General features: G+C 41.6%; 1 protein-coding gene across 4 annotated transcripts; it reads right to left on the bottom strand.

The window, feature by feature from the left end:
- Positions 1-8,363: 8,363 nt before the first annotated feature.
- Positions 8,364-120,734, bottom strand: LRRC3B (leucine rich repeat containing 3B). 4 transcript variants are annotated; one of them, XM_048511432.1, is made up of 2 exons: positions 120,714-120,734; positions 8,364-9,619 (listed from the first exon to the last, which is right to left on the bottom strand). In XM_048511432.1, exon 2 carries the CDS (start codon positions 9,451-9,453, stop codon positions 8,677-8,679), a length of 777 nt encoding a protein of 258 aa, XP_048367389.1. In that variant the 5' UTR covers positions 9,454-9,619; positions 120,714-120,734; the 3' UTR covers positions 8,364-8,676. The 4 variants fall into 4 exon arrangements, with proteins under 4 accessions (XP_048367389.1, XP_048367387.1, XP_048367386.1 ...); XM_048511430.1 differs by lacking the exon at positions 120,714-120,734 and adding an exon at positions 64,281-65,443; XM_048511429.1 differs by lacking the exon at positions 120,714-120,734 and adding an exon at positions 64,190-65,443.
- Between the last annotated feature and the right edge of the window lie 23,445 nt (positions 120,735-144,179).

The following is a 144,179-nucleotide window of genomic DNA, read 5'->3' on the forward strand; positions in this document are numbered from 1 at the left end:
CCCATGGCATCTGAAATGTTTAGACCTCAAGGAATCTTTTTTGTATCTCCCTGCCTCTCCTTGATTTACAGGAAGCCTAAATGTCATTCGATTTAAGTAATCATTTGCATTCAAAATCTACCTACTCTGCAATTCTTGATGCTATTGTCAGCTATGTTCTCATGCCCCAGCAGATTTCTGTTTCTCTGATGAGTCAGCCAACAGGGCCTCTGAAGGCACAACTCGTAGAATTTCTAATGTCACCTCGAGGGTGCAGACTTACTAAGTTTTTCTTCAGAGAGAAAGCGTCACTCTGGGTGTTTATAAGGAAGAGTTGAGTGAATTTTGTCTAGATATGAGTGTAACAGACTTCCCTCTGTGATACACCTCTGAGGATGCCAGCCACAGATCCAGGCGAAACGTTAGGAACACGATCCACCAAACCACAGCCACACAGCCTGGAAAACTGACCACAATCAGTTCATCTAGATAGTTTATCACACCTATATATCTTATGGAGTGGTACTATTAAGCAAAGTTGCTTCTCAGTTGGCCATCTCAAGTTTGTTTCCATGTAACATTTTCTATCACAACATTGTTCAAACACTGTTAGTTCTATATTATTTCAATATCTCTAAGGTTAGGGGGGGAAAAACCGTTTATGTTCTTCAAGATAGCTGAGAGTATATTTCCTTTGAAATATTTTAAATCTGTTCAATTTCTGACACAATACCAAAGGCAATCATTTGATGTGACTTTAAAATAAAACTGTATCTTTAATAATAGGGCCTGAGGGATCATATCACAAGGATATCTAGAATACTCACAGTAGCTGCCCAGTTCTTACTTCTGCTGCATACTGGCTTTGTTTGCTGAAGTTAATCTGACATTTTATTTTTCTCCATATTTTATAAGCTTTCAGTAATTCAGTTTCAAAAAAGGATCCTCCGTACACTGAAGTAGTCACAAGTTCATAGAATAGTTTATTCTAATATTATTCAAAATTAATCTTTTTCACTTTTTTTGACTCCTCCTCCAACAGCAGACACCCACCCGCTAAACTTTTCTGAGTTTGATGCCAGTGATGAGGGGATGGTATAAATGCCCACAAGGAGGCAGAAGGCACCGGCAAAAATTCTGCTTTCCTTACCAGCCTTGATTCTGGCCATTTTGTGATGCCCCAACAGGGGATTCCCAGCTTCTCATCTCTACATTCCCTTGCTCTCACATTCCTCTACAGTTTCCTCTCCTCCATCCATTGCTCCTTCTTTAACTCCCACCCCAAATCTGCCCTCTCCTACCTATTCTTGTATCCATTCAGTTTAACGTTCCTTGCCCTCCTTAGGACGCCCTTGCTTGAATTCCTACCTTCTTCTGATCATCAAGCCCTTCACCCATCTTCTCCTCCAGGTTTCTGTGACATCAGATGCCTGCCTAATGGGTAAAGAAGGTCTGCAGATTGGAGTGTGGATGTAAGACATTGTCAGCCTCATCCAACGTGGGCCGGCAGGCAGAGATGGCACTGCTTCAGCACTGCTCTGTCCTCTCCAACGAGCTTTCCCACAGCATGGGAAGCTCAAAAAAGTAAAAGACAAAAACACCCATAGAGGATTATGGAGATATACTAAAAAAATGTGGTGTATCTCCATTGCTGGCTCCACTTGCGCTCAGGGGCCGGACGAGCAGAGGAGGCTAACTAAGGTTGGCACCACCCTTGACCCGCCCCTAGAATGCAGGGGTACACCTGCTTCAGAGTTCGCCTCCCCTCTAGATTGGGCTACTCAGAGCAGAGTTTAGAGTGTTGGGCTAGGATATGGGAAATTTGGGTTCAAATCCCCCACTCTGACATGGAAGCTTGCTGAGTGTCCTTGAGCTAATCACTCAATCTAACCAAGTTCACAGGGCTGTCATTAGGGCATAAGAGAACTACCCCAAGCTCTTTGAAGGATGGAAAGTAACAGACGGCTAAAATTAACCCTGTGCTTACAGATTTGTCCTTCAAATTGTTTTTCTAACTCTGCACATTCTGCTTTTTAATGTGATCAAACATAGTAACATGGCATCACAGAACTCTTAATTTCTCTGCAATTTAGATTTCCTTAGAAAAAAGAAGTAGAAAAGGGGGGAGTATAAAATCATACACTGAATCAGACTGAGACTAGACTTTAGCAAGTAAGAGAAAACCAAACGATTTCCCAATATTCACAAGTACATATTTACATTTTATATAGATCACTTTTTTCAATACATTCCAAAACGTATTTCAGCTTAATACTTCCTTTGAGAACTGACGTACTATGTAGTATTAGAAAGGCTGAAGAAGATTTTTGATTGAATAGCCCACATTGATTGAACAAGACCCCAGAATGAGCTGCCATTGGCAAGGAGAGCCACTGCAAAATGGGCGAAAAAATGTACTCAGAGCTGGAGCTGTTGCCCGTGTTTAATATTGTGGCTCTTGTGGGGCAGTTGAGTGATGAACAATGCTTTGATCACATTATGTAATACTAAGTTTTCAGGTCTTGCTGCACACACAATGCAGATTTAACTGTTTTTGCAAAACAGGAGAATTTCACACTATCCATAATTAATTTAAATCAAACTGAGATGTTTGGAAATGCAAGTGCCCTGTTCTTCTGACTCATTGTTTTCTAATACAGTGACATTTAGTGCAGAGACACACAAACCTCAGTGCACTGATATCCATGGGCTCCCATGAGTCTTCAACAGAGATTTCAGCATAGATTTTCACTTCAGATATGTGACTAGAATCCCAGCTGACCTGTGCTTCTGAAACCCCCTTATACAAACCTGGCTGCAAAATTCTCATCATCCACATTTTAAGCACATCATCCTCACCTGTATCAACAGAATCCTCTTATGTGCTATGCAAATAGCTACCTCCATAAGATCTGAAAGTCCATTCAAATGGTAATATAATTAATTCCAGCAATTAATCTGTTGAAGCAAGTTGCCATATTTTCCATTTTAGCATTGCGGAACCTGGATTGCAAAGAACAGCAAAATACCTTTCATCTCCTCACAGGTTGCAAATACACCTGGCTTTCTCCCCCCCCCCCCCATCACAGCTGGTTGCCACACACCCTTTATTATCTATCTCTGTGAAAACAAGCATGTAAAAAGTTTTTTCCTATAATGGAGTGGTGAGGCCCAGATATTTATAAAAGCAGTAAATGTTTTAAAAGGCAGAAGAAAGCTCCTGGTTTTCATTTGTTGATTACTTCGAAACAATAAGAAAACCCTACAATGCAGCAGATATTTCTTCTTTAAGGACAGAGAGATTTCCTCCAAATGCCACAGACAACATGCTGTCCCTTCAGTAGTGCTCTTCATTTAAAAATACAGACATTCCAAACACATCCCAGGGAGGGTCTTTTATCTCCAGTGACATCTAGATGCAGGAAAGAGTTGAAAGTTGCTGTTAACATTGGGCTGTGATCCCATTTTGGGCCAACAGACACAGAACACATTGTGTAGCAAACTGTCTGCTTAGCAATGAGCTCCCTTTCTCGCATCTAGGAAAAAATGGCCAATAGCCAGTAAGCCACCTCTGTCCAATAAAGGTGAAACTTTACAAGAACCACTTTGGGAGACGATTTTGACCAGAAATGCAGGATAAACATATGATAAATAAACAAATGGTATAGATTTGAAGGCACTTTAATGTCTATCACATCTTGGAATGCTAATTCAATCTGAAACAGAAACATTCTTTAAACTTAAGATGCCTAGTTTACATTCAAGAAGAGCAATGTTTGGTTTCCAAGGCTGGCATTATATTACTATCGATCTTGAAATTCATTAGCAACAACTGAGTCAGTAGTACATGGTTAAAAAAATTCATAAACATATTGTCTGGATAATAAGGTCACCAATTTATAGAGCTTAATACCATACAGTGTTCCAAATTTTCACACTTGTGATATATTTCAAAATAATTGCATCTAAGAAACATCATCAAGCTATTATTAAAGTGCTTAAATATTGATTTAAAAACCCAACGTAACCTGTGTTTAAGATTCCTTCATTATTGAGCAATAAATTAGCAGTTCCCAAACTCTTTAAAAAAGCCACCTCTTGAGTTCTGGTTATCTGGATGTCAGTTCTGAGTACTGGGATCATAATCATTCTTTACACATAGTGATTATGTAACAGTATAGCTGAGTGTTGGCGGGGGGGTGTCACAAAACTGTAGAGAATGTAACTTCTAGGCCAGAGGTAGGGAACCTGCGGCTCTCCAGATGTTCAGGAACTACAATTCCCATCAGCCCCTACCAGCATGGCCAATTGGCCATGCTGACAAGAGGCTGATGGGAATTGTAGTTCCTGAACATCTGGAGAGCCGCAGGTTCCCTACCCCTGTTCTAGGCCATTGATTGTGATTTGATCCACATATAAATGTACACAGGATTACAGTGCGTACATATATCAGCAGATCGCTGGCTACCCAAAAGTTCAACATTGCATTCTTTGCTTTGGAGGAGAAGTTGGATTCAGTAACTCACCTTTCAGATCATGACAATGAGTTCAGTATCATTGGAACCAACAGACTGGGCATGCAGTTTGGAAGGATAGTTTCAAAGACTCTGCACTGAAAATTGTGCGTACAGTTCACACCACTGTGCTGTTGGGTCTCAATTCCAAAAGGGCCTCAAAAATGTAAAGGTGAAAGCCTGCTTCTGCATGCAGATCAACCTTAATCAATCCAGGCATTTGAACAGTCACTGTTGCAGCTGCTATCAAGAATTTAGAACTCTCTACTGTAACCACTGAAATTGAGTCTGGACTTGACAGTTTTCAAAAAGCCAAGACAAGGACAATTTTAAAACAATCACTTTCACAGCAGTCTTGGCATACTACAGAATCAATGACATGGCAGAGCAGCCATCAGATCCACAGCCTTCAGAGCAGAGGCTTTTGCCTGGGTGGGAGAGAGCTCCTTCCTGTTTTTCCAACCTAGGAGAGTTCTAAATATTTCTCGATTGAGCCAGAAAGTGAAGTTGACAGAACATGCCCTTCTACATATACTGCCAGTTTAATGGCTTAGGAGACTAGGTGGAAAAGTTTTTATTTCACCTTGATTTCTGGATGATATCTGAGAGGCTTGATGAGGCCTACTGTTAGCTGTCAGCTTGCTATTGCAGTGGATCTTTTTATGGATTTAAAAATGATACTTGAATGATATTATGGCTCATTGAGACAGATTTTAAAGTCCAACAACAAAAGCCATGTAATAATATCAATTAAGATCAACCAAAATAGGGCAATGTAATAAGCAAGCCTTTGACTTCTCCAGAACTCTTAATCAGACCAAATGTCGAAAAGCAAAAAGATGAAGAGTTCTGGAGAACTTGAGAGCTGGCACACACTTCTTCCCGCCCTCCTTCTCCTATGCCACTCTCTCATTCATGACAGGCTCTGCACAGTTAACATCAGTGTGTACATATTTTTTTTTAAAAAAAAACATGTATCACAGCATACAAACCTGTAACTACAGACAATATAACAACACAGCAATAAAAATCTGGCACTCTAGAACAGCTCCCACAAGGGGGAACAGTTAAAATTTCCAATTTCAATGTAACAACATTCTCCTCCATCCCCCCAAATTAACAAATCCATAACAAATTTAAAAAGAGAAAGGGAAAAGGCGGCTAGCTAAACTGGAAGAACCATGGTTGCCTTCAACCATAGACCTGGAGGAACAGCTCAGCCTTACAGGTCCTGTGGAATTTCAATACTTTCTGAAGGCCCTTGTCTCATTAGACAATGGCCCATTCTGCAGAAAGCAGTTAAAACGTTTGTAGAATGTTTTCAGTGTTATCGTTTTATGTGGCTTTTGTCTGCATTCTGCCTTTTAAAATGTTCTGCAATTTTTTATTTCATCAAAATAAAAATTAGTTTGCACAGTGAAAACGTTTTCAAGTTGCTCTTTAGCGATGTCAGTCATGATGTCGCCACAAAGGTTTTTTTTTAAAAAAAAACATGCATGCATGGATTCAATACTTCAGTGCTAAAAATCTGTGAATCATCGATCCCACAACACGATTGGAAAAAAATGGGGAAAATGCAAATTGATCGGCAGTTTCATTTTATAGGCAGGCAATATTGAATGTATTATTATATAGCTTGATGAAGAAAATGGAAGATAGCCATGATGGCAGATGAAATGCAAACTGAAAACAGAAGAAAGCGGCGGAGATCTGCAGAGATTAAGGAAGAGGGGTGTAAATCTGCAATTTTGGTGGGAGAAATAAAACGTTTCATATTAGACCTCACAGCAGATGAAGATGTTTTGAAAATATTTCAGGCTGATTCCGCATGGGCCAAAAACAGCAGTGTGAAAACGTTGTGAAAATGGTGTAAAAGGGTTTAAAATGGTATAAAAGGGTTTATACTGTTTTCACACCATTTTCACACCGCTGTTTTTGGCCCATGCGGAATCAGCCTCAGAGAAAAGAACTGTTTCATATAAAAAGTTTTCAAGCTGGAACTAAAATGTTTTCAGAATGCAAGGGGGGAAAATGCGGAATTCTATGGAGGAAATGTTTATCTCCTGCCTCAAAATGTTGTAAAACGTTTGTGCAGAAAGAGCAAGAGTGTTCCACCAGGCCGGGGTCAGAGTAGAACAGCCTCTGACTGTGGTTTTGGGGACAGGGATTGCTAGTAGGTTGCTGTCTGCTGAGTGTAATGCTCTTTAGGGGACATATGCGGAGAAATGGTCTTGCAGATACGAAGCTCCCAGACCATTTAGGATTTTAAATGTTAATACTAAAACCTTGAACCTGATTCGGTAATACACCGGAAGCCAATACAGCTGGTAAAGCAGTGGTTGTATGTAGTCCTCCATGGTATTCCAGGGAAAACCTGGGCAGCCGCATTTTGCACTGGTTGGGAGTTCTCGGATTAGTACCAAGATAAATCCTGTGTAGAGCAAGGTTAGTGTTATTAGGCTGGTCTCATTGTGCTAGTCTTATTATGCTGCTCTTAAGAAAAAGTATCACATGGTTTTTATTTTGGGATTTGGCTGTAGATAAATACAGATATCTACAGATTTCATAGTGTGAACAGATTCTTAGATTTGTTTTCAAACTATTAACTGATATTAAATCCTATGAATTGGTTTTCTATCACTACCTTTGTGTTTCACAGCTGTAAACACAGCTGTATGTACTCTGATTCCTAACAAAAGATTTATACCAGGATGTCCCATAATTCCACACTCAGATATATTTAGGACCAGTTTTATGTAATAGATATATTAACCTCATCCAAAATATGCCTATGAAATTTGAAAGCCAGAATGTAGTTAAAGAAAATATAAGAAATAGATGAGGTTTAAAAACAAGACAGAATCTGAGCAGGGTGTGAACACTGCCCATCCCTCAACCCTTTAATGGAATGTGGGGACTTTTTAGAGTGCCACATATACTTGGTCAATGATTTTTAAAGGAGCATGTGCAGAAAAAGCTTTCATTGTAGCACACAGCATAAAAATCTTAATACACATATAGCAACATTTCAAGTATGAGCTACCTCATTACATGACACTTTATACTCTAGTGCAGGGTACTTGTATGCAAAATTCATAAGCATCACTTCAGTTGTAAGAACTGATTCACACAAGATCTGATGTGTGCTCCTTAAAATACACTGAAATAGCAGCCAGGAAAGGTCTGGGGCTCTGCTTTTGAGTATTTTGAAGGGGTTATGCTTTGAATAATACATTAATAATGCCCTTTAGAAATGATGAAGAGATTTTTGCAATTTCTGTATGCTACCCATACCAAAGTGAAAAATGCCAACCGTGGCTCTAATTCCATTTGCTTACATGGACCAAGACAACAGTATAACCTCCAGTTTCATTAGATCTTCAGCAGGTGGGCTTTCTGGGAACCAGGAACAGGAATAGTGAAGTTTTTTTAAAAAAATATCTGTAGCACAATAAACATTACTGAAATCCCCCTACTGTGTGCTTTCAAATCTTCTTCAGTCACAAGAGCTGAAAACTTTTTCCATAAGCAAATAAGCTTACAAAGTTAGCATTTTGCAGCATGAATAACTTATGTATTAATCACTTTATCTTGAGTCAGGGGTTGGATCCACCCAGCTTTTCTACTTCTGAGAAAGAATAGCAAAAACATCTCAGCTGAGAATCATAGGACCTTCATGCACAAAACACAATGTGGGATGGGGGTTAAGTATGAGAGGGGAATTGGACAAGACAATGAAAAAGCTGGCTGGATCCAAGCCCAGATTTCTAGACTACTTTACTATAATCCAGTGCTCTGTACCTTTCATACACACACAGGCAAATAGTGTTAACTCAACAGGGAGACTTCTGTTCAATAAATTAGTCTGTATTTCCATGGTTCAAAGTTAAGCTTTTATTTGGTTTTTTTTAAACTAAAAAAATAAATTTCATTATTAAAGAGTGGAATGGGTCTAAACTAATGTTTACATATTAGTTTACTTGGTTTAGAATACCACCAAAGAAACAATAAAGGTGTACTGTAATCACCCCCAAACAGAAATCTTTTGTTAAAAAGATTTGACAGCGGTGTAATTCAGTTGAATTGGGAAAAAAGTCTTACATGTTTACAACAAATGTCAGAAGTAAACATCTGGTGTTCGTGCTACCCTCATCTAAACTCGCGATCAAAGCCAGTACTGGCCCTATACCACAGTGCTAATGTCATCTGCTTCCTCAGGTTTCTTTTGCCTGCTTGGCAGTGATTTCAAGTACTCAAGGTGCCTGCGTGCATCCTCTTGATTTTGCCGGACGTAATAAACAACGTAGGATATCACCATGGTGAACCAGCCAAACATGGTGACCAGCATGGCATAATCAGTAGTTTTTTTAGGAAGGTTACAGAGGTCAGCATCAGCAGCATTAAGGAATGGTCTCCCAGCGTGTTCATCTATGTCTGAAGTCTTACAGATGACACTGTTGGCGGTGTCGTGGTTGGAGGCCATGCTTCTCAGGACCTGCTGCAAAGTGCAGTCACAGTGCCAAGGATTGTTTGCGATTCTGGCTCGAGCTTTTAAATTGTTGAAAGCGTTCTTGTGCACACTTTTAATCCGGTTGTCAGACAAGTCCAGCATTTGCAAGGTTTCTGCCACTCCTTTGAATGAATGTTCGTCTATAAATTCAATAATGTTTTTGGATAAGTTTAGGACTTTCAGTTGGTGCAGGTCCCTGAAAATTTCATTGGGGATGGATGTTATCTGATTGGAGTCTAGATAAAGTAAGACTGTTTCGGGAGGAAGATCTCTTGGTATTTCCTTGAGGTTTGCATTGCTGCAGCTGACATTTAAACCTCCAGAATGGGAACAAAGGCAACCTTTGGGACACATACTAGCAGAATGAAAGCACAGTATCATGAGGACAAAGCTTTGTAGAAGCAGACACATGGAGAGGGAACGAGTTAACCACAAGTCTACCAAATGCATGCTGGGATGTCAGCATAATCACACGGCCGCTTCTCATTTACCCAACAGTGGTGGCAAAGGTTCTTGGGTAACAAAATCACAACCCCATTCTCTTCGGTGGTGTCATCTGAGAATGTGTTACTGTGAGGACTTCCTCATGACCAGTTTTCTTTTGAAAAACAGATGCCTGAAAATTAAAAAAAGAGGTCAGATTAAACATTCACATAAATGCATTTTAGGATGAAAAAACAACAGAAAAGACTACTGTTTTATTGGTGTATAGTGAGATTTTCTTGGGACTTCCCAGTTAGCACCAGTAGACCAGTCATATGCATAACTTAAGAGAACAGATGTAATACAGTTCTAACATCACAATTCTTGTGAGACACGGTTTCTTTTTTAATGCTGCTTTTCTAGAACAAATGTAATAAAACTTAATTACTTTCTTCTCTTTACAATAGTAAAAAACATTAATAAGATTTACAGTAATACTCCAGCAGGAGTAACAAATTAGGCAAGGATTCTTGTGGTTAATGACCTTGCAACAAAGAATTCTGTGTATCCTGAAACCCAAATTAGACTATTTAGCAGTGGAAGCATTTGTGCTGCCGGAAGACTCTCATTAGGAAGCCAAATATTGCTGGCTCTCATGGCACAAATGTGACTTCATTCTTTAATTCCTCCCCAATTGGCTTTTGCTTTAGAATTCTTTATCAACTTATACTGCAATTAGATTTTGTACATGTTGGCAGCAAGCGCTGGGGAAATAAAATTTCATATCACATTTTGACTGTTTTGTTTGTTTGCCCAGCAAAAATACATTTTAAAAAATCAGAATACCCTATGCATAGGGGTCAAACTCACGGCCCTCCAGATAATGATGGGAACTGTAATCCATAACATCTGGAGGGCTGCGAGTTTGACACCTATGCATGATTTTGTATAGATCATATGAAATAAAGAAAAAAAGAGTAACTATATGGAACACAAAACAACCTGAATTCACTTCTACCTTTGAAATAATTTAACGAGAGAAAAAAGAGTTTGAAATGCTACTACACTAGATACTGCAAAACAGTCTTGTTATTTTTCTTCTTCATTATGAACCACGGTTCAGTTTTGTAATGATGGCAGGGACATTTATCTTTACATTCAATTCCTTTCACTGCAGAAGGTCAGAAATTGCACACCTTCCAAGTTTTATTTACCTACAAATTAATCTTATTTCAATATAAAGAGAAGTTACTGCTAATTGAATTCCTACAATGCTTGTAGGAATTGTTTGTTCCATGGAGAAATCTGCGTCACTGCCACTTTGATGTACAACAATGTCTTTTGTGGAATTTTGTGGAATTGTGTTATTTTTTTTCTCTTACTTGAGAACTGGAAGGCATATATAGTGGATAACAAGCTAGGAATTTATCAGCGAGTCTCATCTTACCCTTAGATTTTTTGAACTTTGCTTGGACAAGTCAAAGCATTTCAACCAGCATTTGGCCATGTATAAAACAAAGCTCTATCTTTGGAGGCAATGTTGAAACTTCAGGAATGAAAAATACCCTACAAACTGTAAATGCTGTATTTTTTAGTGGCGTAGCACTGAGTCTATTTTGTTCCAAGCAGAAGAACTGAATTTTGAATTCTCTCATCCAAGCTACATTAAAAGGAGGACAATGCCAAGGAAAATGAATGCACTAAGTACAATGTTTACATTCGGTGCTGAAACATCCTGGTAGAAGAGCCAACAGAAATTAAAATACAAAAACCTACAACAAGAAACCAAGAAGCTATTAAACTGATAATTTAGAAAGTGGTAAAACTTTTGGACTGACATGGGATGCATTTCAAAAGTTCACCCATGAAGTACATAGCAAAGATTAAATGCAGATGTGAATTATCAAATTCTGTATCATTTTGTTTAAACTAAAAAGGAAAAGCAGCCTTTGAATTTTATGATCAGGAGTGGAAGACATGCTTCCCTTTCCACAATTTCTCTACTAAAAATCACCATTTCCCTCCACTTCTAGCTGCTTTTTCAGTTGGAGGGGGAAACGATATGGGCTCCCTGTATTTTTCCCCTTACAAAGGTGTACAGCAACTAGGGATGATTCATTGTATACCAGTGGCAGGAATTAAAATGGTTCAGCAGTCTTTCCACATGCTACTCTTCTGAGTCTCTTTTTCCTTTAACAAAAAAAAAGGAAAATGGGAAATACTTAAACTACTCTGGTCCAAACAATTCTAATCTTCTGCCTTAATAGGTTTCTAGAACAATTACACTACGCTTCCAAGAAAGCAGTCGTAGGATTTGGTGTAAAAAAATCTCTGGGTGATTCTATGTTTTGTCCTAAATATATATATATACCCCAGATTGAACTGAGTGAGAAATAAGAATATGGATTATGCAGTCCAATTTTTTTTGCTTAATATTTACAATGTATATACTACTTGGGGGATATCTGCACTAATGCTCACAAATAGCTGGGGCTCTTAAATATAATCATGCACACTAATTAGAGTGCTAGAACGAAGCTGGAACAATCTTCTGAATCAGGTTGTGAACAACAGCAGTTTAAAAACAACAATTAAGGAGTTTCTGCATATGGAATCTTTTTCTAGTTGGGATACAATTCCTAACATGCAATGAACTATAATAGTGCTATCAATGTGGGGCTTTTTCTGTTAGTTCTGGCTCCATATGGTTTATTCCCTGATTTACAAGTGCATTTTTTTCCGTTTAATTTTGACTTTGATTATTTTGGTTATTTCCCACTTTTCCTGGTTCTTTTGAAACCACTTTTACCCCAGCCTTTTTCTGGAAGCCAGTTCTGAGTCACCTTTTCTCTCCCACATAACGTTTCTGTCGGTTTTCTTTGTCCCGCCCACTCCCACCTGCCTAAACTATCATTACAACATTACACAGATATATCGATATTTTATGGCCTTCTTTAAAAAAAACCAGGGAGTGTTGTAACACCATTGATGATGACAGCACCCTCCCTTGATAATCCTTGTTATTTAAGAAGAAAATAAACTGACTTCACTATTATGAAAATGTATAGGAAGGTGAGACGTGCAAGAGAACTGTGCCCAAACAATGCTTGAGCATTGCCTGCCAAGAAAATCAAGGGTATGCTGAGTGTGTGGAAAAGGTCTGAGTCTGTATCCCTGTTCAGTCGTGAAGTTCACTGATATGTTTTGAAAAATTCATTATCTTTCGACCTAACCCACTTCTCAGGGATAAAATAAGGGTAAAATAGGAATCTCCAAGTAAGAGATTTTGTTTGCCTTGGGGGAATGGGGATACAAATGGGGTAAACTAACAGAAAATTAGTGACATGCATACGGCTTTAGATTTAAGTACTGGTTCCCTTAAAAATAAAATGTCTTTGATCTGCACTCCATCAGGGCAACCCTGCGGGGGGGAGGGGAGGCTGAAACCACTCAGGGGGTGATGTGACCCCGACACTAGTGTAAGTGGCACTGGTGGTAGCAAAGAACCACTTAGCCTGGTAGAGAGCTGTATGGCAGCATGATGCCTGGATGCCAGTGCTGTTATGGTGCCAGTGCTCTTCTGGTACAAACTGTGCCAGCATTGAAAGGGGACATTCCCTGAAGAAGGGAAGGATTCAGGCAGCTTACTAAGCCCTTTCAGCTTGGGAACACCCCTATTTGTGGTGCAGACTTACACCAGCAAAATCAGAGAGGCAGCCCATTGAGCTGCATAGGCCACTTTCACAGGGAAAGGGACTTTCGGCTCTCTGTCTGTGACATAGCAAACCCTTTGGAGGTGGTGTGACTGTGTTGTGGCTGCACCATCCCTAACTGCGGTGCAACTGTCCCCTCTCAGGATTGCACTGCTCATTTTGCTAACTGGGAAGTATATCACGTAAATAACCAAGAAAGTATAAAAGGGTATGTGGAAATTCAGAGACAAAGTGTGGAGTAAAAACTGAAGAACCTGTCAACTTATCGCAGTTCTGATGTGTTGGTGAGGAGCCTTGGAGGTTGCCAGGAAGCCTCCTATCTGCTGATCTCCTCACAGAATGCTCTTTTTTTGCTGTCAAAGAGGTAGAAAGAGATCTTGCTGAATGAATCACATGGTATCATCTCATATCTTAAGGGTGATAGGTCTTAAAAAGAAAGAAAATGATGGTTGAGAAGGTGTCGCAAAGCTGGCTGTTTAAGTTTATCACTACTGCTCGCTCTCTTGTTTCTTTCATAGTCTGGAATTTAACACACCCATCAGCCCAAACTTAGGAAAAGACTCCAAGCAAAATCAACAGAACCAACTCACAGGGACAATTTAAATGGCAGAAAAGACATCACAATCAATACTCCTTTGGACAAACTTAATGCTGGTTTAAATTATTTTGGCCATTCCCCCACAGGTTATCTGTCCCAGGTTCCAGGGAGGGGTTGGAGTTCTGATTCCCAACAGGATTGTGGTACATTTGTGTATCTCCAAGGGTTTCTCTGACTTTGATCTTTTTCCTGCTTCAAAGTTTTGGAAAATATCATGGTAGGCTGCATTATGAGTTGGAAGATTCATATTTTTTAGGCCACATGGCAACCCCTTTTTCTGACATTGCTGACACAGCAACATTTCCTCCCCCTGCTACTGGGGACTTTTAATGTTTTTTTAAAAAAAATCTGTACTAGAACATCATTACATCAATATTCCATCATAATAGATTCATTTAATTCTTTTTTTAAAGCAAGTAAAGCATGCCTTCACAATGAAAGTGAACAGAGACAAAAAAAATAAATAAAGCTGAGCATTCACAGAACTGGATAACAATGCTGATAACAATGCTGCAAATGCCATTTCCTTTTTAAAGAATTGTAAAAGTTGTTCGCGGACAGAGCATAACCATTATCAATTTTCTGCCATGCAGTAACCACATTGTTGCTCTGCACGTAGCCACATCACCAATGGGAAATTCACACAATTTTATAGAGAAATCTTTCAATGAGATCTGAAATGCCTATGATTCATGCTACAACTGTGTTTGACAACATGGGCAAGATTTTCTGTAAAAGAGTCTTTAGATCCTGGCTCGCGTGAGTTTATCAAACCAGCTTCCAGATGCTCAGTTCACATAATTACTGGGATCTTGGTAATCCGTCCCAAATTAATTCCTGTTGAGAAGCTGTTCCAGGAAGATTTCTATAAAGTCATAAAAACCTTTACCAATTTTACTTACTATATGTAAACAGGAGGAAAAGAATAAGATATTTTTGACAGCACTAGCAGAAAACACTGCAGCATCTGCAGCATCACCAAACACCTGGGATTCTAAAGTATGAAATTTAAACAAGAATCCAAGGCACTATCTCTCTCTCTACTGATTTATAGCTCAGCAGTCAGATGCTTCTCTGGAGGAAAGAGCCAAGATATTTGTGTCCTGACTGCTTAGTATTAGGGACAATCTATAAGGCCATTATAGGACAAAATTACTGTTTTATATATATATTATATATTACTATTTTTATATATATATATATATATATATATATATATATATATATATATATATATATATATGTGTGTGTGTGTGTGTGTGTGTGTATATATATATATATATATATATATATATATATATATATATTCTGACAGTGTGTGTATATATGTATATAAACTGTGTGTGTCTGACTTCCTACTAGGTTCCAGTATATTGTGCTACTCTGCTATAGGGGTTTTACCCCACACCTTCACTCACATTCACACTCACACTCTCACACACTCACACTCTCACACACTCTCACACACACACACACACACACACACACACACACACACACACACACCCTTGTTAAAGGATAAAGGGCTTCTACCAATGACACTGTAGAACACACTGGCCCTGCCTCCATCTGATGTGCAATTGCCTGCTTATAAGTGCCATCCCTGTGACAAGGAATGCTATTTTTTAGTGTTTGCTTTACAAGGAAGGGAGCCTAAGCATGCATACTTCCTACACATGCAATAATCATACACACAAGCTGCTGGCTGCAGAAAAGTTGAGCCAGTGTGCTTGTGCCTGCTCCCATGTGCTGTCATGCAGGGGCGTAACGAAGCAGCCCTGGGCAAACTGTAGCCCTGGGCAAAACCTGAGTTGGATGCCCCCCCCCGCCCATGGGCAGCCACTCCACCACGACCAATTTTTTTTGGCACCAGGACATTGGTGCCTGCAGGGGGTGCATTTTTAGACATATCAGCACCAAATTTCAGCATATCATCAGGAGACTGTCCTTATGCTACTCCCCAAGTTTGGTGAGGTTTGGTTCAAGGAGTCCAAAGTTATGGACTCCCAAAGGGGGTGCCCCATCCCCCATTGTTTCCAATGGGAGCTAATAGGAGATTGGCCCCCCTGAACCAAACTGCACCAAACTTGGGGAGTGCCATCATCTCCAGATGATACCCTGAAATTTTGGTGCCGATACATCCCAAAATGCAGGAGCATCCTAGAAATTTGCCCAAGAATCTTTGTTCTGCATTGAGTTTTCTGCATTGCTGTCAATGGGGGCTGCAGGCTGTGGGGGGCACATTTCTGAAGGCACAGTCTCAAAGTTTTCAGGGTCTCATCAGGAGACTGCCCTAATGATACCCCCCAAGTTTGGTGCAGTTTGGTTCAGGGGGGCCAAAGTTATGGGCCCTCAAAACTGTAGCCCCCATCTCATATTAGCTCCCATTGGAAACAATGGGGGATAGGGGCACCCCCTTTGGGAGTCCATAACTTTGGACTCCCTGAACCAAACCTCACCAAACATGGGGGGTAGCATAAGGACAGTCTCCTCATGATATGCTGAAATTTTGGTGCTGCTAGCCTAAAAACTGCGCCCCCTGCAGGCCAAAAATGGAAAACCACTAAAATACCCAAAAACGAACCCAGCATTTTGATGCCCCCCACAAGGTGATGCCCTGGGCAGCTGCCCACCTTGCCCAATGGGCATTACGCCAGTGCTGTCATGTACAGAGAACTAGCATTGCTGTCACATGTATTCTTCAAACCCCCTCCCCAAGCACATGAAAAGCACCCCCAGGATAAGTAGTCCCCAGGCACACAATGGGTTAGCCAAGAGGAAGAACTTGTGCGATGTCATGAATATGGAAAAAAAAATAGGCTAGGGAAAATATTATATTTGTGGCAATTGTGACTAGAGACAAAATACATGCAGACAAGATGTTGGCTATGTTTCATAAAGGGTGCTGGGCAGCCCAATCTGGGGGAGAGGTGAAGCGCCCTCTGGATGTGGCACTGGCTTATGCTGGCAGAATTGCTTTCCCTGGGGCACTTACTCTGGCAGAGGGGCAAATCCACCAGCAACCAGCCACTGTGGGGCCCTGGGATGCCAGATCATGGTGCCCAGTTCTCTGTTAGCACTTCCCTGCTGCTCCGATCTACGTCAGCATGGGGGGGGGGCATGGCATGGGTGTTCCCAGGGTGGAGCCAACATTAATTGGCTTCCACAGCCAATTTAACCCCTTGTGCTGGCAAAATGGTGTGTCTCTTTTGTCCCCTATGGGGATATTGAAGGTGAGGGTTATTTTACTTTTTGGGTTTCCCACTTTGCAGCATATCTCCGCTGTTCCCTATGGGGGTGTTAAAGGTGAGGGTTATTTTACTTTTTGGGCTTCTCATGCTGTGGTAAAGCCCTTTGGAGTAGGAGGAGTGGCACGGTTCCCACCCACATGATAGATTTGGACTGGGCTGTAAGTCAACATCTTCTGTGGGCCATTTCAGACATGGCATGTGTATTCTCAATTGCAAATTATTACAATGCTCCAAAAGGCCATTGCCATATATCTAGGCACGGATTGCGTCCTGGGTTTATCAGGAACCTGCAATGGCTGTTACTTATGCTACTGCCTAGGGAAATTCCTGTTACTAAAGCACATTTGATTAAAGCAAAGTATCTGCCTATTTGCATACATTTATTCTGCTTCTGTTAACTAGCCTAATTTATCTTTCTGGGTTGCAGAATTTTGATGCTACATTGAAAACTGCCACATCTTCTCCCATGTAACAATTTGCATTTAGGGAAAAGAAAATTCTAATTATGTAGCAACTCCCTACCTGAAAAAGATCACAAGAGAGAAAATAAGGGTTAGAAGAAATTAACAACTATCATACTTACTAGAATGCATCTATGCAGCTACAAGAGATTATTAAATTGTCTTGTTATGTGGCATCATGAAAACTTATTAAAATTAAAATAATCAATGGAATATATAAACTGCATAGGAATAGCAGTTAATGCTAATAGTAGGAACAGTTTATTCATATGAGGCGAAATATTCTGAAATAAATATTTTACAAGGATATGCTGATTAAGAGCACAATCCTAAACAAAGTTACCTCCCAGGGACTTAGAAGAGCGTCACTTTGCTTATGACTTCACTGCCAGTAAGGAAATATAACAGTATAGGAATATGTCTAGCCACCATTTCTTTACAATGGTAGAGTATTCTAAGATGTTACAAAAATGAGAAATGTGAAAATAGTAGCAAACACAATAGTAACACAATTTCCAATCACTTGTATTTTTTGAGTATGCGCTTATCAGATTTCCAAGCAGTGCCTAAGATGATGGAAAGTCATAGAATGCATAAAATATCATTCCTGCTTTAGTAAATAATATGCAAAGATGGTAAGAACTGATCTGGTAACTATCATCATGATGCAATTAAATCCAATACCCTCACAGGAAGCAAACTTCAGAGTAAACAACCACAGAAATTAAGATATAATTTCAGAAAGGGAATAATAAAAGTCTGTAACGTGTTCCCCAATTAGCAGTTAGAAAGAAACTAATCGGACCAATAACACACCTACAAGCAGTGCAGGGGCTTGTTACAAACACTAAAATAGAGACTTGAGGAGAATGTATGCCCCAAATTCATTTATTAAATTTTAAAGCATAGAATCCTTTCTATTTCAGGATGTGATGCAGTATTTTGAGACATTGTCAACAAACTGGATATACTCGTGTATAAGCCGACTTTTTCAGCACATTTTTTATGCTGAAAAAGCATCCCTTGGCTTATATTCGGGTCAGCTTATACTCGAGTATATAGCTGAAGCTCTGTTTGGATATATAGATGATGAGGAAGAATCCAGTTTTGAAGGATTTTAAATCTTGTGTTTTAGCTTGGTTGCTGATTGAGCTAAGGTTTTTGTACTTTTTAAGTTATTGTTGACCCCAAATTGTTTTTGTTGACTCTCTATTTCACTTACAGAGCTAGTTTACTGTTTTTCTTTGAAATAAATATTCAAAAACATTTAACCTACTGATGCCTCAATTAATGTAATTTTATTGGTATCTATTTTTATTTTTGAAATTTACCAGTAGTTGCTGCATATACTCGAGTAAATACGTTTTCCCAGTTTTCTGTGGTAAAATTAGGTGCCTCGGCTTATACTTGAGTCGGCTTATACTCGAGTATATATGGTACTTCAAAAAAGTCTGAAAAAGTCAGTGTAGTTTAAGACTGATATGCAAAAACGTGGCATATACATATATGTGGCTAAGATCCCTTTTTTATGTTGCTGCATCTTAAAAGTGTATAAATAAATACCCTGAACAGGCATTATAGAAGTTCTTTAACCAAAGCTTGAATAGGTTTATGGTGGTTACTTCAGAATTAGAGGTGATATCTCAAAAGAAGACATTAGTAAAGGAGACAGAAAGGGAATGGGCTGCCCAATCCATAGCCTGAGGAGGCCAGAGACAGCATTGCTATTGCACCACTACTTCCAGAGGACTTTCCAGCAGTGTGGTGAAAATGGGAAAATGAAAAAAAAACCCTGCCACCTGAAAGCCCTCCGTAGGGCTAAATAGAGTTACGGCACCCAAAAGGTGCCCTTTATGTTAGGTGAGCAGGCAAACACGCTGGTGCGAGGCCATGCTGATCCTTGAAGCTGTTTTGACCCCCCCCCCCCGCCCTTGGGCTGTTAAAATCAAAATTGATGTATTGTATTTAATGTATTATCTGGAAGATACACATACAAATCACCCAGTTTTGGCTCAAAAGGTGATGAAATCTGAGAAAATTGTCAATGATAAATGTGCTATCAGGACGAGATGCCAGTCAGCTGCTAGATTCTTCCAATTTCTTATTTATTAATATAAGATATTTCTATCCCACCTTTCTACAATTTATACCCAAGACAGCTTACAAAAATCACACAATAAAATTAAAACAAACATATATAACAATGTGAAAATTTAAAACAGCATATTCACAACAATATTAATAAAACGTTTTCTCTATTTCAAAAACCTAATAAAACCAATTGCAAAAAAATGTTAAAATGCTGTTTTAACAATAAAACAATCTTTCTCCAAATCAGTCCTATGTTGCTTTGATATGGAAGCAGTAGACCAATTTTTCCCGGTTTGAGATGCCTGTCAGTAAACTGGAAATGTTTGAGCAGTGTGCCAGTCCCAGTGCTGGAAGCAGACCTAAATGGCTGCTGACTTGTTTCAATGGGAGAGCACCCATTACATCTTTGTTCCAGTAACCTCTGGGTAACATGAGACTTTTTTTTCACTCAACACAGCCTAACCTAATAAACAACAACTCCTCTGCTGCATCTTAAAACTAATAAATGTAGCATATACTGGCTTTCCATTATGCTCAGAAACATCTTTTTTCTTTTCTAATCTCAGGATTTCTGTGATTTTTGTTTTGTTTAATATCTGTAGCTTCAAAAAAAATTCTTTTCTACCTCGTATTATTCCTAGAGTTGATCCGCGGGAGTTTTACTTCCTGCTACTGCTATTTGAAGTTCTCCTGTGAACCAACACAATAAATTTGCAATTATTTCAAAACAGGTAAATATGTAGACAAGTCTGTAGTGCATGGTAAATTGGAAGAAACTATAATAAAATTTGTATTGATATATTTCTACATGTTACCAATCTATTGCAATTCTTTAAGGGTATTAACAAACATAACTATGGTTAGAATCTGAATTCTGAAACAACATTTTCTTAGTTCAGTCTACCAGTTAATAGTAAAACAGCCATAAATTCAAAAGAACAATGATAAAAGCATATATGGGGAGAAGATTGAAGGAACTGTACTGTAATTTTATGGCTGTAATCTCAAAGAGACTTTCCTGGGAGTAAGGCCCATTGACTGTGGAAAACAAAACAATAGCCTACAGCAGGGAAACAGTCCAATTCTCTCTCTCTCTCTCTCTCTCTCTCTCTCTCTCTCTCTCACACACACACACACACACACACACACACACACACACACACAGAGAGAGAGAGAGAGAGAGATTAAAGACTGATGCACTATTGGACTATCACATTAATTTCTCATGTGAGCAAAAGTGATGGTCAAAATCTTACAACAAAGATTATTACCATATATGGAATGAGAAATGTCAGATGTTCAAAATGAGTTCACAAAACAACTATGCCTGAAGGCTAAAGCAAAAAGTGCCCAGGCAGAATTACAGAATTACTTCAAGAAGTCAAAAGTAATGACTACTGAAATGACATAATTTTAAGAAGAAGAAATGGAAATGGTTTAAGATTTTCTATTCCTTGGTTCCATCATCAACCATAAAATAGACTGCAACCAAAAAATCAGAAGGAGAGTCAGACTGGGAAGGGTAGCCATGAAGAAGCTAGAAAAAATTCTTAAGTGTAAAGACATGCTGCCAGTGACCAAAATCAAATTAATTTTGCATGCTATAGTGCATTTCCTACTTGGCTATGGGTAAGGAAAGTTGAATACCGAAGAAAATTGATGCTATGGAAGAAAGCAGATCCCTTTGAAAATGTGGTATTGGAGGAGCAGTTTTAGATATCACCTTGGACATCCTTAAAAAGACAAATAAGTAACCGCGATCAAACTCAAGCTTCCAAACTTTAGCCTGGAAGCAGGAAGCTAACTTCAATCCAAAACTGAGGCTATCTTACTTTGATCATATTACAGTGATGGCGAACCTTTTTGAGATCGAGTGCCTAAATTGCAACCCAAACCCACAAAGTGCCAACCCGGCAATTTAACCTGAATGCTGAGGTTTTAGTTGAGAAAAAAACGGTTGGCTCCCTCTTCCTCCGCCCTACCTGCTCGAGCAGGGGCCAGCCTGCACTAGCCTCCAGCAGGTCCTGCGCGAACCGCTCTGTGCCTTTCTAGCATCTTAGCCTCCTCTGCACACCCCCGCCCCCCGGGCAGCAGCCACCCGGAGCACAGGCACCAGTCTGCCAGCTGAGTCCTCCCTGCTCACCACGGTGCACGCACGTTGTGCTCAGTGGCCAAGTCCAACCTAGATGTGTGTGTGGGGGGGTATGTGTGATTTTCTGCCGCCCACATGATGAACTCTGTGCGTGTGCCCACAGAGAGGGCTCCGAGTGCCACCTCTGGCACCCGTGCCATAGGTTCGCCATCACTGTCATATTACAAGACAAGAGTCACCAGAAAAGACAATAACGCTAGAAAAAATTGAAGGCAGAAGGAAAAGAAGACCTCATAATTGACTCAAATCAAGGAAACCATGGCCCTCAGTTTGCAAGACCAGAGAAAGGCTATTAACAATGCAACATTTTGGAGGACATTAATTCATAGGTTTGTAATACGTCAGAAGTAACTTGATGGCACTTAACAAGCACACAGCTCATTGAATGAGATTTACTTCTGAGCAGACCTGTTTAGGATTGCAGTCTATGTAAATCACTCTGCCTGCTCCTCACTCTACAGAATTGCACCATAGGACCAAACTAGATGCGATGTTTGTCACATGTTCTTCAAATGCAGCTGCCTGTTGGACAAAATTACATCCCCAGCACTATTTTTGCTCAGGAAAACTTTGTGAGGGGAGGCAATGGCCCTTCACCCCCTGTACCACAGTTGTGATAATAAATGAGGTCATGCTGGATTTTAGAGGATGTTCTCCATGGGGACCAGCAGCTGGTATATGGCTGCCAATTCCTATGGATTACATGTGATAAACATGTCCAGCTCAGCAGCAAGTCCTTTTCCAGTGTATAATTGAGCCAACCAGTGACGCATCAGAGAGAACAGTAGGCTGCAGCAAAATGAGAGTCATTCATTTCCTTTCCACTAACCTTTAAGCGGTTCACTTTCCTGCCACAACATAAACTGCATTGTAGCTATTATTTCATACATTCCTTTGAGAAGATCTAGGAGTGGTAAAATTGCTCAGTTCTACAAATTTCAGTCGTAGCTAGACTGGCAAAACAAATAATTCATGGGAAAGGAAATAGATGCTGGTTGGTCAGAATCTTTCTGGTTTGCACTACACTCCATAAACTTGTCTTACTATACTTAGGACAAGAAATATGTAAATCACTGCTCTAGGAAGAACAACAAATGGCCAATACATGATCCTTCTTTACCCAAATAAGCATAACAGATCAGATGTAATTGGGAAGAGAAACTATTCCAGTGGAGGTGGGGGTTCATCCCCTTGGGCCAACGCTAGGACTGTACTGGCACAGTGGCTCAGAGAATCATGTCATAAAGTCCCTTTATTAGGCCAATTAGAGGAGCCTTGAGGTTTCAGTAAACCCAAATCACTCAAAAACTCTGGAAAAAAAGCAACATTCGGCCTTTTGGATTTTTTCAGGGCTGAATACCAAAATGCAGGAAAAAAGTCAAGCTGAATAGAAAAAAACTCATTAACCCAAATAGGTATAACCCAAATAGGTATGGTGAAATAGGTATTTGGGTTATGGCTATTTAAACGTTAAAGTGTCGGTTTCCTGCATATAACCCCCAGAAAACCCTTTTTAAGCCAACAGTGTCTTTCTACACTGGACAAATGTGTCAGTCTCTGCATGAATCAAAATGTACAAATTGGACATAAGAAATCACAACATCCAGACACCAGTGGCAGAACACTTCAATCTCTTTGGACTTACCACCACAGTCCTGAAGTCACTACAAAATAACTTTAAAGGAAATGTACCATGTGAAAGTGCTTAGTTAGAACTCATCAAGAAATTAAACACTACATGTCATCCTAGTTAAACAGAAACATGTGTTTCTTTGTATTGTCGAAGGCTTTCACGCCCAGTTTCACCTGGTTCTGGTGGGTTTTCCAGGCTATGTGGCCTGGAAGTCTGTTACAGACTTCCCTCTGTGATATACCTCTGAAGATGCCAGCCACAGATGCAGGCGAAACGTTAGGAACAAGGTTCACACAGCCCACCAGAACCATGTGTTTCATTATTCACTACAATCTCTAATAGCTTTATAGGACTCACTTTTTTAGAAAGTTTAGGTGGCCGTTCTTATCAAACTATAACTTTGTACCAAAACCAGTTAAATTTTCTTAAACACCAGACAACTTCACCCTGAATTGACTTCATCACTTTGCTTATTTGGTGGTAATTGCTAATCACGTTCTAGTCCGGGGTAGGGAACCTGCGGCTCTCCAGATGTTCAGGAACTACAATTCCCATCAGCCCCTGCCAGCATGGCCAATTGTGGAGAGCCACAGGTTCCCTACCCCTGTTCTAGTCACTTACACAGAGAATTCCCTTTTGGAAGTTTCTTGACCATTCATAGTACCTTTTTGCCACAATCCCCCCCCCCCCCAGTATACATGGAAGACTTGTTACAGATTTAACAGATAATATCTCTTCCTTAACTCCTCCTCTACCCTTGTAATTTTACTCTCAATGTTTATACTCAGAATTCCCCAAAAGTATTCTGGTTCCCAAATATTTAATCCGTTTCCTAAGGTCCATTTTAATCTGCTGGATGAAGTAAGCAGGTACTGCAACCATCCATCACTTCAATATACAGTGGTTTGGTCATGGCACTGGTTGTACCCCCTAGCCTTCACACTAGATAATGAAAGACTAAATCCAGGACATGAACTTTTTCAGCCATTAAGTTCATAACAAGCTGAGGAATACTCATGGCAGCTACAAATCACAGCCTGATAAACTGGCCTCCCACTCTGAAATCCCCCAGAACGATCGGTTTGGGGATGTCCAACATCAGGCCAGAGATTACTTCCACCAGCTCTGACAGGGTACCTACAGAGGTAGCTGGATGGGCAGCATACCAGCATCATACTTAACTTGTCCCTATAACCCAAAACAAGGAAAATATAGTGTAGGTTGATAATAATCTATGCAGAGAATTTCAGGAAGCAGAGAGTGAAATGGAATGAAAACCAAAAGAAAAAAGAAAAAAGAAGAAGCAGCTGGCATCTTGTGGCTGTTTCTTGCATGTTCTTTTGGCATGGGATGCTCTTGCTCCATTGTGGGAGTGGTCCCCTGCTACAGAGAATGAGTTTCTCTGGCCCGAGTCATGCAAGACCAATGTCTTCCAGTGTGATAAAAAAGTGTCTAGTGTAAGATGAATGTGTTCCACAATAGAGGACTACTCGAGAACAAAGAGAAACTCAAATGTAAAAATGATCTGGATCCATTCCAGAATATTTTTTTTCTTATTAAGTAATTTCTTATGGCACATTCAGGCTTGTGGATGATAAATACACAGCCCGTGAGTCGATTTGTATGTATGTTTATGGATATGTAGTCTACATTAATAGAGCTGCCAAAACCAACCATATGGAGGACTGGCTAGAAAGGTCTCCTGCAAAAAAACCCCAAAACAATTCACACATGCACTCTTACTGGTTGCACTACGCAACTACAGTTCAGCCTACCCTTTTGCCCAATATGCCATTCTTCCATGGGACACCACACCTTCAGCTCAAAATGGTGCAACTTTGGAGAAACAGTGGTTCTACTACAAGGGTTAGAATTTGTAGACTGATTCTTACCATCACACTAGTCTGATGTGATGCATAAGGCTTGGCTTCAAGGTACCACTCAGCAGAGTCACAGTTCAGAGTGGCACTTGGTGAAATATGGAGCACTATCAACTCCTAGTGAAGGACTGGAATATTTAGAAGGACAAAACACTAATGAAATAGGGGGAGAAGCTTTTTATAAAGTGAACTGTAGATTAGCTGGAAAAGAGAGAGTTCAAGAGATCACTGGTTTGATGGATGACAGAGAAATGTCATCATTAATCAGCAAGCCTTGCCTACAATTATACAGCTAAGCCATCATCTAATGAAAGATAATACCAGGACCACATTTTAAAAAGAGATTTGGGGTTCAGGGCTTCCCAATTCCCACAGTTGTTTCAGATTTCTATTGTAAGTTGAATTCAGAACAGTTTTTCAAGCAAAACTAGTTGGAAGCAGTTAATGACCTCACACTGTGACCTGTTAACATTAACAATTACAGAGTTATAAAATGGTTACGGGGCCTACATTGAATATTCAAAATCATAATTATACTTTGATTGCCAGATCACTGAATACATTGCTCCTCATTACAGATTAGAGACTTTCCTAATTACACTGTATGTAAAAGTGAATCAGCACTTTGTGATTGATGGGTTCACTTTACATTAAAAACTCATTTGACTTTGCTTCTTTTTTCTCTTGATTTCACAAGTTATCCATTATTGTATCAACATTACTTAATAATTGACTTTGTGAGTATTCACAAAACCTACCCCCAACTAAAAATATGGAAAAATAGTATGTCGACTCTTCAGACATATTTTTTGCCCTTCAAAACGTCAATAAGATAAAAATACAGCGGTGAAAATACATTTTATATATAGGTAAGCCATAAAAAATAATAAGCATACAATACATAATTTACACATCTTCCCTTACCAAGACTGAGAAATATTATCTGCCACTGCCATTATATTTTTAAAGTTACCTCCGTTTTCACCATTTCTTCCTTAAATCTTTGTGGTTTATGCACCAGAAATTGAAGGATAAAGAAAATCTGTATGTAGGTACATACAAGATTGAGGTTTCAAGTGTTAAACATATCAGAATCTCTAGGGGCAGTGAAGGCTAGGCCTGCCAACAGCTGTAAGGAGATTTGAGAAAAGAGAGATTTCAAGCCAGAGGGATGGGTCCAGCTAGTTTTTCATTCAGTCCTTAGTTAATTTCCCTCCTTGTTATGGCCCCCAATCAGTGTGGCTTTTCTCCAGTCAGGTCCCATGATCCTCAATACAGCTTTTTTGGTGATCAATGGGAACACATTTCTCCCTTTTCCACAACTGGAAAAGATGGCTAGATCCAACCCATAAACTGTTAGGGCTCTCAGCACTAACCTCACTCTTGGTCCAGAATATCTGCCTTGAAATATTCTTGCTCATTACTACTTTGTGGAAACGGTGCTTATGAGTCACTATGATGATGCAGACAGGAGGTCACACTCTAAATATGGAAAGCAACAAATAAAATTCAGGTTTATGTCCAATTGTCTCAACATTTGTAGCAGACCAAACAGCTGCATGTTTCCCCTGAATTTCCTTTGTCCTGTGCATCTTTGAAGTTGCTTAGATACAACAGCAGTACAGTGGGGAAAAACTTCTAACTTGCTGGCCATAAGGGTGAACTGACTTCATAGGTGTCAGGCCTGCACCATTCTTGGCCTGGCAGTTCGCACGTCCGTATCAAGGCCACAGCTGGCCCAGTCATTATCATCGTCCAATGTGAAGGAGGTCTCCCTCCACTCGCATGTAACTAGTCAATAGAACTTAACCGTCCACTTATCTGCCTTTCTCCGAAGGAGTGAACTGCCTGTCCTTAAACAATGCTTCTGTTCCCATCATCCTTTATGATACTGATATTATGGGAATGTGAGGGTGGGTGGATTATGGGTTGAACCAAACTGTAATTTACAGGTATATATACCAGAAGTCAGAGAACCAAACTTCAGTTTCGGCTATCTGAGTCCTGGGCTGACAGGGGCACTGGTAGTGTAGAATATCAGTCATATAAAGGCTAAATCCCACCCACCCCCCATGTTTACCAGATACACACTCCTCAATTCTTTGCTACTGCTTCAATTCCAGTCCATGAAAAACATGAAATCTCTTTCCTTGACAGCAGATTAAAATGCTGACTTAAATAAAACTTCTTCCATAATCACATTTAAGCAGCAGAAACGATCCTCCGCCTTGATCACATTTTTGCAGCAGAAACAATCCTCCGCCTTGTATTGTGCCTTTTCTCCTTAAGTGATAACTTTCCCCTCTGTAATCTAACAGAAAAAGTGGTCCTTAAAGTCCAACAGTACAATCCTAAACAGTGTTACAACATTAAGCCCAATGAACTGCCCAGATTTATGAAAGTCTGGTTAGGATGGCACATTAACAAGACAAAATGCACCCGGAAAGCAGCAGTGGCGTAGTGGTTAAGAGCAGGTGTACTCTAATCTGGAGGAACCAGATTTGATTCTCCACTCTGCCGCCTGAGCTACGGAGACTTATCTGGAGAATTCAGATTAGCCAGTACACTCCAACACACGCCAGCTGGGTAACCTTGGGTTAGTCACAGTTCTTCTGAGCTCTCTCAGCCCCACCTACCTCAAAGGGTGTTTGTTGTGACGGAAGAAGGGTAAGGAGTTTGTAAGCTCCTTTGAGTCTCCTATAGGAGAAAAAGGGGGGAATATAAATTCAACGCTTCTTATTCTTCTGTTAAAACCTGTCAGTATTTATTTCCCTGAGAAACTTCCATCCCTACAAACATGAGCACACTCTGTGCCGGGATAGATGGCCAATCTGCTGACTCTAAAATATTTTCTGTGACCACTAACAACAAAAGAATGCCAAAAATCCGACTTTATTTTCTAGCCTCTACCCCACATTTTCACAGATAATTGGAAGCAAATCTATTGTACATTCTGTCTCCCAGGAAAGGGCCAACTCATTATGCACAATTAAAAGTTTTACATTATATTTGTTGCAGAGGGTTTAATTTTGCACTCTACAGGTCAACCCGACTGAAAACGGCAGCTGAGATGTTAAAAACTACAGATTTTGTTTGTGGCAAACAAGCCAGGCAATCCATTTGTAACAATCCAGAAAGACAGCTACCATGGGATGGGAAAGAGAAGAGATAATGGCTTGGCATCAACCACCACTGAATGCTTTTGCCCTGTTGTGGCTTGGCATCGGGTTAACACAAAAGTCCCAGGCAAATAAAACAAAAGGAAATCATTTTCTCACTTATGCTAAGGTTCCAATAAGATCTTTAGCTCTGAACAGGCTTCTGGACTGTTTTATAATTAGGTCTGATTTAAACATGATGGTGGTAAAGCTAAGAGCATCCCTGTGTAACTTCGTTTGGGTTTAATGGGATGATGTAAATCAGTACCAAACAGATAACAATGCTTAGTTAGCACACTAACACAATACCTGCAAAGGCTACATCTCTGGCATGCAAAAAGGTTGAGGTGGCCAGGCCTGGTAGGCCTTTTAAACCCTTGCCCCCTACCCACCCACCCCCATGCCAGTGTATTTGTTTGCCCAGTGTTCAACAATCACCTCCACTTACACAAAGCTTCCTGCAAACCCTGCCTTTTTGTATTGTTGATCAGCAGTGTTTATTGGAAGACAACGAAGCACCCAGCTTGTTAGTCAGTTCTAGCAAACCTGGATTTTGTTATCCCCTTTATTCAGAAACAATCCCCCTCCTGTTTTCCCAAAGAATGTGAGAGTTACTTCGGAGCCGAGGTGCCCCATGATCTGTGACAGATAGAGGTAAAGCCACCTGGCCTCCTGACCCCACAGAACAACAGAAACATCCCATTTCCCACGGGAGTAGAGGTGTCAGGGGTAAGCCTAATTATCTACATAGAGTGTGAAGCCATAAAGAACAGAACAAGGAAAGAATGTCCCCATACAGAAGTGATAACATGTAGCAGACTGGTTACATATATCTTGTAGTTATTACATTGAGGTAGGAATGCATCTCAATAAACTAGATACAATTCCTGACAGTGTGTGTATGTTGGGGGGGGGGATATGACATGGAGGAACATAATTTGCACACTAGGGCCACACTGCAGAGGGTGCAGATCTTGGCAGACAAAGTTAGGATGCATAGCCACTTTTAATCAGCTGCAAGCACAGTTTTGAAGGAGACACTTGAGCATCCTTTCTACCTTACCAGTATCATATCCAGTATCTTGGAATAAGCTGCACGCTTTAAAAAAGAGGGAAGGTATGACTTAGTGCACACATTTTCACAGCCCTGTGAAAATTATATGCTATATACTTGGACAAAGCCCCAATTCGCTACAAGTTTATTCTACCAGTAACTTCAAGATATGCTCATGAACCTCTAATGACTAAATCCTTTGTAACAAAATGTAATTTTAATCCAGTCTATTAATGCATGCACTGCTGGCCTCAAATAACAACCCTGTCAGGCATCTCTTTCTATTAGGATAAGAAGACATACTGTCTGTGAGAATTTTGTTAATTAAAATATTCATGCCCCACATTTTCCATTATCGTACAATTGCTTCAGAACTTGTTTCTTCCTTTCTGCGCAAGCCAGTTTCCTTTCTTACCTGGTTATTTTCAAACCTATCTCACTGTATTTGAAATATCACACAATTATATTAGTCTATCAGATGCACAGACTAAGAAGGGTGGGAAACAAATGTGATGTTCCATCCTTCAAAGCCCATCAAAAGATAGTCTGAAGTAAATTCTACCAAAAGAATATAGTGAATTGCATAATCAACCCATCCACATGGAACGGGGGTGGGGGAAATTGGGAAAATGTATATACAACTAAATCTTACAAAGTAATGAGAGAATTTTACACTTCAAATACCTGCAATCCTATCCTAATTAGCACAAGTCTTATACAGTGAGACAGTTTGGATGGAATAATGAATAAGTTGCATATAGCAGTAACTCAGAACAGGAAAGACTGGAGAAAACACCACTGTAATTAGGCTAAGGAAGATCTGTTGATAACAAAGTCGGTGAGGTGGAAAAGCCGTAAACACCTGAGGGATATTTTCAGCATGGAACACTTTAGTTGTGTCTGTGAAAGCTGGATCAGTGTGGCAGTACAGATCATTCTAGAAAGATGGCTTCTCAAGGCCCCTGAGAACTTGCAGCTGATGGAGAGTTCAAGCTAATACAAAGAAAATGAAATGGAGGTTCTTGTCAAAGAGTGGTTGAAAGTGTGTGTGCTGGCACTACTTTATCCAAGCATCACAACTCTGGGGCCTTATTATTTGTCAGGACATTTATTGTTCCAAGTATCTCCCTCAGGGCAAATCTTTGGCACCTTTAAAGACTGATACATTTATTGTGGCATGAACTTCTGTCACACAGCAGACACCATCAATTCTCTCCATAATATTTGTGAACAAACTTGGCGTTTGTAATACAAAACATAGCAATAATCTCGGCAACAAATGAGGCACAAAATGTACTATAGAATTGCTATAAAATTAGCAGGTTGCAATAAAATTGTTTACTCAGAACTGTTATAAAAATGAGTGGCACAGAGTCCCAGCGGTTAGTTCCCAAGGGAAGGAAAGCATTTAGGGAGAAATGAAGGACCATGAAAAAGAGGATGCTTGCACTTGAATGGTGGGCCAATATTTTGCATGGTAAAAATTCACCGTGAGGCGATCACGTTCTGCCATCAACAGATTTTAAATATAATCCAGAATGCATGAACTGTTAGTACTGTAGATGCATTTACAATTTTAACATTTTTTTAGGGCACATGAAACCATACTAACTACAAACACACAAGAACAATTACATGTAGCACAATTAAGAAGTCAATGTGAGAACTATCATCGTGTCATTCAACTTATCTTGTATCCTAAAATTAGTCAGCAACCTATTAAACATAAAAGTTACAAGAGATTCTGCAGACTCCACAGGTTGACTGGAAATGCATGCTCATTTTGTTCAACTGATGAAGTCCTCTCCAAAGGTCATGCTGAAAAGAAATAAATGTGGCCTGTATAAGTATTTTGCATCTTCAGTGAATACCCACAATATAAGTGGCAGCCATTCATTAAGGCTAATTATGCTCATCCATAGAATTTCTTCAACTTTACAAGAAAGCTGCATGAGAACAATACTACAAGGAGGCTGACCATTCTAAAATGTATACCATTCCACTGTAATATAAGGCCTCTGTGCAGCACAATTCTAGAGATGGGACCTGGCCTAGCAAACAGCGGGATGTGGAGGGCAGTGGGTACTGCGGGGAGGGGCAGTACTTTTTGTTGCCATGCAATGATGTCACTTCTTGCATGACCCAGAAGCACCAGCATCACACTGGGCAATGCCCTAGAATGCTGGTCGAGTGCTAGAGTATTGCCCTGATGTGATGCTGGTGCTTCCGGATGATGCCGAAAGTGACATCATTGAGTGGCAAAAAATATTGCTGCCCCCCTTCTGCTGACCTGCTTTTATCCACACACCAGATGGACATCTCCAGACATTGGCAACAATTATCAGTAGTTTGCCCACTATCAGCAGGCAACTGGAAGGCCTAGTTCAGGAGCACTTGAGATCACAGATTTTAACTGCTATACCAGCTGACTATCCACCAGCGCAGAGGCACGTGGTGGGACAGCAGGCGTGCCTGCCCCAACATGCTTCCTGTTTGCAGTGCGCCAAGAGAAGAAGCACTTGGGGGCAAGAAATCTTGTCCTGATGCACTTCCTGTTTGTGGCACGCCAAGAGAGGGGGAACGTCAGGGCAAGACTTCTTGTCTCAATGCCCCGCGGGTGCTTCTCACTTTCCTCAACACCCTTTTTGGTCATCACAGGGGACACTCTCCCTTTTTCACTACAAGAAAAGCTGCCTGGATTCAACCTAACTAGTTGAACCCAAATGAGGAACAGGGAGGAAACAGAGAACCTTACAGTGAAGAGGATTCAAAATTTTAAAATACCTACAGGCCTCTACAGCAATTACAGCCATTTATCACAGAAGCTAAGGCAATGGCAAGAAACAACAGCTTTAGATTGTAACTGTGAATACTTCTGTGAGCTCAGCAGTGAAATGACTAGAAGGTCCACCTAACAATACACAGTTGGCTAAGGGTTCAAACGAAACAACAACGAACCCATGCAGGACGCACAAGGACCCAAGCCCTGTGTGTCCTGCACTCCCATCTGGCCATTGCCAGGCTGTGGAACAGCTGCTCTGCAGTCTGGCAAAGCCTTCTTCTCATTTGCCCTTCGTCTGCTTCCAGGTAAGCATGATTAACAGACAAGTAAGGGCTGAGAAAGCAAGGAACAAGTGCCACCAAGCATGTGTAGAGTGAATTTCCACATGGCTAGTGTTTGTTTCTGCATTGTTGGGGGCTGTGTCTCTGGCACACTAGAGCAATGGTGAGTTCTGTTTTTTATTTTCATTTATTCAGTAACTGCTGAGCAGAGTTCCCATTAAAATAAGCACCCCTGTGAGTCCTTGTGTTTTGGAGAGAGCATGCTCAAGCTGAAACAGTTGAGGTTGCTGTGATTATTTAACCAGTCTGATATATTTTGACTGATTTTGTCTGGTCTTCTAATGTGGGCACACAAAGTGGGTGGCATAGCTGGTGTGTACACGTGTGTGTGGAAATTTGAAAGCTTGCCCAGGGCACGATTTCCCATAGATGTGGCTGGAGGAGGGGGGTTCTTTCTGACTCTTTGCTAATTCACTGCCTTTTGCCATGGAGTGTGGGATGCGTGATTGTTGTGTTCAGACATGTGGCCAAGGGCTCCAGCTGTGTTGTGCTGGTGATTTGGGGGTGATTTGGGGAAAAAATCATGAGGATCCATGTTTTTCAAGCAGGTTTTTGTGCCACTGTGGTGCCACAGAGCATGGGATGTGTGATCGTGATTGCCAGGGGCATGAGCTGTGATGTGCTGGTGATTTTGGAGTGACCAAGTGCAAAAATTAGGAGGATCCATGAGTTTTAACCACACTTTTGTGCCACTGTGATGCCATGGAACATGGGATGCAGGATTATTGTGTTCAGATATGTGTAGGTATGTGATGTGCAGGTGACTTGGGGGTGACCAAGAGGAAAAATCATGAGGATCCACGAGGATCCATGTTTTTCAAGCAGGTTTTTGCACCACTGTGGCACCACGAAATGTGGGATGTTGTGTTCAGATATGTGGCTAATGGCTGGAGTTGTGATGTGCTGGTGATTTGGGGATGTGCAAAAATCATGAGGCTCCATGTTTTTCAAGAAGGCTTTTGTGCCACTGTGGCACCACAAAGCATGGGATGTGTGATTGTTTTGGTGCTGCCTGTAGATGTAGTTGAGTCTGATTCATACGCACTTCTACTACAGTGCTTCTAGCCCTAGGTGGGACTAAGCAGGGTTCACATGTTCATCTGACGAGATGAATTTAAACACAGTAGTGAAAAATCACAATAACACTATATGTTGGTACAGGAAATGTCAGCTTTTCATTGCCTGTAGATTAAGACATTGTATAGTTTCATGGTGATTTCATTTCATTCCAATGCAAAAATAATATGAATTCATGAGGATCCATTTAAAATCATCTGGATTCAGCTTTTACCCAGATTTGTGAGTTGGGGCATGTTCTATAATGTGATGGTGACTTTGAGATGACCTGGTGCAAAAAAAACCCTTTGTTTGGTCGTGGTGGGGGGACGGCAGCCCCAAGTTCGATTTTTCCTAGTTATGTCTCTTTCCACCACCCCTACCCCCATCTTCTCATCTTCCCACAATCCCTACAAACACCTTCATTTCTTTTGCAGAGAAAGTAATGCACCTTTTCCTAACCTCAGCCCTAGCATTGCTTTATGTTACATACCACAGGATGGTGCTCTAGCAGGATAGGAAAGGCACTGCCTGTTTCTGAGCATTTGCCGTGTGAAATTCTGAAGTATCTCCATTCCTGCCCCTCCTCCTCCAGGTTTCTCTTTCAGAAAAACAAGATTCATTAGAAACTCATGCTGATTTCCAGAACATAGGGAAAGAAAATGGATTGTTAGGTGAAAAGAAAATGAGAGAATTTTCTATCAACAATGCTACTTTTGAAGCCAGGTGTACTTTATGGCATTGGATAAGAACAACGCAGCTTGCACTAAGCACTCAGAAAGCCTGCAGTTCTGACTGAGTGTGGAGTAATGTGCCATATTTTGTGTTGCTTACAATTCAAAGCCTAGGAAAAGCACCCAAGTCTCCCTGCTTCCTTGTTTCCCACTGTGCAGAATAGGGACAATTTCCTCTCTGAGTATTTTTTTTTCAACTGAGTCCAAAGGACCCAAAAGAAATATGGTGTTAGGCAGGGACCACAAGTTTTTATTACATGGGTAATGAGTAAATACCAACAACTGATTTGCATGGATACAGCTACCATCATGTAGATAGGGCTGCCAACAGACCTAGCAAAAAACATCCTGTCCAATGGTCCCTCTAAATGTTTCCCATTGCTGCACAGCAGTCTGAAAATGCTGTGCAGAACTGAGTGGCTCAGGAGAACTCCCCCTGCTGAATGACCCATTATCTGTACCGTACCAGTATGGCAGCAAGTTGCCGTACACACACTCAGCTAGCAGGGAATGTTGGTCCTGTCCCTTTAATAAAGGATTAACATGTAGAACAGGGCAGTTGAAACTTATTATGGTATGGGCGTGAATAACATGACCTGGACAATAACATCCCACCAAGCCTTTATTAAAAGGCAGATTTTTTTCCTAGTCTGCTGACAACTCAACAACTTTGACCCTCTGACATTGGGGGGGTGGTGGTGGTGGAGTTTAAAAGCTTTAAAAATAACTTTGAAATAAACAAAAAAATGAGTGATGTTTTCAGTGTTAAAGAACAGTATCAAAATTGAAATGTACTGAAGCAAGTAATCTCAATGAGTGTGATCCTTCAATTAAGTTCCTTCCAAAACATTTCTGCAAAAATACCCTTTAGCTTTTGCTCTATACATCAAAAAAGCAGAAACTAAGCTTCATAGTATTAACAACAGTATTCTGTTACATGGTTTATCCATGCATGGTTTCTAAAATAAATAAGTTTCATATTTCAAATTTAAGTAATGAAGTGTAAAATTACTTTTCATGCAAACAGCATCTGGGAGGTCTATGTCATCCAGCTCTTCTTTGTCTATGACGAACTCACAGCTATTCATATGTTTTATAAGAAAATAACTTAAACGGCCAGGAAGCAAACCTATGCACACTCACCTGGGAGTAAGTACCACAGAAAACAGTGGGCCTCCTTCCAGAGTCAACATGCAAAGAACTGGATCATACAGATGAAATTGTAGGTTCACCAGGCCAAATTATATATGATGGGTTTTTAAAAAATGCTGCTCAGATGCAAACATCTGCAAAACTGGGGTAGCAGCCCACATACTTCAGGCGTTCTGCCAGCATGGGCCAACTGGCCATGCTCTCCAGAGGCCTAGAATTTCTATCAGTTTACCAGCATGGCCAACTGGCCATGCTGACAGAGGCTGATGGGAATTGTAGTTCCTGAACATCTGGAGAGCCGCAGGTTCCCTACCCCTGGCATAGGGAGTCCAAAATGGTGCTGAACTTCATCACACATAATCACTCTCCACATGAGTCAAAAACAGCGCCCCGAGGACGACAAAACAACATTCCAGGGGAGCGCTTCACACGGCAGCCATCTCTGAAATGAGGCAGGACTGTGCTCCCCCCCCCAAACCGGCAGGGAAACGCTGTTTTTGAAACTTGCTCAATGAGCGAGTCTTTTAAAAAACAGTGTTTTGCACCTGGTGCTGAGCGAATGGCACTGGGTTGGAGGCACCGCTTTTAGGCGCCTCCGTTTTGTTTGTAAACTTACCTTCTCTTCCCTGCGCAGCTCTGCAGCGATGAGGGGACACGATTCCTGCCCTCCAATGGCGTTGCCATTGCCATGGGGGAATGTCCCCTCATCCCTGCAGAGTTGTGTAGGGAAGAGAAGGTAAGTTTACAAACAAAACAGAGGTGCCACTATATTAAGGCGCCTCTGTGGACTGCAGCATCTCCGGGACCACCCACACAAGAGCGTGCAAAAGGTCCCAGGCTCCACCGGCATCATATATGCCAGTATGCTGCTGCTTCATAGGCCCGTGCGGAATGGGCCTAGTGTCACCAAAAGTCTCTGTTATCCCACTCATGCCAGCCTCCATTTGCCAGTGAAACTAACAAAGAGAAAAGCACCTGGAGAGAAGAACTATGGGAAATTGATCAGCCAGACATGGATGCATGTGGACTGGCCAGTAGTCTACTTCTCTCACATCTAGTTTAGCCTCAAGGATACAAAAGCAGATGTAATGGCACTTTGGGGGGACAGTTAAGAACCACTCAAACTTCCCCCACTTCATTCAGCTCCCTGCAGCTGCTTTGCTTTTTCTGCCAACAAATAAGGGCATTCAGAAGTTTGTTAAACATGTTTGTGCTCAACTTCCAGTTTAACACTGAGGTCTATGATGTCTTTTGACAATGTCTGTACTGGATTCCCAGGCAGGAAGTAGCAAACATTTGCCAGATGGAGACAGCGCATAAGGACAGGCAGCCTGGGGTCGGGGAAGTAAAGAAGCACCAAGGACACCCAATTGGGCAAGCTAGCCTGGGCAGGTGTTGGTTGCCTGATGAGGAAGGCAACACACTGGTTGGTTAGTGTTCCCTGGTAAGGAAGGACTCAGCTGGAGAGATAGGAAGGGAACTGAAGTAGTAGCAGGATTTTAAAAGAGACTGGCTATGTAGCAGGGGTTGGTTAGTTGTAGGGGAAGAGTGAAGTAACTACTCCTCAGGTCAGAGGCATTATTACTTTGTGATGAAACAAAATAAATAAATAACCTGCAGAGACTTTGCAGTAGCAAGCTGCAGTAGGCTAGTTATTTCTCAAGCTTCAGGAGACACCTACCAATAGAGTCTGCCCTCCCAGTTCTGCGGCCCTGACCCTTGGTCTGGTCACATTGATGTCTAAAGCACACGCAACCACAAATAGATTGTAAAAAGCCAAAGAGCAATCTACTTGGTGTCATTCCAGGGGGGAAAAATCATTCTGTGGCAGCACAAGATCTACCCCTGGATGCTGTTAATCTCTCATTAGATACCTATTAGACCTTAGGTACATTAGCAGATCGACTCAGCTACAAAAATTCAGCGAAGCTAAGGAATGAGTCATCAGTCAGTTGCTGAATAATAGACGGCACTGTATTCTCAGAGCATGGTAAGCCCAACAGTGAATGAAAAACCAGTTCAAGAAATTACACCTCTGGGAAAGCAATTTAGACCATGAACACATAAACCATGCCCAGGAGCATATAGCACAGAATAAAATCTGTCATGGACATTTTGGATCTTTCATATTTATGGAGAACAGCTCACATTTTGAAACAGGTTTTTTCCATAAAAGCTTGTAGAATATAAGATAAGTCTGTTTGTAGTCATTCCACCCTCTTCATCTCTGTTTTCTGGTCCTATAGAGACATAAAGCTACCTCTGAATGGAGAAAATATGAGAATCCAGGAACTGAGATTAGTTTGCAAACCAGGCCTTGAACTAACCAAAAATATGTTTTATTCCAGTGCTCATGTAACACTCCCAAATCTTCCAACCATGGTTAGGAGACTAAAAATGCCAACCACAGCTATATGGGCATCACCATTCTTTTTAAAACACGCTTAGCAACAAACAGATTTACCATCACATACAGAAGAATAAATACAGTTCCTAGCTTTTGTGTCATAGACCTAATGTTGGATCTCAAAAGGCAAATGTGCCTTCCCCCTTGTTCTTTCTTTATGAAGAAAACCTATTTAATTCAAGAGTTCAATTCTAAGAGAGTTAACAGTACTTAAATCAATCATTTCAATGGACTTAAGTGCATACCTCTATGGTGGATTGCAAACAAGGTGTGTAATACTAATTATTTAACATTGGGCCATGAACTTAATTTTTAAAAAATCATGTATTTTAAACAAAGCTCTTTTAGAATTTAAGAACAATGTATATGAATTTTTTTTAAATATACTGTAAAGCAAGAAATCTAATTTTACTTTTTAATTGATTTTAGACCAGTCATATTCCGAAGCTAGAGAACTAACACATAGCTCCTGGGCCCATTCTGCATGGGCCAGGGAAGTGGCTGCAGACCAGGATAAATGACCCCAGTGGAGTCCCAGGACCATTCGCACATTTCCGTGTGGGTGGCCCCGGAGCTGCCACGGCCCACGGAGGCACCTCCACATGGAGGTGCATCCTGTTTTTTTGAAAACTTGCCTTCTCGTCCTGCACAGCTCTGCAGTGACAAGGTGACATGCCCCCGCAACCATGGCCTCAGGGGTTGGAGGGCAGTGTGGGCATGTCTCCTTGTCCCTGCAGAACTGTACAAGGAGAGAACGTAGGTTTTTAGAAAATAATGTGCCCAAAAGTGGCACATCTGACCCAGTACTGTTTGCACGGCATCGGGTGCAAGACGATGTTTTTGAAAAACCTCGCTCATTGAATGAGTTTCAAAAACAGTGTTTCCCTGCCAGTTATGGGGGGGGGGAAGCATGTGCTGCCTCATTTTGGAGGTAGCAGCCATGCAAATTGGACCCCATGAACAGTGTTTTTACATAGCCTGGGGCGCTATTTTTGGCCCGTGCAGAAAGAGCCCTACTGACATGTTTATTTTAAAAAAATTTAAAAAACATTTTACCCCTACCTTTACTTGTTGTTCAAAGTGGCTACCAATAACAACAGTTAAACACATTTTTACTTTAAAAATAGCAAGCGTCTCCCTCTCCTTGCTGCTTAAAAGAGGCCTGCCATTCAACTCCCTTAAATGCCCTGTAGGGCCTGCAGCATCTCCTAAAGATCTCCAAGGATGGAAGGTCCCCTCACCTCCTCAGGGAGCCCATTTTACACAGTAGAAAAGGCTGGGTCAATGCCAGATAGGCCACCCTAAGTGGTGGGATAGCCAGCAGATGCTGCCTGATGACCCAAGTTGGTGTACATGGACATATGTAAGGACAGGGACATATGCAAACGGAAGGTTGCTCAGTCATGCTACAGGTAACATATTCTTCTTTCATATTCTTGTTTCAAAGTTTTTAAGTGATTGTACATAGTGCAAGCATTTATATTCCACCTTCCTCGCTAATGGGGACCCAGAGTAGCTTACATCATTCTCTTCTCACATTTTGTGAGGTAATTTAGGTTGAGAGTATGTGTCTGGCCCAAGGTCACCAAGTAACCTTTCATGGCAGGGTGTGGTTTGAACTTGGGTCCCCAGATCCTAGTCCAACATTCTTATCCACTATAACACAGTGGCTTTCAGTATGACAGAAATGGCAGATAATAATCACCCTGGCAAATCAACATGATTTGTTTTCTTTCCGTAAAGTAATTTCTGACTGAATGGAATTTGGGGCAAGGTAGCATTCCACGATGTGGGACTGGACATGTCCCAAACAGACAACTGCCAACTAAAATAAACAACCGCCACCCCCGACCCTACCAAAAACCTAAAACTAACAGACTCAAGGCAAGTTTTATGTATCAAAAGAGCTAACACTTCTTTAAAGATTTATCACAGCTTCATTGCAGAATCATTTGGCCTATTAAAAATTAAGGGAAGGACGCTTCGTTTCATGCGAACATTACACAACAAAGGTCACAGCAGCAGTCAACGTTCATTCAAAGCCTATCTCTCACTGAACAAAAGAAACATGACCCCAAAGAACAAGACTACAGCAGATGTGAATTACTACCAGTAAGTAACAATAAGCCTTTCAGGAGATTCTTGTGAATTAAAATCTGATCTACAGCCAAGAACATGGTGATACAATACTGCAGGGTGATGCTCCTATTCTTGGAACATTACTACCATGTAAAAGGATATGTCCAGTATTCCAACCCTCTGAAAAACCAACTTTCTGACAGCAAGAAATAAAACAAAACCAAAAAAATTGAAGTCTTGCTAATTTCAGTAAGACTTCTTCCTAAGTAAATATATTAAGGAATGGACTGGCAGATGTTTATATTGCAATACTTCAACTACTTAGAGAATTTTTATTTTTGTTACCATCAACCCAAACCCTCTACATAGAGGGCAGAGAGAAAATACTCCTAATGGCAAACTAATTACTATAAACATGGAATGCTCTCAACTTTCTATAAATGGAGAAAGGAATTTTATCCCGAAGAGAAGAGAAGAGAAGAGAAGAGAAGAGAAGAGAAGAGAAGAGGTTTTCGCTGCTTTCAAATGGTGGAAAATGTGCAGTTATTGTGATTGGCAGTTACCTAGCTTCTATAATGAGTATTTATTTAGGATACTTCTATCCAGTTTACAACAAATCAACAAAAGAATATAAAAGCAAGCCATTAGACATGAAGAGTGAAAAAAAAATCCATAACACAAAAGCAGCCCATGAAAAAGCCGGTCAGAAAAAAACTCTAATTAAAAGCCTGAGGAAAAAGGTGTGTTTCGGCCTTGTGCCCGAAGAGAGTAAAGAATGTGCCAAACTCCCACTGGCAACCCCTATGGCCCCCTGCTGCTTCATAGGCCAGCAAGAGAAAAATAAAATTTAAAATTGTGCTGGCACAATGGTGTTACTTCACTTCCAAGGAAAATCCAGAAGTCATGTCACGCTACGGTAAGAACTGCTAGAAGCTACATGGTAAAAATATAGAGCTTCAGGCAATTCCTAGAGCAATGTGACAGTGCAGTGTAATTTGCTGCAGCACAAGGAACTATAGAAAACCCCTAGGAACTATAACTGGCTGAGTGGCATCAAGGCGGTACTGTCCTACTACAATCAACATAGTTATTTCAGGAATATAAATGAACTGGTTTTTACAGTTTTTTCCAATGAAAAAGATTTCACCATAAAAAGTTGTTTCTCTATTGTATTGAGTGAATTAGAGTAAATAATAGAGCAGAGGTGTAAGTGAGTTGCTTTGAAAAACTTTACTAGATAACAAATAAAGTTACACTAAACTTAGGAACAGTAAACTCTATCTAGGTAAATGCTCCATCTGAGCGTTTGTTCAGTCTATCTGGGCCTGTGTGTCTGCCTCTGCTCTTTTTGCTAGAAGAAACAGAGAGATCTTTCCAGAAGCTCATGTGATTCCAGTCATGTGACTTTACCAGTTAATGCTCGCTCGCTTGACTGAACGAAGTAGGCACATGTAAAATCCTCCCACTCTCTGCATCCATAGACAATAATAGCTAATTATAGTTTGCAGCTGAATAACAATTGAAATTCAGTTGTGTGGGATGGTTGACTTCTGTCTATAAGCAGCTCTGAAATACTTTCTAGGCTTCTTCCCACACTTGTTCAGCCGAAGTCTGGCCAGATATTATTATTTTTTAAATTTAAGTAAGTTTTCATGTGTTTGACACAAAGTCTCTTCCAATGAAAGGGTGGTACTGATTAAAATTTGGGTCAAGACATTTCGAGTTTGTCAGATCAAGTATGTTTCCTTTCTTCCTTATCTTCTGTTCTAGTTGTTAATAGGCTGCTGTAACTTATACACAGACAACTACACAGGTATGCAACAATCTGACCAGTATAAACTGAGTTGTTTCTTGACCAGCACATTCTGCATCTCTTTGCCATTCAGTCAAAAATGTAACCAATTAAGTTATTACAAGACTTCAGCATCAATGAATGCAAATAAAATCAAGGATCAAATAATGCTGCACTAAAAAAATAAAACAAGGTAAAAGGAGCAAGGTACATATAGGCATCCATGGTTAAAGATACATCTTAATATATGTGCACAAATTTAGAGCTTACAATATTTGCTGTAGTAAATTCTGTTCTTGCTTTCAGTGCAACTACAGCAAATCTTGCAACCTTGAAAGCTACACATTTCTCTGCACAAGACAGAAGGTGAATTATTTTGACTAAATCACTAGAATTAGCTAAACCATCCAACAGTGACTCAGTGAATTTCCTCTTGGGTTAAGCATAAATCTCACAACAGAATACACCATTCTCACTTAGGCAGTTCATCTGGTATTTTCATCATTGTCATATAACTCTCCAGGGATTAATTAAAAGTAATAATCCAAGTGTTCAATGCTTAACTCATAAATTATAACTCACAAAAAGGCCCATGTTTACTCTACTTAGGATACTTTTGAGCAAGTGATATTTCACACACTGGAAAGAAGCAAATCCAGGTTTGCTGCCAGACATATATTCAAAAGGTAGTTTCTCTATGTCTATGTACTCCAGATGAGTATGCCCATGCAGTAGAAAGAACCGTATTTATATCTTCCATTTTCTCCCTGATTCGGGGCTTTTCACAGGTTCCTCCTCCATTTAATCCTTACAACAACAGTCTTGTGAGGGTAGATTAAGTTGAGAGATTGCGATGGGCCCAAGCATCCCTGGCAGGCTTCCACAGTGGAGGAGAAATTTGAACCTGGTTGTCCCAGGTCTTCATCTGGCACTCTAAGTACTATACAACAGCAGCCCTTACAAGAGATGTATTTCAGTGCAATTCTAAGCATATTTACTCAAAATACTGCTGAATTCAGTGAACTTGCTCCCTAATAAGTATATGTTCACAGCCTCTGTCACATTGCTACATCGCTTAAAACTACACCTTAAAAAATCTGTAAAGTATTCAAGGATGAAATATGAAAGACCAACAGAAATTCTGAACACTGTTGTTCTATTAGCCATGAATACTGTTTCTTCTGTTAAGCTAATTCATTTTCTCTCTCAGGCTTCATGTTTAATAGAAAACCTAATCTTAGAACTTAATTGATTTTTTTAAAAAAACTTTGCTTATTAGGCATAAGAAGTATAGGAAACTGAACAGAAAAAAAACAGGCAAACAATAAAGCAGAATTCAGAAAACTTTAAATTTACTCTATGTTAAAAAAATTCCCTTATTCATTTAACTCAGATTCTTTTGTTGAACAATTTTTTATGACATTATTCATAATGAAGCACAAGAAAAGAAAGCTTCAGACAAATGTATGCTAAGAGATAACAGAATTATCTCTTAGGACTGTAGGGTAAGAAAACAAAAAAATGCAAGGTGAGCATTTGAAACTGCAAGCACATTTATAGTAATTATTTCTGACTATATGCTGATTACAAGATATCACATAAATAACATTTGCTGCTCAAATACTTCTATTCCTATTATATCTGAATAAAAAGAATAATAATTTAGGAACATTTTGTACCCCAGGCATCACTGTTTAATAGAATCTTAATAGAGTTATAACTAAAAAATGATATAAAAATGCTTTATCGATCAGTTGTCCTAAGCAAAGTTAGAGAAACTTCCAAACTTCATAAAGTTTTACTGACTATCTCCACAGCTAGATCATGATAGGTAGCCATGGTTAGTCTGTCTGTAGCAATAGAAGAGTCCAGTAGCACCTTAAAGATTGGCAGAAATTGTTAGTATTTACGGTGCTACTGAAGAAGAAGAAGAAGAAGAGTCTGGATTTATACCCCAACTTTCTCTCCTGTAAGGAGACTCAAGGTGGCTTACAAACTCCTTTCCCTTTCTCTCCCCACAACAGATACCTTGTGAGGTACTGTGATTAGCCGAAGGTCACACAGCAGAAATGCAGGAGTGCTGAAACACATCTGGTTCTCCCAATAATCCTCTGCCACTCAGGTGGAGGAGTGGGGAATGAAACACGGTTCTCTAGATTAGAATCCACCTGATCTTAACCACTATACCACTCTAGATTAGAATCCACCTGATCTTAACCATTGGTATAGTGTGGAATAGTGCCTACTATCTCCAGAGGATTTGGGTTTCCCTCCCTCACCCCTATCATTTGGAAATGCATTATTAACTTCAACTGGTATTGAAGAGAGTAGCCATTTAGTTTTTAAGATGAACTGTTTTAACTTATTTTATTAAATTTTAATATTTTATTTGTATTAGTATAGTATCTGTACTTGTATTACTACTTATTTGTTTTACCCAATTTGTGATATTCAATAAATATTATTTGACAAACTATTAACCACAACTGAATTCAATAAAAATCAAAAATCTAACCATCTATATTCCACAAGTTGTATTGAAGTGACCAACATCAAAGCACCGGGGAAGCAGTTTATGCAGTTTTTCCTAAGGCACTATTCCATTCACCTATGAGGGCATTATTAGTGAGTAGGTGGGACACTGTACAGTTTGTAGCCATGCTTTATTTTTCCTTTTGAAGTGCTCCTTGCTCAAGCATCAGTGACTTCCACTATTGTGTAGGAAGTATGTGTGTGCAAACTGCCTTCAAGTCATAGTTGACCTATGGCATCCCCAGTTTCAAGGCAACAAATTACAGAGGTGGTTTGCCATTGCCTTTCTCTGCATAGGTATTTATTTGTGATCTACCACCCAAATACTAACTAGGGTGGACTCTGCTTAACATCTGAGATCTGACAAGATCCGGATAGCCTGGGCTATCCAGATCAGGGCAAGGGGATATTTTGGATCACACTGGATTAGAACTCTGGAAGGATATAGTAGATAGATTAAAACTGTAATGGACCTTGGATCAAAACGAAAAATTGGTTTGAAACAATCTGTAACAGGAACCAAACCTTCCTAATTAAAAATACAGTTATTCAAACCCCCCAAGATTAGTGATAACTTTTTATCAAAGACTAACCAAAACTTTTCACATATGAAAATGCCTGTTAAAACACTAACAGTAGAATAGTAATTTGAGTTCTTCATATTTTCTTTCCTTGCTGTTCTCTACAGATGATTAAAAACTGAAAATATAAATAAGTTACTCCTAACTTCTAGATTTTATCCCCCTGCTCTAAAGCCCTAAACACTAATAAAAAAATTACTTTGCTATAAATTGATCCAGCTGAGGTTGGGGTGAAGGGAAATGAAATTTATAAAGGAACAGCATTTTGGATGTCATTCAAATGTACAGCACATAAAAAATAGTTGATGCTGATGCCAGCAGTTTTGGTACACTGCATCTTATTGTAACCTTTGCTTCACTTCATCACCTTCCATCATAAGCCTTGTTTTCTGAACAGAACTGCTATGCGACTAAACAATACAATTTGGATTCAGAGAGCTAGAATCCTTTCATTGCTTTGTTGGGGTCTTTCAAAACTACAACACATGAATTCAAAGGAAAATGGACCAAAGCACTGGAAAGAAGTCAAAGTGGACTGATGGTGCCAACTTAAACAGTTACACACTCCTAACTCCACTGACTTCAGAGTTGTGTTGTTAATGCTGAGTTTGGAATTCCTGAAAATTTGGGGATCAAGCCTGCAGAGGGTGAGGCTTGGGAATGGGATACTCTCAGTGAGGTCTAATAGCACTGAGCTCACCCTCCAAAGCAGCAGATGTGTGAAGATTGGAGATAAACTGTAACTACAGGAGATCTCCAGGCCCCACTTGGGAGTTTGGAGGTATAATTCTGTTTATTAGTGGAGTAACAAATGATTGCAGTTTCAGACAACCAGTGAGAAATAAACGATTGGATCCCTCCTCCTGTTGGGGGTTTTTTGGAGGCAAGGGGCCTCTAACACTGACATCAGAACAAGGTACTGCTCCCCCAAAATGGATTTCTTTCAAAGTTTTGGAACTATTTTGTTTCAAGCCTGGGCAGGAAGGGGTTGGCAGACAGCCTTTCCCCTCTAGCTGAGAGGTGCATCTGGTTAAACAATGGGACCAGCTACATCCCACTGTGTGATCTTAAGGTGATTTAATCAATGCTCCCAGCAGATCATTACTCACCCTATCTACATCTGTTCCTCCAATCAATCAGCACTCAAAAGGTAGCATACATTTACCTTGACTTCAAGCAGTTATTTACAGAATGATGTTGCTGTTTTGGTTTAGACACTGTTACCAGATTTCAACACATTTCTCAATCCCTGGTATGAAGTTACAAGCACTTAATTTACAGAAAGCTTTAAATACTGTCAGTTTTCCTTAAGAATTTATAATTCAGTTGAGTCTGTGTGACTCCTGATGCTAGAATTATTATAATTCCTTCACCTCTAGCTTGAAAGTATACATCTATCCTAAGGTAAAATCTTAGCAGTTGACCTAACACCAAACTAAGGACAATCTACCATATGATTATTCCTTCTTCTTGTGGATTATGATCAGGATTTTCTGTTCTCTCCCTCAGTAGAATCCCTTCCCTCTTTGAATACTGACTGAATTTGAAGTCTTACTGTGTCCTCTCTCTCCCCATGAACCATAAAGCTATTGAGGACTGCTGCATCCCAGCCTTTGAATAGCTGTTCTAGTTCTCTATCCCACTCCCCGCTGCCATTCTACATAGGAAAGATCGATTTCTAGATCTCTCAATCAGTGCACTTAGAGAAGCAGGAAGGAACCGACAGCATGGAGAGGGAACATGGAGGTAGGAATGCAAAGCAGTGTGAGGAAGTGGGAGAGAAGCAGTGGTGGGATTCAGCAGGTTCAGCAGAACCGGTTGTTAAAATGGTGCTTGTAAACAAACAGTTGTTAAATTATTTAATTCCCACCACTGGAACCGGTTGTTAAATTATTTGAATCCCACCACTGGAGATAAGATGTTTGGGGCAAAGCTATGTGCACTGCCAAATCTCCCTACTCTGGCAGAGAAGCAACATTTTAAAACATGCTAGAAGTTGTCTCACTTGCCATGGACAGAATGAAAAGTGAAAGTGCGGCTTTAATATGTCCATACAAGAAATTTTGCTGCAACTGACATTTGCCCCCACCTTGCACTGAACACATTGTTCGTAAGTAGCCTTCCTGACAACAAGGAGAGATGACAGGAAAAGTAAAGGGACAAGGAATTCTTCCCCTTAGCACACTTATGGAAAAAAGGTGATCATAACATTCTGATCTCTTCAACCATTCATGGAACTTGCCAGGATAGGAGTGAGTTCCCCCCTCCCATACCAGGTTCACAATGGCATATGAGCAAATTTAGCAGGCCTGAGAGTCTGTTTTTTGAAAAGTAGCTGCTGTCTGTCTGGGGGGAGGGGGTAACTAGCACCTGCAAGGAGTCACAGAAAGCACTTAAACTGGAAAATTCCCTCAAGATGAATTATGTCTTGATAACATTATTGTATATTTATTCATTTGCTGAATTTATATGTTGCCCTTCCCCTTGCAGGCTCAGGGCAGCTTCCAACAATTAAATTTATAATCTTACAATGAAAACATTATATCAAAATTAGGAACAAATACAGATTAAAACATTTCACAGTGCTACCAATAAGACGGCAATAAAATACTATCAGTCAGTAAGGGAAGAAAGTGACCCCGGTGGAAAAGGGAAGCCAGGGTAGTTACCATAGCTGCCTCAACCATATGCCTGATGGAACAGCTCTGTCAATTAACTGTGAACAGTATTAGTCACATTTCAACAATGAATAATTTTTCAAAATATGTCTAAAGTATGCATATTACCTAATGCTGTAGATTGTCTTGCGTAAAAAAAACCCAACTTCCTACTGCCTGTGTTGGGTGATTAACACTTTGTCTCTAAAAACATTTCACTTATTCCAAAACAGAAAGTCTTTCACAACTTTTTTGAAGAATTCCTGAATATTTCCACTTGTTCCATTTGAAAAAGTGGGGGGGAAAGTTGTTGGGAAACAAGGAAAGAAAGGTTTTCCTCCAATGTTTTTCCATTCCCCTCCCGATACCCTCACATCTGTACAATGGGCTTTAGGAAACTGTTCTCAGTTTTTGGAGTTACTGAAAAGTTTGGAAAATGGACTGGAAAGAAGCAGTACCTTTAGCAGGCATTTGGTTCACATGTTTTACCCATCTTTACATCATCGCGTCCTTTTTCTTTCCTGCCCAATTGCGGTGTTTAATGAACATTTTTTTCAATCTGTCCTAAACCATGATGGGCTATTTAACAAAAGTGTCAAATATACATGAACCCATTTTATCTCTCTAATTGTGACCTTTCCTTGTATCACAGTAGTTCCCCGAAATTGAACTTAGTCAAGTGGATTCTCCTCTGTACAACTGTTGAACTAACTTACATTCCAAACAGAGTGATGTATATTCCAGTGGCTGTCTTCTCCAAAGGTAACCTTGTGGTGGCTAATTAAAAACAGCTTTGCTGTCAGAATCCACCACAGGAACAATCAAGGACAACACCCAGAATTTGACCCTTATTTAATTACTCAGTAATATATCATGATCAATGGAAATGCAAGCAAGATTTGTTTAAAAAGAGATTTCTCTACAACAGAAAATAAATGTCCCTTTAAAGGGTAATGTTATCTTTCATCTAGATGTAAGATTTTGAACCCTCTGATGAAATGGATAGCTGATTTGCATTAAAATTGATTTTTTTTTCCAGAGAAACCCATGAAAGGTCATGCTTCATAAATTTTCATACTGGGAGGACTATGCATCTGAAGCACTTTATCATCTCACCTGCTATGCCAGGGGTAGGGAACCTGCGGCTCTCCAGATGTTCAGGAACTACAATTCCCATCAGCCCCTTTCAGCATGGCCAATTGGCCATGCTGAAAGGGGCTGATGGGAATTGTAGTTCCTGAACATCTGGAGAGCCGCAGGTTCCCTACCCCTGTGCTATGCTTTTGCAAGCTCACAGTTTCACTTATGAAAACACATTAGTATTGTATGCATACAATTTTTATTTCATAGTAACCCAAAATCTAACTAATCATAAAAACATACAGAGGCTAAATTCCCACTGAAAATTTAATCTAGATACAACCAAATTTCAAAAGAATCGGCACCTTTTCATCCAGGTTCCAACACCCTCACTGGACCAAACTTCACAAAACCTGGGTGGTATTAGTAGGAGACTAACCTAATGATACCGCCCAGGTTTAGTGAAGTTTGGTTCATGAGAGCCAAATTTATGGACCCTGAAATGTGTAGCCCCCATCTCCTATTAGCTCCCATTGGAGTGTTTTTTCAAAAAGGTGCATATACAAGCAGGTCCAGGAAAATCCTGTGATAAGGCCAGGGGAAGGAGCGCCAGAAACGGGACTGATCTGTGTTCCATGGTTCGGCTGTGAGGAGATCTTGAGGGAACCTGGATATTTCGGGTGACTATCCCAGGATTAATCACCAATGAGGAAATTACTAGAGTGAACATAAATGATTACAAAATACCTATAATAACTATGCACACAAAAGGGTAAGGTAAAACACCGCATATGTATTTGATAATAATTACTGCTACCATTCTGACTCCAGAACCTGGTTCACAGGAAACCCTGGTTAACTTTAATGACAGTGAACAAGGATACTAAAAAGCTACTTTTCCATGGTTAAGGGAATGGCTTTGTGGATGGAGCTGTCGCAGTGATGGGATTCAAATAATTTAACAACAGATTCCAGTGGTGTAAATTCAAATAATTTAATAATTGGTTGTTTACAAGCACCATTTTAACAACCGGTTCTGCTGAAGTGGTGCGGACCTACTGAATCCCACCACTGGAGCTGTGTTCTCGACAACAGCTTCTGGTTTATTTGAGATTCTTATTAACAATTAGATGTTACCTCCCTAAATTAATTAATTAATTTTACTAATTATTAGTATTTATATCCCGCTTTCTATAGTCATATTCAAGGTGTATTACAAAATACGATAACATGCAATATAATACTATAAAATATACAATGACAAAAATACAATAACAATAAAGCTCAATACAATAAAATCACACCATACCATTAAAAAAATCAAGGTTATAAAACTCACCATAAAAACCTAAATTGGTGTTTGCTAAAATCTAGATGTTAAAAGCGGTTCGAAATAAAAACGTCTTTACCAGATAAATTTGCAGCATTTTAAGCACCTAGAGTTTGTATCAAAAACATCCCCCTCCAATGTAATTACACCCTTCAGATCCAATATTCAAATAGCACTGCAGTTTTAAAATCTTTATGAACTGATTAATAACCTCCACAGTCCATAAATTCCAATACAGTCCATTTCATAAACTACCTTGCTACACCTTGCACATGTCCTCCACAATTTCAGTATGAGATACTGTAACAGACTTGGTAGGAAAGTGCAGGCCACAAGGGCATTTTACAAGTGACTTTTCTTCCTCTATTCAATCCCATTTAGCGGTAAGAACATGTGGGAAGGTGCATCATCATAGATCATCTTTTGGTAAGAACACTCATATCATCTTGCTCTGGGACCTGCAATCAGCAGCCACCTCCAAGCACACAGACTTGCTATATTGTAAACATTAATACAATAATTACCCATACAATGTGAATAAATGGCCCTTGTTCTGAAAGGTTTGACCACTTACAACAGACATGCTGGCTTGGATCGTAACCAACCTTCCCATTTACTTTCCACATACGATGGTTACTTCTGTTCGGGCAGCGGGGGGGGGGCATTTTTGCCAATTCTCCCCTCACTGCTACCCTGCATTTTAAACATGATGCTCCAATAACCCACAGGGGCCCAATAACCATGGGGGGAAGGGTAAAAAAGAAAAAAAAAGGACTGCAGTTGTGGGAGGGGATTGTTGCCACTTTTGCTCATGAAACATGGTTCTGTTCATACCACAGAGGACCCATGGCTTTATCTTTACACTCAAGTCATTTCCGTGAACTGTCTTTACCCTTCTGCTTAAAATGTTTCTGCTTGCAACGAACTTTGCACAACACTTACAATCAGAAAGCCAGCTAATCAACAACAACAAAAGCATCAAGAAAAACATGTCTATGCACCAAGTATCTTCAGTAACAGCTTGAAATTAGTGATCTTTAAAAAGATCTTGAAGGCTTCCAATTTGCTCCCCTCTTTACTAGGATGAGCAGCAAATATCCCTGGTGAAACACTGGGATGCAAGGTAGCTCCAGTGCCATTTTATTCTATGTCACACACTCTATCTCTCTTGCTTTCTTTTCCCTTAACAACTACTTGACTTTAAAAGAAGGAAATCAAACAGCCCGAGATGCTGACACAACTACTGCTGTTCTTGAATTTGTGGAAGCTGGTGAAACAGTTGGAGGAATCTTGTCTCCTTGCTTGTCTTCCTGTGGGGCTTACCAGGCAAACTGAGGATACCGAGGCAAACACAACCAGTTGGTATCCTATGCACACCCAGAAGTGGGGAAATATGCACAAAAAGCACCCAACTCCAAGGTGCTAAGAGCACAGAATCTGCACCAGAACCAATAGCAAGACCGTCACAACCCACTAATCACAAAAGGCCTGCCAACAATGCCCACGTCACCCATATGTGGAAGTAACCAACTAAAACACACTCATGCTGGCATGCCTCCCTGACGGCAGCTCCCTGCCACCCACACACAAAATAAATGAAGGGAAACACAAGGGTGGCATGGTCAGTAGGAGTCCTGGAATGAACATGCTCTGGGGAACTCTGCAGAAGCAGGTTGAGTCACCTCCTGCAACCATGTTTCCTTCTGCCACAAATATACCACAAGGAAACATTCTGACCTCATCACCCACATGCCTCTGCAGTTCACTTGGCAGAAATAACCCCAACACAACCTCCAACATCTATACCACACATGTACTTTGACCCAGCTGAACTAGCCACGTGGATCCATAACAAAGTGACAAGGAAGCTATTTCAGCACACTTTCCAGGGAACTACCTTTAAAGACAACTCAGAAACTACAGCTAGTACCCAGTGTCATTACTGGCAGGAATTAGATGAGGCATATTACACCTATTCTGCAGTTGCCTCCAAATAATTTCTGGATTCAGTTCAGGTTTGTGGTTATTTCCTACATTTCCTTCATGGCCTGAGGCCCATATATTGGCAGGACTGCCTCTCTCGATATGCTTCACTGCAAATACTTTGCTTGTCAGAGACCTTTAGAAAACGTAACCCAACAAACAGTAAACATCAACAGTTGCCCAGATGTGAGGGGGGCTTTTTTGTGCCCTCCTATCTATTGAAATAACTTGTCTGATGCGGTCAGAAAACCTCCCACACTCCTATCGTTCACAAAAATGAGAAAACCAAAGAGTGTAATTGTGTAGTTTTAACATTTGTGGAAATTATCTAGGTAGCTTCTACTCTATTTATGTATAATCATATTTAATGTATTTTAAAAAAAATTATAATCCATTCTAAATCCCTGTGGGGAAGGTGGACTATAAATGAAGCAACACACACACACCCAACAGACAGTATAAGACATAAGGCATCATCACCAAGAAGCTATGATGCTGAAACCAGCTATTTATACCATGCTAAGAAATAATGCATAGCACACAAGTACAGAATTCCCGAGTTCACTGTTCAAGGACTGCAGATAGCCCTGGAAAAAGACGCAGGCACACTCGAGGTTTTGTGCCACCAAATGCAATCATGGTGACTGGCTACCCTTCATGCCAATATTTTTGCCCAGCAACCCCACCACCCCCGTGTACTGAACTTAGGGGGTTCATTTCTGATATCCGCTTCTTGTCATTCCAGCAGCTTTTACTCCATCTTGTCCGCTTCTCTGTTCCTATCATACAGACTGCATGTCTTCTGTGACACCAACAGGGATCAAGGGGGTTACAGACTTCCTCACCCCTTTTCCAATGAACAAATGGTGGAGGATACTCTCATCATCCTCCCAGTGTGAATTCTGTGTTGAAGACAGCAGATCATATGGGTATGAGGGGGATGGGTGGGAAGCAATTATGACTTGCCAAGCCCTGATCAGAGACACAGCTGTGGTACAAATCAACATATTTACTGAATAGTAGCAGACATGGAATTCTGACAGCAAGGCAAATGGCTGTTTTTAACAATTCTAGCAACACTCCTGCACCTTTGAAAGCCACAGACAGACCATAGTTAGAGCCTACTGCTGCATGCCCATGAGAGGGTCAAATGGACTGGTCAACAATTGTCTTTAAAAACAGCTTCCAGCTGTGCAAGATGCAGGTGAGAATGGGCGACCCCACAGCAGAACAGATACACACACACTGATCACTACAACTGTTGGCCATGCTGCTTGTTCTCCTCTGTGGCTGTTTGTGCAAAGTGTTTTCCCATCTTGTATACATGGCTGCTCTGCGTGAGGCTCCATGCTGGGCAATCTTCATAGGGGAGATAAAGACATTGAGCAGGAGTTTATGTAGTCCTTTAGGGAGTGGTGATTGATTGTATACCTAGTTAGTATCATAAACTATGCCATGGTTTGAAAGTCTGTCACAAGGATGATAAAAGGGTATTTGGATTTTAACTCTCTGTGACTCTCTTGGAAGGTTTCAGTTGTCCCAGAGTTGTCACTGGGATTGGGAGGCAGTCTAGAGTATTCAGGATACCAACTCCTCTCTTGAAACATCTGGTTCCATTCTATCTTCTCTATTACTTATTAATGGGTTTTAAACATATTTCACAGCATCCAGCCAACTGTAAGCCCTTTTCAGCCCTACTGATTTCAGAGGAAAGATCCCAATATATTCTTAGCCCTCCAGCTGATGTTAATGGAACTGAAATGTGTTTACTTTTGCCTGAATTGAATCCATTATAGCTAGGTTTAACACTATTTTCTCTTTGCTACTTGTAAATGTGTTACAGTTTCAACTTCTTTCTTCATCCAGCATTTCTTCTTTGCCATCACAATTCTATGGAGTTATCAGTATGCTCTTAATCATCTTATTTAAAAGCCCTTGGTACCTTTAAGAAAATCAAATATTGGTGCCAATGTATCTCTAGCCTCTTCTGCCTGGAGTGATAGGTTATCCAGGAGAACATATATTGAGAACAGATTCTCCTACATCCCTATCCCAATCCTCTTTGGAACTCTTCTGTTAGATGTGGTTGCACCTAGAGACCAATTAGCAGGTAAGGCATAGCTGATGAGAATATAATGAGGAAGTGGAAAGAGATAAATAGAGCTCTAGGGAAAAGAGCAGTTTGATAGCACGCCAAAACTTAGGAGCAGACTTGGACAGCAATAAAAAAAATCATGATTCTGGAAACAACTCTTGCTGGGCTTACAGACAGACTCAGAAGACAAACAAGACAGGAGACTCATGAGGCCCAGCAAGGCAAAATTTGAACTCAGGAAGAATAGAACAATTGTATTTGCATGTTTATATTATTGTCTCAATGTTTAAGGTGTTACAGTGCAGTCCTAAGCACCGGGGCACACTTTTAAGTCCACTGAAATCAATGGGTTTAGGAGGTGTAGCTGAGCTTAGGATGAAACTGTCAGTGAACTAAATTAACAAGCTTATCAGTTCATGGAAATGTGTAACCAAAAAATTTCTACAGTCTTGAAAGAAGTAGTTTCCTGCTTTTCATTACTGGAATTGCAGTATGCTGCAAAAATGTCAAATTTTATTTTAAACAGTCAGAGACTGTTCAACAAACGGGGAGAAAATAGAAAGCAAAATTGTACCTCTAACAAGCCTATCACAAATGAGGTAAGGTTATATTCTTTGCTTGTGTTTCCAAACAAGATTTTCAAATCTCAAGGCGAGGTAATAAATTTCGATGGACATTTTAATGGGGGCTATTGTTCTAGGAAATATACATACAATTTACACAGAATCAGTGAATTACTAACCTGCTTTATAGTGGTTTATCAGCAGGAGTAGAAATTCCAGTTTCAGAATTTAGGTTCTTACAAGGACTGATCTCCAGGCGCGTAACTGCAATGGGGACATCTGGGGTGGCTTGTTCCAGGCGGCACCATTGCAGTCACATGGGGAGGCAGGGGCGGGGAGGGTGCACCCGGGCAGTTCATGGGCCGAGCGCAGTTCCCCCTCCCTTTGTCACCGCTGATCTCAGTTTCCTTTCCACCACCCTGTGCTCATCTCTCTTGTGAAGCTACTAATACTAGCCTACCAATGGTTAGTGAAATTGTACATGATGAATGTTGAGAATCTAGACATCTTTAAAGGCCAATTGATATCTACCAGATAATCTAAAATATACAACCTTTTAAAGGCTTAGAAACAAGCATAATTTAGTTCTTATTTTAAAGCAGAAGGCAATGTTTTGTTAGCCTTTCTGTCCTGACCTGAAGTACCTCTGCAAGTCTTAGAACATTTTCTCCACCCAAAGTGTCCATAAATTGAATTAATTCACACAATAGCCAATACACAATGGCCACCTGCATACACTACATTTTTAGATGCAGACATTAAAATCAGGCCTGTGTGAAATAAGCATTGACCGACCAAATTAAACAGCCATTTATGCACATGTGGTCTCTTTTGCTTTGAATGGGCATTCCCTTCAAGTTTGATTCTTGGTTATGCACACATTTTCCCTTCTTTAGCACTCACCTCGCTGTCAGATAAGAGAATTCCCATGATTTCTGAAAGCTCTTTTAAATGCCATTTTTCCTCTCCCTTTGCAGCAAAAGCAAGGGAAAACACCATGCATTTAGTTTTCCTCATGTTTTCTTGCCCACCTTCTCCTGCCCACAGCACAGAAGTTCCTCCCACTCTTTGGACCACCATTTCAGGAGGATCAGAAGGGCTTCTCTTTTTTAAATGTTAATGCTAAAGGAATATTGCTGGAGCAGTGAATGAATCCAAGTCTGGTCTAGCAAAATAATGCTAGACCAAATATGATGATGATGACAACAGAAAGGTGGCAGACCACCTCCCCAAATGGAGGTTGCAGGGAAACAGATAAAAGGAGGCGGACAGAAGGGCAAAATGGCAGATCTGCTCAACTAGGGACACTCCACAGGAGGGTAACTTGTATAAACAAAAAAATGTGGGGAAACCCCACTGGGAAGCAAAGTTACACAATCGACTGTGGGATAAGTAGTACATTTCCTAAATGTTGCCCTCAATAAACTTGTTGCCCTCAATAAACTTCCTGTTTTTGCTATATGCCAGGAATCACATACAGAGAAAGTATGTTAGAAATCTAACAATCCATGGTTCACGGCTGGTTGATTATATTTCATTTGGTAATTCAAATCTTGTTTAGGGTTCTCATAAAACATAATACAAAGCAAGCCAGGGCTGGAGAATGAAGCATTCCCTCCACTTCCAGTCCCCCAAAGATCCTCTGGGTTAGAGGACCAGGTTGTTGAAATCTTCAAAATTATATCTCCTCAAATGTCTCTGACCATCACATCACATCACGAAAAACAAACATTCAATAAAATATGCCTGTCGGCATGCTCTAAAATGCCAGGTGAACAAAGCTAACCACCAGGAAATGTAAACCAGAACATGTCTTGCTCCACAGCAGAAGAACGTTCCATTGCTCTGCCACAGCAGGAGTGAAGGATAGGCCATCTGTTGGAAAAGAACTGCAACAGAAATTAATTTTGCAAACATTGCCTTGTATTTCTAAACAGAGAAGAGATGGGGCCCAACTTGGCTACGAAGACAACCTCGGGAAATGAAATTCCCAGTGAATGAAAACAGGCAGTTGCAGGTACAAAAGCACACTATTTCATGTCTCCATAGCTGATCCTTGTAATTAACAACAGATCCAAAAGATACATCCTGGCACAAATGTTGAACAGGCCTCCCTGCCATCTAACCAGAGGACATAGGAGTCAAATCAATTTAAAACACTATGATGCTTTCTAATGTCCCATCATCACCTGGCTGAAGTAGACACCAAAACACTAGTTTTTCCTAAACCTAACACCACATAAAAGAATGACTACAATTCTAACCTACCACACTGTATTCTTGTTTGCTCTTTACCCAGCCAGGATTGCCTATATTTTCCTTATGCCCCTAATTCTTTTGTCAAAATATTTAATTCTGAAAATAGCTCAAAAATGTGGATCAAAAACTCTTAAAAATTAGGCCATGTACAGATGGTGAATTCCATACAGACCTAGCAAAATCCCCTGGTTTGAAGAAAAATCCAAAAAGTGAGAAAAAGTGAGACAGAATTAGAACCCCCCCCCACCCCCTCCCCATGAGATCTCGGAATCCTGTCAGAACTGTGAGGATGCAAAAGAACCAAGTACTGTAAACTGGGCCTAAGCAATTTGGACAGGCCAGACTGTTACGTGAAAGCAGCAACAGAAAGAGAAACTAGAAGTAAGGAGGGAGCAAAGTAATGAAAAGACTGGGCAAGGATGCAAAATAGTGGGTGGAAGAAAGTTTTAAAAATCTGGGGAAAATGGGGGAGAAATGGGGAAATAGAGGTGAGAAGGCAGTGGAGAAATGTCTTGCAGAAGAAGGAGACAGTGGAAAACAGGGAGGAAGTGGAGAAAAGTGGGGGAAAGGGGGCAGACAAGGGTAGAAAGTGGAGGAAAGTCTGGCGAGAAAAAGATGGGGTTATGGAAGAACAAATCATTGAGCATTAACAGCTATTCCCTTAGTCATTGTTAAACATGGTAACAAGCTTTGGGCTTAGCAGTCCTCCAAAGCAAAGGCTACAATAAAAGATAGTATCAGGAGATTGCTGCCTGAAATGGAATTTTTTTTCCACAGCCATAAATATACTTACAAATAAGGGAAAACTAAAACAGTAACAGGAAGAGTACTTAAGAGAGATTTCTTAGGAACCAGAGTGAAATTAGAACATTCAAGAATAGGACTGCATTGCTGGAACGAGAGGAATTTCTGCTTGGTTCTTCTTTCTGTCGGTCACATTTTTATCCCATCTTTCTTCTAAGGTGCAATATATATTTTGTTTATCTGCAGACATGTGCAGAAACAGCCACAATTCACTCAGATTTCCTATCATGGAAAATGCCTTCCATTTACATCTTACACTGGGTGTAGCGTCTCTGAATTCATGCCCCTAAATATATGAATCCTTGTGCACAAAATGCTATGCACACATGCTGTTGTGCACAAAGATCTCTCCTGTGGAACAAATGGATCTGTTTACTCTGACCACATTCCAGGGAATGGGCTGCCTGGAGTCAGGGGTTTCCTCCCAAAACAGGTCGTTAATGCTGCTGTGCATAGAACAGGATTACTATACCATTATACTGTAGCAAGGATAGCGTAATCTAAAATATACTGTTTATTTACCCATATGGACTTCCCTTTGGCAAAATGGCCCATAGTGGCCCATTATATATGGAAAGCTTACCTCAGAACTCTTAGTTGTGCAGTGGGGCTGTGGTGCAGTCTCTTCGTGATTCTCTGTTTACAAGCGAGGACCCATTCTCTGCCTGCCCCATAGCTGCCTGCTGAAGTCTCAATGGGCCTCTGCTTTTTCCTGTTCCTTTAACCACACCCATCATCTCCTTCTTAAAGGCACAGGTATCATCACACCCATTGCTGCAAGATAAAGGGCTTTGTTAAAGCCTTTTAAATTGCAGTTATATTGATATATCTGTGATTGCAGTTATATCAATATTCTAGTCCATCCCAAAAATGATTTCCTCCCCAATGAAAGAGGCAAAGCAATTCCCTAGAACACACACTGTTGAAGAAGGGCACCATGTGCTAGATCCCCCTCCCTTCCCTTTCCCTCCACAAACACACACACACTTTATCTCTCTCTCTCTCTCCCCCTGCTGCTGCTGCAGGAGAAGACAGAGGCTTGTTTTAAAATAGGCTTGTTTGAAATAAAGTTTTAAATTGCCCTTCAATCATCAGGAGGGCAGAAATAGGTTGGGGGAGATGTGGTAGAATCAAAAAGAGATCCTGCTTATACTGTTCCTTGCAAAAGCTAATTCTCTGTTGTTATTATATCGAGATATCGCTAGCTAAATATTAGCATTTAGAGAAGCAGGAAGGAGCTAGCAACATGGAAGGGGGCAAGGGGAAGGAGTGGACGGCAGTGTGAGGGAGTGGAAAGGGTGGAGCTAGGTAGGCTGGCTGTGGATGAAGGATGAAGATGTTAGGGGTAAAGCTGTGCTCACCGGCAAATCTGCCCATTCTGGCTGCGAAGCAAATTAAAAGGCATGCTAGAAGCAGTGTCGCTTACCATGGAGAGAATGGAAAATTCAAGCAGGGCTCAAGGAAATACATCTGCACACGAAATCTTGCTGCGACTGACATTTGCCTCCATTGGGCACCAGATACCTTGTGCATAACTGGCCAATAATTCAGCAAAACAGGATTTAAAAAAAACAATGCACAGAACTCTGTGCTTTTCAAAGACAAACTTTACATGTCAAAACTTTGTAATATGGACCTCATTGATGGCCTGTGTCCTGTAACTTATCTAAAGAAGGTACACTTAACTAGACTAAGAAAAGAACCCATAGCCTCATTGCCGCATGCTGAAATTAGCAAAGGTATAATGCCAGTTGAGCAACTGATGTCTGACAGGACATAAACAGAGTCACTTTTAAAGTATAATTTGCATTTCTCCTTCACCCGTGAGAACATCTCACTACAAAACCTTTACATAATCATGGAAGGGGTCTAAAACTATAGTACCTAACTTAGGAAAAGTAACAACTAATCCCAATCGTTACAACATTTTTCTGGGAGTACGCCCCACTGAACAGCCTTGAACAGGATGCTCAGTAGATCTGTTTAGGATTGCTTTGTATGACAGTTGTAATAAAGGTCAATTCCATAATGGAGATTATTAAGTAAGGGGCTGAAAATAAAACAGAAAATTATAACTATACTTTTAATTTTATGTATGCTTTATGAAACTATAAATGTAAATTCTTTGTTGAATTGTGTACTCATGAATTATAGAAATTATGTTGTTTATAAATGTACCCTTTTCTCTTGATGTTGGTCTATGAGCATTAAATATATAAATGGAACTGGAAACGTAACAGCAAATATCACAATACCTTTCTATAAATCTGTGATGGCACCTCATTTGGAATGCCATGTGGAGTTCTGGGTACCAGTTATCCCCGTGGTGGCGAACCTTTGGCACTCCAGATGTTATGGACTACAATTCTCATCAGCCCCTTCCAATTGGCCATGCTGGCAGGGGCTGATGGGAATGTAATCCCTGGAGAATGGGATTACCACCGAATATCTCAAAAAAAAGACATGGTAGAACCGGAAAGGGGTTTTTTTTGGGGGGGGGAGGGACACAATATGATCAATGGAGTGGAGCATCTTTCCATTGGGAGAAGGTTAAAGAGTTTGGGCAGCCACATGGTGTAAAGTGTTACGCTTCTATATTGCAGTCAAAGCTCTGCTCACAATCAGAGTTTGATCCCGATGCAAGTTAGGTTCAGGTAGCTGGCTCAAGGCTAACTGAGCCTTCTATCCTTCCAAGGTCAGTAAAATGAGTGCCTGGCTTGCTGGGGGATATAGTCAGAGGTGGGATCCAACCAGTTCTCACCACTTCTCTAGAAGTGGTTCTAATTTTTTCTGAGTGCCGAGAAGGGGTTACTAAAGCAACCTCCCTGCCCAATAGGGACTGGAGGGGCGTGTGTGTGGCGGCGCCACTGTCTGAATCCCACCACCATCGAAACCTGTTATTAAAATGTTTGGATACCACCACTGGGTATAGTGTAGGTGACGGGGAAGGCAGTGGCAACCCACCCTGTAAACACAGTATGTCTAGGAAATGTGATGTGACAACACTCTGTGGGGGAGTAATGACTTGGTACTTGCACAGGCGACTACTTTTGCCTTAAGAATTTGGGACTCTTAAATGTAGAGGAGAAAAAATATGAGGTTTACAGAATTACACACAGTGTAGAGAAAATAAAGACATATTTCTTCTCCTTTTACAAAATACTAGTATACCAAAGGGGAGGGAGGAAACCAATTAGGCATAAGTAGATTCATGAAAGCCCAAAACTGTACTTCTTCACACAATGTATATTTTACTTCTAGAACTCAGTGATACAGGATGTAGTAATGGATACCAGGGTAGTGACTTTAAAAATCATTGACTCTTTGGCTATTATTCACTCATTACGTCTAAATCTAAATCAAACTTCCATGTTCATCTATCTCAGCACCAGGGGGAACAGCAACAGCTTTGGATTCCTGTCCTGACTGAGGAACTTCTGGGGTACCTGAGTGGATACTGCCAAAAACAAGCTATTGTATCAGATGGACAACTAGTCTGATCCAGAAGAACTTTCCTTATGTTCTCTCATTTCTTATGAAAAATGCACCTCTGTTGGCAAGCTGTTTGCCTGTGGTCTATACTTGTCTGTAACTTTTCATGTCTGTTTCCATGAAATTTGAACTCTAAGAGGTATATGTTACAAGCCCCGAACACCTCTCTGTTGGTCTGCTGGCCACCAGTACACCTCTATGCAACAAGCACTATCAGAGGGCACAAACGATCTGTATCTTTCTGTAGGTAAGTCATAAGCACTGCATGGGCATCCCGGGTACTGAATGTTTACTTGCTCTTTCTCTCCCGTCTTCCACAACAGCAGATTCAGAAGGATGAGAACAGCCTGTTTCTTCACTAGATTAAGATAAATTGCTTTTATTAACAACTTTAAAAAAGTCTTGCCGGAGCTTTCCATTCAGAAATTGTTCTTGTTGGTTTTGTATTGCTTGTTAAAAACTGTGTCCCAATTATTCTTTATTTCTTTAGGCCTCCTCTCTCATTAAAAAAAATAATTTTACTCCTATAGAGCCATGCATAGATTTCAAACCCAACAAGAAGGTCTTCTAGTGATCAAGAATCAATGCAGTTGGTTAGGCAAACATTTCTAGACATGCACTTTGTCTGTCTAGTACATTTCTACCTTGTCCTTCCATTAAAAACCTTTCATACTTTTAGAAATTTGTTCCTTCTGTTTTTGTACCCTGTTTTTGCACTAACTGAAGACATGATCCAGCCAAGTGACCCATTTTTAACTCCCTTTGATCTCCACTCTGCCAGAGAAAACAACAGGATTCAAAATTGAACCATTTGGGAGCTGGTTTGTGCATTCACTTTAGCAAATGTGTCCAAATGTGGCTTAAAATGGCAATTAAACCCAAGAACATACTACTTTTCTGAAATGAATGGCAAGATGTTCCATACTCCTTGCCTTGACTGCACAACTAATCCCACAGCTGCCAACTCACGTTTTTCAAAAAGACAAAGCACAGCGATGTGACTCCAAAGGTAGGCAATTCACTCAAAGTTTGTTATCCCCCCTCCCATACACACAACAGAAATGTAACCAAATTTAATTTCTAAGTAGGATTTCTGCAATTCTGCCTTCAGAAACCAAAGTCTTACAATTATTTCTTGCTGTCTGTTTCCCTTCAAGTCACTGGTGACGTTCTCAGAGCATTCCAGGGCTTTCTGATGGTACTGATTTGGAACTAGGATCCTGGAATCATCACAGAATTTCAGGATGTTTCAGCAAAACAGCCTGGCTGATCATCTCACGTTACTCATACATCATCTCCGTGTTTGCACAGAACACCGAACTCCACCCATCTGCATAGGCAAGACCTTGCCGTTGCTTAAGTGATCACTTACCCCTGGGTTAAAAGGACGAAGAGTCAACAGTGCCCGACTATGATTTCACCTCACTTCATCCCTCGAATGTGTAAGCAAACTGGGAGCTGAAGTGAATTAATGGATTGTTATCCTTCCACAACTGAACATGTAAACAAGGCCTTGCTTCCAAAGTGGTTACAAAAGACTGGTGTTAAGAGGCTGACTGAGCTAGATCACTGACAAGCGAAAGAGATACAAACTGGTCCAAGACCAGTTTCCCATTAAATTGGGCTGCAAAAATAAATTATTTGTTTCTCATAATTAAGTCTATGTCCATTACCTTCTCTTTCCTGGTACATGTACCTTCTCACTAACCATTTTTCTCAGCGTCTAGAAGCAATCAGTTTTCCATGCAAAATTACTGGAGGCCCAAGAACCTCCTATCAGCAATACAAATACAATGGAAATCCTCCCTGGGTTTGGATCTGACCCCACCCCCCCTTGGTAGTCTAAGCAATGTTTCTCATCGACTTCAGAGAGGTCAATAAGCTAGGTCCAAATTTAATTTTGGGTGTAATTCAGTTAGAGGCAAATGTCTCATTTACATTAACAGATACCACCTCAGTGACATTACTACTCCAAGATGACAACCTGGAAGCAAAACTTATTTACACAAACCTTTTCAATAACATCAGGGCGTATTAGGAACACTAAGGGCTGCAGAACTCATCATGACTACAGTTGTTCTGACACTCTAAGACAAAATACCATGAAACACAACCTAAGACTGGCATATCAGAACCAGATACTATGTTAGGCATGGCAAAAGTACAAGAGAGTCAGTTTATAATATAGTTTACATATTCTAGACTTTGTTACCAAACCACAAACTCCCTGCACACCTTTTATTGACAGTCTCGTAACAAAGTCATAAGCCAGAGTTAAGCATGTGAACATCTGCTCATGGAGAGAATCTTCACCATGAACCTGGTCCCGGAATGTGTTCCACCCCAACTTATCCTACCAAGCAACGTTTCTCTTGTGAGTATTTCAGCGAACCCTTTCTTTCCCCCTCCCAGAATACCCTTTTGTTTGCATTTTTAAATTCACCTTTCCAATACATTTGATGTGTCAAATGCCTTGCACAACTTGACCCTTTGCCCTGAGTAAATCACTGGACCTGTTTGAACCTTCCATTTGGTGTGCTATTTTCTGATCACCTCTAAAGACTATGTGAGAATATATTTTATCCACTAGAAAACATCTACGCCCCAGTGTTTTAAAGGGTGTGGAAATTCATTTGTTAAAAAAGATGCTACTGTTATGGTACCACCCTACCCAGGCCATAAAGAAACGCACACAGTGGCACACACTGCCAGCTCCCACTTCCTGAGAATCTCTACACCACACCATGGCATCTCTCACCTCCGCATCACATTTTAAGGTCGCGACCAGTGTCCGAATAGCAGTGTCCGAATAGGACATTGCACTAGCTTGTATATATAACCCCGCACATCACCGTCCTATCTTGACAGGAACTCCGCACCCTTATCACGTATTGGACCTGATCCTCTCCAGGGGGAAGGGAGCTTGATGGAATAATAGAAAGATCAGGATGAGGTCTGAAGTTGGCACGGGGCTCAACGCTAACTCGGCCCCCCCCCCCCCCCGCATCCAAGCCCCCCACCCCACGCGTGACAAGGAGTTCCAAGAGCCTTACCAAGAGCGGCGGGGGGGACTCGGGCGGAGAAGGCGAGGCTCAGGCATGCACGGAGAGCTGCAGTTTGCAGCCCGGAGCCTCGAAGCCTCACCTGGGAGTCGCCGCTGCCGCCACTGCAGCCCGGCTCCCAGCCCTGGCTGCCATTTGTTGCACGCCTGCTCGGGGAAGCCGCCGGCGAGGCATTTAGGAAGCGCCTCTCCTCCCCATCCCGGTGAGAGTCGGGGCCGTTCCGTAGCAACGCCGCGGGTTCGAGGCTCCCCTGGTCTTCTTTTCCCTCCCGGGCTTTCAGCGTAGCAGAATCCCCCGCCGCCCCTCGGCGCTGCCCGCCGCCCGGCTCGCTCTTCGCCTCATGTTGCGCTGCCAGCCTGCGGGCACGTCCCGATCGCTCCGGCCCTTCCCTGTGCCGATCCGCGGCGGCGGCGGCGGCGTCCTGCAAACCCGGGCGTGGCACCCAGAAAAGCGGCGCCTGGGCAAGAGACGCGCAACGCCGGGGACGCCTGGGCTCCGCTCTGCGCCAGGGAGGCGGCGGGGCCCCGCTCGCCTCGTGCTCCACAGGTGCTGCCGCCGCGGCGGAGAGCAGGGAGGGGCTTGTCGGTGTTGCAGCCCCGGTCCTGCGCTGCCCACCCCCGGGGAACTCGGGGTGGGGAGAGAGGAAACCTCGCGCTGGCTGGCGAGGCGCGCACGCAGCCTTCGGGCAGGAGGGAGCCGTGGCCGCTTAGGAGACGCGCTGGGCAAAGAGGCGCGGGCTGCGAGCGGCTGGTCTGGCGCGCTCCTCTCCCCTGCTGGGAGTGGCTGCAGGCAGAGGTGAGACCAAGTGCAGGCACAGCAAGCCCTGCCTGAACGGGAACCCCAGGGTTCCCCGCCCCCACCCAGCGCCTCCGGAAAGGTGGTCAGGTTAGCGTCTCTTCTCTCGCGCCGGGCTTCCAAATCCAGGGAGCTGCTCTGCCATGCAAACCTTCCGTTTTGCTATTTGCCTCTTCCAAGGAAACGGTCCCTGCTGCGCCTTGGTCTCCCGCTTCGGAGTCGCTTTCCCAGACTAGATCGGGCATTATTTCTAAACATACCAGGCGAAAGCGAGCGAGCGAGCGTCCTTAGAAGGATTTTTCTTCCCAGGTTTGGAAGCCTAGGTGCTCTTTCTCCCGCTCCTCCCTCCCTCCCTCCTCCCTCCCTTTGTTGTGCTTCGCTCTCCAACGCAATCCTACACGGAGTTACACTTTTCTCAATCGACTGGATGGAGGGAGGTGCCGATCTGTTTAGGACTGCACCATTAATCCCACCCAGCCCAGCCCTTTTGCTTCCCAGGTTTGATGCAGTTCGTCATGACGCGCAACAAACTCCCGCTCCTGTTGCTCTTGCGAACCGGCGTGTGTTTCTGGCACTTAGGAAATCCCCCAGTGGTCGCCTTTCGACTGAATATTCCGGCTGTAAAACAAAAGAGGCGATGCTGCCCTGTTTTCCTTTTGGAACACGGAATTCCAAAGGAAAACAGTAGCAGCCACACCTCTGCAAACCGCCCTAATACACCGCCCCCCCCCCCAATCCCCCGGTTGATCTAGCAGCCTCATTGACGATGATGCATCTTTGAGCTTCTCCAGCTTCCTCAGGAATAGTATATGCGCAGATCGATTTCCCTCTCGGTTTTAGAATCCACCGGTGGGAGGGAAGGACTCAGATTGAGGGAGAACCTGTCAGGAGGAATCTGCCATCCATACGAGCGAACGGAAGAGTTCATTTCGTGCCCGATGAGCCACCCTCCCCACTCCATTTGCACCCCATTTTCTTTCCGGTGCTTTTCATGTATCAGTGCACGGCAACTTAAAAGAGGGATAACTAGGCAACAAGGGAATTTATGGAAGTGGCACTCATGCAATCCAATTGCATGATGTGTATCCAGATTCTATCTGTCTCTGCCACCTACCTTCCCTCCAATCCAGGAGGTGCCACCGGGAAGAAATTCTCACTTGCAAGAGTGTGCCCATTATCTGGCCTTTTCTGCATGAGTGGTATAAATCATTGCATGCAAAGTCTTCATGTTTTTATTCTGCGCACATTCCCCTCTCTTTGGTTTTCCAAACATTTTCCCATCACTTTTCCTCCATTGTTTTCCTGAGCGCTTGGCCTTTTCCGCATGCACAGCTTACCACAGATTCTCCCAGTGGGTAAACTCTGTGTCTTGGAAACATTTTCTGTGAAATCATTCCACGCACCTCTTTTTCCCCTGCCATTTTGGGGTTCCCCCACCCTGTCTCTTCAGTTGCATTATTCCACACACTACTGGTGAAAATGTATTATTCCTGATGGTGATGCAGTGTCATCCGTGATGCAGAACAACCGTCCCCGCCTTTTTTTTCTTTTGCACAGGTGCTCTAGCAGAACTTCACTGTTACATTTTGAAGCGGCAATTCAAACAATGACTCATCCTCAATTTATAACATTGAGAACTACCACCACAAAATGGAAGCCAGAACAACTCCAGGAGCAGGTCCCATTACCTGAAGGAACAAAAACATGTTAAGAACATAAGAACATAAGAACTAGCCTGCTGGATCAGACCAGAGTCCATCTAGTCCAGCATTCTGCTACTCGCAGTGGCCCACCAGGTGCCTTTGGGAGCTCACATGCAGGATGTGAAAGCAATGGCCTTCTGCTGCTGCTGCTCCTGAGCACCTGGTCTGCTAAGGCATTAGCAATCTGAGATCAAGGAGGATCAAGATTGGTAGCCATAGATTGACTTCTCCTCCATAAATCTGTCCAAGCCCTTTTTAAAGCTATCCAGGTTAGTGGCCATCACCACCTCCTGTGGCAGCATATTCCAAACACCAATCACCGCGTTGCGTGAAGAAGTGTTTCCTTTATTAGTCCTAATTCTTCCCCCCAGCATTTTCAATGAATGCCCCCTGGTTCTAGTATTGTGAGAAAGAGAGAAAAATTTCTCTCTGTCAACATTTTCTACCCCATGCATAATTTTATAGACTTCAATCATATCCCCCCTCAGGCGTCTCCTCTCCAAACTAAAGAGTCCCAAACGCTGCAGCCTCTCCTCATAAGGAAGGTGCTCCAATCCTTCAATCATCCTCGTTGCCCTTCTCTGCACTTTTTTTCTATCTCTGATATCCTTTTTTGAGATGTAGGCGACCAGAACTGAACACAGTACTCAAAGTCGCGGTCGCACCACGGCTTTATATAAGGGCATGACAATCTTTGCAGTTTTATTCTCAATTCCTTTCCTAATTATCCCCAGCATAGAGTTTGCCTTTTTCACCGCTGCCATGCATTGAGTTGACATTCCCATGGAACTATCAACTAAGGCAAATCCCTTTCCTGGTCTGTGACTGATAGCACTGACCCCTGTAGCGTGTATGTGAAGTTTGGATTTTTTGCCCCAACGTGCATCACTTTACATTTCGCTACATTGAACTGCATTTGCCATTTCTTAGCCCACTCACCTAATTTATCAAGGTCCGCTTGGAGCTCTTCGCAATCCTTTGTGGTTCTTACCACCCTACATAATTTGGTATCATCTGCAAACTTGGCCACCACACTACCCACCCCTACTTCCAGGTCATTTATGAATAAGTTAAAGAGCACTGGTCCCAAAACGGATCCTTGGGGGACACCACTCCCTACATCTCTCCATTGTGAGAACTTCCCATTTATACCCACCCTTTGTTTCCTGTTCCTCAACCAGTTTTAATCCATAGGAGGACTTCCCCTCTTATTCCTTCATTGCTGAGTTTTCTCAACAGTCTCTGGTGAGGAACTTTGTCAAAAGCCTTTTGGAAATCCAAGTAGACAATGTCCACTGGTTCCCCCTTATCCACATGTCTGTTTACACCCTCAAAGAACTCTAGTAAATTTGTAAGACAGGACTTGCCTCTACAAAAGCCATGCTGACTCTTCATCAGCAGGTCTTGCTTTTCTACATGTTTAATAATTTTATCTTTAATGCTAGATTCTACTAATTTACCAGGAACAGATGTCAAACTGACTGGCCTGTAATTTCCCGGGTCCCCCCTAGACCCTTTCTTAAAGATTGGTGTGACATTGGCCATCTTCCAGTCTTCAGGGATGGAGCCTGATTTTCAGGGATAAGTTGCATATTAATGTGAGAACATCAGCAATTTCATGCTTGAGCTCTTTAAGAACTCTTGGATGAATGCAATCTGGGCCAGGGGATTTGGTAGCATTTAGTTTATCAATGGCTGCCAGAACTTCTTCCTTGTCTACCACTAACTTCGCTAGTTCCTCAGATTCACCTCCTAAGAAGCTTGGTTCAGGTGCAGGAATTTTCCTCACCTCCTCTTGGGTGAAGACAGATGCAAAGAATTCATTCAGCTTCTCTGCAATCTCCCTGTCACCTTTTAGCACACCTTTTGTTCCTTCATCGTCTAACGGACCTACCGCTCCCTAGCTGGCTTCCTGCTTTTGATGTACTTGAAGAACTGTTTGTTGCTAGTCTTGATGTTCGCAGCCATGCGTTCCTCATAATCCTTTTTTGCCTCCCTTACAGCTAACTTGCTTCTCTTTTGCCACCATTTGTGTTCTCTCTGGTATTCTTCATCAGTTAAGTTGGACTTCCATTTTCTAAAAGACATCTTTTTTTCCTAATAATTACCTCAACCTCCCTTGTTAACCATGGTGGCTTTCTTTTGGACTGGGCGCTGCCTTTCCTAACCTGCGGAACACATTCCAGCTGAGCTTTTAAGACTGTGTTTTTAAATAACCTCCAAGCACCTTGGACATTTTTGACTCTCTTGATTTTCCCTTTCAGCTTCCTGCGCACTATCCCCTATGTTGCCTGCCTACCTTCACAAAACCCCACATTTTCTGGCCAAATTTGATCTGCAGTAACGCAGTTGTTATGGCAGCAGTTCCTGATTACATGCAGTGATTGCTCTTGGTACTCTTTTCAGTTGCCCCCAGCTTCAAGATCGCTCTCTGCCCTAACTTTGTTTCAGTTGTTCAATATGAAATTGTCAAAGCTGGTCCAATTGGCCATGCTAGTTTGTAGGTCTGCCTCAGTTTTACATCACTAGGTCAATGTGATAAGGAGAAAAAAATGCTTTTGAAAATGGAGAATGAGGGAGAGGAGAAAATGGCTGAAGGGGCAATTGGGCAACTATATGGGGCATGGATAAGTTCCATCTGTTTGCACAAACTGGAAGCAAAAAAACACCCCTATCGAAGCAGGCACCATTACCTGAAAAAATAGACCCACTTCACCCCACACAAAGAAACACATTTTCCAGCCAAATTAGAGCTGCCATAACACATGATTGATGCTGCAGCAGTCCCTTGTCAGTTTCCTCCTGCAAAAACAACTTCCCTTACAAACTCACTCACTCCTAACTGTGGACAGTGTATCTTTGCCTTAATGTTACATTGCTGATTTCAGATGAAATTGATAAAACTGATATAATGGACCTGGCTTGAGTCTATGCCATAACAGTACATTGTAGCCCCCCTCACACACACGCACAAATCAACCCTGCTTGTTTGTATCTCTGCCTGAACTCTCCATTGCAAGTTGTATGTGAAATTGACAAAGCTAAGCCAATCGACCCTGCTTATGTGTGTGTCTGCCTCAATGTTATTCACTAGTTTGATATGACAGAGAAAAAAAATTTCCTTTTGAAAACAGAGGAGGAAAAAGATGAGAAAATGACTGAAGGGGAAGTTGGGTGACTACACAGTGGCATGGATAAGGGCTAGCCAGAGTTCGGTAGGGCAGAGAAATAAAGTCTGTTTCAACATGATTGCATGTGTGAAGGAAACGGTGTCCCAATTTCCAGCTTTCATTGAAAAGACAAAGGACCTTTCTGCACAGCTCATTCATAATGAGTGTAACTCATTATGAATGAACCCATTCCCCCCTTCGCACATAGGAGCTAACCCATTCAGGAAGTGGCAGCAAACGCTGTGGCTCCTTCACACAGGGACACTATTTTTTCCTTCCTAGGATGCATGTGTAGCTACAGAGGCCTCTAGGGGACCTCCATGAACAAGTAGTGCCCAGGCAAGAAAAGAAAAAAGTAACTCCCCCCCCACCCATCTGCACATGGCAGCTCGGGGATAGGGCGGTATAAAAATCTAAAAAAAAATGGTGGATAGAAGGGGAGAAATTGGATACTTCCTGCTGCCATAGTTTGCACGGGCAAGCAGAAAGCATTTTGAAAACAGGGGGAAAGATAGCTTGTTTAGCTATCTTCATTTAACCAGGCTTAGGCTCTCTAAAGTGGATCTGACCCATTTGGGGGGAGAGTTCTGTGTGAACTTCTGCCCCCAAACTGGAATTTTTGCCTCCTTATTCCATTTTAGATTGGCTCTGCAGAATCTCCCAAAGAAAGGCAGTTTATAGCTTCCTTAGTGGTAGAGATATAAGAGAAAAGCATATCCACAAGGAAAAAGGCTACATTTCTTTTTTAAAAAGTATAAAATGTTAATTCAGGGAACCTGGTAGGCTCATTGGGTGAAATTATAATAATATAATAATTTTCAATTGCCAGTTCTTTTTAATGATGGTAGGATGTTGCAGGGACTGGGGGACCTAAGCACACTGCAGCCATTCATGATTTCCTACAGCTTTCCCCAAAACTTTGCAGTAAAATGTTTTGGGAAAGATTGGAGAAAAGCCAAGTGAAACCTAGGATGCACATGAATGCATCACAGTGCAGGGAGTGAGAGCACGGAAGCAGAAAAACAGCATTGAAACCTGGCATATAACCCACGTAGAAAAGGTCTCCATTCCAAAACAAAATGGCTGGGTTTTACATATTTCAAAGGGTATTTCTAGAAGACAAGGTGCATTATAAAGTACAAATACTAGAAACCGAGGCACTTAATGGTAAAATAATCACTGTATTTAAGAAATAGTGCGGTTCAAGAGTACAATATTGATCTTTCCAGTCAGAAATCAAACACAGTGCAGGCTACAAGGCAGTTCACCAGGATCTGAATCTTACAGGCAATACTTATTTTAAATAAGCATACTTCATCAATATCCAACGTCTGATAGGATGCTGGGCAAAAGGATATGGCTGCCATCATTTTCATTACTGAAATCAAAATGTAATTGTGCTTCCGTGGCACAGGAGAAAAGGAATCAAATGCATCTCTAATCAAATCTTAAATCCATTAGATAAAAGAAAATCATGCACATCAAAACCAAGAAAGCCTGAATGTTAGACTGGCCTGCCAGATCCCTTTACCTAAACAAGAATAATACTTCATCCGTACCTTCAAATCTTACAAAACCATGACATCATGTACTGTAGTGCCATAAATAACACATGTAGTTGTGTTAGGTAAAAAGGTAAAGGTAGTCCCCTGTGCAAGCACTGGGCCATTACTGACAGATGGGGTGAGTTCACAACAAACATTTACTAAGCAGACTATGTTTTATGGAGTGGTTTGCCACTGCAATCCTGAATTGTCAGGATCTAACTCGAGTCTTGACTGACATGAAGTACCACAGCTTACTACTCTGCACTATGGAGCTCCTTAGGCCCTTCCCGCACAGGCCAATAAATGTGGGTTAAGGGCAGGAGAAAACCCAGGGGGGGGGGACTTTACATGGATCCCACTCCTGAAGTGAGTCTGCTCCAGGTTTTCCCCCAAAACCAGGGTTTTACAAGAATTGCGATTTCTGTGATTCTTTTGTTTTAACACGCCTTGAGGCCATCTGTGGAGTCACGCAGGCACTGCTTGCTCCAGCAAGTCGGGGGGGGGGGGGGGCATGTGTGTCTGCCTGTGTAGCTGTGCTTTGAAGGAAGGTAAATTTTTAAAAAGGTTTTTTTTAAGCGTCTCCGTGTGAAGGCGTGCGTGCCGACCAATATGCTGGGTGTCCATGGGACAGCCAGCCGTGCAAATGGCTTGGGGATAAGCTGGGTTGTTTTTCCTGGCTGCAATCCGGTCTAAATTTGCTGTGCGGAATGGGCCTTAGTCACGTTCTTAGCAGCAAAATAAAATAGGAGTTCAGTGGCTCTTTAAAGCCTAGCAAAGTGTATCCCAGCGCAAGCTTTTGTTTGTTAACATTTGCTGAGATTAGATTCATGATAGCTTATGCTAAAATAAACTTTGTTATCTCCATCGGCTCTGAAATATCATTTTTACATCTTCCCCCACACCAAAGTCTACAGAATACCCAGTCTGATGAAATGTACAGTGTAGCTCAAAGGCTTCCTCACTATTTTGTGATATTTGAGTTCATTTTTGCTTGTATCCCACTTTTCTCTTCAGTGGGGACCCAAAGCAACTGACTTTGTTTTTCTCCTCTCCATTTTATTCTTCTAGAAGCTGTGTGAGGTAAGTTAAGCTGAGAGTGAATGACTGACCCAATGTTGCCTAGCAAGCTTTGATGGCAGAGTAGGAATTTGAACCTGGTTCTCCCAGCTCCTAATCCAGCACTCTAGCCACTGCACCATGTTGGCTTGTAATAAAACAGTTGCCCCTAAAATAAGTAAACAGCTACTGTACTCTGAGGATTCCCTGTTTCTGAGATAGAAAAATCAGGTTTGCTATCTGATGGTGTCCCCAGAGACTGTTCCATCTCTTTGTCTCATAGCAACCACTGATTTGAGGAAAGTGAACTATTAAGAAAAATATAGAAGATCTAGATTATTTCATTTCAGTTAAACAAGCCTGGAGAATATGCTCCACCCAGTTCTTTGTCATCCCTCCATCTCTAAATATCCCAGCTTACATCAGAAATCTATCAGTTCCTTGTTATTATAGAGCACTTATGCTCATGTGTCTAAACTTTGCCCCTTCAACAGTCTTATACGGGAGAATTGTAACCTACTTTGTCAAGGTGATTTGAAAAAGTTAATTCTTTATCCCATATGATATTGGAATGCTCTCACTATAACTCTCATAACGACTTATGGATTGCCCCTATTTTAACTAAACCACCTTTTACCGTAATGAAAGATAATAGAGGCCCCTATTTGTCTGTGGATAGAGACCCAAGGACTATATTGGCAGTGGCCAAGTATCTCTTCATCATATGTTCTTTAAAGAAAATCTACTGCTCACCATAAGCAAACCAAAGGATCTTGAAGAAAAGGAAAAGAAAAATAAATTACATAATAAGTTGACCAGGCTGCTTTTAGGTAGGCTACTGAGGTATAAGAAATGTTTTGTATTGCGGCATCAGACATTTCAGTAGTAAGAAATAAAATTAAATGTAAGTTATGTTAGTGCTCTGCTTTAGTGTCTAGCATGAATATCTATTTTGCTCCCCAAACTGTGAAACCTAAGCCAAGATTGCAAAGATTAATTTTGTATGGAAGGCCTGCTTACCCAGTGTTTTCCTATCATAGAGTAGGAAACACTGCTTACCCAGTGTTTTCCTATCATATATAAAACGGTTTTATATATGTTTGTTTGAAAATATATGTTTTATATATGTTTTATATATGTTTTATATATGTTTGTTTGAAAATAAATCAAAAGTTCTGTCAGCTGGCTGCAGGGCAATCTCTGCCTGAGGCATCTGAAATGCATGCATCTAGGCAATATCCTTTTAGAAATGAAGGATTTTAAATATCGCTGTATAAATCAACAATGTAGAGGGTTGTTATAAAAGTGTTGCATCATCAGTCCTTCATACCACTTGCCTTTATTTACATTGTTAGTCATGTCAGTGTGATCAGCAATATTTATTTGAGTAAGAATTTTCTATGTGAGGTAGCAAATAATTTATTTCCACTTATTTAACCACATGCAAAGCTAACTAATTGGTAATGTCATAACTACATAAAAAAGCCCTGCTGGGTCAGACCAGTGATCCATCTAGTCAAAAATCCTTTTCCATCCTTTTTCAACCAGTTTTAACAAACATCAGGGTATAGGCCAATGCCTTGCAAAATGTTGCCTCCTAGAACAGGTATTCAGAGGTTTCCTGTAGACTTCATGGCTACCCTTCATGGATCTATCAAGTTCCTGTTTAAAAAGGCACCTATGCTAATGGCCATCACTATGGTCCCTGGCAGTAAATCCCACAATTTAATTATACAGTGAGTAAAGAATTACTTGCTTTTGCCCATCCTGAATCACTCACCAACTGCAATGAATACCCCTGAGTTCTAGCATTAAAGGAGAAAGAGAAAAGGGGTTTTTTTTACCAACTTCCTCCGTTCTGTTTATAATTTTGTGAACCTCTAACATGTAATTTTTTCCAGACTTTCTAAACGTTTCTCCTATACTAAAAAGTGTCTTGCAAGCATCCCCTTTACCATCAGGAAACAGTAGTGCCAACTCCAGAGATGCTTAGTAGGTAAATAGAACCTCCATGATCTGAGTCAGTTGACTGCTGAATACCAGTTGCTGGGATGGAGCCAACAAAGGGGAAAGGCTCTTCCTTTCATGTGTTGTTTATCAGCTTTTCAAAATGCTGGATTAGATGGCTCCAGATCTTTTTTTAAATCTATGTGACCCTCCATTTTCATTAAAAAATCAACAGCATGTGGGAGAATTCAACTGTTAGCTTTTCAAGTGAATCGTAGTGAGTACCACACCATACCAAGATTGTATGAGTCTGGAGACTCATAAGTATTCATACCATGAAGAAATCAAAGGATCGTCATGCTGTCTGTGCTGCAGATTCTACACAAACTATCTTGCAGTTGAGACCTCTCCTACCAGGTATAGATGCATCACGCTCCAGAAAACAAGCACTGCTACCTAACCAAATAATTGCTATAGATGCTGTAGCTATTCCAGTCAATACAAAGAACTTCATAGTCAGTTCAGTTTCTTAGCATTGCTTCCCCCCCTCCCCCACTATGGAGAAGATATCCAGTGTGGAAAAATTTATGAGAACATACTTCTAAAGGTAGTCTCTTGGGAGCTTATACTCATTATCACATCTGCTACCATGTGATTTTTATGCCATTGTTAGCAATGAAAGGATTAAGACTCTATTAAAAAAAGAAGAATGTATATTTCATGGATATGGAGAATATCACCTGGCTTCTTCTCAGTGAAAGAGAAAGCAATAATACTAACTTGACCTTGTTAAATACAGTTATGAAAATGAGGATATAACATAGAGCGCTCCATAGTTTTAAATGTATGGTGTTACAATTGTGTTAATTAGTATTTAAGGATAAATCATGAAATTTTCTACTTGCTGAAAGACCCTGTGTTTCTACAGAGTCCTAAAATAAAAGTCAATGATATCGTATCCTTTTAAAATGATAAATATTAATTAAAATTGTTTCATGAAGTAATTAAGGAACTAAAAATGTCGTCCATTTATTTTAGTCACATTGGTTTTCATAGCTCTGTGTGCAGAAGCCAGCAAATATTGCACCATCCTTCCTGTATAAGGGAATGCTAAATGACCTTCTCTTTAGCCATTAAACTTATATTCCTTTTTAATAGAGAATTAATCTGTTCATTTCTAATAGTGCTATAAAATTCATATGCTAGTTGATTCACTAATGAACTCACCATGCAACGCTGTTTAAAGTTACTCCAGTCTAGGTCTACTGAAAATAGCAGGTTTGGATTGGAGCAACTCTGTTTGGGATTGCACTTTAACAGTCCACAAAAGGGGGGGAGTGCAGTGAAGTTGGCATAACCCCACCACTGACATAAATGCCACTTGTGCTGGCATAAGGGGCATTATGGCAGCAGTGGGGCACTTGCATCGGGGAGTGGCACAAAAGTGCAATGCAGGTGCTGGCACAGCCATTTCAGCTCGGTAGCTCCGATGCAGGGACCTGCACCAGTGCCAAAGGGGGCATTCTCAGATGCATGGCCAAATATCACTTGGGTCCCTGAGCCCTTTCAGGTGAGGAATATCTACTCTTACAAGTATCCATTTATGCCAACAAAAATCATTGTGTACCGATAGGGCTCTGCAATAAACATTTACAGAGTCCCTGCCCCCACAAGCGCAGCCCCGTCCACAATGTACTTAAGTGTGTAGAATGCTTACTAGCTCCAGGACAGTAAAGGGCATCCTAGTGGTGGCCAAGTTCCCTTGGTGGAACCCCCATGTCCTTCAAAAACCCAGCCAGAAGCTATCAAAGCCCCATAAACTGTCTAGTATATATCTGGATTCCAATTTAGCACAGCTCTCTGATTAGGAACAAAAAACAAGACAGAGAGATGGAACTTCAGAAAGAATTAATCTTTATTCTCTTACCGGGATAAAAGGCCAGAAAGACCACCCCCAAAAAGGAAAGCAAAAACATGAAACAATGTTCCCTTTGATTGTGGCAAATTGGAAATCTAAAGGAAAACAAAAGGGTGAAAATAAATATGTTGTCTTTGTCCTGAAAAGCTCGTGGCAATGTAATCCAGGGCAGAAGAGAAGGAAGCCTATCTGGAGTGAAGGAAAAATCCAAATCGAAACCAACAAGAAAACGGGTGTTCCAAAGTGAGTAATTCAGCAAAGGCCTGTGAAACAAGCCAACCATGAAATTCTGGGAACTGGCTGGGATACAAATCAGTTACAAAGCTGGAGATTCAGGGAACCCAACTGCAAATTTGGGAAAGTTTTTTAATCAATGTTCTCCTTGGAGAATTCCAGAAGCTGGGCTACTCCTAAGAGAGAGTGTCCAGTTTCCTGCTAGATTGCTGTCCCTGCTTTAATATTATGATGAATCATTTATCGAGGATTCTGGCAGTTCAGCTAAAATGGTCCGGGGGGGGGGGGGGTAGCCTTACTAATAATGATGTGTTCGTTGCAAGACATTGTGGACCAGGATGATTAAAACCAGAACATGTCCAGGTTTTTGTTGTTTTTTACCCACCATATTGCAGCCGACTTGTGGCAACTCTGTAGGGGTATCAAAGCAAGAGATGTTCAGAGGTGGTTTTCCATTGTCTTCCTCTGTGTCACATCCATGAGTTTCCTTGGTGGTCTCCCCTGGTTAGCTGTTGACATCTGATAAGACTATGCTAGCTTGGGCCATCAGGGGCAGGGAAACTACAACATCTTACCTAGATACAGCTTGTATAACTGCACGTGTTCTAGTTTGCAGAACTTTAATTAAGTAATAGTACCTTAATCTATTTATCTGTGTTCAAATATACATCAGGAAGACAAAGTATATGCTCATGGTAAGCAAAACCACAATGACAATACAGCTGACAGAAGCATAAATATTAAAACAAATATTTTGAAAATTATATGGGCTTTATCCTAACAGCTTTTCCAGTGGCAAGAGGAGGAGGAGGAGGGCCTCCTTTTGACCACTCAAAGATCTATGCTGAAAATCATTGGCCCTGTGTGGACAAAAGCTACATGGGACAAAAACAACAATGTAGAGGGGACTCAGGCAAGGTTGGGCAGGATATATGTTTATGCTCATTGGATATATTTGTATTGTTTTTCACCAATGCAATCCAATGCAGAGTTACATAGCCTAATGGCATGGGAGGGAATGGCTCCTGGGCCCCACCCGCCCATGGTACCCTGCCCCCCTTGCGGCCCCCCACTTACCTAAGTTCAGCCAGCTGCAAAGAGCAGCTGGTGGGAACTACACTTCCCAGGAGACCTTGTGAGCCCCAACTCCTGCAGAGGCCTCCCTCGGGGGGAGGGAGCTCACAAGATCTCCTGGGAAGATCCCACCAGTCTGCTTTTTCAGCCAGCTGCTCTTTGCACTCAGGTAAGTGGGGGGCAGGGGAGGGGGGAACTACACTTTCTTGGAGGCCGGCTGCCAGGCGCAGGCCTCATGCCAGGCTTAGCCCGGGCAGTGCATTCACATCGCGCCAAGGCCCAGACATGCCCCCTCCTTCCCAGAAGTGGGGGGGGGGGTTAATTTTTCCACCCCCATATTACTCTTATGGGGGAGCCCAGGGCATTTGTCCCAAGATGTCCCCATGGCAGCTACATCACTGCCATAGCCTAAGCTATCTCTTTGTAGGATTGCACTACAAATGTACCAGTTTGATCTAAGCACTAGATGAACACAATGTAGGAAAATTTCTTTTAATTATACTTTTAAAAAATGTATGTTCAAAACATATCAATAACTTGGATAAGAGTATTCAAGGCCCCAAGAAATTTGTCTGTAGTCCACAAGTCCCCATGGAAGTGTGTGATATGCAAATTTGTCAATATAGTCTCTATAAACTATTGACAACAGGTGTGATGCACAAGCAATTCAAAGCTACTAAATATGCATTTCATATATATGCCTTGTAATTATTCTACAGTCATGGAGACTAGTTAATAAAGTGTCATAGGTTCATATGGATGATGTCAACAGGTAAACAGGTATGTAGCAGGTTTCTGCTACTGATAAAGTAATCCTGGGTATGTTCTTTTTTTAAAAAAAAAACACCTTTCTGCAAAACAAGTTAATCTTGGGCAATAATTTAAAGGATTTGTGTCCTAAAATACGTCTAGGCATCAGACAGCTTTAAATGGCAACAATTACCTGAGTGGAGTGCTAAAGGAAGAGACAACGGTTGTGCAGACAGCCAGCACAAGATAAAATACATCTTAAAGGGCTTTTCATGAAGAGACAATGTCTGCGGGTCTGACAGATTGCCATGTTAAAGACTGGAATAATGGGTCATATTTGCTGGCTGAAAATACAGGGGAAAATTTGGACCCAGGCAGGCAAGGACTGTGGCAATTGATCAGAAAAAAAATGTTAAACAAGACTTGAAGGATGTACACAGTGACCCTGAAAAAAAAAGGGATAAGATTCCCCATTTAGCAAGAAATTTTGGGCTATAATTCTGTCCACAGATTGGCTACTTATAGTCTCTTTATCCTTACAAGAACTGAGATGTACACTGTAATGAATTCTGCAATAGCTACATCCCCTTTGTCAAAGAATGCAAGGCTCATAATGAAAGGAATCTAAGGATTGACCTGAATACCATGTTTTAAAACAAAAGCCAAATGTGAAAGCAAGCTAGAATTTATGTAGCACTTCTAGGGTACCCCATCTCCAGGTAGGGTTTAGAGTTTTCTCAAAAGAACTGATATCCAGATTAGAGGGAATGGTTTCTCTGGATAACATGGCAGTTTCAGAAGGTGGACTGGGTAGGATTGCATTCCTTCCTTGTCCAAGCTCTGCCTTTTGCAGGTTCTACAACCAAATCTACAAAAAGTTTACTAAAGTGGAGTTGGCAACCCAAAGCACTTTCCTATGTGCTCAAAGTATATTCACAACTCATACATTTTACAATAATCCTATAAAGTAAGAGCTTAACTATATCATCTTCTTTCTGTCTAGTTTAACAATTGACTGTCAATTTATTACCATAATCCTTGGAAGCTGACAGTCAAGAAAATAATGATACTTATTATCTTAAAACTTAAACTCCCTAATCCAGCAATCATTTTGGGGATCCCGGAGAACTAGAAACACACCCATATTGTTACACACTTTTCTGTTTCAGAAGAGAAGGCAGCTCTGCTACCAGGCTCTTGTGGACATGCTCCTCTGTTGAAACTTCCCAGCATGCCCAATAAGTCTACTGGGATCCCACCTATGATTTTCACATATGCAATTTGGGGAAGGGGGAGGTCCATTGTTACCACACTTCTACAGCTGTTCCTGCAAGTCCCTGTCCTCCAGAAACAACATTTGGGGGAATATTTTGGGCTGCAACAGGAGGGGGGAGCATTTACACACTGTTGATGGAAATCTTTTCAACCATTAAAATTTTCAGCAGGACCCATGCCACTTCAGCAGGACCCATGCCACCCTTGTCTTTAACTGGGGCTTTTTAATCAGGAAAAAAAATGTGAGAATATAATCCTGCATCTGGGGTTGACATTTCCACCTCCACACATACCCCAGAGAAATACTCCACTGAAGACACGCTGGGTCAGCAAGCCCTAAGTCTGGAAACTGTCAGGTTGCAGCAGAGCATGACCTAGATATAGTCTATTCAGGAGTCAGCCATCTTGAAGGAACCTAGCTGGCGCTCAGCAGCTGAAGTCAACTCACCTTAGTTTTTACTAGAGGTAATCCTGGCACTGACAACAAAGAGAGCTCTGTCAAAGGAGTGGAGACAACAGGCAGCGCTGACCTTCTCAGAAGAGCTTGGGTAGGGCATCCAACTATTTAGAGGCCCAAGGGAAAAGCCAGTGAGCTCACCAATCCAAGGCAGGTGTCCATTGACCCAGTGGTTTATCACTCCCCCAGACTGGAGAGGGAGGATTGGCTGAACTCATGGTTGAACTTCCCTTGGAGGAGCATTTTAAGAGCATGCCCAGGAGAAGCCAAGGAAGAAGCTATCTTGTAATGAAGTTTGAAATATGCATTAACAAAGTAAACTGTGGTGTTTTGCTATGTAAATATTTTGATTTCTGTATTTAAATGTGGAGTTTTATGTGCGTGTTATGATTGGATTACTAGTTGTATCCTGGGGTGGAGTTGACTTGTTTGTAAGGTGGATTTGTGCATGAAAGAAGAAAGCTGACTGAGTGAAAATATTGAGTGAGGTGCTGTGGAGAGTAAGATAAATGTGTGTGTTTTTTGTTAAATTTATTAGCCTAGGTAGCAAGTGAGGAAAGTAAGCCTTTGTTTCTAGGTTTGTTTATGCCATTTTAGTGAAACAAGGAGAACTGTTCCTATCTGAAACCATTACACTTATGAATCACACAGAAAGCATTATGCTGTTATACTTCTAAATAAGCTCTATGTTTAAGAAAAAACAGATGCTTTATTCAGAGGAAAGGATTATTATTTTTTACCTCAGAACCATCCCCACCACTGACTCTTCTACCAAATATTACAAAGCCATCCTGTTCTTTGAGTTCAGCTAAGAAGTCATGGCAATAGCCTTTACTGTCAGCGAAAATAAGTAGGAAACACTAGGCATCATATAACAAATAAGTAGGAAACACAAGGCATCATATAACAAATCTCAGAATACTAAAGAGAAGTGCCATTACAGAGTTACATACTGGTGATCACAGAAAAAAGCAACAGAGGCTCCTTTTTCACAGCAAATGTATAATGGGTTGCAGTCATGATGAAGGAACCTGTTTTCCTGTTTTCCCATTCACATGCATTCTGTGCAGGCAGCGACTTGAGTCCACGGAAACAGTCTGGGTTGCTGTCGTACCTTCCCACAGAGACACTTCTCTCTTTTTTTATAATCCTGCAACACATGCGTAGCTGTGCAGGCAGGCTGAAATGAACCTCCACAGCCATACCAATGTTCCACAATATGGGGCAGACTCATTTTGGGGGCAGGATCTGTGCAAAATCCCCCCCCCCCAAAAAGGGTTATATACGATCCCACACCTGTGTTTCTTGGCCTGTGCAGAATGTTAGATAAACTTTGCAGATCTGCTAATTCCACCCTAGGAAGTTTTGTCCATCTACGTGACACATTTGTTTTTAATTAAATATTAGAATGAACTATTAATTTGAAAGACTGTTGAACAATTTACTCAGTAAATATGTTATTTGAGATTTTGCTATTTGAACTGACTCATTAAGTTATATATTAAGAATTAAAACATAAGGGGACTTAAAATGAATTACGAAGTTGAACAGTGTGGGACAAATATGAGAGATTTTATTACAACTTATTGTGATTAAGCTCACAAATGACTACTGATAGATATGAAGTATAACTGAATTGATAACTGAGTTACAAGATTTATTAATCTAAACAAAACATATACTTTTCATTAAATAAGATGATTAGTATAATGGTATACTATAGGTAGATACTTTATTTAGAATTGCTAATCAAGTTAATGAATTGATTAATTTGCATTCACATTTTGATCAATGCTTAATTAATTGTACTTGATCAATGGTTGATTAAGTATGTGTATAAAATAATTCCTGATGTAATTACTTTGATCATAGGCTTCCGAATTTTGGAAGTTAGTATATTAGTGTATGGAAAGAAGTATGGTAATGCAGAGCAGAAAATAATGGCTAAATATAGAATTCTGCAGAAGTACGTTATTGGATGACTGTTCTTGAAGTTAACGGTATGTTGGTGATTTTTCATTATATAATAAATGTTGATCCACTGACAGGGTGGAATAGATATAATCTGAACAGAATAGGTATAATCTGAACAGTGAGCCTACTGGGAAAATATACCCAGTGCATTTTAAACAAATGTATAGTCTTCTCTTCAGAATAATCACAGAAAACTGGTACTACTTGTTTCTTTGTATTTTCATCAAAAGAGGGTCATGTAGATTGGCTGACTCGAATGACTTCTTAATAATTGATTCTAGATGTTTTCCAATATGTATTATGCATGTGTGGAAGTGAGTGGGTGTTTTATTGGTACAGAGAGGGGGTAATTATATTAAAAAATAAAGAGGAAGGCAGAGCTCTTGCCAGGAGCAAAGGTCAAGAGATTCTATTACAGGCCCCAATGGTGTTGAAAGTACTGGGACACTGAGGCCATCCTCACTGTATGTGGACTGTGTGGCCTTGTGCTGAGATGCTAATGCACCAGCCTTGCCCTGTGCTTTTCTCCCTCTTATCTTGTATTTTTGCCCCCTGCTTCAGCTACTGATCAACTGTTTCCTGGTAAGAGCCTCCACTTTTGGGAGCTCCAGCACTTTCCTGTTGTGCATTCTTCCTTGCTGGATTTTGGGATGGCCCTGCTATTGTATTGAACTTTGGGGCTTGGAAGCACAGATGTGTATTTCAAACAGGCCTGTACAATGACCAGGCCTGCATGAAATATTAGGAAGCCATCTCCTGCCCTCTTCTCACCAGCTTTGAAAGAGAACATCTGTCCCAATGTCATTGTCCTGCATCTGAGTGAAAATGACAGGGTGCAGCTTTAACCTGGGGGGTCCTCTGGGACTTTAAAAGGCTACAAGATGATAGCGTGATCAGAGTTTTTGCAGAGAAGATTTTGGAGAGGAACCATAAACCAGCCCGCAGGCTGGCCAAAGCCAAATTAGGCAGTGTGCTTGGCAGCTTTGGGTAGAGATGGGGTTTGTATACTGCACAATTCTATCAAATATGGTACAATGCACTTGTGCAGTGATGATGGTGAACACCCCTCTCCTGAGGATTGTGATGCTGATCTGTCTGATCTGCATTAGTACCTCTAGGACATTATAGTCAGCAGGTGGGACAAGGGGTGTTAAATTAAGCTAACCTCCTTGCATGGCAGGAATTGGGCAGACTGATCATGGTTGGCCAGAGCATCATTGGTTGTGTGGTGGGGTGTGGCTTGGAAGGACCAATTCTTGGTGCTGAGCAACATCTTTTCAAATCTGGTAGTAGCTGAGTAGTACAACAGATGAGGGGATAAAGCTGAGCGCTTCTCAGCACATTGTGTGCCAGCAGTGATAGACCAAGCTGGCAGAAGAAGCTGATGGTGTTTGGAGTTGGGGTGGGTCTGCCAAAAAAAAGGCAGCCATGGGCTGTCTGCCTAGCACAACCCATATATTTAAATACATTGGCATATTTAATTATGATACAGATCAGTTTAAATAATTAAATGAGTTGAACATATATTACTGTTTTGTGTCATCATTGAAGGGGTGCCTGGGGCAACTAAGTTGACTGATATTACAAAATAGATATAATGACATCACTCAAAAATATCGACATTAATAATCTGACTGATAAACACATTGATAATAAATAAAAGGATACTCCACAAGACAGAATTAAAATATGTGTAATTAATTACTAAAGTAAAATTTTGTAAGAGACTTTTTTGTGTCTGAAGATATGTAATTTATTCATGAAAGGATTGTCCATGGTCAACATTGCTGTTACAACAGCAGGGAATGGCAAATTCTATTACATATGGGATGTAAGGACATATCCACAATTAAAAAAAAAATTCCCTCGACATAGAGATTGTATGAATTCCAATTAATTTAATGTAAACTGGAACTGGTTAAAATAAAAGTCTAAACAAACTGGTACTACTGAGGAGTGTAATGTAAATATCTGGAAAAACATACATTTCAAAATGTTATTCTACCTCAAGATAGATATGACCTAAAATCTTTGACCTGATAAGAAAACGTATTAAAAATTGCTAAAGAGGGAACAGTTGGAAAGGCTCCCTAGAACTGCAATGATAATTAAAGTGAGATTTCTTGTAAACCCTCAATCTATTTTAACATTTTTATCTGCTTCCAACACCTCTCTCCAAGAATAAACTAACATGTTTGATCTGGCAAAGAAAATAGCCCCGCAAAAGTGCATGGTGTGTTGGGAAGGAGATATATTTTGAAAGTTACAAGAAAAATGAAACTTACATGTTTTGGAAGTAGATGTGAACAAATCTGCTTTGGCAATTTTGTTCAGAGGTATATGGCCCCTTTTAAGGGTTGTGGCTCAGTGGAAGAACATCTGCTTGGCATGCAGAAGATTCCAAGTTCAATCCCTGACATCTCCTGTTAAAATGATCTGGCAGTAGGTGATGGGAAAGAGCTCGGCCTGAGACCTTAACAGCCTCTGTCAGTCTGGATAGGCAATACTCACTTTGATAGGCCAAAGGTCTGAGTCAATATAAGGCATGTGTTCATGTGCTATAGGCCTATGGCTGCAAATCCACAACAATATTTTTATCCCTGTATATATTTGTAGATAAACATTATTACAAAAAAAAAATTAGTTGTACTCCTCACAAGGAAAGTGAACCTGCAAATCTGCCCTGAACCTGCACACTGGTTTGAAAAAGCATCTTATGAAAAAAGAGGTTCTAGGGAGCTGTGGTAGACCAAATCAGAAGCCAAAAGACAAAATCCATATAATGCCTTTTATTATAACCAGCAAAAATGAGACAAAACGGTATGCGAACATTTGTGTTCTCCAGAACTCTTCACCACGCTGGATGCTTAAAAGGATAAGAGGGTGTTTTAAAGATGTCTTAAATTATTTCTCCATGAGTTTTTCATGAAGATTAAGTGTGAATATCTTGTGGAAACACTGTAAAAGTCTTTGGGTTGGATTGCATTGTTAAACTATTATATGAGACAATTAACAGAAGCTTTCAGCAAATGTCTGGTTATTTGTTGCATTTTTCTATGTTTTCTATGGGGTGTTTTACAAGCTGCATTTGTCGGTTCCCTTTTTTAAGGGTTGCAACTTGTACTAAAATCAGAAACAGCAATTTCATTTAAAACTAATTGACATTAAGACTGTGGATTATTTAATTAATTGGAAATTATCGTGGGCCACCTTTCCGCCAAATGGAAATCAAACCAGCCTATAATTAAAAAATTAAATACTATAATATAAACAATAAACTATAAGTCATGGTAACATAATCAACATTTAAAACAGCTCTACCAGACTTTTTTTTAAAGAACTGAGAAGACAGTAGTAGAGGTTTAAACACAGAAAGCTGGTAAGAGAAAACCAATCACTAAAAGCTCAGATAAGCAAGGCAGACTTCCAGAAACTAGAACTTGAGTGAAATAGTGCTACACAAACGTGAAACTGCTTTTTATTGAGTGAGATGCTTGGTCTACCAAGGTCCGTATTGTCTACTCTGATTGGTCACAGCTCTCTATGAAGTACAGGCCGAGGTCTTTTGCCTCATCTACTACCCAGTCCTTTTAACTGGAGATGCCAGTGATCAATTTTGTGAATTTCTGCATACCAAGCAGATGTTGCAGTACTGGGCCACAGCCTCTCTGGTTTGTACATATTAAGGCTGTACTATAAATGTGCAATATACAGTATGAAATACAGAGGACATTTATCAACAAATGAAACAAGGGACCAGCCTATTAGACTATGAAGTATTTGAAATCAGTTAAAATTCATGACATAGTTATAACCCAATGACAGTAGCTTGAAAGGCTCTTGTGGCTGTTTTGAGCACCATTCCCCAAAGTGGCACCTGTTTTATGTTTCAGAAAAGCAACAAGGCCTTTGTCCTGTAGGGCTCCTGGTTGGCAGGTGGTTCCACTTGGAAAAAGATGCTGCCTGAGGAAAGAGAAAGCTGCAAGTCTCCTTATGCCAGGGATATAAGTAAATATGGCTGTTTAGGTTGGTGATGATTGTGAATATGGCAGTTGGTGAGTAGCAGAAGTGAAAACCACTGTTGCAACCAATGCAAAACCTTTCGTCTTAAGGATACTTTCACTGCTGGAAACTATATAACTTTGAAACCTCTGACTGAATTGTGAATAAATACGGACTTGGGTCATTGATCCCTGTAGTCATCCCCGCAGGGTCGTCGCTAAGGAATAGGCGAGACGCGGAGGAGGTTTCATCTGGTGGAGAGCGTCAGCAACAGGAAGCGCGGGATTTCGTGATCCTGACAACTCTGCCCTGTGCTGGTCTCTGGCACCTTTTATTAGGGTTTCATTGTGGGCGTGTAAAGGAGGTGGGTAGGGAGATGAGCGGGAGACCGGGAGACCTGGAGATCATCATGTGATGCATGATCTCACCTGGCTACGTGCGGAGAGGAGCGTAAGCGTCTGAGCCTAATCCTCACCTGGGGGCAAGACCATTGTCCCTGCGCCCAGTGACTGAGCCAGACAGTTCATGACCCGTGACTCATAGGGGGATGAGGAGTGGGGGTGCGGTGCGACCAGCAAGGCCGTAGGTCCGTTGGCGTCCCAACGTTCTACCACGGTGCTGCTGGGTCAGCAGTGCATTACTACAGATCCCAGCCAGGAATAGCTGTTTCCTGTAGTTTGTAAAAGGTTCCAAGCCTGCCAAATCACACACATTTCCAGGCTGAGGAACATTAGGTGGTTAAAAAGGGATTGGCTCAAAGGTGAAGCTGCAGGAACCAGGCCAAGTAGAACTAAGGATCCTGGCAGAATTAAAAGACTTTGGAAAATAGGGATATCTAGCTGATGGTAGGCTGACAGGGCATAAGTAACCTGGTCTCAGAGCTAACCATAGACTGCAATAATAGACTGAAGGTGTGGCTAGAGGTCTGGCTCAGACAAAACAAAGACTTGTTCAATGAAGAAAGGGGCTCACTTTCTTGTCCTCGATCACAGTGATGTCTGGTGTATTGTGTTTCAACACTTTGTCCGTTTGGATTCGAAAGTCCCACAGGATCTTGACCTTCTCATTTTCCATTACTTTCTCTGGACAATGTTCCCACCAGTTCTTAGCTGTTCTTATGTTGCGATTCCAAGGTTACCCAGTAAGCTGCATCTCTAAAAGATTTGAAGGCAGGTCTCCCTAGTTCTTGTCTAACACACATCATCCATATGATTCTCAATGATACACTTTTAAGAAACATCTCAAGTAGATTTCAGGACAAACTATCATTATATACATTCAGGCCTGCAAAAACATCTTGGGGGGAAATACATAAATCCATACTAAGATTAGCACCACATCTGACATTCTGGGTTGGGTTTACTGAGCAATTCAGTGTAGTTACTCCATTCTGAATCCACATTGAACAGTTATATTGTATACTTTGGGAATCTCCTAGAACTTAGTTTGAAGGGAAATCACAAATAATTGTCTCCACTTAATTAAAACTTCACAAATCTAATCCATAGTCTAGAGTAATTCTGGTAACAAGCTTTGCAACCTGTGAAAATATTTATTTCTATAATTTTATAAATTAAATTTTTTCATAGGATGCAAAGCCTGTTACCAGAATAAGAAAGCTTCTAAATTTACAAAAGAAAAAGAAGAATTGTGGCAAATCAAATCTGACCATCTGCTTGGGGGTGGGGAGTGGCAGTCATTAATTAAAATGGTCTGTTAAGAGATGTTAATTCTTTTGTTTCATATGTTAGCTCACCGATATCTGAAGTATAGTGCTAGAGGAAAGGAGATGACTCTCATTAATGGGTTTTCAAACCATGGCTTATTACACCATTAGTTGCAGTTTGAATTAGAAATGCCATTAATTTCCAGACTATTTCAAATAATTTTTATTTAGGGCTAAGTATCTGGCAGCTGTACAGCTAAAAGCCTGTTCCAAACATGACATAAACAGAGCCATTTACTTTAATTGCCTATCCTTTTAAACTCATATTTTCGTAGTTTGTGACCCCAAATGTAATAATTTTAAGCAAAAAAATCTTGATGCAAAAATTCACTAGAAAAGTACAGACATTCGAACTGTTTATTTAAAGTTTAAGCAAATTTAACATTTGTCTTTGTGATGTTATGACTTTAATAGGGTAATCCACGGGGGGTGGGGGTGGCCAAAAGGGCTGTGGAGCCTGCAGGACCCCCCGCCCCGCCTGCTGATGTCATTGCCAGTCCAGATGGTATAAATGGTACCTGTGCCAGTGAGACAGGCATTAATGTTGATGCTTGGGTACTGCAGGCCTCCATGGCACCTGAGCACAAATGCTGCCTCTGCACCAGCACTCCTCCAAGGCCAGAGCCCATGTCAGCACTGAAGGGGATGTTCCTGGGGACAAAGCTGACTTTTCTCATCTTCCTGGGGCCTTTCAGCCTGGGAACACCCTCTTTTGCTTCTGGCAACTTTTGCTTGTTAAAAGTGAAGCACATCCCATTGAATTGAATAGGAGGCTTGCAACCCAATTGAAGGATGTCCCCCATTTTTTCCTGTTGTCTTCCAGCACATGCCACTGGAAACCTCTGGAGATGGCAGGGTTGCACTGTGCGTGAATGATGTTAAATTACCCCTCCCTCCATAGGATGTTCTTATGGAGATACTTTCCACAGTCTATTAGAATTATACACAAATTGCACACACACACTTTTAGCCATTCTCCTCTGTAATTGACAGGTTACGTTCCACCTCTCCCTAAGAGTGTCCAATGGGAGCTGATAGAACAGGGGTCCCCAAACTACGGCCCAGGGGCCAAATGTGGCCCCCTGAAGGCATTTATTCGGCCCGCCAGGCATGGCGGCGATGGCTCCATTCATGTGCAGTGGGGGCTCGAGGGAGAGGAGGAACCGGTCCCAACGGCTGTTGATTGCAGTTACATGATGGCACCCCCAAATCTCCATGAATTTTCTGACCCAGAGTTGGAAACCTTACATGTGGCAATGCCTGCTCCGCCCTTCCCTCTCAGCTACTCCATGTGTTGCTCTCAGGCTTTCTGTTCCACCTCACTCCCATTGGCATCAGCCAGGCTGGTGAATCGCTCGCTGGCTGCTAGGGAGGAAAGAACCCAGGAAGATACCTGATCCTGGGTTAGATGGAATGTTTCATTGGGAAAGTTCTGCTCTTTTTTTTTACAGGGGAAGGTATTCCACAGCCTCCCCAACAATATTTGGAGCCCACCCTGTACTTGACATACTTTGGTCACTGTTCTAAAAATAGACCATGACAGAAAGGCTGAAAGGTGAAATCAAACATTTTACAATCATTTGTGCATAGGAATTTGTTCATAGTTTTTTTTAGTCCGGCCCTCCAACAGTCTGAGGGACAGTGAACTGGCCCCCTGTTTAAAAAGTTTGGGGACCCCTGTGATAGAATGTTAGTGTCAGTGACAGCTGAAAACATCCATTAGGGAGTTGACAGAGTCTGGATGACTGAAACTGTGGAGAAGAGCTGCTTTAAGCTGACTGAAAAGAGTCAGTTTGTAACAAAGGATCCCAAATGCTGGAAGAGGGAAAGAAGTCAAAATTAAGTTGAAAAGAAATACCCTGTCCTCTACTGACATTATCAATGTTATGTTCAAACTATTAAAAAAAAGTTAACTCCTTGTTTAATGCTGAAGGCTGTTTGTCTCAGAGAAACAAACTCACACACACACGCTAAGATCTTGGTCTATATATTTTTTAAAGTATGAATAATTGTTGACCATGTGTCAATGAAATAGTGCTTGAATCCCCAATCCGATTATATATAATATTTGAGTGATAGGCAGTTGTTAAAGGGGGCTTAGCTATCCTTCTTGCTGATGTCTCTATGAGTAAGAGAAAGGACCTGAGGTGTGAAACGGTCATGAATCTCTATATATTTTAAAAGAAGAGTGGTGATGTGTGACTGCTTGAACTACTTGTAACCATGAAACTATGGGGAGGGACTGTGGAGGGTGGTAGGCACTCTGAGTGAGTGGGAAAAGGGACATCACATCCTCTAATTCAGGTAAATGCTCGGGATAGAATTGTTAAAAGTATGTGTATATTCAGGAAATTTAGGACAACTAGTATGTAAGATTCACTTACTGTGCCATCCTAAGCAGAGTTATACCTCAGTTCATTGAAGCCCATGGGCTTAGATGTGTGTGGCTCTGTTTAGGATTGTACTAGATCATTGACATGTAGGCCCTTTCCGCACAGACCATAAACAGCGCCCTGGGGACGGCAAAAATGCCGTCCCCAGGGAGCCGTTCGCACAGGCGGCACTGCGAAAACGCAGCAGCGCCGACCTGGCTCCCCTCCCCCTCCCCCAGGGTGGCCTCAGGCCGCCTCCAAAAACCTCCCTCCTGGAGGGAGGTTTTTGCCACAACAGTGCATTCCCGGCGACGCAGTGCAAACCGCACCGCCGGGAATGCACTGTTTTCCCCGTCCCTCTCCCACTCACCTCATCGCCTTCGTCGCCCTGCTGGCCTCCGAAGACCCTCCCTCGCTGTCCTCTGACCCCTGGAGGTCGGAGGGCAGCGTGGGCGGGTCTACGGAAGCCAGCAGGGCGACGACGGTGATGAGGTGAGTGGGAGAGGGATGGGGAAGAGGCGGCTCCGTGCGGAGCCACCTCTCCTGCGCTGGCCTCTGCGGGGGCCGCTCGCACGCTTCTGTGCGAACGGCCCCCACCCCTGCACCGGTAGAATTCCTGCCGGTGCAGGGACAGCCGAATGGCCCGTGCGGAAAGGGCCGTATTTTCTACCTGTGACTGTCTGTACACAATCTGCACTATTTATTGGTTTATGAATTTTCTACTCAAGTTAATAGTTGACTGTGAGTACCAGAAACAGCTCAGATGTGGTTTGATAAAACTCCAGTCTCATTCATTATCTAACATGCAGTAAATTATCTAACATGCAGTAAATTCCTAGAGCTCAGTCTCATCAGGATAAAAATGTTGGTGGGCAAAAAAAATGCCAGTGAGTAAAAACTTATATACACATAGTTAACATCTCTTTAAATTAGGCCCTCTAATTTGTAGTGTGAATACACAAAGCTGCCTAATACTTGGGTCATTAATTTCTCAAAATGGATGCTGTCCACTCTGGCTGGCAGGAACTCTCCAGGGATCTTTTACATCATAGGTGTCAAACTCGTGGCCCTCCAGATGGTATGGACTACAGTTCCCATCACCCCCTGCCAGCAATGTCCTGGCAGGGGATGATGGGAACTGTAGTCCATAACATCTGGAGGGCCACGAATTTGACACCTATGTTTTACATCATCTGCTACCTAAACTTTTTTGCTGGAGATGCTGTGGATTGAACCTGGTACTGGATGTGCTACCACTAAGCCATTGTCTTTCCCAGTGTCTAATATCAGAATGTCAAAAATCCATAGGTTGTGTGTTGTATTAGCTTTCTAACATTGTACATGAGGTAGGATTTCAACCTACTAGTCTAGTTAGAGATTTTGGGTGTGTGCTAAATCTCATGGTGTGTCATGTTTAAATCAGGCCTATTAAAGAACAGGCTTTTTCAGAACAGTACTGAAGGCGGTGGCTCACAAGATGGAATGTTTTTCCATATTTGTCACATGCACATTGCTATGTTCCTCGCTTGTATGTGGTTGATTTAGAAAAACATCCCTCTCTGCCTGCATTCCCATAGATACTGTTTAAAAGCTGTTCTGCCACCTTTTTAATGTTGAGCACCAGCAGCCTGGTTCCTCTTTGGTTAAGATGAAGCCCGTCCCTTTTGTACAGGCCTGCCTTGTCCCAAAAGGTTCCCCAGTTCCTGACAAATCTGAAACCCTCTGCCTTACACCACCTTCTCATCCACACATTGAGACCCTGTATCTTTGCTTGCCTAGCTCACCCTGCACATGGAACAGGTAGCATTTCTGAGAATGCCACCTTGGGGGTCCTGGACTTCAACCTGTTTCCTAGCAGCCTAAATTTAGCTTCCAGAACCTCCCGGCTACATTTCCCAATGTTGTTGGTGCCAATGTGGACCACAACTGCTGACTCCATCCCAGCACTGTCTAAAAACCTATCTAGATGAAGCGTGACATCCGCAACCTTCGCACCAGGCAGGCAAGTCACCATGCGGTCATCACGCCTCTCACAAACCCAACTCTCTACATTTCTAATGATCGAATCACCCACTACAAGGAGCCCCCCACCTCCCCGAGGGGTATCCTCGGTAGGCCACAAAGAAGGATGGAAATGCAGTTTTCAGCAAAACAAAAAACAAACCAAAAACCATTAGCCAGTACAGATAGAAAAGAAAAAGAAACATGGAATATTTTGCATATGCGGCTGAAAATAAGTGGCCCATAGTTGACTTTTTTTAAAAAAAAAGATCCTTTATCTTTTCTTATTATAATTTGTTACAGAGGAAAAAGGACAGCACAATTTGAAAATGAGCATTGTATTATGCTGTTGTCCCTGTACAAGCTAACATACCACACAGAAGAATGAAAGACATTGCTATCCATAATTTATTTTATGTAAAAGAAATGGTATGAAGGCTGTTTCAAAAATATCTGAAATTTTTAAAAAGACTCAACTACTTTTATTCTCATTCATTCTGTCCATAGCAGTCACAGATTGTCTCATTTGGTTGGGAATATCTGGTCCTCATTCATCTCATTGGTCATATTACATCATTTTCTTTCTGAAAGAATTCACAGTTTCTGTGGACATCTGCAGAGTTATTTTGCACATTGGGACTTTAAAATAGTTCAAGTTAAAAGACACAATATTCCACAGCAGATTATTTTGCAACAGCAAAGTAAAAAGCTTTTGTTCAAAACAGAGGATGTTCAAATGGAAAGGCGTGGAAGTGGATATGTCAGGAAATTAGAGTGTGATTTCTTTGGAGACTAAGTTGATTGCCAAATCTGATCCAAATGATAAATTTCACTTGCCGATCTGCAAATGTGAAAATCAGCGGAGGACAACTCTTTCTTCAAAAAAAGAACCTCGTAGTTGCCATCCCATCAGTCATCATGGTGTTTGGAGTGCTATGGAATACTGCAGCTCCCCAAGATATGTTGGTGTTAGCATTCTATCTGGTACTAATCAAGATTCTAATGCCAGTACAATGTTACACTATGAGTGTAGTCAAATAATAGGACTCATCCGCCCTTCTGCAAAGCCTGCCCATAACTGCCAACCATCTGGGGAAACATGACCAGAAAACAACACACTAGAACAAGCTATACCTTATTCTGTATCTCTGCTCTACTGATGTGGTTAGTGAAGTTGGCAGCTGAAAGGCAGAAATGGATTTTAAATTACACTGAAGGTATATTTCCAAGCTTTGTTTACCCAAGAAGTGGGCTATGCCAGGCAGCTTGATAGCAAAGGGGATTAATTTAGTGCTGTGCTCTTTTCAATGCGGCTCTATCAATACTGCTATAGCTGCCACTTAATAGCAGAGCAAAAAAAATCTATTCTGGTTTTAATTTGTAACACATTTTGAAAAGGGAATCATTATCCTGATTATGATTTAATAAACAGAAACCAGCACTCGAGCCAGGTTCATTCATGACTGCCAGAAAATAACAGCAGGGGAAGGCATAAGAACTTCCATTTTGTCCGACTTAGCCAGAGTTTAATACAGCAGGGCTTCAAATGATATACTGTTCACTGACTCCTTCTAATGAAACCACTAAAGAGTGCATTTCGTAATCAAAGCCATAAAAGGGTGGGATTATCCAATGTCATATAGATCTGGCTTTTCAAAACCAGGCAAATTTGGAAATATCAGTGAGAGTGTATTGCTAACATTGCAGAACAAAAATACACAAATATTGTCACAAGTATGAAAGAAATTATATAATCTTGATAAGACTGAGCCAGCAACCCATACCATTAAAATTTTTATGCAGCAATCTTCCCAGACCTATGCACATGTGTGAAACTTAAGACCATATTGTAACCCTGTCCTGTATACCCTGCCTTATGAAATACTGGATTTCATATTGTTTCTTATGCTATGTGCGGCAAAATGCCAGTTTCCTTGTTTGTATGGGTGGATAGCAGAGTGTCCAAGCTGAAAGCAGGCCCCAGGCAAAAGGTCTGTTTAGCAAGATTAAATCAATGAATGAGTTACTCCAGCATAACCTGGAGGTCTCATTTTGTTTGTGGGCATGATCTTGATTACCACACCTTGCTAAAATGCTGTAAGACAAAAGAATATGGAAAGCCACCTTGGTATCAGATGCTGCATTTCACTATCTCTTCCAGAAACCATGTCAGCAACAGATGGTTGCTTCTTTGCATTTCCTCCACCCATTGTTATGACTCTCCTAAACCACTCACCCTGTCCCAATCTAATGTCTCACCTAAATCTGAATAACCTGGGCAGTGTCTCTACAGAGTTACTCTGCATAAAGCCATTCTGTGCTTCCTGATTTAATCTAAGAGCAATTGACTACATTGTCCTGGGTACTTAGAACAATAGAAGAGCTTTAGATAGAGCTCAAGCCAGCAAGCCCAGCATGGGAAGTTCCAGAGAATTTAGGAAAATGAAACTTAAAACTCACTTGTTCCCGCCCCTACCTGAGCAAAAGGGTATAAAAATACAGTGCACCCAAAGTTCCACGTTCTTAATGCTGGTTCTTTACTCTAGCACTAGCTGGCTAGCTAGCCAGCTCCTGCTGCTGGTTCAAGTTCTCAATGCTGGCTCTCAATGCTGGCTCAAGCCCTCCAGGCTGGCTTCAGCTGCTGCTGGCTCCAGCTGCTGCTGGCCCCCACTCTCCATGCTGGCATAGGAATCCCTGCCTTCTACAAGAACTTCTTCAGCTGAATTTAGGTAACGTATAGTCCCTGCTTCCCCAACTCCCTGTGCTATCATCCCACCTATCTTCTCCTCCCTGTTTATATCCTAGGAACTGTGTGTATGTGCCTTGACTTCTTACTGTGTGATTGTTTGCAGCCAAAATTTATATAAATGTATTTAAACTGCAATTTGGTCTTTTGTGAATTCTCTACAAATATGTTTCAAGTCATTTCTGGTATACACAGTCTAAAAAGATCCCTACCCAGCCTGCCTCTGCATTGCCAAAGCCAAGTTATTTTCCCCATTGCTACTTAAAATAGTTGTGTGCTGTTACACTCTTAGCAGCTGGTGGAGATTCCTTAAAAATAAGTTCACAACCTGTGAAAGCTGGGTAACAATATCCAGAAATTTTCTGAGAACATAACAAAGGGAAAACAAGCTCAGAGCTGGATAATCTTAGTACTATATCATTAAGATAATGATTAAGAAGCAATGGGGCCAATATGCCCTCTCATGTTTTACTCTCCTGAAAATAGGAATTTGATGTTTTAATTACCCCATCACCTTTCTCTAATACAATTAGTACATGATATTTGTTTTGTCAACAAGGGTTTCAACAGAATGAGTTGTAAATCAAAGAATCAAGGAATAGTAGTACAAGGCTTTTCTTGACATGCCTTTAAAATAAAACTACTCTTATATAGGCCGTAACTGGATAAAACAGAAAAAAACAGCTTTCATGGAACAGCTTTTCCCACAGAGAAATCCCTTTGGCAGATTGTCAAATACACAAATCAAAATGAATGTGCTGTATAAACTTCTGAGTGATGACACTTCCAAATCCAGGAGGTGGGAAGACATTATGTGTACTGAGAGGAAGGATGTTCATCCATCTTAAAAATTCAAGTCTCATAAGGTCTGCAGTCAGCTGAATGACTGCTGTAAACAAAGGTAGCCCTACCATTTTGAAGGAAGAGGTCGTCCACCTCACTTGGTAGGTTAAAAAAAGGGAGAGAACAAATCATAATTATTTTATTATGTCTTTTCCTGCTGAGATCATCTTGTGGATGACACAGGCACCAAAATGTCTTGGGCTATCTCTGCCCTAAACTGATTTTCTCTCTGCCCTTCAACATTCTTAGACCAATGATTTATGAACAGACTATCTTCATTTCTTAAGAAAGGGAGATATCACCTGTGAAAGACCACAGTTCAAACTGGGATTGGAGGAGATAGTTTCTCTTCACCATCACATGGTTTTGCCATTCATAATAGATACATAGTACTATTTTTAGCCCTGAATAGGAACAAGATAGAATCCTGATTTATTTTCCCCATCTAGAGCTAATATCAGTCCAAGGAGCTCGTGTCACAATCAGACCTTGTGAACATTTATTGATGAAAGACTATTGACTCTATGTCCAAAGGGAACATGCCCCTTTTCACTCTGTCCTAGGATTCGGTAAAGCTAACTGCAAGTTACAACAACCTGGCACAAGCAGCCACTGTACAGAAGCAAACGTGCTTGGTGCAGTGCTGTATTCTAGATGAACTTTGCTTGGAAATATTAAGGCAATCTGATTGGCAGCTTCCCTCAGGTGTAATCAGAGGAGTTCAAAGAAGGCATGTTCACTTGGTGAGCATGTTCTTAGTGTACCAACTTTTTTGCCCAGAGCTGTATGTGACTCTTAAAAGCACATGTGTGAACGGATAACTGAGAATGGTAAACACTTCCCATCCGCTGTTACAGAAATTTATTTTCTTATCTGTTCAAGAATCTGTCCTGAATTTTCATGAGATCAGTTTCAGTCATGATGGAGAAATGGGGGAAGAGAAAGCATCAATGCTTTGCACTTTTCATAGCTCCATTTAATCCAAGGTATACATTATGTACCCTTTCCAAGGCAGTTCTGGCCCTTGAAGGAGATTTCCCTGGGGCAAGGTTGGGCAACCACCACCAGCCAACTTGCTACACCTGACTTTTATCACTCTCCCAGGCCCACCTGCTTGCTGCCGTTCAACTGTAGCCATGCCGCAAAAGACAGTAGAGTATCAGACTAGGATATGTGACACCCAGGTTACAATCCCTACTCTGCCATGGAGGCTGACTGGGTGAACTTAGGACAGTTGTATGCATTCAGCCTAATATTAAGTACTTTACAGGATTGTTGTGATGATAACATGAAGGAGAGGGAAATGATATAAGCTGATGTAAATGAGATAAGCTTTCCATTGTGGAGAAACTGAAGATGAGGATGGATAAAAGTTAGAGTGTTTGGAGGGTGGGAAGGAGAGAGGAAAGTAGGGAAAGGCTAGGATATACGGGTTGCCAGGAGGAGGGAAAGAGGAAATAGTGTGGGGAAGGGGATACAGGAGAAAATTAGGTGAACTTCACATGTCCTTGAGGCTTCCTCACCACACGACTAGGCCCAGCCCCTGAGACCAATTCCACACAACTAGTTTTCTCAAGGGGCAGAATGAGGGAAAGATGAACAAAGGGAGCAAACTTAAGGAATGGGGAAAAGGAGAGAACTGTGAGAGATCTCAGGGAAGAGAAAGCGGAAATGAGATGTGCAAGTCTTTGCAAATCCCCCAGGTTAAACCTTCATTAAAAAGACAAGATGCTTTTTTTGGGGGCCTGGTAGTAGCCTCAGTACCCACAGGGAAATGAACAAGTTGTTTCCACATTAAAAACATGTGCCTTTCTCCACTGAAAGGTAGGAAGAGATACCGAAGCTCTTTTTCAGATGAAATGGAGAACTAGAGAAACATGAAACCCAGAACATTGGTCCTTCTTGCTGGCCCTACCTGCCTGCATGTATACAGACAGATGTATACAGACATTCTGTGGGCCAAGCCAGACATTACTTTTCAATGGATTGGGTCCAGGTTCCCCTCACTGGACGTATTTTCCCTACAGTCATACAGCACCAGCAGGGAACTAATTTCTAGCATATTGTAAGGGCTCAGTTTGGACTGGAAGTATGTGTGCGTGGTGGTGGAGGCTTCAGCTTCCCCTTTGCATTATTTTCACAAACTAAGATGGACTTGGATTTTATTAGCTGCATCCTTATAATTGCAATGACTACTACACAGGAAAATAGTACCCTGTTTTCCTGAAAATAAGACCTACCCCGAAATAAGCCCTACCATGATTTTTCAGGATTTTTGGAGGACGTTTGAAATATAAGCCCTACTCCAAAAATAAGCCCTTGTTACAGATCCCCCAGCACAGCTGATCTGGTCATGTGGGGGGCGCAAAATCATGGAAAAAATAAGACATCCCCTGAAAATAAGCCCTAACACATCTTTTGGAGCAAAAATTAATATAAGACATTGTCTTATTTTCAGGGAAACATGGGTAGCAAATTTTGGATTTGGGTCTTTTAACCCAAAACTTTTTAGTAGAGATGAATCAGCTTTATTTGACTGTTACTGAAAACTACTGAAAATATTTGGGTTAAAAAAACTGAACCCAAAAATGTTCAGTTTCCCTCTCCCCGCCATTTCCCAAGTGAATAGAACTACCCCCGCCAGTGCTTTCTAAGCTAGCTTAATTATGTGTCCCTGCATTGCAAGGGGTTGGACTTGATGACCCTTGGGGTCTCCTCCAACTCTATGATTCTATTATTCAACTCCAAATGCAAGATTGGGCCATCTCTCCCTTGCACCCAGTGGTGGGATTCAGCAGCTTCGCACCACTTCGGCAGCACCATTTGTTAAAATGATGCTTGTAAACAACCAGTTGTTTTATTATTTGAATCCTACCACATCCCTGCTTTTTACGTCCAGAAGGGCTTGGAAAGCAAAGGCCAGGGAGCAATCTTCAGCCCTGCATGCAGGATTGGGCTGTCTCTTGCCCTACCCCTGCTTTCCAAGCTAGGCAGGGCTTGAAAATAACTAGCAGGGGACTGATCCTCCATGTCATGCTGAGGTTGATTAGCACAGCATGGAGATCTCCCTCGTCCCTTCTGCTGGTTCCCAATCCTACCTGGGCTGAGAAAAGGTGGTGAAGGGAAAGGAGATTTAAAAAGTCAAAAAAGCCCCAGGTATATTCAGCTTTTTTAAAATCAGTAAAAGAAAAAAACTTGATATGGCTTTTGGGGTTTTTTCTGTGATTCAGCACTTTCAAGATGGGGGCAGTAACACCCTCACAACACCAGATGGGGTCAGGAAAATCAGTGCTGGGGGCAGCATGGAGCCCTTCTGTCGTGCTGTGGTCCTGATATGAACCATGCCTCCATTGCATTTTAAAAATTAGTTTCCTAAAGCTTCTGGCTGCTGGCTGGCTGTGAGGAAACTGAGTTGTGTCAAACAAACTTTGACCTGACTTGTTAAAAAATGAAATATCCAATTTGAACATCAGTCAAAAGACCATCCTTGCCTGCTAAAAAATATATATATAGCCAATACAGCAGAAAATATAACAGATGTTACAGAGAAGAGTGGCTGTTTCACTGGGATTTTTGTATGTTTCACTTTTAAGGAAATCAGTTTGTTTGCAGAGCTATTAAAATAAGGAACACTGCAACACTTCCCTTTTTAACTGAAGGAGTCTAGCCAAAAAATTGGCCTTTCAGTTCTCAAGCTGTCAGCCGTCTATTTTACAAGCAGCTTGGTCATATACCTTGAGCTATTTTAAATTTTAATGTTTAATTATCAGAACTGCTAAAATTGAAAAGTTCGCAGTGTTCCAGGAAAAGATAAGAAAAGCCTCCTCCTGTTCGGTACAAAGGTATTTCATCAGATGCCAGAGTGGAGGAGGGGGGAATTCCAAGTCAGTTGGATATCCATTAGCCACATATACAATTCAACCAACAGAGTCAGCTGATTACTGTATGCCCTGTGCACCTCCCCACACATGCAAAAACCTTAATATATAACATAGCCCTTTAAAGTGCTAGAGTTCCCCAGAACATATAAGGCCATCTTTCCCAGTTTCAGGAAGGGTTTTTGTTATGAACTAGCATTCAACACTGTATGCTCCATTCTTCCACCTTCATCAGTTGCTTATGTTGACCCAACCTCATACACAAAACCCCTGTATCTGCACAACCTCGATATAATTGCCATGGACAAGTTGTATTATTAAAATAAAACCACTTTATCTTGTGTCCACAGTAATGATGAATTATTCCAGTTTCAAAAGAAGTTGCCCACTTTTCTTGAACATTGGCCCCTTCCACATGTGCAGAATAATGCACTTTCAATCCACTTTCATAATTGTTTGCAAGTGGATTTGGCTATTCCGGACAGTGAAATCCAGCTGCAAAGTGTATCAAAAGTGGATTGAAAGTGCATTATTCTGCAGGTACGGAGGGGGCCATTGACAATTCTTGGTTGGGAAATTCCTGGAGATTTGGGGGTGGAGCCAGGGGAGGGCAATTTCGGGAGCAGTGGGAACCTCATCAGGTTCCATACAAAACAGCCATTTTAGCCTGGAGAGCTGATGTCTGCAGTCTGGGGATCTGTTGTAATGCCAGGAGATATCCAGGTGCCATCTGAAGGTAGATAACCTATGGAACAGCATCATGGGGAGCAGTATTCAGAAAAAGTCACATGTAGCATGTCAGGCTTCCATCACTGAGTATCACTACAAAAAATCTGTTACCTACCTGTTTCTGGGGACAATTCAAAGTACTTGTTCTTAGCTTTAAGGACTAAATGGCTTGGGCCAGGGTACTTGAAGGACAGTCTCCTCCCATACTAGAGTTGCCATGTACCCCCTGGCAAGAGGGTAGTGTGGGTCTTACCAACACAAAGATATATTCTGCTAATACACAGGCCTCAATGTAAAGTGCACAGTGTGTTTATTGTGCTATTGTGATTCCTAAACATCCACTTATCACTATACCTAACGAACTACCACTATATACTAACACATAACAAATGCCTATTGCCAAACATACAATCATACAACTCTTAGCATACAATTAAACTTCCAAGAACCATTAAGGATGTGGAGGTCAGGGGTGTCAGCCCTTCCAGTTTTTTAGTCCAATTACTTTAGTTTCCTCCTCTTCTTGGACCATGAAAACAATTCAGTTGTCCATAACAGAATAGCAATTAGGCCCAAGCCTTGGAGGTCATCCAAAAAAGACTTCTCATTTATCTCCGTCCAAGCATCTAAAAATGGGCTGCGTGTGTTTTCCATGTTTTCCAAAGTAATCTTCTTCAGTAGAAGCTCAGCATAAAGTGGGTAGTCAATCATTTGATAAGGGTCTATTTTCAAAGTATAAAAAAATTCATTTTAGTTATACTCCTTTATTAACAACTCTTATTATTTAAAATCAGAATTTTTAAAACAACATACATTGTTTGAAAGTTAAAACTTACATCATAAGCAGTCAAGCTACCTTTCCCTCCTTGACTTGAATCTGAGTTACTGGTAAATACTAAGAGGAGCTAGCACTTCCATTTAAAGGATACCTAAACTAATTAGTTGTTTTCATGGTCCAAGAAGATGAGGAAACTGAAATAATTTAAAGGAATCACTTGGCTTGTGTATTAGTGGAATATATTTTTGTGTTGGAATTTATCCGCTACACACCATTGGATATTGAAAGTGTGGGTCTTACCAGTTGCAAACTGAGGCCTGTGCCTCAATGCCATTGGTGCATTGACATCACTTCCAGAAATAACATCATCATGTCACTGGTGACATGGGAGATTGCCTGCTATTTAGGCAAAAACTCTTTTTGGTAGAAGCCAATTCAGATCCTACTCTCAGTGCCCCTACCTTCAGAGGTGAGGTGGGTAGTATGTAGAGATCAGTCATTATCTCTAGCTGTAGCTTGCTGTTGGAATGCCCTTTCTCCCTTGAGATTCAATTGGTGCCTGCTTTACTTTCATTTAGGTGCCAAGCCAAAACTCAAAGGCTTTTAATTAACTGTTTTATCTTCTGTTATTTAATGTTCTGCTTGTGCTTTATGGGCAGTTTTCACACCATTTATGACCAGTGTCTTTTAAGGTCTTGTTTTTCATAGTGGGACATTGTTTTAATCGTAAGCTGCCTCAAAAAGGATTGGGAAGAGACGGCACAGAAATATCCTAAATGAATACATCTTTGACCTTCAAGAAAACAGTGTTCATTGGCTCTTTGAGTACTCAGGCTTGTGTGTGATAGACCTTAGGTCTAGCATCAGAAGCCAAATTTTGGGAAGCCAAGACATACTAAACTAGAACATGGAAGGAAAAGAGACTGGAAACAGTGATGAATTGGCAGATATACTGCCGTCATCTATAAGAACTGCATAGCAGAACAGAAAATGAAGCAAACAGGAGTTTTGTGCTTTTATAGATTTAGTTCAAAGCCCTTACCAGCATGGCCAGTGTAAGCAGAACTTTGTAAATCCAGAATTATAAAAACAGTCTTCTTGAGTGGCAAAATCTGTGTAACTCTGCCGATACTTTACTGTTCATTGCCACCTGGAGCAACTGCCAACATCCTCTGCCAGTGCCACAGCAGCCAGCCCAGAGCAGCTGCTGGAGTCCAACACTTCAACTGAGCCCAGGGTGGCTGCCAGAATCCACTGCCACTGCAGCTAGCCCAGAGTGGCTGATGGTATTCCCCCCCCCCCCCATGACAGCCAGGCCCTGAGAAGCTCCATATTACTTTTGTAAGTGCAGGGGCGTACTGCCCACGGAGACATGTAGGGTCACATGTCCCTGGGCAGTGCCCATTCCGTCACGTGGGGTGTGTAAAATCGCCCCCACACACCTTCTCCTTCCCCCCATCAAGGGCCTAGCCTCCAGTCTAGGAAGTGTCTCTGCACTCCTGACCTGGGAGCTTGCAGAGTCTTGGTTTCCAGAGGGGGGCTGCCGTCTCTTGTTGCTGCCCCCTGCCCACCCGCCCGCCCACTCCTGGGTGCTGGGGAGCTCAGTGAGAAGGTTTCCCCGATATAAGCCACCACCATTGAGGGCCAATGCCCAACCCGAGCCATGGCAGACGCACCCGACCTTGACATACGCCTGCCTGGCTCCGGCCATGGTGCTCTGCCCGCCTGCGCAGTCATGATACAAGCAAGCAGCTGGCCCCAGCTACTACTCAGTGGGTAGAACCTCGGGAATGCTATCTGGCATCCACCACTCATCCAACATGCGCACCTTGGACAACAGCGGTGGTGGCACCAACAGCAGCAGCAGCAGTACTGAGGCCACACCTGTCAGCCTTGCTGCCCTCCTGATGGCTGAGCCACACCAGGGGCCTGGCGGGCTCCACAGCCTGGTGAGCGGCGGCCACGTCAGATGGGGCAAGGCGGGGCAGGGCCTTCTGGGAGAGTGGAGGGCCCTGACCCCAGAAGGCTGGAAGGGGTGCTGCTTCTGGCCACATGTGGTGGGCTGCATGCCCAGGCTGCTCATGGGCAGCCTTAAAGAGGGGTGGGTGGAGGGCTGGTGGTGGCTGCTTTAGGTCAGTTTCCCAGTAGGGAGTTGCTGCTGCTGCCTGGCATTCAAGCTGGCAGGACGGCCACTGTGGCTTCTCTATAAAAGGTACTCAGCATTGTGTTGCAACAGAGATTGACATTTCCAAGCCTGTCAAACTCATGACAGGAGAGCTGCCTGGCCCACTCTCTCTGCTTGGGCAAGGCATTTGCCAGGGCGAGCAGGTGCAGCTCTTGGCTGAGTCACCTTCTCGGGCCGCAGGAGCCTCTGCGGCACCTGGCCCTCCCACCCTGGGGAGGGCCTGCAGCTTTGGCCCACAGCCCTTTGACCCACCACCTGGCCAGAGTGCCATGCCACCGGTCACTGCACTGCTGGCCCTGATGACTGGCCTGGTCCTGGTCCTGCAAGCCTTGCTGAGGTGACCTCGAGGGACACTGGCAAAGGTGCCCATGGGGCTGCTCAACCGGAGGGCCTGATAGGCAGCAAGCAACCCTGGGACAGTGGTGGGATTCAGCAGGTTGACACCACTTCAGTAGAACCGGTTGTTAAAATTGTGCTTGTATACAACCAGTTGTTAAATCCTTTGAATCCCACCACTGCCCTGGGCACCCCCCGCCCCCTGCCAGGCCCAGGAGAAAAGCCGCCAATTTCCAGGGGTGATTTGAAATCTAGGGAAAATGGAGTCCGGGGAGGGGGGCGGAAAACTCAGATTTTGCCCAGGGCTCCATTTTTCCTAGATATGCCTCTGCATAAGTGCATTGTTTGCACATGTGCAAGCAACACAAATGTACTGGAAAGGATTTAACCCCAACAATATATTTTATTGTTAATTTTAGATTTTTTTTGCAAACATGGAGTCCTCAAGGTTTGAAAAAAAGTTTGTGGTAAGTATGCCCCCTATCTGCAGATTAAGGTAACTGCAGATGGGACCACACCTGAGATGAACATATGATATGCAAAGTAGCATTGGTGATTTTTTTTAAAAAAAATCTAAAGTGGTTTGTCATTATTTATAAGAAGTTATAGGAATTATTCTATCCAGAGCCAGGATCTTCACAGTCCAGCAAACATTTATTTTCTTATAGGCAATGCATCTTCATGTTAGCTGCAATGCAATGCCAGGTGGATATTGGTAAAGCAATCATTTTACAGAGCAAGCCCATTAACTCAGAAATAAGTCCTACTGACTTCAGTGGGACTTACTCCTAACTAAGTGTGCACTGATATACCACCTATTTATATCACCCCAATCCAATAGAATAAACCTCCTGTCAGGGACATGGACAGAGAGAGGCATGTTTCGATGTAAAAGCCACAGGCAGAAATCCAAAATGATTATAGTCAGAAGAGTCTTGTCAGCATTCACAGTGAGAAATATTCTTTACACACATTATATTTTATTCAGTTCAGGATGTTCTTTGCAATGGGGATTCCTCCCACTTACATACTCTCCCTAGTATCTTCACATTTCCCCGTGGTGCATTGCCTCTAGTCCAGGGGTAGGGAACCTGCAGCTCTCCAGATGTTCAGGAACTACAATTCCCATCAGCCCCTACCAGCATGGCCAATTGGCCATGCTGATAGAGGCTGATGGGAATTGTAGTTCCTGAACATCTGAAGAGCCGCAGGTTCCCTACCCCTGCTCTAGTCACTGCTTAGAGGTAATTTTTCACCTGTCTTCAGAAAGGCTTTTCATGCTACCAAGTCATATTAGTTTTAATACCAGTTTAAGTGATATGGGTCCCCTCACCAAATCATAAGAATTGAAGTGTTGTGTCAAGAGTCTCTTAATTCAAGATATTGCCTGATGTTTAAAACCCTACATGGCTTGGACCCCACCTATCTGAAGTATTATTATTATTATTATTTATTATTTATTCCACTTTTATACCGCCCTCCCCCAGAGGGCTCAGGGCGGTTCACATCATAATACAACAAGTGGGTAACAAATAAAATACTAAAAATTCATCAGTTAAAAACAGCGCTCCTAATTCAGAAACAATTAAAACAGATGGCGTTCAGCTATTAGCTCCCCAACTCCCCTAAGAGGGGGACAGCGGATCTTAGTTGTTAATGTTAATGGGCACCTATCAGCAGCCGGCCTCCCCAAAAGCCCGGCGGAATAACTCAGTCTTACAGGCCCTGCGGAACTCTTGTAGGTCCCGCAGGGCCCGGACAGCTGGAGGAAGAGTATTCCACCAGGCAGGGGCCAGGGCCGTAAAAGCCCTGGCCCTGGTGGAGGCCAGCCGCATCATAGAGGGGGTGCCTGTGCCCATATGAACTTGCCTCAGCACTGAGGTCCAGTGGAGGGGGGGCTTTCTCCTGGTGGTCCCTTCCCTGGCCAAGGTGCAGGGAGAGGGAGTACATGGGAATACTTTCTCTGTGGCTGGCCCCAGACTTTGGATCAGCCTCCCTGTGAAAAGTCACCAGGCGCCAACTCTTCATAAGTGTCATCATTTGGTAAAGACCTTGCTATTCACCTTCAATCTTTGACCCACTCAATGCCCCCTCTAGAGGCTGCTGATCTGGCATGAGGGAAGATATGTGGGTAGGTAATTTTATGGTTTTTAGGATTGTTTTATACAAGGATGCTTTTATTGTTTTTAATGTTATAAGCTGTTCTGAGACCTCTGTGAAGAGTGGGGTATACATTCCACAAATAGATAGATAGATAGATAGATAGATAGATAGATAGATAGATAGATAGATAGATAGATAGATAGATAGATAGATAGATAGATAGATAGATAGATAGATAGATAGATAGATAGATAGATAGATAGATAGATAGATAGATAGCCTCATATGGAAAAGTGTCTGTGCCATTTTCCTGACCTGCAGTAGTTTTGGGGGAGTGCACTATTTTGTCCTCTGGGAAAACCCACATGGACATTTGTGGGTTTCTCTAGCAGGCCCAACAGTACCCCCCGCCCCCGGCAATACTATTTCAGGTCAAGAAAATGGTGTGAGAAATTTTGAAGCTCCTTCTCCTCACATGACCCAGTCACAATCCAAACTGGGAACCACATGCACAGGAATTGAAAAAAACATTCAGGTCATATGTGGCAGTTACACAGGCCCAGAATGGGGACCCCCAGACCCAACTAGGGAACACTGTAATATGTGATGAAAACTTCATTTCCAGTCATCTCTAGGAAGAGGGAATAGCTCTTATACCAGTTTAACAATACAATCCAGAACAGAAGGTAGGGGGGAAGGGATATGGAACTGGTGTGACCCCGTTGTCAGTGGCTTGCTACTCTACGCAGCATTAGTGACAGCCCAGGAATGCCCCCTTTTGCTTCCAGTGACTTATAACATTTAAAAGACCATTGGGCTGTATAGCGGGCTTGCAGTTCCACCATTAAGGTTTTTTTTCTCTTTTTTAGCATCCTCCACTATCGGAAATCTCTTTGGAGGTGGCCAGGCTGCACCATTCCAAGCCACCACAAAACTATCTCCCCCTTCACCTCCTGGGTTGGCTGCCTGTCCATAGTGCAGACATATCCCAAGTATCTTGCACCTCTCACACAATTTTGGCCCTTTGGTGTGTGCACAAGTCCAAAGGGTTCTTTTATCTCTGCTCAGATACAATATGGCTAATTTCTAAAAAAAAGGAACTGCTAAAGCTAATACCAGCCCGGAAATGGCCATTTACAAGCTTCTAAACCAGAACCTTTTCCACTAGAACCAGACATATGGGGGTCGGCTACAGTACAAAAGAGCATTCTGCACATGCACAGATAAATCCTCACATTTAATATTGCTTTCTATGCCTATTACTTCTCAACTTTAAATAGAATCTTAGGGCCAAGCTAGGCCACAGAATTCAGGTGATCTGAACTTTCATTCTGTTTTTCTTCATGTTGTTTAAATGCTAAAAACAGACATGGCGGGTAAGAAAGAAACTGCATTGGAGCCATGGAGTTTCTCCTCATGTCCATTTCCAAATTTAAATTAGCACTCACCCCAATCCATAGGCACATACAACAAGAGATACTATTGGACTATCAAAGGAAAAATACAGCAGCTTCAGGGGGTGGTTTACATTGTGTAACATTCAAGCAAACCATCTATAAACCATAGCCTTTTTCTTTCAGTGACAAATCACAGCATGAATGGGCTCGATATGCCAAAGGTTTAAATAAGGCTTAATTAAAATATATTTTATCATTCAGAATTGAAATATTCACCACTAGATAAGTCATGTATGGCACTTGTCACCCAGAGCTATGCATTACCTCATGACACATGCATAAGAATACTGACATTCGATGACTGTATTTGTCTAAGTAGAACCTAAGGAAAATCACCTACCATGGTAATGCAGGCTTTATCTACTGACTATCTTCTTAGATTTGATTTGTTCTGTATATCCCTAAATTTCTCTGTAGGCAGAGAGAATATTAGAACTGTAATCTTGCTGTTCTCATAATAAAACAAGCCCTGATATTTCGTGCCTTAGTATTATTATTTTTTTACAAAACTGGACATGAGAAGAGAGCGCTGTTCAGCAGGTTCTCCTCTGAGATAGCCGAAACAGAGATTTCACATTCTAGATAGGGCATAATAGGATAGGCAATACAACAGCTTACATCTAACTTTTTTTTTAGTTTCCTCCATGAAGATTATATCAGTATATAAATATCTTCCCTCCTAAATTTGATCCTCAAAGTTTATCCCTAAGGATAAGAAACAACATTCAACAACTGTCTCTCCCATCCCCACCCCCAGTGTTACCATTTAAAAGGACAAAAGGGTTTGTTTCTTTTAAGACCTGCCTCTTCAAGAATTTAGAATGGGGACAGTTGTTTCAGTCATCCAAATGGAGTGGCATTGAAGGCTTAATCTATTTCCTCCATCCCTATACAGCAGTCATTCAAATCGAGGCTGGTCACTGCATACTTAAAATATGCCATCTACTGACAGATGGAGACCTGTGATCTTTGACACATTTGTTTTCATCAGAAAACTGGCTTGCAGTCTTAAACTTATCATTGATCCTCTCAGCCTTAGAGATGCCTTTTGCTCTGCAGTCATTTGAAATGGTCTTCACATGCTCTCCATATCAATCTGAGTGAATCCGTTCTCCCTGCCAGCCTGTACCCAGTACAGAGTTGTCTCCTTATCACAAAAAGTGCCGAAAGGTACATTTGATGACTGTATGAAGATAAATTGCATGAATGGGAGTGCGGTGAGGGGGGGTATCAATGTGGCAAGCTACTGTACAGAGGCTGCATGCCACACATAGGCACCCTTCAAGGAAGTTTTAAGAAGCCTGCACATGGTACTTGTATTATTATAGACGCAGAAGATCCATTATCAGGAATTCCTGTTCTAATTCAAGAGGTAAGAGCAGCTGCAGTGAGGACAAGTACACAGAGGATGTTAACCAATGAACATATGAAGTTAATTATACTGGATCAGACCAAAGTGTCCTTCTAACTCAGTGTCTCACTGACAGGGGAGTACTTCCCATGGGGACATATGATGGTCACGTGGAGGGTGGTGGTGGTGGAAAACTCAGATTTTCCCCAGGTTCCATTTTCCTAGATGCACCTCTGCTCACTGGCATCAACACTGTGGCACAGAGTGAAACATATCTCACCGTGACATGCCAGCAAAAGGTTAAGAGCAAAAATTATCAGACCATGGCCACACAGCCCAGAAAACCCATAACAGTCAGTTGATTCTGACCTTCGACAATGCCGGGCGGGGGGGGGGGGGGAGGTCTCAGGCAGCAAAATATTTTCTCCCAATGCCTGGTTTTGATCTTGGGACAGCCCTTTCCTAATTTGCAGCCCTTTCCTAATTTGTGGGCAGGGACACATAGCTGTTACATACCTCTGGAAAAAGGAATGAGAGTATACTATACAATTCTTGTACATTTGTCCTGCAAATTACAGTCTGGGCAGAAGCAATTTAATCTGGGGAAACAAGCAGGTGAGACAGAATAAAACACATCTGGATCTCAACTGGGTCACCCGTCAATTGCTTTTGCACTTCATTAAATCACAGAAGATGCTTGTTTCCCACAGCCACGTCTAGACAGATCATCCATTCTCAGTTTGTAATTCTTTCTTGTGTGGAGGTTTATCTCAAGCCCAGCTTTCACTTTCCATTCTCTCCATGGTAAGTGAGACCACTTCTAGCATGACTTTAATTTGCTTCACCACTAGAGCAAGACAGATTTGCCAGTGAGCACAGCTTTGTCCCAGAAATCCTCCCTCCCTTCCTCCACCCAACCAGCCTACCTAGTTTCACTTTGCCATCCATGCTTTCCTGCTCCCCTCTTCATGTTACCAGCTCCTTCCGGCTTCTTTGAATGTTTATATTCAGATAGCAATATCTTGATGTAATAATAATAGAGAGGGCTTCCCCAAATAATAGTACAAGCAGAGTCTCTTTTTGGCTTCATCCCCCTCACCTCTCCTGCTCTGCTTCCGCCCTCCCAAATGAACTTATTTCTTTATTTCAAAACAGCCTTTATTTTAAAACAAGCCTGTCTCTTCTCTGCCATGAAGCAACAGGAGGGAGAGAGAGAGAGAGAGAGAGAGAGAGGATGTGTGGAGAGTGGAGGGGGGGGGGAGATCTGTGCTTTTATGGCTGATTTGATGGCTGAAGTTAAGAGGACCAGGAACTGAGAGCTGGCACAGTTCAGCAGACAAAATGAGCTGCAAGCTGTGCACTGTCTCCTCGTGTGTAAAAATAAAGAGACTCCACTAAAAGCCCACAGTGCAGTATAGAGCCTTCCATGCATAATGGGCACTGGTGTACCGCTAATGGAAACATGGGATATCCCATGTCCCCGGGCGCACACTGTTTCATCGTGTGTGTGTGTGGGTGTGCAGGCTGCTGGCTGGGTCCCTGCAGCCGGCCTCTCCCAAGACCAGCACCTGGTGGCTCCCCCTGTGTCAGGGCGCTGCTCACTGGTTGAGTTGCTCACTGCAGCCGCAGGCCGGCTCCCTCCCTCCTCAGGGAGGTCGGGGAGGGCAGGTGCCAGCCTACTACCGCGGTGCCTTCCCAAGCTGCCCACCACAGCACCCTGCTACCAGCCTCCCTGCAGGCTGGCTCCAGCTCTCCCCAGGCCATAGGGAGGCTGGGGGTAGGGCTTGGCAGCGGCCAACCCAGTTGGGTGCCATGGTGTCTGTCCAATCCATCCCCTTAGCCCTGCCCTCCCCATCTCCCTGCTTGCTCCCATAAGTGGAGTGGAGGGGAAGGTGCAGGGAGTCAGGCGGGGGAGGGGCCACAAGGAAGCGGTCATGCCCCCAGGCGCAATTTAGGCCTGGTACGCCACTGATAATGGGCCTATGAGGTGATTTTCACACTCTTCTACAGATAACGTTGCTAGGTTTCCACCCCATCCCCTTGCAACCGGGAGGGGGGTACAGTTGACAGATCCCAGTTGAGAAACATCTGGAGATTTGGAGAAAAATCTCAGTGGGGTATAATGTCATAGAGTCCATTCTCCAAAGCATCTATTTTTTCCATGGAAACTGATCTCTGTTGTATGGAAATGAGCTATAATTTCAAGGGATCCCCAGGTCCCACCTGGAGGCTGGCATTCCTATTTTCAGAACTGATAGCCAGATGCAGCACAATTTGTACTATCCTAAATAGATCACATGCTCAGAAAGCTGAGCGTATTCAGTAAAAATCTTGCCTAGCAAGTGTCCAAAAGGTTTCCCCTGAGTGTCCTAAAATTCAGTGTTTAGGCTTCTATGTTGATGACACCTGGAAATTAACAAGTTGGCATGTGCACTGGCAGTGCAGAAGAATTGCTGTTGAAATCACTTTTTTAAAACTGCAGGACAAAATCCTGAACTTATCTCATTGAAAAAGTAACTCAGAAGGTCTGGATTGGCTCCTGAAGAGGAGAGAACATTTGTCAAGACACTCTGATTAGCTTGAAGACACTTCCTTGTTGCCAACCTCCAAATCGGGCCTGGAATTCTCCTAGGATTTTTGGATTACATAAATCAATTCCCTTGAAAGAAAGGGCAGTTTCAGAGGACAAGCTCTATGAGTCTACTGAAGTCAGTGGGTTCAGAAATCCATTTAGGATTGCACTGTTGGTTTCCTTTGCACTGGAGACTTACAGTGCAATCCAGATGGGGGTGGGGACAAATGGGCATAAGGAGCAACGAAGGTCTATGCTGACGTGTTTGCCCTCTTCACTAGCATTAAAAGGAACCTCCTCCAGCAGAAAGGGCAAAAATGGTGGCTGCCGAGTGCCCAACAACTTTATTGCAGCAAACCCCAGAAGTGGGCGCCACTGTGGAGCAATGCAGGCATCCAATTGGATGCCAGCGGGTTGGGGGGGGGTGGCCAGGGCATTCCCAGAGGTGGAGTTAACTTTTTGGAGGGCTTCCAGGCAGACAGGGCTTTTGTTCTTTTAGCTGCTTTCCCACACCACCTGGAAGCCCTCTGGAGGCAGCGGGTGGTGCAGCAGCAGCCCTGTCCCTGGCTGCCTCAGGAATTGCATTGGGCTGTCTTTGTGATATCTGTTGTTGTTTACAATACTCAAGCAAAGCAGCTTGGAGGCAAACTGATGTTCCTACAGAAGACAGTAAATCCTCCAAACCTGCATCTCATTTGCACCTGAGCCGCTCCAGTGCCCTTTGGTCAGCTCGCCTCTCCAAACTCATTCCCTCTACCTCCTCATTCCAATCCAAAACTCCAATGCCAAATTGGCTTGATTCTCTGTCCCTAAACACTGACAAGTGTTAGTGCATTCCAAGACTGGATAGAGTTCCCAAGCTATTAGCTACCACTTATGAACCATCAATTGATCATTCTGGACTAGCCAACCACCAGCTTAACAAAGAACAGACACTCAGCATCTGCATCAGTAATATGTGCAGAAATGAAGAGAACAATGGAACAAGCTTGGAAACAAGTGTAGCCCTGTGTGCTGTAACAAAACAAATCTCTGTGGAGGATGTGCATTTGACCTTCAGAAACATCCTTAATAAATTCTACGTACTTTTAATTCTGCACCTTTAAAAACACAATTTACCCATACCATTGCAAAAACCATAATAAAACATTTTGTGCTAAAGATATTATAATCTCCATTTGTGAAATATTATGTTATCATTGAAGGTCACATTACTGATAGACTGACCAACAAAGTCATTCAAAGTTATTTTTGTTAAAAATCCCCAGAAAGTTTTGTTATGCTATGTTTGCTTGGGAAAGAGTCGTTTTGTATATAGGAACTAGGAATGTACAATTCAGATTCAAAAATATTTGCAATTCACCTGATCATACTGAATCTTTTTGGATCCATGTTTCATAAATTTGGATCTTTAGAATCCTTTTGGTGGCTACAGAAAGAAGCCTGGACAGTGCGGGATATGAAAGTGAAACATAATTTCCCATACAGCTTGAGACCAAGGATAGTGGGGACAAGGAGCAGCATGCTCCCTGACTGGAGTTATGATGGATTTGCCAAGGGAGGGCAGACTAGGCTAAGAGCAAAGCCTGTGATGCATGTCTGTTATGTACTCCCCTTCATTACCTAGGTTCTTCAGACAACCTTCTCCTTGTGGTGCACTCTCACAGGATTGTCCGTACTGCAGCAGCAAGGTCATAGGCTTTTTCTGAGGTGGGGGCAGATATTTAGAGTGGTCGACCAGAGTGCATATGGTGGGAGCCTTTGCTTGCTATGTTTAGGAAAGTGGGTAAATCCCCCCCCCTTTTTATTATCGCAGAGAGCATTTGGTGGAGGGTTCACAGAACTGCCTATGCTGTTTTTAATTCTGTATGCTTTTTAAAATTCTGTGCACTTTTTTAAAAAAATTGTGCTTTCTAGTTTGCAAAAAAATTTATCTGAATATTTAATCAGAATATTTGGAATCTGATTGACACCTATAGAAACAAATCTAGACTGGTAGGAAATGAATGTTTTAAAATTTGTTAACTAAAGTGTTACGTTGTGTGCCCTTGCAAACTGGTGTTGCATTGTTAGGTGCCTTGAGTGTAAGGAGATGGCAGAGTATAAATATTTTAAGTAAATAAATTTATGGTATTTCAAACCAGGCATAGACAACAGGGTTCACACAGGTCTATTCCAACTGAAATGTGAACATAGCTTTATTTTAATTTCCCTGTAACCCTTGGCCATTTGCTATACATTGATGCTCTGCATGCTGAAACAGTCCTCCCCGTTTCCCTTTCCAATCAAATGTTGATTCAATTCTGCCCCATGAGACTTGTTCGCATATTATAGTGAACACCTAGTATGTGCTGCATACATATATTTGTAAAAAAAACCCAGCAGATATGTTCGCTTCATAAATACTAGGGATCAGCACCTGGATGAATGTGGGGTTTGAATCACACATTCAACTGTATATGCGATCAATGTAAAAGGAAAATGACTCAATACATGTATAAAGTCAAATCAAGGGTACACAGTACATGGACGATACATTACAAACATATATTGGCAGTCTCCTGAAAGAAGGGGGTTGGCCTTTTTCTCTGATTCTTACTCTTTCTCTCCTACGTACACACACACTAGGGATGTCAGACCAAAACCTGCAAACCCTGGGAGCATTTGTGGGGTAGAGAAAGACATGCGAGCATCCTAAGGGCATGCTGATGTCATGTCTAGTGAAAATGAAAAGTAATATCATTATGTTGGGATGTGCTCTGGATTTCACAAAACTTTGATTATGGTTAAACCATAGAGTTTTTAGCAAGAGCACCCCTCTCCTGCTACCATGAGGTCATATCTAGTTTTCATGGTAAGTGATTCTGGAGCACATCCAACTTCTCCTCAACTTTCCTTCCACCAGTACTTTGGGCACCAGTAAGCAAAGACCAGATTTTCTGGGAAATCTCACACCATTGCAGTGTAGTATTAGATTTTCTAGAATGCTGTCCGGATGTCCCATCCAAGTTTTTGCCTGGATTCGATATTGCCATATGACCTGACTTCATTTCTACCCCCTCATTTTTTCCTGCAGCCTGAGAGGCAAGGGCAAGTCCAGACGTCCTTCTCTGGGAGCACTGCCCACACACAGGAAAACAATATTTTGAAACACCATTTGTTCCCCATAACATTTAAAATTATTTCCCCTTTTCATTACTACTTGTAAACATACTAGAATTGCGATCAGTTCCTCATTAAAAATTGGAAGATAGTAAGAATTAAATTACCTATACTTTTTGGCATCTCTTTGTCTTCTCACCACCCAACAGTTTTTGTTATGTATAGCTAGCAAAATACCTATCATTAAGAGAGAGATGGAGGTAGATCCCTGAATTTCAGAAATTCTTGAATAGCACAGTATTTTTTTATTCATACAAAAAGATTCACTGCACCTGCCTTTGCAAGGTTATCTATGCCAGTTGAAGGCAGACTCTTCATTGTCAGGGCTAGAACAGATTTTATTTACGTCTGTAAGAGACAGTGAAGTAAAGCAGCAACCTGTTTCCTTGTGGACAAGTTAATGAGGTGGCACAACCCTGCAGTGGGAAAACAGGAAACAGGTGATATTTCTTCAAAGTGTGGAAATCAAGGATGATCATGTTTTGGGAACATTCAAACATGTTTTGGGAACAGGTAAAATTTCCTGTAAAGGGAAGAGCAGCATAGCAAGCAAAAATAAGACATATGTTTCCCCCAGGTTGGGCTAGTTTTCTGTTTCCATGGATTAAAGTGTGTGTGTGTGTGGGTACAAATACAGAGAGAGAGAGAGAGAGAGAGAGAGAGAGAGAGAGAGATTCTCTCATTCTGGACCAGTTTGATTTTCAAGTGACACATGAAACAAGCAGCTACTTTGGGCCTCAAATCAGCAAGGGACTAATGGGAGGAGGTGCATGGCTCCTTGTATCCAGTTGAGTGGCACATGAAGAGGGCACTCAGGGGCATCAACAAGTCCAGATCAACCAACAACTATTGGCCCCATTCACCTTTATGTGCGAACCAGGACTCAGTCTATCTCTTTTTCTGGCATGTTGCCAACCCTCCTGCTCACCTCAAAGTAAGTTAATCTTAATTTTAAAACAACCAGAGGTACTCCCTTTGCTCCAGTGGGGGGGATGTGGGTGACCTTTCCCTCTGCTGCTGAAAGTCTCTCCCTTCCCCCTTTCTCTATTTTCCCCCTTTCTCTCCCATTCCACGCTTCTTCTCCATTCCCATCATTTCTCTATCTTCCCCTTATCCTCTTTCTCTCTTTTTCCCTCATTTTTCTCTCTCAACCTTCTCTCTTCGTTTCCCAATTTCTCTCTTTCCCTTGTTTTTCATTCTTTTACCTTTCTCTCCCCCCTTTCTCTCTTTTCCCCTTTCTCTCTTTCACCCCTTTGTCTCCCTTTCACCCTTTTTTCTTTCCAGTTCTCTCCCTTTCCACTCTTTGTCTCCCTTTCACCCTTTCTCTTCTTTTCACCCTTCCCCTCTCTTTCCCTCATTTCTCTCTCTTATCCCTTTCTCTCCCCCTTTCTCTTTCCCACATTTCTCTCTCTTCCCCTTTCCCCCTTTGTATGCCAGCATACAACTCTGAGGTGAACTCATTGATCAATCTAAAACAATTCCCCTGGATTAACACAGATAGTTCTGTCTTTCACGACATCAAAAATCAATAATTATGTTCAGCTCGTTCCAGCCTCACATTCCACCTTATAATCATGTACTGGTTTGGTATCATTCTTTAAGAAAGCAAATACCCAAAGCTGCCCTATAGCTTCCTGCATTAATTTCCACGATGATCAGTATTCTGTTTGCCGGAGGCTGCCACTTCTATGCCCATTTTTAGATGTCAAGAACTCAAATCAGATGGAAAGCCACCATTTTTTAAAACAAAACACATCCTCCTATAAATTCTATTTTAGAAGCTGTGTGGGTTTCCTCTTATCTTTGCTCACTATCTATTTTCTTGAGTATGATTGAGAGGGAGGAGGTGGGACTGCAGGGTGGCATTTCACCTGCCTCAAGTGGTTGTAGCGTTCTGGTGATGTGGCAGGCTCCGAAAACAGAATCTGATAGTGTGAAGCGCTGTAGATTACACGGGAGGATTAATTGAAGGTTCAGGCTTCACTGTGTTATGCTTGCTCTGTTACCTCCATTACGAATGCTATTTTTTCCCCTTTTGTTCTTTTGACGTTTGGTGATTTGCATTTTTCATACAATATTAATGGCTAAACAAGAAAGAGTTGTAGATTAAAGCTGCAGGGCATATTTACTCCATACTCATTTATTTTCAGTTTCATTGCACAATATTTGTATTCTTGTAAAAGAAGGGGAATAAAATGAATGCATTTGAATAACGAAAACACACCAGCATTTCTGGCTTTAGTTCCACATTTCCCATCTCAATGGCTCTGTGCACTGCCTGGAGTTCTGTATGATCCCTACTATGGAACACCTGCACAAAGCAAAGCAGACCTGTTTCCTCCCATTCCTTGTTCTCCTTTCTTTCCAAAATGTATGTGTATGAAGGTGGTTTTGTCTCAGCCCAAGAAGACCAATCTACACCACAAACAAATAAGTTTTATTCTATGTGCTGTTATGGAGTCCCTCTAATGAGAACTATAGTTCAGTAAAATACTGAGGATTACCTGTTCTTCCCTCAAACTGCTATTCCAAGGTTTCCAAGGGAAAATGAAACCAGTTGGTGGGTCTATAACTAGAGAGAAATTAGTTGCATTGCAGAGCTGTCGATATCTGCACTGTATTTGTTTTCCTACCTTCTCACCATGGTTTATTGATGCTTCAAAACCTGCAAAACCTATTTGAACAGAGAAGGATTTGGGACAAGAGAAATGAGTGTGTGCATTACGATACCATGATCACTTCATTTTCAGTTCCTGAGGAAAAAATACATTATTTTCAACTTCAATTGTTGGAAGTGTCATTTGTGAGTATTGCAGAATGGCTGAATTAAGAAACGAGCATTTTTCTTTGCACAGAAAGCTAATGATTTCAAAACAGACCTGGGGATCCATGCACCACTCAAAGCAAGGATCTGAAAGCTTCCCCCTTTTACAATTAAAGAGTCAAATGACGTCAAACTTCAGAGCAAGAGGTTCACTGTCAGCCTATTTGCATAACTGAAACTATGCAATTTAACTTTATGCAACATTAATGACATTTTGATTAGTGATCCATCAAGTTTTCACAGCCCAAGCAATGTCAGTTACAAGGCTGCCAATTTCAGGTTGGGTAATTCCTGATTTGGAGGGTGGAGCCTTGGGAGGGTGGGGCTTGGGAAGGGAGGGACCCCAGAAGGGTAAAATGCTATACAGTTCACCTATCTCCTGGAGATCAATTCCAAAAGTTCTTCAGGCTCTACCTGGAGGTTGGCAACCCTGTCTGAGTCCTTTATTTAGATATAGCACACATGAGATCTCACAATAAGCAATAAGTTGGGGTCCTCAACCTTTTTGAGCCTGAGGGCACTTTTGAGATTCTGACACAGTTTGGTGGGTCCAGCTACTAAATGTTTGCCAAAAATGGTAGCTGCAGGAGACACAGCCAGCTACAAAATGGTTGCCACAGCTTTTCCTCAGTCATACTGTGAAGATTCTTGTGTTTTGGTGGCAGCTGCTGTCAAAGAAGAGAAGAAGAAGAAGAGTTTGGATTAATATCCCCCATTTGTCTCCTGTAGGAGACTCAAAGGGGCTTACAAACTCCTTGCCCTTCCCCCCTCACAATAAACACCCTGTGAGGCAGGTGGGGCTGAGAGAGCTCCAAAAAGCTGTGACTAGCCCAAGGTCACCCAGCTGGCGTGTGTGGGAGTGTACAGGCTAACTGAATTCCCCAGATAAGCCTCCACAGCTCAGGCGGCAGAGCGGAGAATCAAACCCAGTTCCTCCAGATTAGATACACCAGTTCTTAACCTCCTACGCCACTGCTGCTTTCCAAAGCAATGTTTTTAAAAGTCTGTACAGCCACTCAAAAGCCTTTCTGGGCAAAAGTCCTACATGACCACCCCCACCCCACCCCCTTCACTTTCTAAAAGTACTTGAAGGGCACCAGAAAAAGTACTGGCAGACACCATGGCAATCGTGGGCACCATGTTGAGGACCCCTGCAATAAATCTACAAAGAAAACATCTACACCATGGTTTTAGTGAACTGAAAGAACACTGCACACAGTTTGCACTTGAGTTATTGGCCACTGGTCACCTCTATTGTTTCCATTTCCGTAAAGCATCTCTAACAAGCTCTTTTGATCCATAAAAATCTGGCCATTCCCTTCACGTACTGATGGTTATTCTAACTTCTCATCTATCTCTTCTATGTACTTCTCAAGGATTTAATTTTCTTTTTTGAAGAGACATATTTGATTCCAAGCTGGGACACATTTATTGACTTCATTTATACCCCACCTTTCACCCCAATGGGAACCAAAAACAGCTTTTAGCATTCCCCTCTCCTCCATTTTACCCTCAAGAAGCACTCAGAGGTGGGCTAGGCTGAGAATGAGTGAGTGGCCCAATGTCACCCAGCAAACTTCCATGGCGGAGTGGAGATTCAAACCTGGGTCTCCCAGTTCCTAAAATGCCATGCTGGCAATAGGTTATACACCCCTCTCTCACAGTATTCTCCTGCAAACTCTCTGGCCTGTTCCTCACATGCAGAATAATGCACTTTCAATCCATTTTTACAATTGTTTGCAAGTGGATTTTGCTATTCTGCACAGTAAAATCCAGCTTCAAAGTGCATTGGAAGTGGATTGAAAGTGCATTATTCTGCATGTGCGGAAGGGGCCTCTGACACCCTAAGTCTGCTGTTGCCCCCATTGTTCAAAAGAAGCTGTGCCCACAGATACCGGCTGAGAAGTCACTTTCATATCACCAGCCTGCGTAAAAATAATTTTTTAAAAATGTCCTATTGCTCTGGTATTTTTAAATGAAGCATATTATTTTGCTTAAGGGGTACAACATACATGACTGAATTAGAGTTGAATTTCACACTTTGAATCATGTTGCCGCGTTAAGGAGGAAAGAAACATGGTTGCATGACAAGTACATTATAAAATAAAATCCAATTCAGCAAGCATTTCATATTTCTCCCATTAATATTTATCGACAGCTGACTCAAATATGCTGAAATAATGGGCGTTACTGAAATGCAAATGCAGCACTTCAGGGAACAGGTTAAGAGTTCGAGTGCTTCCAACATGTTCAAATGTTTCCAGGATGGGGGAGTGGGGTCGGAGGAAGAGAGAGAGGTAGTTCCACTTCATTAAAAGCTAGGAGAAAGAGTTTCAGCCTAGACTTCCCTTAGGCTTGCCTGTTTTCCAGGGGAACATGTGAGAATGTTCAGATTTGCAGTACCCCATTTGAAGTATAGTATATTCTATAACAATTCAGTCACATGCTGTTTTTAAATGTGTGAATCATCCCTTATTCATTTATTTTAAAAACTGTATTTGCCTTGGCTCAGTTGTAGAGAACATGATTGATATGGAGAAGACCCCCGGTATGCAGGCATTACTAGTTAAAAGGATTTCAGGTAGCAGGGCATTAAGGAAATACGTTTTTCATTCTGAAGAGAGGTGTGTCACCAGGTGGAAATGACAATACAGATCTAGTTAGGCAGAACAATGGTCTGACTTGATATCTGGAAACTTTGTAGTTAATAAAATTTGTGTATTATACAATTGTATTTAAAGACACATTTCTAGACAAAAAAAATCAACCAAGCAATATCAGTGAGAAACAAGTAACACATCAACAGATTAAACAAAAATCCTTCAGTTACCAAAAGTTTGTTATACAATAATTGTCAGTTGATGATTCCTGAAAGATGGTCAAGATATGTGGGTAGGACTTTCCACAACCATGGTGCCATTACATGAAATGATCTGTGCCTTGTTATTCACATAACCTCTGAAGCTAAGTCCGCCCAAAGTCAAGCCTCTAATTGTTACATACTGGAGGATGTGCTTGTTCAGATATAAAGGCTTTGCATTTAGAAGAAGAAGGAGAAGAAGAAGGAGAAGGAGAAGGAGAAGGAGAGGAGGAGGAGGAGTTTGGATTTATATCCCCCCTTTCTCTCCTGCAGGAGACTCAAAGGGGCTTACAATCTCCTTGCCCTTCCCCCCTCACAACAAACACCCTGTGAGGTAGGTGGGGCTGAGAGAGCTCCGAGAAGCTGTGACTAGCCCAGTCTCACCCAACTGGCGTGTGTGGGAGTGTACAGGCTAATCTGAATTCCCCAGATAATCCTCCACAGCTCAGGTGGCAGAGCTGGGAATCAAACCCAGTTCATCCAGATTAGATACACGAGCTCTTAACCTCCTACGCCACTACTGCTCCTTTACCACTTTGCAAGTCAACAATAGCCCTTTTAATCACACCCAGGAACAAACCGTAAATTGGTAAAGTTCTTTCAGCACTGGCAAGATATAATCAACATAGACTGCATTCCTAAAAATTCTTTCCTGAGAACTGAACTCAATAGAATAAAAACGAGACTTACTTCCAAGAAGACCTGCTTAAACTTGCTCCCATAGCATTGATAATCTGCCTCTGTCTTCGAGCCAGCTGCAGTTTCCAAGCCCTTACAGTTAATTTGTTAGGAACTCTGCATAAGATTGTTATCCCTGTGGCTTCCTCAATTGAGACAGTTCCTGAGGAGAAGGTAACAGATCACCAGAAAGACCTGCCTATGTCAGACATAACAGTGAATGGTAGATGTGCCTGCTACATGCCCAAAGCTTTAAAGATGCTGGAATGGGAATGTTTTCTCGTTCATATTGCCAGATTGCATCTGACTGATGCAGCAATTACAGAACAGGGGAAGCCTTCTGACAGCTGCTGTGATCCAAACCTTCACAACCAGCCAGTCAGCTATAAAAGGACAATACTGAAAGAATGCCAAAAGCTTTCAAAGAGTAAAGCAAAGGGGGGATGGAAACTCAGTTACCCTTTAGAGAAGAGAAAGAATGGCCCAAAGCAAATCAAAATGGGACCCGTTAGTTCATGAAAGTTCTGGAAAGGAATGTGCATAGCGGGGTTCAGAAGATAAATGTGAGCGTCTCCTGCTATCTCCCCTGGTTGCATTATATGTTTTGGCCAAATTTTAAAAAATCTGAATGAGTTTGTCTTGGCAAGTTCCCTTTTTATTACCCTCGCTTTAAACTCATTAAATTTAATGAGTGTTTTAAAGGTCAGGTGCATGAAGGGAGTGTTTACTGCTACAGTACAATGTGAGAAGGCTGAAAAATATCGGTTATAATGAACCCTGTCAAAAGATTTTTTTTTTACCACATTGCATTAGTTAGGAGAAAATCCCTTTTCATACTGTGCTTTCCTCTCTAATCCCCATTTGAACAGTAAATTTGACTAGCTGGGTAAAAGCTGAAGGCAGGTGTGCTTGTTGCTGCTATTTTTAAGAGCTGCTGTATAAAGGAAATGTTTCATAAATGCTACATAAAACAAAGACTGAAATGAATCATGAATACAATCACCTGGTTATTTTTCATCTTGTAATGATAGAGTTCCTTTGGGCTTCATGATACAGAAGGGCAAAAAAGTGGAAATAAATTGAATAAAGGAAATGAGGAGCCAGATTCTGTCTTCTTTAATGACAAAAACATTCATTGTTTTTAGTACCAGCAACTCTACAGGCCTAAATAGCAATTAAAAAACAAACGATAACCATCTTTGTTTAGTTCAACTTTCAGGTGGCTTGTTAAGACCAAATACAAGTTCTTTAGCACCTGTGCCTGAAACTACACTTTGAAAATAATGTCAGTTGACATGGAACAAATGTATTGGCAACACTGATTAATACAATTAACTGGTCCAGAAGGTGGTTATCTTCAAAGAACTAGTTGTCGGTTGGGGTAAATCACTTACATCATGCCTCTCAAAGCTGTATCGCCTGCAGTAGTTCCTAGCAAAGTGCTGGTTTTCACCTTCAAAGTTCTAAATGGTCTAGGACCAGGATATCTCAAGGCACATGGTCTTCCATCATCTGAAATCTAACTAGTACACATACATGTATCCATGACCTGTCATGGAACTGAAGGTAGTTTACTTAAGAGAACTGGGAGGGCTCCTATTCAAGCACTGATCAGAGCCAGACATGCTTACTTTTAGCAAGGTTTCCATATCATGTGCAGTCCAATCATGTCCTGTTTACACAGGAACCATCTTCTCTGTAGCACAACCAAGACTATGTAGCTCCTTGGCTTTCTTCCTCACTGATAGTTTTCCTGCACAAGCTTAAAACCATCTGTTTCAGAGGATCTTTAATGAGCAGTGAGGCTATCTGCATGACTTAATATTATTTGCCATTTTTATGTGAGTTGATTTGAGATTGACAACATCAAATTAAAATAACATTTTTTGACATAACTTTCTTTATGGAGATACCTAAACAGAGGCTGTTTCCGCACGGGTGGAATACAGCGACCCAGGGATGCTAAAAACAGCATCCCTGTGAACGGCAGCAGCTGGAAGGCGCCATTTCCCCCCCTTTCCCGAACGCCTACCTTGTCTCCTGGCTTCCAGCTTGTCGCAGAGGCCAGGGGACACACCCCCTGGCCTGCGACTCCAGAGCCGTTGCTCCAGGCTGCGGGGGCGTGTCCCCTGGCTTCTGCAACGAGCTGGAAGCCAGGAGACAAGGAAGGCGTTCGGCGACAGCGCAGCCTGTGTGAAGGCTGTGCCGCCGCCTGCCACCCTCCTGGGACATCCATGCAAATGGTCCCAGGGGGGTGCGTCAGCATTGTTTATGCCGATGCACCCCTGCACAGTTGTGGTGCGGAAAGGGCCAGAGGTATGGGTGTATAGCTTTAATACTTTTCATAACCACACTGAAATTGTGTTTGCATTTCCCGAAATTCTATAGTTTTGCTACATTTAGCTTGAAGTTAAAGCTTAGAAATATGTAGGCTTTTCTCTTCCTAACAGGTTTTGCTCATCTAATTGGGACGCTTTTTGTCTCAACTTTAATTGGATAGTTTTTGTCCAAGCAAGAAAGTCTAAACCCACTTTCACTTTAGGCAACATTTGGTGGCAATTCTTGGCCACCTAGCTCAGGGTTCCCCAACCTTCATGAGCCAAGAGGCACCTTTTGAATTCTGAAACAAGGTGGTAGGCACAACCACAAAATGGCTGCTAAAATAGGAGGTGGTAACCACAAAATGTCAGGACTGAGGTTATGCATAATTTTTATAGTAACTCCTGCACATTTCAGGCAGAAACAGGAGGCCTTTTTAAACAGACATGTTGTTGGAAAATACTTGTTTATACACAACTCACTTTTAGTCACACAGTGAAGATCCTTGTGCTGTAATGATACTTGCTGACAAAGCAATTAAAAAAAATCTGCATGGCCAATCAGCTTTCCAATGGCCAATCAGATGTTTCCACTAGGCTAAAGTCCAACCTGGCCCTGCCCACTTTCTGAAAAGAAGGAGTCTTAGTATACTCACTTTTCTCTACTTTAAGTAGGGTTCCTAAGCACCGAGTTGGAAAATCCCTGGAGATTTTGGTGATGGAGACTGAGGAGAGCAGGGTTTGGGGGAGGGGAGGGACTTCAGTGAGGTATGATGCCATAGACCTCATCTTCCAAACTGACCATTTTCTCCAGGTGAATTGATCTCTGGAAATCAGTTGTAGCAGCAGGAAAATCAGTTGTAACAGTAGGAGATCTCCAGCTACCACCTAGCAGCCCTCAGTTTAAGCAGACTCAAAACACTTACACTCCCATTTCTTTCCTCTCCCCACTACAGGCACCTGTGAGATAGGTGGGGATTAGAGAGTTCAGAGACAACTATGACTGGTCCAAATTCACCCAACAGGGTTTATATGGATGTAGGGAATAAAATCTGGTTCCCTAGTTTAGTGTCCACCATTCTTAACCATTACACCATGCTGGCTCTAAAACACTTGGTGAACAACAGGAAAGATGTTGGCAGGTATTGTGACGCCCATGTGCTCATTACACTATTTTCTGATATCTGTCTTCAACCAGTAAAAAGTAAAAGTATTTTGAATTTACTAACTGATTACAGTGAATGGGTCTTTCATAATGATGTGGTCTAAAATGGGACCCTAATTCCACTTCTGCAGCATCCCCTCTGTCCTGGAGGTAATACCCTGTTTTCCCCAAAATAAGACAGTGTCTTATATTAATTTTTGCTCCCAAAGAGGCGCTATGTCTTATTTTCAGAGGATGTCTTATTTTTCCACTCCACAGCTGAATGCTCTGGTTGACGGGCATGCTTCCAAACAAAAACTTTGCTACGTCTTACTTTCGGGGGATGCTTTATATTTAGCACTTCAGCAAAACCTCTACTACGTCTTATTTTCAGGGGATGTCTTATTTTGGGGGAAACAGGTACTTCAGAGCAGAGAGCATCCCTGTAGCACTAATTGCTCTCTGCTCATTACAAGGCACTGAACAGAATGAACCTAGCACTGGAAGAACACACTCGATAAGGGAATATTGCCTCAGCAGAAGTTAGAATCCACATGGGGAAGAAGTTAGAATCCACATGTACATTTTTTAATAATATTGTTGTGAGCTATATCAATGGAAACACCAGATACAAAATGAGACGTAGAGTGATCTTATCTGAGGGAGGGGGGAGGATTTAGGAATGGAGGATGAAGATCAGACCAACTGTATTTACTTACTGTATTTTAAGAGAATCAGACTTTACACACTTGCTATTTCCAAATATGCTGCTTTTAAAAGGCTTCAGTATCTCCAAACCAGGGCCTTTCATTCCCTTCACTCAAAAAAACAGAACACTACTGTTCGCATGAGGAGAACATCATTTCTCTGTTTTTATCATACAGAGTCGCCACTCTGTTCTGTTCTCCCTCAGAGACACTTCTTTCATGATGTTAAAAACAACACTCCATACTGCCTGCAGGTATTAACAGCTTTCTACACAGCTTGAGATTTGAACAGGGCACTGTGTTGATTTCTAACACTTTTTTATGACCTTAGAGCATCCTTATCCATTTTAATTTGAAGTCTACAACATTACACCACCTGTCTAAGAACAAAATAGAATAATTGTTTATTTGCATATGATAATTCATGTGCTAATTTAGTGCCTGCCCAGTGGGTCGACATTTGGCCTGACAGATTGCAATATTTATAGGCCTGCTTCAGATCATCCACTAACTAAAATGAAAAGGGGAGGGGGGGACAGATAAAAAATAAGCCAAAAATGGAACTTCCGGTTAGGGAAATGGCCGCTCCGCAAGTCTCTAACCTAGCGGGGAGAGACATCTGCGAGAAATCCTTTTAATCCCCGGGAGATACGGGGATATCCCACTCTTATCGGAAAGAGGGGAGCCTGGAGAAGAAGTACGGATAGGTCTGAGGAGGCTGCCCAAGCATCCTGAGCAGCACGAAGGCGATCCGCACTGAACAACGAGGAAGGCGCAGAGGGCAAACGAAGAACCCAGAAAGGGGCGGCCACCCCCTAACAGTCATAAAATACGTGAATAAATTAAGACATTCGATTACTGACCTCAGCAGCGATAAAAATAACGACTCACCAAGATTCCAGGCGGACCCATAGAACTTGGGGAGAGGAAGAGAAGAGAGAGAACGGAGTAACGAGAGGAGAAAGACGAAAGGAGGCGCTTGATCGCCCCGAACGGCTCCGCGCTCTGGGAAACATCGCGGAGAACCGACACCGTGGTATCCACAGGCTTGCACCAAAGTAAGTGCTAAAAAACCGTTTTGAAACCTCTTCCACGGTCTGGGTGGGCATCTGGCAGGGTGCCAGATTGATGATAGCTTTAAGAGAAAGCCGCTAGAAACGGAACAGGAAAACGCTGCTGTAAACAAACTAAAGGCTTCCGGTGTAAAGGGCATAGTGAAGTAAAACGACCCACAACCCTTACGAACCGGAAGCTTATTGACGGAGGAATACAGGAAGAAAACTAGTGAAAGGAATAGAAAGGAAGGTCCGTTAGCCAGCTAAAGTGAAAGACTCTGCTATAGACTCTATTACGTTATTATACGGACATTCCAACAAACGAGAGACAGACAAACCCAGACGGGAGGTGCCTAAAGAGGTAACAACGCCTAACCTCAATTAAAACTTACCGGTTTAAAGGTTAACATGGCGACTAGAAGAGGCCCTTATATAAACGAGAGAGCAGCAAAAGACCAAGCCACACCAGAAAGACACTCAGAATATGGGGCGAGGCTGGAACACTTGATTGAAATTACTACAAACTCCTTAAAGGACACAGCAGTGTTCCAGCAAGAAACAAAGGAAAGAATGGCCAGACTGGAATTAGAGCTACTTAATATTAAAAAAGAGATGGGTCACTTCAAGAAAATTGATGAAACACTAAACATAATTAAAGATGGATTAAAAGACCATGAAAACCGGATTTCAGACATTGAGGACTCAATGGAAAATTTAAAAGACAACTATTTGAGGCAAGAAGATGCAGTGGCACTCCTGGAGTATGCACAGAAGGAAAATACTCTGAGAATAAGAGGACTACCAGAGTTGGAAGGAGAAATATTATCTAAGCGACTCATGCCGATACTCCAAGAAGTTTGGGACCTTGAAGAAGAGGATGCGATAAGGGAAATTGATCAACTCTACAGAGTGAATTCAAGAGCAGCCCACGATAGAAAACTCCCAAGAGACATAATTATGCACTGTGTAAGGAAAAGTCTGAAGGACGAAATCTTAAGGTACCATTCAAGACAACCCCTCAAAATAGATGGGAAAACATTGATTATAATGAAAGAAATCCCACAATCGATCCAGAGACGGAGAAAGGATTACAAATGTCTGACGGACACCCTTAGGAAAAACAACATTGTATATCGATGGATCATCCCGGAAGGGATCTCCTTTGTCTGGAATGGTAAAAGACTGAACATTGTCACAGTGCAGAGAGCGCAGGAGATCACCCAAAAGCTAAGAAAGGCCATCCAAGAAAAAGGAAAGTAAGAACAAAGAGTAAAGGGATCTTGGGTAGGGAGGGAGATGGATAAAATTAAAATTGTTACTTGTAATATAAACGGGCTAAACAACCCTAGAAAAAGGAGGCATGTCTTCTCTCAACTTACTAAAGAGAACTCTGTAGTAACCTGTCTGCAAGAGACTCATATTAAAATCGGGGACGAGAAGCATATAGATTACCCCAAATTGGGGGTTCTTTTCCATGCGGGGTGTAAAAAAAAGAAAAGAGGGGTGGCACTGTATATTAAAAAACAACTACAACCTAAGGAGATACTAGTAGACAAAGAAGGGAGATACCTAGGGGTGGAAGTAACTGCTAACAATTCGAAAATTTTGATAGTGGGGATCTATGGCCCAAATGAGAAAAGAACCGATTTTTATAATCAGTTAAGGGAGGAATTAACAGAATATGCAAATGAAAAATGGATTATAATGGGGGATTTTAATGGAGTGGTAGAACCAACCCAGGATAAACTAGACCTACGAGACAGGAGGAAAAGTAAGTTGAGAAAAGACAATAAATTGCCTAATGTGTTTTTTGAACTTACAAAAGAATTATGTTTACAGGATGTTTGGCGGCTGAAAAGAGGTAAAGAAAAAAGCTTTACATACCATTCACTGAGGCACAATACCTTGTCTAGAATCGACATGGTATGGGCCTCGGAATGTCTTTGTGTAGAAATTAAAAAAATAGAAACAAAACCTAGAATCCTTTCAGACCACAACCCAATATATGTGGAATTAAGGACATCATTAACACAGCCAACCTGGAAAGTAAAAGATTGGGTTTTAAATAACAGAAAAGTCCAAGAAAATATTAAGAAAAGTTTATTGGATTATTGGGAGTTAAATACAGGCTCGGTGAAGGAAGAGGCAACTTTATGGGATGCCCATAAAGCAGTAATACGTGGACAACTGAAGAGGGCTGAAATAAATCTGAAAAGAGAAAAAAAAGAACAGTTTAGAGAGTTAGAGACGCAGATAAAAAACCTGGAAAAGAAATTGCAAGATAAACATAATAATAAAAAGGTAAATAATCAAATTAAGATACTAAAGGAACAAATTAAAGCATTACAAACAGACCAAATAGCCAGGAACATTTTATATATGAGACAAAAATATTATACGTTAGATAATAAAACGGGAAAATGGTTGGCAAATAAATTAAGGAAACAACAAAACTTAAATAGGGTTAATAAAATTAAGGTGGGATCTAAAATAATAGCTGATAAGAATCAAATTAAAAAAGCCTTCCAAGAATTTTATAGTAATTTATATAAAAAGGACCTATTAACTACAAAAAACCTACAATGTTATCTGGATGATCAGAAAATACTAAAAATAAAAGAGAAGGAAAAAGAGGAACTGAATAAACCAGTAACACTGGAGGAAGTGGACAGAGTGATTAGGGGATTAAAAAATAAAACACCAGGCACGGACAATCTCCCAGCAGCATACTATAAGATTTTTAAGGAAGAGGTCATTAAACAACTAGTATCACTAATAAATGACATTTTTAAGGACGGAAACATACCGGAATCCTGGCAACAGGCTACGATCTCATTAATTCCTAAAACAGACACAGAAACACCAGAAGTAAGTGATTTTCGGCCCATATCCCTACTTAACGTAGATTATAAAATTTTTACAACAATACTGGCACAAAGACTTAAAAAAATCTTAATTAGCTATATTCGGGAAGAACAATCTGGATTTCTCCCGGGCAGGCAGTTAAAAAGAAACATTAGAATTGTAACAAATATAATAGAATACATTAATGACAAGCCTGATCTACCATTGGCAGCAATTTTTTTGGATGCAGACAAGGCGTTCGACAGAGTTAATTGGGAGTTTATGCTAGCTGTAATGCAAAGAATGGATATAAATGGAAAATTTTACAATGCAATAAAGAAGACTTATACGAAGCAAAATGCAAGAATTAAAATAAACAATGAATATTCAGACCAATTCCCAATAGCTAAAGGAACCAGGCAAGGTTGCCCCTTATCACCGCTCCTCTTCATTTTAGTAATTGAAATCTTATTAAAAAATATAATAGAAGATTCCAGAATTAAAGGAGTTAAAGTGAAAGGTAGTCAGTATAAGCTAATGGCATATGCTGATGATGTAGTCATTTTTTTGGATGAACCACAAATTAAATTGGACCAGCTACAAGAGATAATAATTAAATATGGAAAAGTGGCAGGATTAAAAATAAATTATAGTAAAACTAAAATGTTTCTATGGAACATGACAACACAGGAAAAAAGAAAAATTATAGAAAGTTCTAACATCAAAAATGAGAAAAGAATAAAATACCTAGGTATAATACTAGAAGATAATAACAAGAATTTAATAAAAAATAATTATGAAAAAATGGGAGTAAAAATTCAGGAAGACTTTAAGAATTGGTCCAATAAAAATTTATCATTGCTGGGAAGGTTGAGTGCAATAAAAATGACAACACTGCCGAAATTTATGCATCTCTTTCAAACCATCCCAATAATAACAACTAGCAAAATTTTTAATGACTGGAAAAAAGCAATAACTAAGTTTATATGGGAAGGAAGAAAGCCCAGAGTAAGATACAAACACTTAATACAAAATAAAAAAGAGGGAGGCATGGCACTGCCTGATTTACAAGCATATCATGATGCAGGAGCACTTGCATGGATAAAAGAATGGATTATTCTAAAAGATAAGAATTTACTGAATCTAGAAGGGTATAACTTACATAAGGGATGGCATTCCTATCTATGGCCGACCCAGGAGAAGAAACAGTATACAGACAAAACCTTTAAAAATCACCTTATAAGGAATAACTTACAAAAAATTTGGCTAAAATATAGAAGAATATTTTACACTAAGATTCCAACATGGTTATCAAGAATGGAGGCACAACAAATTATCGATATTAACGAAAAAGATAATTGGCTGAGATATAAAGATATCCTGCTTTGGAATCAAAATATCCCAATTATGAAACAAAAAGACGCGATAAAATGGGAAGAAGGGAAATGCCAATGGTTTACATATGCCCAATTACTCAGTAACTTTAAAATGGATAATAAAATCTGGGGGATACAAAAAGAGTCAAATGAACTAGATAAGATATTTATTAACCCAGACGCAAAGAATATTAGTGAATTATATAAGATTCTGTTGCAACAAAAAACAGAAGATGAAATGGTAAAAAATAATATGATTAATTGGGCAAAAAACCACGGAAAGGCAATATCTCTAGAAAAATGGGAAAAATTTTACAAGGAAATTTACAAATTTACTCCATGTGCTGACCTATGGGAGAACTCCATAAAAATGTATTATAGAACTTACCTTACGCCGTCCGTGTTAGCTAAAATGAATAAGAATAACTCTCCCAGATGTTGGAAATGCAAAAAAGAAATTGGTACATTCTTCCATATCTGGTGGACCTGTAAAAAAACAAAAAAAATTTGGAATGTTGTACATAGAGAAATTGGAAAAATCTTAAAGATGAAAATGAAAAAAGATGCAATTACTTACCTGTTAGGCCCATCCTTTATGACTGAAAAAATTTCTGTAAAACATAAACATCTGTTATTTCACTTACTTGCAGCAGCGCGGATTGTAATAGCGAGGCACTGGAAATCAGACCAGTCACCCAAGATCGAGGAATGGAGGGAGAAGGTGCAAACCTTATATATAATGGACAGACTTTCATTTCAGATAAAGGAATTACCAGCGGAGGAGTATCAACAAACTTGGATGCCATGGACACTGTACCAGTCCAACAATCATAACATCAAAATCTCTCCAATAGCATTTTGAATGTATATGTATTCTCTTTTCACTTTGCCGGAAGGAAATTAAGGGTATTGTGAAGAAATAACAGTTAAGTTTCCTTTTCCTTCTGAATTTTGATTAAGTTACCATAAGTAGACCAGATTTAGAGTCGTTAAGATATTGATTTATTATTAAGAAACTGAGAGGAAGTCACGGGGACAAGGAATAGGAACAGGGGAGGGAAAGGAAGAATGGGTGGGATAAGGGGAGGGAAGGAGCAATTAGCTGTTTTTGTGTATGTAATAAGCTGGATTAAAGTGATGAATTATTTGCTCCTTTTTTAAGTTATACATGAAACCAATGATCGACAACGTGTGATTGTACACAATCAACTGATTAATTATAATGTATAACTATTTATTTTACAATGTATAATAAAGATATTTTCAAAAAATTAAAAAAAAAATAAGCCAAAAATGATTTCCATTCACAACTATATTATTTGTCAATGTAATGATTAATCAAGGATGACTGGATCTCATAATGTATTTTTCAATTGAGCATTGAGGTTGTAATACTAGGGAAGAGGGGTTACTTTCCTTTCACATTGTCTTCCCAACAGAAACTGAGTACCCTGAACTACTACTAGCCTCTGTATAAAACAACATATATTAGTCATCTTCCTCTATAAGGGCTTAATTGGGATTGTAAAGATCCCTTACCTGCTTTTTCATGTTACAAAATACACTGGGGCATCCAATTGCAGATCTCCCATCATATGAATATTTATCTTTTCTCACAAATTGCACATCATGTAAGTATTATAGAGCACATCCAGAGCAAATGTAATGCTATCACCCGTCAAATAGTGACAGCAGAATATTTGAAGGAGACATGAAAAAAAAATTCTGCTAAAGTGCCTGAAGTCCTACATTAATACATTCCACCACAATACCTTTGCTCATTGGAGCAGAGCCTTTTGCAGGTGCTAGCCTGCAAATGGGAAAAATCACAAGTGCCTGTAAATGTGCCTTCTCTGTTGTGGCCCCCACCTTATGCATCAGCCTGCCTGAGGAGGTCAGGAAGGCTCCAACTCTCTTGGCTTTCCACAAACTATCAAAAGTGAATTATCAAGAAGTTTTTTCTACACAGGCACTAGAGTTACACTTAGTGTACTACATTGTTTGACTTTACTACAATAAAAAGTAGGAAGATGTTGTCCACACTGTTTCACAGTACTGAGCAGATAAGCCCAGACAGGTAATCTGCAACTTCACTAGAGTGAAGAGGCCAAGAAATTTCAGTCATTGACTGAAACCAGAATAAACACTACCCTGGGTGGAACCCTCAGAATGACTGGGACCACCCCACAATCTTTTCTTTCCATTGAACGTCTATTCTGTTCCGCACAGCACAAAAATGATGTCTGTGGGATGTCTTACAAAAAGGCAACTGCCTCTTTTCACTTCACGCACCCAAAATTAGACATCAAGGGGATTTCTTTAAAAGAGGCAGCTTCTGGTGTGCTTTCCAGCCAGCAAGATGTCTCCAGACTGATTCTCCTATTTGCGTCTGCTTAGTAATGTAGATAGCTCATAAAAAATAGCTCATTGAAAAAAGCTCATTGAAAAAATAGGAAAACTATATATATGGCTGGAATCATCATGACCAGCTGAGTACAATTATGGACTTTTTGGGGCTGAAAAGGCACCCAGAATCAGAGCTTGCAAAGCAAACATCATGGGGCAATTTTCAGCAAATGGCAGCAGGGAGAATCCCTTCAGCTAAAATGTCGGGCGCAACTGAGGGTGAAACTGACCAGAGACCGAAATGATCAGGTAGGAAAAATAAAGCATCTCCTGAGCTCTGTATTCTGCACAGCCAGGCAGGAGACATCTTTCAGGTAGCTTAGAAGGAAAAGGTGCATTTTGAAGTGTTCTCCAAAAAATACACCTTGAGCTAAAATAAAGCATCCTGAGAACATCTTGAGAAGAAAGCTGTGTGGAATACTTTCTGAGAACACCTTTTTTTAGAATCCCCAGGATTTCTTATTTAAGCTGTGCAGAACAGATCTCTGTGTCTCAATATACCCTAAAACCTTCCATCAGAGTCACTCCCATTATGTTCAATTTTTCAGCGCTGGGGAGATTTAAAATTCTTCTAGTGCTCTATTTCTCTCATTAAAGTGGAGGCCTTGCTGATGCATCATTATTAAAAATGAAGCATTACTCGATTTCATTTCAAACTATATTTATGATCCAGCCAAATGAAAGCAAACAACAGCATGGAGCAAGTATGCATCACCAGAGACTAAACTAAAATGCTTCTGACATAGTAGCCTGCAATCAAATCAAATCAGAGGTGATTTTATAGCCCAATAAGGTTCCACTAGGTGGTCAAGGTGATGTACTGCCTTCACGCTGGCTTTTTCCAGACAAAGCAACACACTCAAAATGATCGCATAAAAGGTTGGACGTGCCTGATCTTGATTATGAGTGCATTTAATGCAAGAGGCAACTAATATTCTACAGCTTGCTACTCTTCCTATAAATAACAAGCTCCCATTTGAGAAGACTGCAAAATTCCCCAGTGGCCAGCTTTTCCATGAGTGTGACATAACCTTTCAATAGCTTTACAGAAAACTGCACACTTGCAGTAAACGTTAGTCTAATTAACTGCACTCACAGATACCACACAGCTCTTCTCCATGCCCTTGCCTAGATGCGTTCCTGAAGCCTTGACTTAAGAGCCCGGCAATATGAATTCAAAGAACAGAACATGCAGTCTTCCAAAGACACTGAAGCAAAACAATTTGAGCAACAATACGATTTTCCAAGAATAGTTATCTAAGTTAACTTTTAGCCAATTTCCACTTTACATTTTCCTGAGAATATTCCATACATTTCTAGGGAATGTATTGAATTATCCAAGCAGTCTTATAACCCCCCCCCTTTTTTTTTTACACCCTGCCTTTCTCTCCTGTAAGGAGTCTCAAAGCGGCTTACAACTCCTTCCCTTCCTCTCCGCCCCAAAAGATACCTTGTGAGGTAGGTTGGGCTGAAAGAGTTCTGAAGAACTGTGATTAGCCCAAGGTCGCTCAGCAGGCTTCATGTGGAACTGTGATTAGCCCAAGGTCACTCCATGTGAAAGAGCAGGGAAACAAATCCAGTTCATCAGATAAGAGTCCATCATTCACGTGGAGGAGTGAGGAAGAAAACCCAGTTCTTGAGATCAGCGTCTACCATTATTCATCACTACACCATGCTGGTACTCAGCCTAAAACTATGATTCAGTTTGACTCACTATTTTTTTGGTGCTTCTCTCAGGCCATTTCCCCACTTTAAGGTTTCGTAAAACGTGGGTGTTTCTGAGTGCGCAGTCATGCTCCCCACTGCAGCAGGCCCCTTTGTAAACTTCGCTTTCTAGCGCGGCATCACATTCGTAGCATTCCCCCATGGTCACACATTCAGCATTGATTGACAGGGTGGGTCTCTGTTCCGATTGGTCTGAGTGCCGTTTCGGAGGCGGAACCTTTCCTTGGAAAAAAAATTGTAAAATCCACGTTTAAACATCGCAATGCACACTCGTCATCACAAAGCTGCAAATGCCACTGCCTTTTCTCGTTTTGCTGGCTTATGATTGGCTAGTGTGCTGTGGCGCAAAACCTTGCAGACATTCCCAGAAGTTCACTCATTATTCTCTTTTCGTTGAAAATCGCCATTGAATCATGATTGCTTTTAAAAACATTGCAGGCAACCACACATGTACCCATCCCTATGTGGAGACTAAATGCCCTGTTCAGCATACTTTCATCCGTTTTTAACTTATTCACTTATGCGAGTCCAGGGCAGCTTGTGCTTCTCCTGCCCTGCGCAGACAAACATAGCACGTCTGCCTGTCCACTAACACGTCTCTGGAAGCTCTACTCATGTCCCGGTGGTAAAGTGCCCCTCCCCCTTCCCCCTTCCCCACGCTCAAAGCGATGTGCAGACGAGTATTCTTCCGCAGAGAAATGGGGCAGGAAGATGCTGCGCACGAATTGAACATGCCCCGCCGTGGCCTGATTGGATGGGAGGGTTGACGTCACTAACAGAGGCGGGTAGTTTGAAACCCGGGGTTACCAGCCAGCCTTGTCCACTGCCCCGCGCTCCGCGTGGGGTACTCCAAAAGGCGCTGTTCCAAGCAGGAGCAGAAATGACGTGCGCTAAGGGGGCGCAAGAGCGGTAGAATCGGGGTGGCTGCGTTGTCACAGCTCCTGTAGTGGGGAGTGCCGCCGGACCCCGCGTTACTTGCCGAGAATAGCATGCAACAAAAGGCGAGTGGGGAAACGGCCTCAGTTAGTGTCCAAGTCAACAGCTGCACCACCTGTGCATATTTTGAGCCTTCATAGCTTCAAGACATCTCCTCAAAACAAAACAAAGAAATGACAAGTTTTTGCCGATTCACATATATGAATGATGATTGGCTGGACCGCTCTCATACTGACCTCTATTACAGGATTGATTTCACCTATTTGGCAGTGTCATTCTTGTGTCATTCCCAACAGTGTGGCAATATGTCACAAAGAAATCAGCTTCCACATGGCTGGTGGCTGTATCTGAACACCGGATGGTGTGGAAAAGGTCCCATGTTCAATGTCCAGCATCCCCAGCCAGTAGGTGATATCTGAGACCCTGGAGAGCCATTGCCAGTCTGAGTAGACAATATTGGCCTTGAGGAACCAATACATCTGGTCTGATTCAATGTAATGCAGCTGTGTGTTCATGTATTAATATTTTTAAGAACTTCTGGGCACAACTAAAAGTATTTCACATTCAAGGAAGATAGAAAAGAGCCCTCACTAATTTATTCAGCCTGACTATACTTCCAGATACCTCCATACATTGCTATTTTTCATTTTGCAGTGGTACAAAAAATATTTAAGGTAGCTGCTCAAACTAAGCAGAATGTAAAACAGTATTTAGTCAAGGCACGGGGGTGGATTTATGGAAGCATGGTAAAACTGAATCATATTTTCTTTCTGGGCATTTTCCCTCTCAGCCTGGTTGTTTTCCCTCATCTCTCCCTCATAGGAAAAGAATAGTTTCTGTCCTTTTATTAAACACTTTAATATTCTCCTTTCTGAGACGGAAGGATTATCCCTGCTAGGCAGATTTCCCGTGATTAATGCCTCAATTGCTTCACCTTCCTTCCTCACCCACAGAGATATGTACCATTTGGTATACTCTGACATTTTAAAGGAGCACCTGGATTAGCCATTAGATGGAAATCCTCTAAAGGTTGGATATCCTTATGGGAAGGGTGGGTGACTGAAACAGCAAGGCTCTGCCTCTCAAAAGCCATTTCTTAAGAAAGGAGAGAGAGAGAAAAAATCAAACTGTTCAAGCTCCTTAAATCAAATTTCAGTGCTAACTTATATAACTAGTTATTGTTGAAAGTGGGTCTATCATGCATTGTTCTCCTAGTATTTTGGACCCCAGGTATGACCAGGTGGCCTTCTCTTGCTGGCTTGAAAAATTTAATGTGACTGATTGAAGAATCTCTCCCCCAAAAACCCAGTTACTCTGGGAATCTTTTTTAGTTTGTCCCTCATTTCTTTCAGTACTCATTTGATTCTTTAGAAACCTCTTTTTTCTTCCTGTTTTCCTTTGATACATTTTCCCTTTCAGCAATCTTTCTAATGAAATTACCCATCACAAGAAGGTCTAGAATCAGCCTTTCCACATGAACAGTGTGCAGAAATGCAAGACTGGGTAGGCTCAACAGAACTTGGGCTTTGTACTATTAAGGTCTGGAAATTCTGTTGACAGAATAGGATTGTCAGATTCTTATTGTTTTAATGATGCAGTAAACTTGCAGGACCAGTAACTTGCTGAAAAGAACTGCAGGCTGCGGGGTGGAGGAATCCAGTACAAGGAAAGGATTCCAGTATGACCAATTGTCTTATGAACAAAATATATTCCGGGCAATTAAATATATTGTCCCATATGCAAAATAATCCATTATTTTTGCCTACAGATACTTAAAAATATATATCAAAAGAGATGACCTTTTAAAAAGTTTATACCAAAATCTTTCTTGAAGGATGTTGTCAAGGATACTTGTAGTCGTGACCGCGAGGTCAGCGCAAGAACGAGACGAGACGCGGTGATAACATCTGGTGGAGAGTGCCAGCAGCGGGAGCGCGGGTGTCCGTGTTCCTAGCGACTCAGCCGCGTGCTGGTTCCTGGCACCTTTTATTATGATTCTAGCGGGGGCGTGTAGAAGGGCAGAACGGGGGGAATTCCGGGAGAGCGGGAGAGCGGGAGACTGAGAGATCATCATGTGATGCATGATCTCACCTGGCTGCTATGTGCGGAGAGGAGCATCAGCGTCTGGGCCTAATCCTCACCTGGGGGCAAGACCATTGTCCCTTTGTCCGGGACACCCGGTGGTTGTGAGCCAGGTAGTTCATGACCCGTGACTCATCGGGGGATGAGGGGTGGGGGAGCGGTGCGACCAGAAAGCCGTAGGAGCGCCGGTGTGCCAGCGCTCTACTTACGGTGCTGCTGGGTCAGCAGTGCATCCCTACAGATACTGTCAAAAATAATATAGACAGCCACACTTATTTTCCTCTTCTTTTGCCCAGTAGCCTCCAACTTACCTGAAAATCAATGAGATTTCACAGTGATCAGTACCTTTGGTTATGTAATCTCACTTCTGGAAAGTCTCATGTGGAAAAACCCAGGGTGGAATTGTGGAACTGTGAATATACTAACAATTTTTTTAAAAAATAAACGTATGGATGGGGGACAGAGTCCATGAAGGACATGGTCCCACATTCAGACCCTCTCTAGTTTAAGGACTGCATTGGCAGGTTAGGAAACCCAGGATGCTAGACAAGGGGAAAGGATAGAAGTAGTAGCGACTTCACTCTTTTGCAGTCACACTGCTTGCTGAAAACATATGAAAAGTCTAAGAAGTAACAGTGCAAGGCTCCAAATTGATTCTGGCAGGGCACCAATAGTTGGCTCCCATTTCTGTAAAGCAGGTCAGAGAAATTACAGAGCACTTGAATCTCTTGAGAGCCACTCATCAAAAAGGTTTGCCAAACTCTGGAATGAAAACGTCAGCTATGGAATGTTTTACCTTCCATTGGGAATGAAAGACAAACTGAATTGCTCTGCAACCTCACAGCAGCTACAAAAGATTCCCCCCGAGCCTAAAGTTGCTGTCAGTTTATGTCTATATTATAAACCCCGCTGCCTCAGGTGGGAACCTCAGCTTCCTTTGGGGTGTTTGAAATCATCCTGCTGTATTGCACACTGCAGGTACAAAGAGACCTTGATATGGACTTAGGAAGAAAAAGAAAACATGAAATCCCACCTTGCTGTAAATGTGCTAACGAGATGCTTACTGTGTGGATATGGTGTTTGTCTTGCAATGAGCTGCTGAATGGTGCATTATTCCCTAAATCTGGGCACAATGTGCAAAACACTTACAGTCTCTGCCAGTAGCTATTATTCATTCCATTTTTTTACAGTCTGCTATGGGTGCAAGGAATACACCATAGCAGAACATTTGCTTACATCCTACAGTGCCAGTCTGTTGGGGGCTGCAACTGTTCTTCTGCCAGAATGGCCTTTCTGTTTGAGGACAAGGGGGGGGGGGAGTGATCTGTGCCAATTCCCCTTCTAGCTGCACTTAGTTTCCCACACACACACTGTTCCTAGGAGTCAAATGATTTGAAGGCACACAATTTAGAGGAGGGCAAAGAAAGCTGCAGTTGGAGGGGAAGCAATATAGGGGCATTTTTAAAGAACAACTCTGCTCATGTTGCTTAAGATCCAGCCACTGTATTTAGGAAGGCAGTGAGGTTAAATGCAGTTGCAATCTTGCGCACAATAGGTTGAACATATGAACATGTGAAGCTGCCTTCTATTTAATCAGAACATTGGTTTATCAAGGTCAGCACTGTCTCCTACAGTAATCCCAAACTGAGATCCATAGAGACCACGATGTCCACCAGCAGTTCTGGGATGCTGGTGCCCACTTTTTTCTTCTCCAAAGCAAAGAACAGAAGTGCCCAGGAGGAGGCATTGCCATTCTGGCTGCAAGGAACATCTGTTTAGAAACAGCTACTTGCACCATATGCTGACATCTGATTTGGAACATCCCAACATTTTGTGACTGACCCCAGCTGCCATTAGCAGTCAACTTGTGGTCAGGAGTCCCCCATGCAGCCACTTTGTGGTGATGCCCACTATCTTTCCTCAAATTTTCAGTAGCACCTACAGGCTCAACAACATTGGAGACTTCTGGTCTATTCGGACAAGCAGTGGTTCTCCGGGAACTCAGGCAGAGGTCCTTCTCATCTTTTAACTGAAGATTCCAGTGGCTAAACCAGGGAGATTTTCCATGCAAAGCAGATGCTCTACTGGCTGTTGTGAGTTTTCTGGATTGTGTGGCCATGGCCTGGTAGTTTTAGCTCCTAGCATTTCACTCACATTTATGGCTGGCATCTTCAGAGGCATTGCCAGACCTCCTTAGGGTTGGGGACCACCAGTAGATTGGCATTCACTTACCAGAACATTCTTTGAGGGTCATATCAGAAAAGATGGCCACAGGTACACTAGTCCCAGATCATTTTACAAGAACCTTGAATCTAATTTGATGCTCTACCCAAAACCAGTGCAGCTGGCAGAGCAAAGGTTGTATTTGCATCCACCATGAGGATCCTGTAAGAATCCTTGTCATTCTGGACAAGTTGGAGCCTCCAGAGTAGACCCAAGGGTAGCCCTGCATAAAGCAAATTGCAGTTGTCTAGCCAAGAGGTGACCATTGCATTGGTTCACTGTGGCTAGATCAGACTGGAAAAAAATAGGGTGCCAACTGCTTTGCCTGGCATAGGTGAAAAAATTCTACTTGAGTAGTATGTGCTACCTGAGCCAGCCATAGATGCATTTCACCTGCATGTCTGGCTGACACCTTCAGAGGCATTCACATGAACCTGTAATCAGTGACAGATGCAGATTAGTACTGGGCAGCTTGTAATTTTGCTGTATCTCTCCTTCAGAAATGATTAATAATTTAATATCACTTGAAGCGGAGACCTGGCAGAATTAACGGAATGATGCAGAGACTAAGGATTCTAGGACCACACTTGTGCTTCCAAGGAGCTGTTTGGAACCAGGGCCTGGTAGGGTAAGGACATCTGGAAGTGACACCACTCCCTTGTGATATTCTAAGAATCCCTCAAACTCTGTGGTAAATACCACAGATATTGGGCCCAATATCTATGGCATCATAGAGGTGGAAAGTACTATCACAGAATATCAGCAGCATTGTTCTTCTCCCCCCCCCCCCAGCCCCAAATCTTCATATGATTTAATTCCACTGAAGTCAATGACAGGAAAATTATTTAGGCTGACTTCAAAATTTCTTTTCTTAATAATATGATAAAGTTCTTATTCCCTGGCTCATTTGTGAGCTACCCAGTGAATACTGCTAGTTTATGGAAACAATTGTATTCTTTAGGGGAATTCCAATATTTTCACTTCTGACAAGCACACAGTAAAAGAACAGAAATTGTAAGTAATTGACAATTATGTTCAAAACAGAATCAAAAGGGGAATATTAGCAAATATCTTGCTTCTGTTTGGAACATAAATAGCTCATCACAACAGAGAATATTCAAAGTTCATCTTTTACCCTTCTTGTACAGAATTACAATGCATTAAAATGCATGGAGTAGGGTTGCCATGTCAAAGAACTGAATGTACTCCATGTATTTTATTGCCTTTCACTCCATGTTTATATAATGGGTTGGATCTTCCCTAAAATTTCTGCCTATGCAAGAAGTGAGGAGAAATTATTTTCACCAATTCCTTCATTTGTGTGGCAGACCTCTGACTCCCCTGCCCCCAGGGTCCTCCATTCCCCAAGAACAGTAATTCAGGGGGACATTGGAGCTGCAACGGGTGGGGAGAGGCAGGAAAATTATGGTTATAGAGATGGAAATCCTTCCACATGTAAAAATTATAGGCAGGATCTAAACCAGTTTGTTTTCCCCTGAAATTGTGTGTTTGCAGCTACCTTAGGGATGAGAAGTTCATGGGGTGGAGTGGGGGCGGGGTGGGAATCTCTCATCCCCAGCTCAAACTTCCTGCCAACACTTCATTCTTTGGAGGGAGAAAAAAAATTAAAAATGAGTGTTGGTACAATGGCGTTGTGTCACTTCTGTGGAAAACCTGGGTGATGATAGAAATCCATTTTAGGAATCACCAGAAACTCTATAGTAAAATTTCTACCAATACAAGGGGAGTGATTTTCAACAATTTGCCAATCTTGTGACAGACTTTTCCAAAACTAGCAGTTGTGGGTTTTTCAGGCTGTATGGCCATGGTCTGATGGTTTTATCTCCTAACGTTGTGCCCGCATCTGTGGCTGGTTTCTTCTGGTGCCATGACAGGCTGAAAGTATGTGACTGTCAGGATTTGGTAACTCCTGCAAAAACCAAACTGGTTTATTGACAGAACATTATGAGCAGCATATAAGCAAGCTTTACTGCAACTAAGTTCCACTGCAGCATTTCTTGGATTTTCTTAAACATCCCTCCAATCCCCACCATCAGGATCCCAGCAGGGTGAAGTCACTAAAAGCATTCTCAACAGTGCAGAATAGGCTTGAGCACCGATATACACTATCAGTAAATTTTGGTTTCGGATACTTGTAGCTCAGTAAAGCTGAATAGAGTCAATATCAAAAGTCAGCTCCTATTAAAAAATATTCAAATTTTAAAAGCCAAATGTGAAAAATTTAAGTTCTCCTCACCCTTCCCTTTGTGGAGGAAAATGGAGTAAAGAGAGAACTGTCCCTTCTGACTTTTTAACACCCACATACATGACCAGGCCCACTCTCCCTCCACCTTACTCTCTAAGGCAGAGGCGGAGGGGGTGATACTGCATGCGTGTGTGCTGAGCCCCGCATGCAGGATCATACCTGATCTCCCCCAGCAGCACTTCTGGTTGGCTTTGTAGATATTTGAAAAGATTCTGTGGTTGGCCCTACCTTCTGTGGCAACCATTTTGTGGTTCACTCCAGCTACTGCAGTAGCCATTTTGTGGTTGCACCCACCACCATGTGTCAGAATTCCAACATTACTTGCAAGATCAGAAAACTGGGGACCCCTATTTCAGGAGCTACAGGAATATTTCTCATAAGTGACTCGTTTTCATAAATTTCTGTGGGGCTTCTCTCATCGGGCATTTGGTAGTAACTAGGTATGTCTTCCTATTAATGAGGCCAGTGTTTCTCCTGACTCAATTTTCATTTCCCTCCCTTTTTGTTTGCAGACCTTGATCGCACCAGAATGTTACAAGAACATTGTATACCATCACAGTGTGGCAGCAGGCCGGGGAAAATCTCATAATCATATGCAGCTTGTACTGAGCCAGGCATCCCCTAACATCAGTTTACATTCCTGGAAATTTATATTGCCAACTTTGAATTCTGCTAAACGACAACATCACAGCTCTTCAGCAGCTTCACCTTACAAAATCTTTATATCTGTTCTAGCAAGAGACATTTCCCCTCTAGCTAAAAGCCACTCAAGTTCCTATTAGACTGTGTGAGAACTCACTGTACCAGGGAAGCAGATTTGCAGTATCTCCTCTTGATCCTGCGGCATCCTGGTTCTATATGTAGAAGGCATGTGATAGAGCAACCTTGCTTATACTGAAGTACAAGGATAGTTATTCACTTCTTAAGAGCCTACATTAGCTGCCTTAAGTTCTCTAATGGAAGAAAAGCTGGCATATTAACAAAATATAGTTGGGAATTGTAACCTTAAGGACATAAGAACATAAGAACAAGCCTACTGGATCAGACCAGAGTCCATCTAGTCCAGCACTCTGCTACTCGCAGTGGCCCACCAGGTGCCTTTGGGAGCTCACATGCAGGATGTGAAAGTAATAGCCTTCTGCTGCTGCTGCTCCTGAGCACCTAGTCTGCTAAGGCATTTGCAATCTCAGATCAAGGAGGAACCTTCCATAGGAGTTCCACATATATTGGTTAGTGAGCTTTTACTTTGCCTCCTCGGAATTCAAATTGCCCAGGAAACAAGCATTTTCTATAGTGAGATTACATTTGTTGAGCTTTCTTCCAAGGCAGGCTCTTGCTTTGCCAAGGGCTTTTTGCTTCAGGAAAACCATGAGACCTTTTTGATTCAGTTTGAATCAAAAAAGTTGAATCAATAAGAGTTGAATCAATAAGAGTTTGGATGAAAAGTGCAGGGGTTAGATGTTGAAAGTGATTTCTAATTGGTGATTCTGGTAATGGGTTTTTCCTTTTGCTATCATCTATTTTGTTTTCTGTACTCTGTAAACTACCTTATGTATTCTTTAACTAGAAAAGCAGATTGGATATTTTAAAATCAATCTTAAAGTTCACATTTTCTTACATGAAAATACACATTTGAACATGGCAACTGTTATAGACATGCGAAGAGGTATATCATAGGCAGTTGTGAATTTGTTGACAATCCCTTATTGTATGGTATAATTCTTTTAAGATGATCTCTTAAGGTAAAAGCCTGTACTGTAGTTTCACTCAGTTTTGTTGGTTGCTGACTGTGGCTGGTTATGGCTAGAACGGTCCCAGTCAGGAATTTCTTATGTTCTAATAAATTTCTGTCTTATTTTTGTACTGGGTGCTGTGGAATTATTATTAATAATAAAATATATTGATCTATGTAAATATGAGATACCCCAAATTGGCTTACATTAAGGACTGAATTATACAAAAGAATGTGTCCAATTCTTGCTGGCAGACTGATATCCTCAGCTGTCTCTCACGCACCACAGTAATAACATGTTAGGATTTGTGACAGATGGCAGCATTGTATATACACCAGTCCTTGTTGTTTGGCACATTAAGTAATTATTAGCTCTAGTGTTTGTACTGGCATAAGCCCACTGATGTTCGAAACAATTCAGTGAAGCTTTATTGATAAGCTTTATTACTTAGCTTTCAGAAGGATTTTGGGAAAGCACTGAAAGGAGCAGCAACATTATTTCTGTTTAAAACAATAGGCATTACCCAAAATGAAATGCAATTGATGTATACCTTTTCTGCAGCATATCAAAATTTGCATTATCTGTCATCAGTTATGGGGCATTTTTGAAAGCAGCACAAGCCATAAATCCATTCTAAAACCATGGAAAAATACCCTACTGGAA

Source organism: Sphaerodactylus townsendi, linkage group LG11, assembly GCF_021028975.2.
Source record: "Sphaerodactylus townsendi isolate TG3544 linkage group LG11, MPM_Stown_v2.3, whole genome shotgun sequence".
NCBI classification, from domain to species: domain Eukaryota; kingdom Metazoa; phylum Chordata; class Lepidosauria; order Squamata; family Sphaerodactylidae; genus Sphaerodactylus; species Sphaerodactylus townsendi.

Coding starts and splice junctions, on each gene's coding strand:
- LRRC3B (XM_048511432.1), bottom strand. CDS start 9,453: ATGCATTTGGTAGACTTGTGGTTAACTCGTTCCCTCTCCATGTGTCTG.